At 39.5% G+C, this 144,179-nt stretch overlaps 1 protein-coding gene across 3 annotated transcripts; it reads right to left on the bottom strand.

Moving 5' to 3' along the window:
- Positions 1 to 28,131: 28,131 nt before the first annotated feature.
- CBLB (Cbl proto-oncogene B) lies at positions 28,132 to 116,647 on the bottom strand. Of its 3 annotated transcripts, none has more exons than XM_063126859.1 (19): positions 116,106 to 116,647; positions 115,397 to 115,571; positions 109,377 to 109,627; positions 84,678 to 84,824; positions 70,087 to 70,243; positions 68,585 to 68,706; positions 65,984 to 66,121; positions 65,283 to 65,370; positions 63,261 to 63,392; positions 57,315 to 57,518; positions 50,821 to 51,006; positions 47,573 to 47,941; positions 46,968 to 47,062; positions 39,112 to 39,252; positions 37,827 to 37,903; positions 37,612 to 37,740; positions 36,538 to 36,681; positions 35,082 to 35,201; positions 28,132 to 31,688 (listed from the first exon to the last, which is right to left on the bottom strand). In XM_063126859.1, exons 2-19 carry the CDS (start codon positions 115,562 to 115,564, stop codon positions 31,426 to 31,428), a joined length of 2,931 nt encoding a protein of 976 aa, XP_062982929.1. In that variant the 5' UTR covers positions 115,565 to 115,571; positions 116,106 to 116,647; the 3' UTR covers positions 28,132 to 31,425. The 3 variants fall into 3 exon arrangements, with proteins under 3 accessions (XP_062982929.1, XP_062982928.1, XP_062982926.1); XM_063126858.1 differs by having other exon boundaries at positions 116,110 to 116,647; XM_063126856.1 differs by lacking the exon at positions 116,106 to 116,647 and having other exon boundaries at positions 115,397 to 115,582.
- Between the last annotated feature and the right edge of the window lie 27,532 nt (positions 116,648 to 144,179).

Here is a 144,179-nt window from a genome sequence, read left to right as displayed (position 1 = left end):
GAGCAGAGATTGACCGCTTCCAAACCCATTGATTAATATCAGAGTGGAGACATGCCCAATCAGAGCTTCTAACATCTCCGAAATTATCCAACTGCTTTTCAGGTGTCAATGCTCTGTGTGTGTGTGTGTGAGTGTGTGTGTGTGTGCGCGCACGTGTGTCTCAGCTGAATAACTCCATATTTTGAAGACTCTGAGTGGTGTGAGGGGTAGCTATGATATTGATATCTGTGGCTAACTAATTAGGAATTGCCACAGTGCTGTCCATGAATATTTTCTCCTCCAATCACAGTGTTCGGGTGAGTGAGAAACACTAACTGGCTTCTGATTTTGGCCATGGGGGGGGGAGAGGGAGGATGTTTCTGCTCAGACTCATAGAAGTCAATCATCCAAAGTGAAAGTGCTGCTCAGCTGGCTGGAATCATGAGTGAGTAAGCTTCTGCACCAGAGTCAGGCAGTCTCTTTATTTCAGTTAAACTATTACTCCTATTGGCTGGCTGGGCTTCCAGTGTGGGTGAGTGTCCATCCAATATATCTGGAGGGCACCAGGTTGAAGAAGGCTGGAGTAGAAACTTCCACCAGCAGCAGTTGAGTTCTGCATCAGCAAAGTAAAGGATAAAAGCTCCCACCCTAAAAGCAGGGGTGGATTAACGTGTGTGTGTGTGTGTTTAAGTGGGATAATGGTTCGAGGGGGGAAATTAAAAATGCCTTTAAAAATCAGGGCATGAATTGATCTACTACAATCTTAGCACACCTAAAGCCCCACTTAAGAGCTATCATTGTGCGAAGTTTCATCTCTTTAACTTTAAAAATGACAGTTTTTAAAAATCATTTTAAAACCACAAACTTTTTTTAAAAAATCCCCCAAAATCAAGGCTTGGAGAGGTCTGCTCTAAACATGTCATGCCTAAAGACCTACTTAAGAGCTATCACTATGCCAAGTTTCACAGAATCATAGAATAGCAGAGTTGGAAGGGGCCTAAAAGGCCATCGAGTCCAACCCCCTGCTCAATGCAGGAATCCACCCTAAAGCATCCCTGACAGATGGTTGTCCAGCTGCCTCTTGAATGCCTCTAGTGTGGGAGAGCCCACAACCTCCCTAGGTAACTGATTCCACCGTCACACTGGTCTAACTGTCAGGAAGTTTTTCCTGCAGTCCAGCCGGAATGTGGCTTCCTTTAACTTGAGCCCGTTATTCCGTGTCCTGCACTCTGGGAGGATCGAGAAGAGATCCTGGCCCTCCTCTGTGTGACAACCTTTTAAGTATTTGAAGAGTGCTATCCTGTCTCCCCTCAATCTTCTCTTCTCCAGGCTAAACATGCCCAGTTCTTTCAGTCTCTCTTCATAGGGCTTTGTTTCCAGACCTCTGATCATCCTGGTTGCCCTCCTCTGAACACGCTCCAGCTTGTCTGCATCCTTCTTGAATTGTGGAGCCCAGAACTGGACACAATACTCTAGATGAGGCCTAACCAGGGCCGAATAGAGAGGAACCAGTACCTCACATGATTTGGAAGCTATACTTCTATTAATGCAGCCCAAAATAGCATTTGCCTTTCTTGCAGCCATATCACACTGTTGGCTCATATTCAGCTTGCTATCTACAACAATTCCAAGATCCTTCTCGTTTGTAGTATTGCTGAGCCAAGTATCCCCCATCTTGTAACTGTGCCTTTGGTTTCTATTCCCTAAATGTAGAACTTGGCATTTATCCCTATTAAATTTCATTCTGTTGTTTTCAGCCCAGCACTCCAGCCTATCAAGATCACTTTGAAGTTTGTTTCTGTCTTCCAGGGTATTAGCTATCCCACCCAATTTGGTGTCATCTGCATATTTAATAAGTGTTCCCTGCACCTCCTTGTCCAAATCATTAATAAAAATGTTGAAGAGTACTGGGCCCAGGACTGATCCCTGCGGTACCCCACTCGTTGCCTCTCTCCAGTTTGAGAAGGTTCCATTGATAAGTACTCTTTGAGTCCGATTCTGTAGCCAACTGTGAATCCACCTAAGAGTTGTTCCATCTAGCCCACTTTTAGCTAGTTTGTTAATCAGAATATCATGGGGCACTTTGTCAAAAGCTTTGCTGAAGTCAAGATATATGACATCCACAGCATTCCCACTGTCCACAAGGGAGGTTACCTGATCAAAAAATGAGATCAAATTAGTCTGACAGGACTTGATCTTGACAAATCCATGTTGGCTTCTAGTGATCACCACATTGATTTCAAGGTGTTTACAGATTGACTTCTTTATAATCTGCTCCAGAATTTTCCCAGGGATGGATGTCAGACTGACTGGTCTGTAGTTCCCAGGTTCCTCCTTTTTGCTCTTTTTGAAGATAGGGACAACGTTAGCCCTCCTCCAGTCTCTTTACCTTTAAAAATGAGGGATCTGTAAGCATTTGATTTATCTCCATTGGCTAGCGTGGTTATCCCAAAACAGGAGGTTTATTTATTTATTACATTTATATCCCGCCTTTTTTTATGCTACATTATTATGGTACATATGCCATAGAGCAAAGCCCCATCTAAAATTGGGCATGTGTGATGGTGCAATTACAGGAGACTGACTCTAGATGGGGCTGTTCTCTTACCCCATCATAGAGAAATGTTTCCAGTTGTAAAGAAATTCATTAAAGCACATGCCCCTTATACCATGGCAAATGCAGCCTCTTTATTTGTCTGTGTCAGTACCAGCAAAAGATGAATATGCAGCATAAAATAATAAGGAAAATAATTCTTAAGTGCCTAAAGAATCACAAGGCACTCTACAGTGTAAAATCATAGAATTGTCCATGGGCTATAAAGTCACACACAGAGAGAGGAAAAGTGAAGGGACACAGGAAGAGAGTAAGAATCACAAAAATGTGAAGTACTTCAATTAATTGAAAGAGACTGTGAAAAGCAGGGATGTCCTGAGGTAGTTCTTAACAAGCAGGAAGGATGGGTTTGTGCGAATATCTGGAGGCAATGAATTATGAGCAGGTTGCTACAAAAGACAGACAGCAGTGTGAAGCAACCAATGCAATCTTTGGTCTCTAACTACTTTTTAGCTAGAGGTCCCAGAGGAATACAGGATTCCAGGAAGAGTAGGGTGAGAAATTGAAGGAAGCACCAAGGACAACAGAATGTAAACATTTAAAAATAAAAATTAAGCGCAATGACAAAAGTAGAGGAAAAACACAGTCCTATTTACAGGAAAGGTAGGTGGGTCCATTTACAGAGCACATAATTATTTCAACCATTTTAGATGGAAGACAAAGGGAAGAACATCATAACACCCAAGGCTAGATAAGAAAATCAAAGTTTTTACAGTAGCGTCAGAGAGATATGGACGTTTTAGAAATATTAATAAACTCTTAACTTTATTGTTGAAAGGACAGTCCTGAACATGTGAGGGCTTAACGGTGCAAACCTGTGCAGTTTGAGATGTAAATGGCTGGAGAATGCTGGGAATTGTAGGGCTTTTTTCTGCTTAGGCATGCATAGGATTGTGCCCTAACCTGGCTAGGGACGGGGCCATGCATGCTGACCCCACCTTGTTGTTAACAGGGTTTGCTACTGCCCCCAGATCTGTTTCAAATTTGGTACGGCTAAAGCTCTACCTAAAAGCTTTCATGGTGCCAACTTTCAGCTCTTTATCTTTAAAAATGACAGTTTAAAAATAATAATTTTAAAACCTCATTTTTAAAAAAATTCCTAAAAAATCAATGGATGAACAGATGTTTCAAATTTGGTGTGGCTAAAGCTCTACCTAAATGCTATCATGGTACAAAGTTACATCTCTTTATCTTTAAAAATGATGATTTTAAAAATAATAATTTTAAAATCTCAATTTTTAAAAAATTCCTAAAAAATCAATGGATGAACAGATCTGTTTCAAATTTGGTGTAGCTAAAGCTCTATCTAAATCCTATCATGGTACAAAGTTTCATCTCTTTAACTTTAAAAATGACGATTTTAAAAATAATAATTTTGAAACCTCAATTTTTTAAAAAATCATAAAAAATCAACGGATGAACAGATCTGTTTCAAATTTGGTGTGGCTAAAGCTCTACCTAAATCCTTTCATTGTGCTAAGTTTCATCTCTTTACCTTTAAAAATGACGATTTAAAAAATAATTTTAAAACCTCAATTTTTAAAAAATTCCTAAAAAATCAATGGATGAACAGATCTGTTCCAAATTTGGTACGACTAAAGCCCTTCCTAAGAGCTACCATTGTGCCAGGTTTCATGTCTTTATCTTAAAAAATAACAGAGTTATAAGCATTTTTGTTAATTCTCAACAGAGCTGCTCTTTGTAAAAAAAATCCGGATTTCCCTCCCCCTCCGGGATTTGCCATCATAAGTTAGGGTCATATGGTCACCCTAACTTCAGGTAACCTGCCCCCTAGCCATTTAGGTCTTTGAAAGTTAATATCAGTGCTTTAAATGTTAATACCAGCACTTGGCCTGGTAAGGGACTGGCAACCAGTGCAGATGGAAAAGTACTGGCATAATAGGATCACCTCTTTTGGACTAACTCAAGTTGGAGGAATGTCTGCCATAGGGAACCCTGCCCATTTCACAGAGGCTCACCCTTCCGCCCATGTTCTGGGACTCTCTGGCCAGCCGGGGACACCATGGTGAAGGCAGCAGGCACAGCCCTGCTTTTGTTAAAGGGTGTGTGAGGAGAAACGGAATATGCATGTCAGCAGTTGCTCCTGCAATCATCGAATGAGCTATTATTTAGTCTGAAAACCCTCCATCAGCATCATTCCTTCCTTTGATTACAACTGTGCAAGATCTACATGACTGCTTTATAGCAGTATTGAAGTGCACTGATAACAGTTGGTGCACAAACCACATTCCACATGCATTTTATTCCACATTCATAATGATTTGACACAAGGTGCAGATCTGGTCTTGGTCTTTCCACAAAACTGATTTGGGGATCAGCTTGATACACTCACCTGGAAGCCAATTGATCCATCACCTTCCAGACAGACATGTCTATCATGCTGAAAAAGACATCAGTGTGTTCCTTCTCCAATTTCCCTTGCTTTTCTTCTTGTATAGGGCAATTTTAGATTGCAAACTTGAGTGCAAGGACTCAACTGATTTCAGGTGCTTCATACAGATTATGAACACATAGTTATATCAACATTTCCCTCTAGTGGGAGCTTGAAGGTCTATTGTCACAATTAAAGATCTGCAATTTTTAAAAAGATGTATATATTTTAAATCATTTAAATATCAAAATAAGACCCATCCACCCCAAGAACTCTGCCATACTCACAGTTCGCCTCTTTCCATATACCAGCCTTTGAAGAGCAGCCTGGAACATTGACTGAGATAGTCCTTCTCATTAAATGCAACAGAAATGGGGACCGACATTTTCAGACAAAAGTTCAACTGCTGAAAGATGTTTAAAACTTAAATTGCAGCAATGCTTTGTAAAAGCAAGGCCAGCACAAAGGGGTGGAGGGCTGGTGGTGGTGGTGAACAGATGAGGCCTACCTGAAGCAGTATAGAGTCATGCTTACCCCTTTGAGACAATTGGGTGGGGGATGTCACCAGCTTCACCTCTCAATTCAATACTTCACTGCGATCGTAATGGGATAGTTAACAAAGCTCCAGCTTTCATTCTAAGATGGTTGATATAATTTATGATGTGAGCCGTAGGATAAGATGCTTAGCTGAAAGTAATGAGAAGATGTGCACTGAAATCAATATTTTAGGAGAACCAGACTTTTTGTTCCATCCATCCTTTCTTCTCTCCCATTGTTACTCCAGATAAATTAGGTATTGACTACCACTGCTGAAGGCAAGCATTTCAAATAACTTGGAATGAAACAGGCAGCTTACTCTTGTCCAGATGCCAGTGTGTCTTTTCTGACTTCTTTCACAAAAGTACAAAACCTACCATGAGTTTTGAGTGCACAGATAATGCACAGATTTCCTTCAAAATAGGTAATTCAGATGGAACACAATTTTGAGAAGGATAGCCAGCTTAGTCTATTTTATTGTAACAGGCCAATTGCATCTTAAAAGCTAACTCAGTTATGGTGGTCTAAGCTTTTGTAGACTAGGGCTCACTGGAGCTCACAGATAACATAGTCTAGATGATGAAAAGTAGGAACTAAAACCTGAAAAAATGAATTAAGATTTCCTAAACAGGTTCATAGCATTCAGCATATATGTTAAGGCTAGGTTGAAAAAGTTGTGGAATCACTGGAACTCTTAAAGACTCACCAATCATAAATGTAAATTGGATAATCTAAATACATGACAATAGCCTTAAGAGACTCACTAGGCCTGTTCAGACAAAACACTAAGCCATGGTTAGGCCACTAAATCTTTTGCATGCAATGGTTAGTGAGCGTGTTTAAACCATGGTTATGTAGCCACCATAGGAATGGTTCATACGACATGCTAAGCCATAGTGTTTAGCTCGAAATGCTTAACCACTGTGGCTTAGCGTGTCATCTGAACAGGGTCTATTTGATCTAACACCTACTCTTAAAATTTTAAGAGAGAAGAGATGGCTCTTCTCACTCATACTTTTGTGAGTGGGGATTGTTAGTCATACTTGTTGCATTGTGAACTGCTTTCTGTTTGCCTACTATGGGCCACATTTTGATACCAACAGCTGTGCTGGTGGCTGCTCCATTTGTTGGTTGTCCCAGATGAAAGTGTCCACACTGATCAGCCACTGCATTGAGAAACTTCACACCATCACCAGTGACATGCATCACATACAGACCTAGTGTTTAGTACAGTTGCATCAAGAATTAAGGTTGAGATTGCCACTGCTAATTTCATGGTAGGCTCATGGACCACCTGAAAATATTCTGCCCACTACATTTTTAGAGGCAGTGAGTTACAGTAATACATATCAAAGACATATTTCCAATCTGTTAACTGATAAGGATACTGTATATCACCCATATGGATTGGCCTCTGTAGGTCTGGAAATATTCTTACATGTGTTGCCAAATGGAATGCATATTTGCTTTTATAAATTGCTTATTTATTTATTGCATTTTTATACTGCCCAATAGCTGAAGCTCTTTGGGTGGTTCACAAAAATTAAAACCATTCAACGTATAAAACAAACAGTTTAAAAACTTGATATAAAATACAATATAAAAGCACAACCAGGATAAAATCAGCAGCAGTGCAGAAATATAAATTTAAAATACAAATTTAAAACAGCAAAGTTAAAATTAAATTTATAGACTGTTAAAATATTGAGAGAATAAAAAGGTCTTCACGTGGCATCTGAAAGAATATAGTGTAGGTGTCAGGTGAACCTCTTTAGGGAGCTCATTCCACAGCCGGGGTGCCACAGCAGAGAAGTTTTTCTTCCTGGTAGCCACCTGCCTCACTTCCTTTGGCAGGGGCTTGCGGAGAAGGACCCCTGAGGATGACCTTAGGGTCCGGGCAGGTACATATGGGAGGAGGCATTCCTTCAGATAGCCTGGCCCCAAGCCGTTTAGGGCTTTAAATGTTAATACCAGCACTTTGAATCGGGCCTGGACCTGGACTGGCAGCCAATGAAGCTGGAAGAGGACTGGCATGATATGGTCTCGTTGGCCAGTCCCTGTTAGGAACCATGCTGCCCTTTTATTGTACCAGTTGAAGTTTCCAGACTGTTTTCAAAGGCAGCCCCACATATAACACATTGCAGTAATCCAAATGATAGGTTATGAGAGCATGGATAACTGTAGCTAGGCTATCTCTGTCCAGATAAGGGCATAGTTGGTATATCAGCCTAAGCTGATAAAAAGTGCTCTTTGCCACTGAGTTCACCTGTGCCTCAAGTGAAAGTTCTGGATCCAAGAACACCCCCAAACTACAAACCCGACCCTTTAAGGGGAGTGCAACCCCATCCAGAACAGGGTGAACATCACCTAGCTGGGCAGATGAACTACCTGCAAACAGTACCTTTGTCGTGTCTGGATTGAGTCTCAGTTTATTTGCCCTCATCCAGTCCATTACCGTGCTCAGGCACTGATTCAGAACAGCCACTGCCTCACCTGGGTTTGATGAAAAGGAAAGGTAGAGCTGGGTATCATCCGCATATTGATGACACCTCAGTCCACATCTCCGGATAACCTCCCCCAGCGGTTTCATGTAAATGTTATACAGCATAGGGGATAAAATAAGAGTCCTGTGGAAACCTATGGCCCTCATTTAGTTGTCCTTTTTTCAACAGCATTTATATCACCCATGTGGCTTTGTTCTGAAAACCCTTATTTATAGCTGTAATAATTTATCCATGCAACTATTCATGTAGAGTCGCCTCACTGAGGTTAAGGAAGCTTGGAGGGAAATTATTTATACAACAGGAAAATTTCAGTGCAACATTCCTAAATATCAAACTTATTGAAATGACTCTAAACTCAAGACCTGTTAGTGGTCCCAAATGAGGATGAACAGCCCTATCAGTTGTAGCAGATACTTTGCATGTGAACGGTCCCTCATGGGTTCAAATGCAGGCATCTCCAGACAGGACTAAGAAAGTCCTCTGTCCAAAAAAACCCCCACCCACCTTCGAGAGCTACTACCAGCCAGTAGACCAGCCTTTCCCCACCTGGAGCCCTCCACTTCAGATCCCATCAGCCCCAGGCACCATTGGCCAATGATCAGGAAAGCAGGGAGTTTAGTCCAAAACATCTGGAAGGCACCAGGTTGGAGAAGGCTGGTGTAGACAGTACTGAGCAAATTGGACCAACAGTCTGGCCTGGTATGAGGCAGTATCTTATGTTACTCTTTATCTGCAGTAAATCGGTTTAATATGACCCAGATGAACACCTCATTGGCATCTGATAGATTCGGTGGATTGACAATTTCGGTTCCTCTCATTTAAATGATTGTCTCCTGGCTATTGTGAAATGAAAACTAGAAGTACAAAGAAGGTATAACCAAAGTAGAGCTTAACATTGGCCTAATGAATTTAGGCCAATGTGTTATAGAAATAGCTTACTTTTTGTCCACAGAAGAAAAAGGCAGCAGCACCTATTGTGTTGTGTAAGGAGGCTGGAGGACCTCCTGAACTGGTATCTCCCAATGAGACATGTGATACCAAACCCCTGTATTGTGTTATCATGACATTGGTATTGCAGGAATCAAAAATAGCTAACTACTTACAGAAATGGTAACCTAGATTTTTCTTCTTACAGCTTTCTAAGTCATTGGGAACTTGAATAGATGAAGAAAACCTCCTGTTCTTAAATTGGAATGTACTTTCTTAAATGTACTTTTACTACTGGCTAATTCATGTTTTATTTTTGTTTGCATTTTAGACCCAAATTTGTAACCAGAGGCTTTAAGCTGAATGTTCAATTTCTCTTTCCTTTCAGAGTTTTTTGCTTTGTTTTTGAGGGATTCCATTTATTCATTCTTGCTCTTTGCTTTCACGTGCGTATTTTCTTCTCATTTACCCAAACATGCTGCATTCACATTAGGTCATGACCAAGAGACGAATAACACTGTTTTGTTTAAGCACCATCAAGAACACAGAGCTAACGAAGCTGGTGATCTTTCAAGGACATAACAAATATGGGAGATGGGTTAACTGTGGTTTGATAGTGGCGGGCAAGGGAAAAGCTCAAATTCTGGATTCCAATCTTGAATTTTTTTCACCACTTAATAAACATACACTTAATAATAGTTTCCCACAATTCACAGTGGACATAAAATTGTTATAATTAATACTGAAAGTTGAATAGTCAGAAGTCACATGTATAGCAACAAACCAACAAAATAATATGCCAGACATTTATCCTGCTCTCCAGATTTATGATGTCATCAAAAATGAGTGTGGAAAAGATGTTGATAAAAGGAGAGCTTACAAGAATAGTTCAGGTAACAGGGCTGACAACACAAAATAATAACCCACGCTCAATGGTTGAGTGTAGGTTGTTGCTAAACCATGGGTTGTGTTGAACCATGGGTTAGTGTGTTGTCTGAACCCAGGACATTTTCTGCAGGGTGGCTTGTTAGCCATGCAGTGTGACTTGTTAACTACTGTGAACAACCCAACAACAAATCATGGGTTCGCAGGGCTGCTTGTTCAAGAAAAACAAGCCACACTTCACTCAGCCCTTACATGGTGGCATTGACTTTCCTGTGGAAAGAAATACCCTGTCCCAGCTGGATGAGAAGACCTTGAAAGCACAACTGGGGGTTCTGGGCAGAGTTTGATCAGTATAATCCTTGGCTAATGACTTCATTGTCCGACAAGGCTTCCCACCTTATTTATCTCTTAACTGATGCAACAGTTGGAGTGCACAAATGGAATTAGCCAGATAATAGCCTAGTTCAAATTCTCCAGAGCAAAGGAAATTTTTTAGTGTGGATGCACACTTGTTTGGAAGCACCTATAATGGTGTGGAAGCCCACCAAAGCAACTCCAACCAAGGCTCCAGGTGGAGGAGTGTTGCTCCACCCCAGGCCAGCTTCAATGTGTGCCAGTGTGTGATCCAGGATAGCTTGTTGCCAGGGCTGACTTTGCCATAAAGGCAGCACAGTGTAGGAGAAGCACAATTTTTTGCCATCAACCTACATTTCTCTAAGTGCCTTCCATGTCAGAAGTATGCTATATAACAAAGGAGGGGTTGTTGTTGGGGCCCAAATAATGGAATGTACTTTTTAAAGAGGTGTGCCTGACACCTACATCACAATCTTTTTGATGCCAAGTTAAGCCATTTTTATTTCCCAAGGCATTTGGAGAAATGCCTTAGCCCTGCTTTATGTTTGTTGTAATAATATCACATTTTATTGTTAATATATTATTGTATATTTTACTGTTTTATTATATACATATTGAAATAATTTATTGGACGGTGGGTCATATAGAAATGTTCTCAATAGATTCTATTTTTGGGAGGAGAGGTCTAAAAAGGCATGGAGATGAGTTTTTGATGTCAAGCAAAACTAATGCAGGCTGCTAATTTAACCGCTGGATCATCTACTCTACTTTGTGTGCAGTTCCAAAGCAATTTGAAACATCACCTTCAGAGAGGACTGGATATTACATTCATAAGCCCCTGACAGCTTGCAGCACATGAGATGCCTTCTTCTATTTAACTATGCTAGTGTAGCTTTCCTAAACATGCCTCTTTTACTATAGACATTTACATCAAAGGGAAGTATTCTGTTGCCTCCTGTTTCATGCTTTGGCTTCCTAGAGGAGAAATCTGTTTTATGATTGTGCAGAATTTGGCATCAGCTCCAAATTCAGCTGTTTCGTTAAAAACAACAACTGAACAGTTTAAGAAAATGAGAGCTCCTAGCCCTTATGTTTGCAAATATATAGTCTTTGAAACAGTGTAGACTAGTGGCTCCGATCTCAGTTGGGCTGTGAATCCATCCATCCAGAACTCTAAAGGAGCTATCCAAAGTAGACGATCTAGTTTGGGGATAAGGGTCTGCACTTTGGATAGCTCCTTTAGAGTTCTGGATGGATGGATTCATAGCCCCACTGAGATCGGGGCCACCAGCCTCCACTACTTGGACGTGTTTGAGCAATGACTCAGAAACTGGGGAAGGCTGAACAAAGTTTTCTGCATGGGGGAATAGTCTATCAAATTCTTAATGATGTTAGCATGAGCATCTTTTTTGCCATGGACATTTGTTTTGCCCAAGGTTGGGGAAGCTTCCTGCTCTTGGACCCAGTCAGGCGCTCATGGCAACCTTACCAATAACTAAGCCTTGGGAGATGCATTTCAGCCTTTTAAAGGGGGGGGGACTGGAAAATCACCAATCGGGGGAGGGGAGGATCCAGGTGGGGGGAGTATGGCTACCTGGGGAATCTGAGGGCCAGACTGGGACCTCAGGAGGGCCAAATTAGGCTCTTGGGTCCTGGGTTCCCCCACCCCGGTTTTGCCTTTTGAGGGTTTTTTAACCGCCAAGCTCCATTAACAAAGTTGCACACCCTTCACTGCAGATTCCTATTTTCCACTTAAAACCAAAAGAAGAAATGTTTAGACACTGCTAGATTATACAGACAAAAACACTTCATTGAAGCCAAAAATTTCCAGCTGGATTTCTAACATAGTCCAGAAGACTAATACACAACTGTAAATGTTTACCCAAATAAGAAATAAGAAAACATGGAGGCATAAAAAATTTAAAAAGGTAAAATACACCCCAAATGTTTTGGACATACAAAGTGATTCAAATGGAAAGCTTTTGGCTTATTATACTAAAAGATGAAGTATCTATCTGATTTCTATATTATATTGGGTTACTGAAATCTGTGACCTGTGGCATTTCAAATATTTGTTTGCTCTCCTTCACAGCATTATTGCAAACCCATTCTAAACAGCAAATGCCTCCCCCCCCCCACACACACATTCTTTTCCAGCCAATGAGTGGTATGTGTTAAGAGTGCTATCTAGTGGACACAAAATCAGTCACCTACTGACATTTCTGAAGATGAAAAGGCCAGCGCGTATGCAATCTTTGCCTTACTTAATTAAAGAACTTCAAAAGCAAATGATAAGCATTAGGGAGGAAAAACACGTTAGCTAGAAAAGCTGCAGAAAGGTCCTAGTTTGGCAAATGTCTATGATACATTGATCAGCAGCTCTACAAGGATTTGGCCTTTGAAAACAAAGGAAAACAGTCTATCCTTTAAGGGTAGGCGTGCCGCTACCCCAGGAGGAACAAGGGAATAGAAAAGCTTTCAAACAATTGCGTCCCATCAGAGATCCCATTGTCAGAGACGGAGGCCTTAGCTAGACAGAAGGTTTATCCCGGGATCGTCCCTGCCTGCTCCCAGGATATCCTGTGTGTCATTTACATGAACAGGGATGATCCCGGGACAATCCCGGGATAAACTTTAGGTCTAACTAAGGCCAGAATCAACACAATTCTTTTATATAGAGTAATTGTCTATAAACAATTTGACAACATGCTATTGTTATTCATCACAAAATAAGAAACTAATTTTGCTTGTAAAATTTGAACTGGGCTTGGATTTCTGTAATAGGTTCCTGCTTCACATAGGAAGCTACTTCTGAAACTGAGGCAACTTTTAAAAGCAATTTGTGAAATGGCACAGTAGTCTGTTGTTTATATGGGGGAAACCCTCCAAAGTCTTGTTGGGCCTGCTCAAGCCCTTTTAAGCCATTGAGTGTGCTTAAAGTAGCTCTTGGAACCCTAACCAATGATTTTGAAGGAATCTATTGTTCAAGTATTGTATTTATCTGACTTGCACACACAGACATAAACAATTAATCAGACGTGACCAAGAATAAAGGATTCAATGGGTGGGTTCACCTGTGACTTTAAGCCATGGTTTCTAAGTTACTCACAGTAGATTATTAGCTACTGTATCCCCCACACGATAGGGGAAATAAGGTACTGTGCGGTCCTTCTGCTCAGCTGGGATAGAATCCCTGCTTCCTTCATCCTGGATACCAGTACCCACTGACCACTGTCACATTCCTTTCTCCGACCACACAGTTTCCTTTAGTAAGCTGTCAAAACCCTGTGTGATTACAAACCAAAGAGCAAACACCCCATGTACACCAAAAAGGGGGTAGTGCAAATAAACCCTTGGAAGTTTACAGGATTGGTGACAAAATTTCACATACTGCTTCACCTAGCAGGGAAACATCGTATGCTCCATCAAATCCCTATGTCCCCCCTTCCATTCATTTCCCCCATTGGCGGTAGCACAATTTGCACACAGACTACTTTTCCCACTTGCACACTTTGGGTATAAGGCATAGGCAATTGGCACTATATGCTGCAGCTCCTAACTTTATTTCACACTATGTCACAGTAGTGCTTTAATGCAATTTAGCAGTACTTCTGGGTTCAGCAATTCACTAGTTCGCAGTTGCACAATTTAGACAGAGGAGAATTGGTGCTGCATGATGCTGCTCTGTATTTTTGTTTTGCATTATGTCTCGGCAGTGCAGCAGCAGCACTATTTCTGACTGGTGCAGCTTCCCACTTTATCTACTGTGCAGTTCTTTGCGGCTTTATTTTTTTGCTTTCCACTATATTGCAATAGTGAAGTAGCAAATTTTTTTGCAGCAGTGCTACTTCAAAGTAGTGCAGTTTCACTCATTTCCTACTTCGTGATTGTGCACTTTGGGAGTAGGACAATTGGCACTATATTATATGATGCTGCTTTTGTGTGTGTTTGTGTTTGTACTATGTCAATAGCGCTTTTCACCATTTCAGGGGCAGTTCAGAGCTTCTGCCATTGGCTATCTGTAACTAGCAGGTAGGCAGATCTCAGAAACGGAGATTGCCAGTAGGAGCAGAGTGGCGCAGTTTTGACTACTCTTGCCAAGCGACTCTGTAGGCACTCTTTAAACTAGTATTTAAGCCACTGTGGAGCACCAGATGACACAATAAGCCATGGTGGTTTATAAAATACTGCGAGTAGCTTTTAAATCACCATGGCTTATCGTGATGTGTAAACCCAGTCAGTGGCTATCTAGAATATTTAGCGACAGCAGGCACAACAATGCATTAGTTTACAACAGGCACAACAATGCGTTAACTGACAACAGGCACAACAATGCCTGTGCAAGCCCTATGAAATATCATGGCTGTTACGCAAACATACCTGTACTTGAGAGCACAATGATTAAATCCAATGAGAAGAGTACAGATGATGCTTCCTGGGGATTTTGGCAGCCACAGATCTCAACATACTGTAGCAATTTTGTTCTTCTTGAGTACTCCATAAAAGTATTATCTAATCATCCATTATATATTAACTGTGGGAATGACTAGTCACAGCATACAGTGCTTGAATGAAACAATAAAAACACCCAAGAAAAATCTATCGTTCTGTTAACATTAATTTTTATAAAATACCTTACAAGAACAGAGAAAGTAACTTGAGGTTACATAATATTCAGAATTGAAAAAGAATGTTGAATAAAATATAAATTGATCACATCACTATGTTTGCCACATTAGACAAGTTTATAAAAGGCATTTTCAGATAAAATAGTTATTTAGAAGATAAACCTTCAAAATGAAAACTATTGCAGTCCTTTCAAGAAATCAGTCCTAGAAGCACTATGTTCCAGGTCCACAAGCAGTACCTGATTCAACACACACTTGTCTGTTCAAAATTTGTCAAACTTTAAGACACAAATTAAAACATTTACCAGGTCAGTGCAAAGTAAAGCTTCAAGCTGGAAATACAAGAAATAAAAATAGAAGAATGTTTCTGGTACAAAATAAATTCACATTATGAAAAATCCTCAGACACACACTTGGGATACAAGCAAAACTGACGTTAGACTAGTGGCTATTTAAAGACACGGATAAAGCCACTAAAAAGGCAGCTCAATTATCTTAAGAGATGTGAAGGGTTTTTGTTTCCACAACATATTGGAAGTTATCTGCATTGCTGATATGCCCCACCATCTGATTCAGCAACTCTAGAATAGTTTAGTAGTAAGAAATGCAAAAAATGAGCTAAAAAATATGTTGAAATGTTTAAAGCTCTCGGATGAGTCTTGAATGTAGAGACAGGATCGGAGTTGTAATCTAGTAAATTAAGTACTCTACCAAACTCTGAAATGGATTCATTTTGAAAGCGTGCTATTTAGCACAATATTGTGTGCTTAAATATAATGGTGTACGCTTGGTATGAGCAAGCCCTTCTTCGGTGGAAATGTAGAGACCTTGTAAAGAATAAGATTCTGGTGATTTATTCTTAAGGCTGCTAACTTGCGTGCAATAAGCAATCCATCAAAGAGTGCTCAATTTCACTTGGCTTTATTCATAAAGATGCCTATTAGGACCATTCGGGCATAGCCTCTCACATCCATGAGGTGACTTTTAGAATGGTGAAGGCATTTGAATGAGCATTCTATATTAGAATATGATGCCCTTGCAACCTGTTGAAGAATTACCTTGTTAAACGAATCCTACCTTGTTAGATCCAGATCGGATGAGTCATGTCTAACTTGACACATTACAATATTTTCAAATGACTTCATCCATTGGAATTAGTCCAAATGCTAGTCCAAATAATAAAGCTACAGGTTTAACTTAGCAGCACGCCAAAAATGTTTTATATTAAAAGGATATTCAAAACCAGACTGTTTAAAGATCCTTTCCTGGACTTAATATTGATATGATGCTCCATGGAAACAAAATAATCAGCTGTGATTGCTTAGAAGTACCCTTTGAAAAACTGGATTTAGATATGGGCATATTACATGACTGTGCAATCACAAGGATCTATAGCATCTGAGATGATATATTTCAGTTTCAATGTAAATTCTATTTTAAAAATAATTGTAAATGGCATTAGAGCTTCAAAATAAATTTATGTAGTGTTGTGCTGAGATGTTACTAAATACCTTCCAAAGAAGGCTGAGCCCTGCTGCACTGTTGTGTCCCTGTTCTCCCCTAATCCCTCTTGCAGTGGTTAACACCAGTCTGCATTCAGTCAGGAACAAGAGTGGTTACAACTGCTCCTAACAGTCAACAGCTGTCTCATCAGATGTTGAACTACTACCAAGCCAAGTGATGTTGTAGATGCTGCATATCAAATTTATGGGGTTTGAAGGGCTGGAGAGCCTGCAAAGTCATTTGGGTGCCTTCGTGTTGGCTCTAAACACTTCTGTTTAGTAGTAGCAACACATGGGTGACATACCTTAGACTGGCCAGTGTATCAAACACATAGTCCCCGGGCAAGGTGTATTCTGCAGATCAATCCCATAAGCAATGTTTGTAGATCACACTCAAAATATAATGAGGAAAGTACATTTTATATACAGATCACTCTATTTATCCCAGGTTTACAATTTCAGTGAGCGTATGTAAAAGGAAATGTGGAGACCTCAATAGCTGGGTGGGTGAATGGGTGGACTAAAAGCACATCTGAATTTATTCTGGGGTTTTGTAAGAATAACTCATTTAAGAAGTTGAAGGTCTTGGGTTTGGCTTGTGCTTTGAAAGGTCACAGTCTGGGATACCACTACGAACTCAAGGCGAAAAGATGTAAATTGTCTCCAAGAATGCAGATATAGTGCAATCAGTTTATCTGAACACTGAACACACATTTAAGGTAATAATGTGAATTAATGAGAAGCTTTGCAAAAATAGTGCTAGAGTAGCATTATGACTCAACAGTGCAAAGATTTTAAGTTCCTCTGTTAATATGGATTTCCCCCCAAAGCTGTGATGAATCAAAGCATAATCATCCACACAGGAAATTAACTACATCCCACCTTCCAGGAGACAGGAGTATAATTTACCTGACCATTGTGAATATAATTCAACAAGACCTATTTGGCACGCCCAATGATATTCAAGTCATGAACAACATGGGTACCTTTCATTAAGCTCATAAAGGAACAAAGGGCTAATTTTAAACACATACATTTGGATTTTTATATACTGTATCATATCATGCAACTTAATATTGTAAATTTTAATTTTATTACTGAAGCCATCTAGACCTTGAAGCTTACCAGCCACAAGAAAAGCTGCCCAATGTTGTGATCAAAATGCCTTTAAAAAGGCAGACCAAAGACAAAATAATGCATTACACATTCATTTTCTCTCTCCCTAAATAGCAAAAGTATTCCAGGAAAAAAAATCAGTAGTGAAGGCCACATTTTTTCTTGCATTAGCTTGATGCTGAAATGCAAAAAACTTAAAGCTTCTTGTCAAATAAAAATGGAGAGTGCACATTTAGGAAAAAGTAACCAACTTAGTTGATGGAACAAGTCATTACAAAACAGCTGGAAATGCCACACAACAGAAAATATGAACAAGAACAGAGGACTATCAGCTTGAAAAAGGTCACTCACCACCTTGTAAACATGAAAAAGCATTTCACAGATTAAAAGTTCATGGGAAGTAAACTTCTTTAAATTATTTGTCAGTTCAACCCTGATTCAAAAAAGTATGGCTAGCAAAAATACAGACGATTCAATCCACTTATGTCTTGAACTCAGCAGTTATCTTATTCTGAAAACTGCAGCATCTCAACTCTTCAAAGATACTAGAGAAGAACATCTCTTGCACTCCATCTCACACCAGCACATAATCTCTCATGTTCACATGTACACCTATGGAGAATTGGTTTGCTGTAAGGTTTTCCATACTGCTATAGGTTGAGACGTGGAGAAATTGATGGAGGAAAGCAAGCAAATTCTCTTAGAATGCTCCGTGCTACATCAAGGTTATTCTGGGCTATCTCGAGTGCTCGTTTCACTTCTTCAAAGGAATAACCTTCTCCCATAAGTTTCGCAATTTTTGCATCAACATTTTCTATGGATGTGTCAGAGTTATGTGCTTTCCTATGGTGTATTTCTGGAGCAGTCCTGCGAGGAAGTGGTTTAGGAGGTCTGGCTGGTGCTTGTGAACCATCTGTGGAACAACAAAATCAAAGGAAGAAATGCCACTTAATAAATGTTAAAAGGAACAAATATTTCTACTTATTTCAAGTCCAATATTTTCTTACACAACTATTAAATAGCTTAATTTCTTAGAATGCTGCTGAAGTGTTTGCAGTAAATTTGTTTCATCATGTGGCATTTTCATGTTTTAAAGTAGTTTCCTAAGTATATGTTATATACACCTAGCAAAGTGAGAGTTATTATAAGAAAGCATATCATGGATTGATAAGAATGAAGGTAAAGCAGGGTGATTAACTTTTTGAATCTCATTACCAAATTGAATCACATCACTATCAAAGTTCACTATGGAACTGAAACTCTATTGTGGATTTCGTACATGGCCATATTCGAAAACAGAACACGCATGCATTTAAATTTTAGCTATCAATGTTGTTAGACACCAGAAATAGCCATATTGAAGCTTTTGGTCAACACTACAAAGAGTGAGCATAATAAGCGAAAACTAAGCCATCTTAAATCCCAATGATTACAATGGGAGAACTAAGTCACTGGGTTTGCATAACACAACAACCCATCATAGGTTGTAATATGAAACAAGCCACGATGGGTTGTTGAGCCATCCAAACCTGGGCCACTTCCTGCAGAGGAGCTTATTTTTAAGAAGACACCATAAGAACCCATGGCTTGGTGGGGCATCTGAACCAAGCAGAGACAATGCATCATGGGTTGTGGTGACTGGGTGCTCTTCCTGAATGTGCTCGCCCAAGCTACCTCAAGCTTTCTTCACCAGTGTCAGCCCTTCCAACAATGCCCAAACAGTACTCTGGAGGGGCTGCCAGTCATTCGCCACACCTCTTTTAAAAATCTTTGGCCCCAGACCAAAAACGGGGCCGTATTTATTTATTTATTTATTTTAAAAAATCAGCTGCAAGATTGTGCTCAAATGACTTCGTAATTTTAAAAAATTATTATTTTTGTCAATGTTTTTGAATGTTTCATGATATACTTCCGTTCCTTTGACCGCTGAAACATGTAAGGGTATTGACAAGAGAAGGCTATATTTATTTTACAGTCACAAGTTCTATGCAGTTCTGAAAAACTGACAATTTTTTTAAAATAATAATAACAAAGACATTTGTGCAAATTTCTGGGGCGCATCTGCGCAAATGTTAGGGGCCAAATTTTAAAGCTGGGGAAGGTAAAGGGGTCATGGTCAGAGTGGGGTGTGTGTGGATGAGACAGGCAGATAACTGAGGGGGAAGGAGGGGGAGAATAATGGTGAACCTGATCATCTGTTGGGTTCACTGTGGGTTGTTCCAAAAATAACCCTCAATGTGTTGCTTATTTGCAGGTTGTGTCATGCAAACCTGCTCAATAAGTTCCATGGAATTCAATGGGACTATACAGTGTTTAACTCAAGACTCTCCTGTTTATGTATTGCTGTGTGATATGGAAAAGATATTTTGGCTGCTATTTTTTGCTGTAGAATTTAAAAGATAATTAGAAAAAAAAATGTTATAAAGCAATAATTAAGTTGACAGAGGGGGCTGGAATTTAGGAAAAGTGCAAGAATAGCAAAACCTAATTCTGTAGTAAATGCAAAGATGACAAAGTCTCCCAAAATACTACGCAGTACAATCAAGAAGACTTCCATTTTTACTCAGATAAAGGTATTAGAATCTATCAAATTCTTTGTTTTTACACATGATGAATTTATGATTTATGCTGTATTAAAAAAAAGTTCCTATCCTGCCAAGTGGTTAAAATGATTCTGATCATAAAATGGGCTGGAATGAACATGAAATGAATATTATGAATTGGACTGTTCTAGAATACAAATGTTATCCACAAGTGTTTTAATCCAATTCAGGTGAAAGGTGAATCGATTCCTCATAAATACAGTTCATTTCACAGACTATAAATCCAATAAAAAACTTTTCAAATTATACTATGACATGATTTAGTACAGAATTTCATTTAATTCAACTTAAATTGAAAGCATTGACATAGATCATACTCATTATTATTTGTAATGATGGTAGAAATACACAGGCATTTTAAAAAACTGTGGTGGAAATTTCCAGACAACAAAGCATATACAAAAACTAAAACATCTGTTTGAAGTTTTTAGTAGCGAGCATCAGCAGCAGTGCAGAAATATAAATTTAAAATACAAATTTAAAACAGCAAAGTTAAAATTAAATTTATAGACTGTTAAAATATTGAGAGAATAAAAAGGTCTTCACGTGGCATCTGAAAGAATATAGTGTAGGTGTCAGGTGAACCTCTTTAGGGAGCTCATTCCACAGCCGGGGTGCCACAGCAGAGAAGTTTTTCTTCCTGGTAGCCACCTGCCTCACTTCCTTTGGCAGGGGCTTGCGGAGAAGGACCCCTGAGGATGACCTTAGGGTCCGGGCAGGTACATATGGGAGGAGGCATTCCTTCAGATAGCCTGGCCCCAAGCCGTTTAGGGCTTTAAATGTTAATACCAGCACTTTGAATCGGGCCTGGACCTGGACTGGCAGCCAATGAAGCTGGAAGAGGACTGGCATGATATGGTCTCGTTGGCCAGTCCCTGTTAGGAACCATGCTGCCCTTTTATTGTACCAGTTGAAGTTTCCAGACTGTTTTCAAAGGCAGCCCCACATATAACACATTGCAGTAATCCAAATGATAGGTTATGAGAGCATGGATAACTGTAGCTAGGCTATCTCTGTCCAGATAAGGGCATAGTTGGTATATCAGCCTAAGCTGATAAAAAGTGCTCTTTGCCACTGAGTTCACCTGTGCCTCAAGTGAAAGTTCTGGATCCAAGAACACCCCCAAACTACAAACCCGACCCTTTAAGGGGAGTGCAACCCCATCCAGAACAGGGTGAACATCACCTAGCTGGGCAGATGAACTACCTGCAAACAGTACCTTTGTCGTGTCTGGATTGAGTCTCAGTTTATTTGCCCTCATCCAGTCCATTACCGTGCTCAGGCACTGATTCAGAACAGCCACTGCCTCACCTGGGTTTGATGAAAAGGAAAGGTAGAGCTGGGTATCATCCGCATATTGATGACACCTCAGTCCACATCTCCGGATAACCTCCCCCAGCGGTTTCATGTAAATGTTATACAGCATAGGGGATAAAATAAGAGTCCTGTGGAAACCTATGGCCCTCATTTAGTTGTCCTTTTTTCAACAGCATTTATATCACCCATGTGGCTTTGTTCTGAAAACCCTTATTTATAGCTGTAATAATTTATCCATGCAACTATTCATGTAGAGTCGCCTCACTGAGGTTAAGGAAGCTTGGAGGGAAATTATTTATACAACAGGAAAATTTCAGTGCAACATTCCTAAATATCAAACTTATTGAAATGACTCTAAACTCAAGACCTGTTAGTGGTCCCAAATGAGGATGAACAGCCCTATCAGTTGTAGCAGATACTTTGCATGTGAACGGTCCCTCATGGGTTCAAATGCAGGCATCTCCAGACAGGACTAAGAAAGTCCTCTGTCCAAAAAAACCCCCACCCACCTTCGAGAGCTACTACCAGCCAGTAGACCAGCCTTTCCCCACCTGGAGCCCTCCACTTCAGATCCCATCAGCCCCAGGCACCATTGGCCAATGATCAGGAAAGCAGGGAGTTTAGTCCAAAACATCTGGAAGGCACCAGGTTGGAGAAGGCTGGTGTAGACAGTACTGAGCAAATTGGACCAACAGTCTGGCCTGGTATGAGGCAGTATCTTATGTTACTCTTTATCTGCAGTAAATCGGTTTAATATGACCCAGATGAACACCTCATTGGCATCTGATAGATTCGGTGGATTGACAATTTCGGTTCCTCTCATTTAAATGATTGTCTCCTGGCTATTGTGAAATGAAAACTAGAAGTACAAAGAAGGTATAACCAAAGTAGAGCTTAACATTGGCCTAATGAATTTAGGCCAATGTGTTATAGAAATAGCTTACTTTTTGTCCACAGAAGAAAAAGGCAGCAGCACCTATTGTGTTGTGTAAGGAGGCTGGAGGACCTCCTGAACTGGTATCTCCCAATGAGACATGTGATACCAAACCCCTGTATTGTGTTATCATGACATTGGTATTGCAGGAATCAAAAATAGCTAACTACTTACAGAAATGGTAACCTAGATTTTTCTTCTTACAGCTTTCTAAGTCATTGGGAACTTGAATAGATGAAGAAAACCTCCTGTTCTTAAATTGGAATGTACTTTCTTAAATGTACTTTTACTACTGGCTAATTCATGTTTTATTTTTGTTTGCATTTTAGACCCAAATTTGTAACCAGAGGCTTTAAGCTGAATGTTCAATTTCTCTTTCCTTTCAGAGTTTTTTGCTTTGTTTTTGAGGGATTCCATTTATTCATTCTTGCTCTTTGCTTTCACGTGCGTATTTTCTTCTCATTTACCCAAACATGCTGCATTCACATTAGGTCATGACCAAGAGACGAATAACACTGTTTTGTTTAAGCACCATCAAGAACACAGAGCTAACGAAGCTGGTGATCTTTCAAGGACATAACAAATATGGGAGATGGGTTAACTGTGGTTTGATAGTGGCGGGCAAGGGAAAAGCTCAAATTCTGGATTCCAATCTTGAATTTTTTTCACCACTTAATAAACATACACTTAATAATAGTTTCCCACAATTCACAGTGGACATAAAATTGTTATAATTAATACTGAAAGTTGAATAGTCAGAAGTCACATGTATAGCAACAAACCAACAAAATAATATGCCAGACATTTATCCTGCTCTCCAGATTTATGATGTCATCAAAAATGAGTGTGGAAAAGATGTTGATAAAAGGAGAGCTTACAAGAATAGTTCAGGTAACAGGGCTGACAACACAAAATAATAACCCACGCTCAATGGTTGAGTGTAGGTTGTTGCTAAACCATGGGTTGTGTTGAACCATGGGTTAGTGTGTTGTCTGAACCCAGGACATTTTCTGCAGGGTGGCTTGTTAGCCATGCAGTGTGACTTGTTAACTACTGTGAACAACCCAACAACAAATCATGGGTTCGCAGGGCTGCTTGTTCAAGAAAAACAAGCCACACTTCACTCAGCCCTTACATGGTGGCATTGACTTTCCTGTGGAAAGAAATACCCTGTCCCAGCTGGATGAGAAGACCTTGAAAGCACAACTGGGGGTTCTGGGCAGAGTTTGATCAGTATAATCCTTGGCTAATGACTTCATTGTCCGACAAGGCTTCCCACCTTATTTATCTCTTAACTGATGCAACAGTTGGAGTGCACAAATGGAATTAGCCAGATAATAGCCTAGTTCAAATTCTCCAGAGCAAAGGAAATTTTTTAGTGTGGATGCACACTTGTTTGGAAGCACCTATAATGGTGTGGAAGCCCACCAAAGCAACTCCAACCAAGGCTCCAGGTGGAGGAGTGTTGCTCCACCCCAGGCCAGCTTCAATGTGTGCCAGTGTGTGATCCAGGATAGCTTGTTGCCAGGGCTGACTTTGCCATAAAGGCAGCACAGTGTAGGAGAAGCACAATTTTTTGCCATCAACCTACATTTCTCTAAGTGCCTTCCATGTCAGAAGTATGCTATATAACAAAGGAGGGGTTGTTGTTGGGGCCCAAATAATGGAATGTACTTTTTAAAGAGGTGTGCCTGACACCTACATCACAATCTTTTTGATGCCAAGTTAAGCCATTTTTATTTCCCAAGGCATTTGGAGAAATGCCTTAGCCCTGCTTTATGTTTGTTGTAATAATATCACATTTTATTGTTAATATATTATTGTATATTTTACTGTTTTATTATATACATATTGAAATAATTTATTGGACGGTGGGTCATATAGAAATGTTCTCAATAGATTCTATTTTTGGGAGGAGAGGTCTAAAAAGGCATGGAGATGAGTTTTTGATGTCAAGCAAAACTAATGCAGGCTGCTAATTTAACCGCTGGATCATCTACTCTACTTTGTGTGCAGTTCCAAAGCAATTTGAAACATCACCTTCAGAGAGGACTGGATATTACATTCATAAGCCCCTGACAGCTTGCAGCACATGAGATGCCTTCTTCTATTTAACTATGCTAGTGTAGCTTTCCTAAACATGCCTCTTTTACTATAGACATTTACATCAAAGGGAAGTATTCTGTTGCCTCCTGTTTCATGCTTTGGCTTCCTAGAGGAGAAATCTGTTTTATGATTGTGCAGAATTTGGCATCAGCTCCAAATTCAGCTGTTTCGTTAAAAACAACAACTGAACAGTTTAAGAAAATGAGAGCTCCTAGCCCTTATGTTTGCAAATATATAGTCTTTGAAACAGTGTAGACTAGTGGCTCCGATCTCAGTTGGGCTGTGAATCCATCCATCCAGAACTCTAAAGGAGCTATCCAAAGTAGACGATCTAGTTTGGGGATAAGGGTCTGCACTTTGGATAGCTCCTTTAGAGTTCTGGATGGATGGATTCATAGCCCCACTGAGATCGGGGCCACCAGCCTCCACTACTTGGACGTGTTTGAGCAATGACTCAGAAACTGGGGAAGGCTGAACAAAGTTTTCTGCATGGGGGAATAGTCTATCAAATTCTTAATGATGTTAGCATGAGCATCTTTTTTGCCATGGACATTTGTTTTGCCCAAGGTTGGGGAAGCTTCCTGCTCTTGGACCCAGTCAGGCGCTCATGGCAACCTTACCAATAACTAAGCCTTGGGAGATGCATTTCAGCCTTTTAAAGGGGGGGGGACTGGAAAATCACCAATCGGGGGAGGGGAGGATCCAGGTGGGGGGAGTATGGCTACCTGGGGAATCTGAGGGCCAGACTGGGACCTCAGGAGGGCCAAATTAGGCTCTTGGGTCCTGGGTTCCCCCACCCCGGTTTTGCCTTTTGAGGGTTTTTTAACCGCCAAGCTCCATTAACAAAGTTGCACACCCTTCACTGCAGATTCCTATTTTCCACTTAAAACCAAAAGAAGAAATGTTTAGACACTGCTAGATTATACAGACAAAAACACTTCATTGAAGCCAAAAATTTCCAGCTGGATTTCTAACATAGTCCAGAAGACTAATACACAACTGTAAATGTTTACCCAAATAAGAAATAAGAAAACATGGAGGCATAAAAAATTTAAAAAGGTAAAATACACCCCAAATGTTTTGGACATACAAAGTGATTCAAATGGAAAGCTTTTGGCTTATTATACTAAAAGATGAAGTATCTATCTGATTTCTATATTATATTGGGTTACTGAAATCTGTGACCTGTGGCATTTCAAATATTTGTTTGCTCTCCTTCACAGCATTATTGCAAACCCATTCTAAACAGCAAATGCCTCCCCCCCCCCACACACACATTCTTTTCCAGCCAATGAGTGGTATGTGTTAAGAGTGCTATCTAGTGGACACAAAATCAGTCACCTACTGACATTTCTGAAGATGAAAAGGCCAGCGCGTATGCAATCTTTGCCTTACTTAATTAAAGAACTTCAAAAGCAAATGATAAGCATTAGGGAGGAAAAACACGTTAGCTAGAAAAGCTGCAGAAAGGTCCTAGTTTGGCAAATGTCTATGATACATTGATCAGCAGCTCTACAAGGATTTGGCCTTTGAAAACAAAGGAAAACAGTCTATCCTTTAAGGGTAGGCGTGCCGCTACCCCAGGAGGAACAAGGGAATAGAAAAGCTTTCAAACAATTGCGTCCCATCAGAGATCCCATTGTCAGAGACGGAGGCCTTAGCTAGACAGAAGGTTTATCCCGGGATCGTCCCTGCCTGCTCCCAGGATATCCTGTGTGTCATTTACATGAACAGGGATGATCCCGGGACAATCCCGGGATAAACTTTAGGTCTAACTAAGGCCAGAATCAACACAATTCTTTTATATAGAGTAATTGTCTATAAACAATTTGACAACATGCTATTGTTATTCATCACAAAATAAGAAACTAATTTTGCTTGTAAAATTTGAACTGGGCTTGGATTTCTGTAATAGGTTCCTGCTTCACATAGGAAGCTACTTCTGAAACTGAGGCAACTTTTAAAAGCAATTTGTGAAATGGCACAGTAGTCTGTTGTTTATATGGGGGAAACCCTCCAAAGTCTTGTTGGGCCTGCTCAAGCCCTTTTAAGCCATTGAGTGTGCTTAAAGTAGCTCTTGGAACCCTAACCAATGATTTTGAAGGAATCTATTGTTCAAGTATTGTATTTATCTGACTTGCACACACAGACATAAACAATTAATCAGACGTGACCAAGAATAAAGGATTCAATGGGTGGGTTCACCTGTGACTTTAAGCCATGGTTTCTAAGTTACTCACAGTAGATTATTAGCTACTGTATCCCCCACACGATAGGGGAAATAAGGTACTGTGCGGTCCTTCTGCTCAGCTGGGATAGAATCCCTGCTTCCTTCATCCTGGATACCAGTACCCACTGACCACTGTCACATTCCTTTCTCCGACCACACAGTTTCCTTTAGTAAGCTGTCAAAACCCTGTGTGATTACAAACCAAAGAGCAAACACCCCATGTACACCAAAAAGGGGGTAGTGCAAATAAACCCTTGGAAGTTTACAGGATTGGTGACAAAATTTCACATACTGCTTCACCTAGCAGGGAAACATCGTATGCTCCATCAAATCCCTATGTCCCCCCTTCCATTCATTTCCCCCATTGGCGGTAGCACAATTTGCACACAGACTACTTTTCCCACTTGCACACTTTGGGTATAAGGCATAGGCAATTGGCACTATATGCTGCAGCTCCTAACTTTATTTCACACTATGTCACAGTAGTGCTTTAATGCAATTTAGCAGTACTTCTGGGTTCAGCAATTCACTAGTTCGCAGTTGCACAATTTAGACAGAGGAGAATTGGTGCTGCATGATGCTGCTCTGTATTTTTGTTTTGCATTATGTCTCGGCAGTGCAGCAGCAGCACTATTTCTGACTGGTGCAGCTTCCCACTTTATCTACTGTGCAGTTCTTTGCGGCTTTATTTTTTTGCTTTCCACTATATTGCAATAGTGAAGTAGCAAATTTTTTTGCAGCAGTGCTACTTCAAAGTAGTGCAGTTTCACTCATTTCCTACTTCGTGATTGTGCACTTTGGGAGTAGGACAATTGGCACTATATTATATGATGCTGCTTTTGTGTGTGTTTGTGTTTGTACTATGTCAATAGCGCTTTTCACCATTTCAGGGGCAGTTCAGAGCTTCTGCCATTGGCTATCTGTAACTAGCAGGTAGGCAGATCTCAGAAACGGAGATTGCCAGTAGGAGCAGAGTGGCGCAGTTTTGACTACTCTTGCCAAGCGACTCTGTAGGCACTCTTTAAACTAGTATTTAAGCCACTGTGGAGCACCAGATGACACAATAAGCCATGGTGGTTTATAAAATACTGCGAGTAGCTTTTAAATCACCATGGCTTATCGTGATGTGTAAACCCAGTCAGTGGCTATCTAGAATATTTAGCGACAGCAGGCACAACAATGCATTAGTTTACAACAGGCACAACAATGCGTTAACTGACAACAGGCACAACAATGCCTGTGCAAGCCCTATGAAATATCATGGCTGTTACGCAAACATACCTGTACTTGAGAGCACAATGATTAAATCCAATGAGAAGAGTACAGATGATGCTTCCTGGGGATTTTGGCAGCCACAGATCTCAACATACTGTAGCAATTTTGTTCTTCTTGAGTACTCCATAAAAGTATTATCTAATCATCCATTATATATTAACTGTGGGAATGACTAGTCACAGCATACAGTGCTTGAATGAAACAATAAAAACACCCAAGAAAAATCTATCGTTCTGTTAACATTAATTTTTATAAAATACCTTACAAGAACAGAGAAAGTAACTTGAGGTTACATAATATTCAGAATTGAAAAAGAATGTTGAATAAAATATAAATTGATCACATCACTATGTTTGCCACATTAGACAAGTTTATAAAAGGCATTTTCAGATAAAATAGTTATTTAGAAGATAAACCTTCAAAATGAAAACTATTGCAGTCCTTTCAAGAAATCAGTCCTAGAAGCACTATGTTCCAGGTCCACAAGCAGTACCTGATTCAACACACACTTGTCTGTTCAAAATTTGTCAAACTTTAAGACACAAATTAAAACATTTACCAGGTCAGTGCAAAGTAAAGCTTCAAGCTGGAAATACAAGAAATAAAAATAGAAGAATGTTTCTGGTACAAAATAAATTCACATTATGAAAAATCCTCAGACACACACTTGGGATACAAGCAAAACTGACGTTAGACTAGTGGCTATTTAAAGACACGGATAAAGCCACTAAAAAGGCAGCTCAATTATCTTAAGAGATGTGAAGGGTTTTTGTTTCCACAACATATTGGAAGTTATCTGCATTGCTGATATGCCCCACCATCTGATTCAGCAACTCTAGAATAGTTTAGTAGTAAGAAATGCAAAAAATGAGCTAAAAAATATGTTGAAATGTTTAAAGCTCTCGGATGAGTCTTGAATGTAGAGACAGGATCGGAGTTGTAATCTAGTAAATTAAGTACTCTACCAAACTCTGAAATGGATTCATTTTGAAAGCGTGCTATTTAGCACAATATTGTGTGCTTAAATATAATGGTGTACGCTTGGTATGAGCAAGCCCTTCTTCGGTGGAAATGTAGAGACCTTGTAAAGAATAAGATTCTGGTGATTTATTCTTAAGGCTGCTAACTTGCGTGCAATAAGCAATCCATCAAAGAGTGCTCAATTTCACTTGGCTTTATTCATAAAGATGCCTATTAGGACCATTCGGGCATAGCCTCTCACATCCATGAGGTGACTTTTAGAATGGTGAAGGCATTTGAATGAGCATTCTATATTAGAATATGATGCCCTTGCAACCTGTTGAAGAATTACCTTGTTAAACGAATCCTACCTTGTTAGATCCAGATCGGATGAGTCATGTCTAACTTGACACATTACAATATTTTCAAATGACTTCATCCATTGGAATTAGTCCAAATGCTAGTCCAAATAATAAAGCTACAGGTTTAACTTAGCAGCACGCCAAAAATGTTTTATATTAAAAGGATATTCAAAACCAGACTGTTTAAAGATCCTTTCCTGGACTTAATATTGATATGATGCTCCATGGAAACAAAATAATCAGCTGTGATTGCTTAGAAGTACCCTTTGAAAAACTGGATTTAGATATGGGCATATTACATGACTGTGCAATCACAAGGATCTATAGCATCTGAGATGATATATTTCAGTTTCAATGTAAATTCTATTTTAAAAATAATTGTAAATGGCATTAGAGCTTCAAAATAAATTTATGTAGTGTTGTGCTGAGATGTTACTAAATACCTTCCAAAGAAGGCTGAGCCCTGCTGCACTGTTGTGTCCCTGTTCTCCCCTAATCCCTCTTGCAGTGGTTAACACCAGTCTGCATTCAGTCAGGAACAAGAGTGGTTACAACTGCTCCTAACAGTCAACAGCTGTCTCATCAGATGTTGAACTACTACCAAGCCAAGTGATGTTGTAGATGCTGCATATCAAATGTATGGGGTTTGAAGGGCTGGAGAGCCTGCAAAGTCATTTGGGTGCCTTCGTGTTGGCTCTAAACACTTCTGTTTAGTAGTAGCAACACATGGGTGACATACCTTAGACTGGCCAGTGTATCAAACACATAGTCCCCGGGCAAGGTGTATTCTGCAGATCAATCCCATAAGCAATGTTTGTAGATCACACTCAAAATATAATGAGGAAAGTACATTTTATATACAGATCACTCTATTTATCCCAGGTTTACAATTTCAGTGAGCGTATGTAAAAGGAAATGTGGAGACCTCAATAGCTGGGTGGGTGAATGGGTGGACTAAAAGCACATCTGAATTTATTCTGGGGTTTTGTAAGAATAACTCATTTAAGAAGTTGAAGGTCTTGGGTTTGGCTTGTGCTTTGAAAGGTCACAGTCTGGGATACCACTACGAACTCAAGGCGAAAAGATGTAAATTGTCTCCAAGAATGCAGATATAGTGCAATCAGTTTATCTGAACACTGAACACACATTTAAGGTAATAATGTGAATTAATGAGAAGCTTTGCAAAAATAGTGCTAGAGTAGCATTATGACTCAACAGTGCAAAGATTTTAAGTTCCTCTGTTAATATGGATTTCCCCCCAAAGCTGTGATGAATCAAAGCATAATCATCCACACAGGAAATTAACTACATCCCACCTTCCAGGAGACAGGAGTATAATTTACCTGACCATTGTGAATATAATTCAACAAGACCTATTTGGCACGCCCAATGATATTCAAGTCATGAACAACATGGGTACCTTTCATTAAGCTCATAAAGGAACAAAGGGCTAATTTTAAACACATACATTTGGATTTTTATATACTGTATCATATCATGCAACTTAATATTGTAAATTTTAATTTTATTACTGAAGCCATCTAGACCTTGAAGCTTACCAGCCACAAGAAAAGCTGCCCAATGTTGTGATCAAAATGCCTTTAAAAAGGCAGACCAAAGACAAAATAATGCATTACACATTCATTTTCTCTCTCCCTAAATAGCAAAAGTATTCCAGGAAAAAAAATCAGTAGTGAAGGCCACATTTTTTCTTGCATTAGCTTGATGCTGAAATGCAAAAAACTTAAAGCTTCTTGTCAAATAAAAATGGAGAGTGCACATTTAGGAAAAAGTAACCAACTTAGTTGATGGAACAAGTCATTACAAAACAGCTGGAAATGCCACACAACAGAAAATATGAACAAGAACAGAGGACTATCAGCTTGAAAAAGGTCACTCACCACCTTGTAAACATGAAAAAGCATTTCACAGATTAAAAGTTCATGGGAAGTAAACTTCTTTAAATTATTTGTCAGTTCAACCCTGATTCAAAAAAGTATGGCTAGCAAAAATACAGACGATTCAATCCACTTATGTCTTGAACTCAGCAGTTATCTTATTCTGAAAACTGCAGCATCTCAACTCTTCAAAGATACTAGAGAAGAACATCTCTTGCACTCCATCTCACACCAGCACATAATCTCTCATGTTCACATGTACACCTATGGAGAATTGGTTTGCTGTAAGGTTTTCCATACTGCTATAGGTTGAGACGTGGAGAAATTGATGGAGGAAAGCAAGCAAATTCTCTTAGAATGCTCCGTGCTACATCAAGGTTATTCTGGGCTATCTCGAGTGCTCGTTTCACTTCTTCAAAGGAATAACCTTCTCCCATAAGTTTCGCAATTTTTGCATCAACATTTTCTATGGATGTGTCAGAGTTATGTGCTTTCCTATGGTGTATTTCTGGAGCAGTCCTGCGAGGAAGTGGTTTAGGAGGTCTGGCTGGTGCTTGTGAACCATCTGTGGAACAACAAAATCAAAGGAAGAAATGCCACTTAATAAATGTTAAAAGGAACAAATATTTCTACTTATTTCAAGTCCAATATTTTCTTACACAACTATTAAATAGCTTAATTTCTTAGAATGCTGCTGAAGTGTTTGCAGTAAATTTGTTTCATCATGTGGCATTTTCATGTTTTAAAGTAGTTTCCTAAGTATATGTTATATACACCTAGCAAAGTGAGAGTTATTATAAGAAAGCATATCATGGATTGATAAGAATGAAGGTAAAGCAGGGTGATTAACTTTTTGAATCTCATTACCAAATTGAATCACATCACTATCAAAGTTCACTATGGAACTGAAACTCTATTGTGGATTTCGTACATGGCCATATTCGAAAACAGAACACGCATGCATTTAAATTTTAGCTATCAATGTTGTTAGACACCAGAAATAGCCATATTGAAGCTTTTGGTCAACACTACAAAGAGTGAGCATAATAAGCGAAAACTAAGCCATCTTAAATCCCAATGATTACAATGGGAGAACTAAGTCACTGGGTTTGCATAACACAACAACCCATCATAGGTTGTAATATGAAACAAGCCACGATGGGTTGTTGAGCCATCCAAACCTGGGCCACTTCCTGCAGAGGAGCTTATTTTTAAGAAGACACCATAAGAACCCATGGCTTGGTGGGGCATCTGAACCAAGCAGAGACAATGCATCATGGGTTGTGGTGACTGGGTGCTCTTCCTGAATGTGCTCGCCCAAGCTACCTCAAGCTTTCTTCACCAGTGTCAGCCCTTCCAACAATGCCCAAACAGTACTCTGGAGGGGCTGCCAGTCATTCGCCACACCTCTTTTAAAAATCTTTGGCCCCAGACCAAAAACGGGGCCGTATTTATTTATTTATTTATTTTAAAAAATCAGCTGCAAGATTGTGCTCAAATGACTTCGTAATTTTAAAAAATTATTATTTTTGTCAATGTTTTTGAATGTTTCATGATATACTTCCGTTCCTTTGACCGCTGAAACATGTAAGGGTATTGACAAGAGAAGGCTATATTTATTTTACAGTCACAAGTTCTATGCAGTTCTGAAAAACTGACAATTTTTTTAAAATAATAATAACAAAGACATTTGTGCAAATTTCTGGGGCGCATCTGCGCAAATGTTAGGGGCCAAATTTTAAAGCTGGGGAAGGTAAAGGGGTCATGGTCAGAGTGGGGTGTGTGTGGATGAGACAGGCAGATAACTGAGGGGGAAGGAGGGGGAGAATAATGGTGAACCTGATCATCTGTTGGGTTCACTGTGGGTTGTTCCAAAAATAACCCTCAATGTGTTGCTTATTTGCAGGTTGTGTCATGCAAACCTGCTCAATAAGTTCCATGGAATTCAATGGGACTATACAGTGTTTAACTCAAGACTCTCCTGTTTATGTATTGCTGTGTGATATGGAAAAGATATTTTGGCTGCTATTTTTTGCTGTAGAATTTAAAAGATAATTAGAAAAAAAAATGTTATAAAGCAATAATTAAGTTGACAGAGGGGGCTGGAATTTAGGAAAAGTGCAAGAATAGCAAAACCTAATTCTGTAGTAAATGCAAAGATGACAAAGTCTCCCAAAATACTACGCAGTACAATCAAGAAGACTTCCATTTTTACTCAGATAAAGGTATTAGAATCTATCAAATTCTTTGTTTTTACACATGATGAATTTATGATTTATGCTGTATTAAAAAAAAGTTCCTATCCTGCCAAGTGGTTAAAATGATTCTGATCATAAAATGGGCTGGAATGAACATGAAATGAATATTATGAATTGGACTGTTCTAGAATACAAATGTTATCCACAAGTGTTTTAATCCAATTCAGGTGAAAGGTGAATCGATTCCTCATAAATACAGTTCATTTCACAGACTATAAATCCAATAAAAAACTTTTCAAATTATACTATGACATGATTTAGTACAGAATTTCATTTAATTCAACTTAAATTGAAAGCATTGACATAGATCATACTCATTATTATTTGTAATGATGGTAGAAATACACAGGCATTTTAAAAAACTGTGGTGGAAATTTCCAGACAACAAAGCATATACAAAAACTAAAACATCTGTTTGAAGTTTTTAGTAGCGAGCATCATGCAGTATTTGGGAAACATTTAATCTTTGGCTAAGTTCCGGAGGACCGCAACTTCTGGAAAAAATATTAGTTTTGCATACAATGTACACAAACTTATACCCACAACTACTAAAATGGAAGATATAGCTTGTGCATGGGTTTGCACATTTGTATGTGAAGGAAACTGTTTGGATATGTGTTTTCTGTGTACAAACTACTTGTGGAAGCAGCTTGTATAAAGCTGATGAAGTAAAACTTTGGCTACATTCAATTACAAAATTCTCCGATTTTGTTCCCCAAACTACAAACAATTAGCTTAAATGCTAAATGATCACCCTCTATGCAAGTAAAATCAACACCTGTCTTTTAATGCTGGCATGGATGAAGAGAAATGTTTCCTGTTCACTGTAGACTTGAAACAAAAAACTCAGCTGGAGTAAAGGTCTTATCACAAAAGAAACACTCTGAAGTCATTTTTAGGGTGCAATCTTAAATCTAGCAGTTCATCAACTGAGGGGCATTAAGATGAGGTGGAAGTCTGATGCCACTAGAAATACAGTTGCTCTACGTCTTCCAAAAACACAGCCACAGAAATGGTTCCATGAACTGCAGAAAGGCTTTTCTGGCTAAGCTGCTCTGAGCCCCCGTTCTGTTTGTAGCTCTCCAAAAACAGGGTAGAGTCATGAGTGGAGTATGGATAGCATGGGGAAGGAGCACATTTATGCCAAATCCTAACTCCCCTGACGAACACATTCACAAATGCAGTGAAAATCTATGCTGGCACAGGTGTAATTCCTCTCTTTATTTCCTACAATGGGAGGGGGAAAGATAAAATGAAGAACCCTTCCCACCACATCCCACAACAATTTCCCTTAGTTTCCCCTCTTCCAAATTGGGAAATGTTTGAATGCAGTGGCCATTTCACAGACTTAACTATGGAGACCCGACCCCCACCCCCGACACACATGGTGAAGAAATGTGACAACCAACCTTGTTTGCATGGTGGCAAACCAAGCAGAGTTAGAACATACTATCTGTCTTGTAATTATTTGTCTTGTAATTATTATTATGCTGTAAAACACAGAATCTTAATTAATGTTTAATAGTAATTTCTCTTTGAAACCCCAGAGCTACATATATATATATATATATATATATATATATATATATATATATATATATATTCTATTTGGGGTACGATGCCAAGGGGATGTTAGAAGAACGGTTCTGCAAACCACCCATTTTTCTTCTTGTAAACAAAAACAAAGAGGTTTTGTTTACCTGAACAAGACGGAAGCTGGTCATAGTCCTGGGATGTTCTGTGGGTCTTCATATTTTCACCAGTTAATCTTCGAACTGGGGGTAAAGGAACTAAGCCATTTACAGGATCAAAGAAAAGATCTATTTAAAAAAAATTAAAGAAATTAGCTTTTTGCATATTTCTGTTCTTCGAACACTGTTATAACAATAGATGAATTTAAAGGGCAGAAAGAAACATAAATGAGAGCAGGAGAGGTCTAATAATTGCAGGTTTAATTCAATGTGCTGTGGGGTTGAGCACTCCTCAGACCACATGCAGATTCCAGCCTTTCTTCCACAGTGTGATTGTCAGGCAGAATAGGACTAACTGCCCTATGCAGGATTTCTTTCAAATCATGGTTTGCAAGCCTATTTCAAACAATGATTTCAGATGAAGGTCGGAGAAGTGTTGCCATGAATTCTCTCCTCCAACTCTTGCAGTAAAAGAGGTGGTTAAGGAGCTTCCAAAAACACCCCCAAAACTTCACTACCTTACACTTTTTCATGCCAATTTTCTGCACCTGTTGCAGTTGTTATTCCCCACCCCTCTTGCTTCTGCAATGGCACCTTTTAAAAAGAACGCTTTGGGTTGGATTCAGAGTAGTATGAGGTGAAAGCCAGTAATGCAAACCTATTTCAAACCATGGTTTCAAATGAAGGTTGGAGAAGAGCTGCAAAAAATTTAAAAACACACACACACACACACACACACACAAAACCCACCCCAAAGGTGATTTATGTACGATTATGTTAATTATAAGAATTCCATCAGATTCCAAAGGCAGGGAAGGAAAGCAGGGCCACTCTATCAGCTTGGCTGAGAAACCAGCTCTAACAGGCTCCTTCTCCCATCCACTGACACCTAACACCAGACTGCAGCAGAGGAGAGATGAAAGGCAGGGCTATTCCACTGACTCAACTGAAAGTTCAGCAACTTTTTGTCAACTTCTCTCCTTGCACTGCTTCCATTCCAGCTAGTAAGTATAAGAATTTTTGCGAAGTTTTCTTTTTCCTGTTTCTTCCCAATCCTTTTTCCTTTGTATCACATCTTTTAAACTCTAAGCCTGAGAGCAGGGATTATTTTATACTGATCTTTGTAAACCACTCTGGGAGCCTTTGAGGTTGAAGAGTGGAGTCAAAATGATTTAAGTACACAGATGACGACAACAACAACAACATAAAGCTACATCAGGAGACTGTGGACAAATTTCCTATTTTCTCACAATGTCTGGAAGTCCTACCTTAATTAAATTACTTTATGAAACGTGAGAAAGCAAAACATTTATATTTTTTATATAACTGCAGCTTTATAATTTTAAAACACAAACCTGGACATTTATAGTTAGAAGTATGCCCAAAGATGGCTAATTCCTGATGGCAATTTTATCTGTCTGCCGAAGTCTCTGAGATGTAAAATATGCTTGCTTTTAACTCTTACCAGCAGGGGGAAGGTACAGTTCATGCCCAGAGAGAGGTCTGCTCCCTGCAACAAGTGGCTTTGTTTGCTCAATGAGGCTGTGACGTGCAGGGGGTGGAGGGGGTGGAGGAAGCGAGGGTGGCGTGTGGTCAGAATCATCTTCACCTACATTGAGAGAGAACTCATTATATATGCAAAACTTCATTAAGGGTATAATCAAAAGTGAAGATGAAAATTGGTTTTCTCTGGCAATGAAGATAAGTTTTTCCTCCAAAGATTTATCTAGCAGTTCAGTGACTCCAGCAATGAAACTGTAAGTCTCATTTCTACTATGCATAAGCCAGCAGTTAAAACTGCTGTGAATGACCTTTTACTATAGTCAATCTGCTTTACTCTTCATACAAGTTTTGTCTGGTTGTGACATCATCTGCACATTGTAGCTAATATTCAAAGATTGCACTCTAGTGAAGGTGCTTTAAGGTGGATTCTTGCATTGGGCAGGGGGTTGGACTCGATGGCCTTATAGGCCCCTTTCAACTCTACTTTTCTATGATTCTATAGAATCTATGAAATAGAGTCTTTTCTTCTATAAAAGCAGCACCCAGCACCATGAGGCAAACTGTTCCCCAAAATTCAAAAGGACTTGGGAAGAACTGGATATGGAATAGCAGTCAGGGGAACCCACCCAACTCTCTACATTTGTCAAAGGGCCCTCATGGATCCTAACAATGTGTGTGTGTATGTATTCCAAAACAGTTCTATAGTAATTTGCATGAAATATATTGAATCTGAAGTTTGTCCGCAGTATTATAACAAATTTGCCATAAAATAGTTGACTAATTTTATGTCGGCTAATTATATGTCCCTATCTAGTTTTATTTATATGCATGTCTCCATTTAGTTTTATTTATATGCATGCTTATGTTTATACATCAAGTATAAATGGACACATAATTGTGGCACTAATAAAGATAGGTGCTGGTTTAAAAAATATAAATATTCTATGCATTAAAAAATACATCATTCCCCCTACTCCCAGTACAGTTTATACTATAAATAAGGAGATATATTAATAGACAATGAAAAAGATATAACCTGGAGGATGCACCAGCAGGTCATAATCAGAGGGAGTCCTGTTGAGTACTGAGCCATGTTTCAAGTTTTCCCTCACAGGAGGCCGCGCAGGTGGTAATGGTATTGGGACAGCGGATTCAAAGGCATCTCCTGAACGACAAAAGTAGCGTTTTTAAAATGTCATCTTAAAAAGTTATTATTTTCGTTTAGATTTTGTTAAAGATGAAAAGTCATACCCATCTCTGGATGTTTCAATCTTTTCATCTCGGAGGCAGTATTGTGCATTTCATTCATTATTCCATTTTCACATACACTGAAAGCAGAGATAAAAAACACACATATATACTAGTTGTTGTCCAAATGGGGAAAAAATAACACTTTAAAAATCCCTAAAATCCCTATTTTTTTTACTTTCAGAATGGTCTGTCAGAGGCAAAAAATAAATCTCAAATTAAGATATGAAAGACTTAAATAATAATAATAATAATAATAATAATAATAATAATAATTTTAAAACTTTTGGCAAGTGAAAGCTTTTGGTTGTTTAAAGAGTTAACACTAACTTTATTTCCTTTTAACAGAATATCCTACTTTTCTAGGCCCAATCTAATATCTACACAACAAATAGAAATAAAGAAGTAGAATTCAATAGAATTACCAAATGACAATTCAATTTACCAGAATGTAATGTCTTATTATAGTGTTATGCCATATATGCAGGGCCATTTATTCTCTTCTAAATAGCATAATCTAGAGAAGTTTGTTCATGAGAAAGTATCAGCAAAACAGACTACTGAATCCAAACAAGTGCACTGAAAATTTCAGTGCACTTTACAATTTGAATGTGATGACTATTTCCAGTTAATCAATACCTAATTTAGCCTTAAAGCAAGAAAAACTCCCTCTCCACACACATACAACAACCCACAGAAATGTAACATTTGATTCTTGTGCTGTAGTTTGAGGCTTTACTTCCAAATAAAACTTGACAGTTATATAAACCAGTAATTTGCTTTATATTGCTACTAAAACAGAAATCCTTAGTTTGTGATCATTAAAATAAAATCAGGGACTACCACAATAAGAAAAATCCAATTACACAAATCTGTTAACCACTCATCTATCCAGTCAGAAACAATTATTCATTTGTTGCTATCTCATTTGTTAGAAGAGGGTAAGATTCCATTAAGTTAAATAATTAAATCACAATTATTAAAAGCTAATGCAAAAACTAGGAATTAAATTTTCTGAGTCGTAACAAAAAATACTCACTGTAGTCTTTGCTCTATAACCATTAAAAAAAAATCGACAGTATTCTTAACAGTATTAAAAATCAGGGGAGAAATTCCTGATCTACTTCATGACGAATCAAGTATTTTAAATTTAGTGTGTGTGAAAGTGGTAATAGCTGTAATCACTTTAAGATGATGACTTGGATCAATAAAAAGATGAGATTAAATTGAAGTCAAATACACAATCATGCCAAATGACTGCTCTGCCATTGTCTTCAAACCACCTTACCGAATGTGAGGCTTTATATTATGACAATGAGGTGACTGTGAAGTCAAAGAAACAGGATGGGATGAAGGAATCTTGTACTCATCTTCTTCTACATGTTCCCTTGGTTTCTCAGTGAGGGAATTTATAACAGGAACAGACGACCTCAAAAGAAAAGTATATCAAACCCAAATAAGTTTTATTTGTTATAGAAAACAGATCTATTATTTATTACATTTAGGGATGAAATGAAATAGTCCCATTTCATTTTATCTTTACAACAAACCTATGAGGTAGGTGAGGCTGAGAGTGTGGGACATCAAGCTAAACTATGACTTAGGGAGACATGAATGAGTTAGCTTCCTCCAGGGGTTTATATACTCCCACATCCTCTCCCTTCCTCCTAACACAGCTACAAGTTAGAAGCTTTCACTTGTGTTTTTATATAGCACATTCTGACAAAGCGCTGTACATGAGATAAAATAGGTCAGCAGTTTACAAAAATGCAATAAATACAACAATTCTCATAAAAGACTTCAACTGGATTTAAAAGAATATGACAATAAAACCTTAAAATAACCTTAAAATAAAATCCATTTAAAATGTTTTTTGAACCCAAATCTGCTTGGCCCAAACGCAATGCTCATAGTGGCACCTGCCAGTGGTTTGACACAGCGTATGTAACAAAATGGGGGGGGGGGGGAAAGGGAGGACAGGACACTGGTGCTAATATAAATTACACTGTGCTAGCATAAGGGACCTCTATGGCAGTGTACATAGCTTTACCTGGTGTGATAGGATTCTCTGGAAATCCTGTCATGGCAGCTAATGTTTTTGGCATTGTAATTGTGTTAGCACTAGCGTCTAAGCAGATGCTACCCAAAGTCCACAAAAACAATAAATAATCTTTAACTTCCATTTATAAGGCAAATGCAGAACTCAGACTCAGTAAAATCATGAACTCAGTAAAATCATGAAACTTCTGGGACTTCCTCAGTTAGATGTTATTAACCCCATGAGAGTGGTGGACTTTAACAGAGTGATTTCATTTTCAGAGATACAAATCAGGAATTTAAAGTTTAAATAAGATTACATTCTTCAAAATAATCAGAAGGTTATAATGCAAGTTCACTAATATTAAAGGAAAGATGACATTCAAGGAATTTAATATAACTTGTCCTATTCATAAGAGCAGCATTTTGTTTTATTAAAGTTGTAGGATCTATGTTGCATTTAAGAAAACAATGATAATTTTGGTGAAGTCAATCATAAAAAGAACCCATAATTTAATGTTATGCTGTATTTACTGGCATGCATCAACTATAAAACTGTTTCCATAAGCCCAAAAAGGGAATGGATTTTTCCTCAATCCTGACCCACATATCAAACTTTTTTTAAAAAAAACTGGGGGAAATTTCAGAAGCATTTGTGAAATAACAAGGGAATCATGAAATAACAAGGGAATCACATATGTCGTTTTGGGAAGCTTCCTAATTATATTTGAATTCAGAGACACAAAAACAAGTATTTAAGAAGTTTAAATCAGACTAGACTTCAAAACAATCTATTTATAATGCATTAATATTAAAAGGTAGAGAGCCCCCCTTTTTTTTAAAAAAAAGGGGGGGGGGGAGATAAGCCGCTTCAAGCAATAGACATTTTGAGTTGAGGAGCAGAAGAGCTGAGGAAAGTGAGGAAGTGCTTAATCCTCTCCCCATCCGCTGTGTTCCCACTCAAAATTCACTCCACCCAAGAGCACCCTCACACCTTGTGTAGGGTTCCTGACGTTTGCTTTTATTATTACTCAAAAGTTCAATGTGCTACTCAGATTAAAGAAGGTGGTTCCAAATGTTCAACCCAACTATTATGTGCAAATTAAAGTTTTATAAAATCAAGGAGGTGAAATAGAAGATAATTCAACATATATTAAACATAACATGAAGTTTGTAAAAAAAGCTTTGATGTTAATTTCAATTTTGAAAAATCTGTGAAGCAGAAATCACATTATATTAACAGTGCAATTCCAGTGCAAGATGAGATTTTTGAACCTGAATTCAAAAGCTGTCTGAAATGCAATATTTAACCACCTTCTGTAGAGGGAGCCAAAGGACATCATATCCTTAAAGAGGGTTGTGCCTCTTGTCTGTACCCCAACTAAATATTCAAAGTTAATATGTAGCAGAATTTTAAATTTAATGCTGCTAACCCAGAGAACCAGGAGCATAACTGAAGGCTACATGTGTGTTGCTCTGATCACAGAACCCTTTCCAAAATGTTTAGAACTGGTTTAAATATAACTATTGAAACCTGATTTGTCTTCCTGAAACAAAACTGACTATGACATTCATGAACAAACTGATTTTGGGGTTAAAATTTAGCTTAAGAAACTATGGTGTAAGCATGTTCTTAGTCCAAGGAAGTTGCTAAACTTAATTATCTCAGTCCAGTTTGGTACATCCAAACCAAATTATTTTTGGTGAGCTGGGTAGTGTACCATTTGGGGACGATAGGTGAATAACACTTAAGAGCAAGGGAAAAGTTCCATTCAGCAAGCAGGAATCTTGTTTGCCTATACATTTGCATTAACTTAGTTCAGATGGGTCAGGTTAAAATTATTCAAAGCTCAACATTATATCTGAACTGGTGTTTAGGATTTAGTCTGCTCTACCAGCATTGATTAACTTACATATCACATTTGTACACTAGCCTTCATTAGTAAAAGCAGCTCTATAGCATCATACCAGTGCTATGGAATTCTATTCTCAACAGTGACAAGCAACATGTTTCTGCAAACTGACATGGAGTGTAGGATGCTAATGACACCTGGTCTAGCTCTCACTTCTCCCTTGCCTGGCAGAATCAGCACTACTAGTAGGTGGCTTGCAACTGCTGGCAGAATCAAAACTGGATGTGGGAAAGCCTCCCCCCCTCAACAGCTTTTTGTAGAGTTGGACAGGCAGATCTGTATTTGAAATGTTGTTTCCACATGTATTTTTCTTGCTCTATGGAAATGAATAGCTACAGACCTGACAGCCTCTCATTACATACAAAACAGTTATGCAAAACAGAAAAGGAATACCCTATAACCTATACTTTGAAACAGTAACAGCTGTGCAATTGCACATTGTTTACTTACTACTATTAAACTTTCCTACACTGACACTGTTGTACTGGTAACTTTACAGACTATCACACTCATATTGGAGCCCAACATATGACCCCATTTGCCAACAATTGCTTAATGTACTCTAAACTTTTACTAGAGGTTCTTCTCCGGCTGATTGGGCTTCAGCTACTTTCCTGACATGTTTGTAGGTTTGTTTGCTAACAGTATTTATATGCCACCAGATATTCAAGTTCTCTGGGAGGCTTACAGCTTATAGGCCATGTGTGGCTGTCATTTTAGTTCACAATGGCTTAATAGCTGCCATCTCCTTTTGGCGCACCAAGGATTTTGCTTCTTGCAGTCCCTGCTGCAATGAGAAAATAAACTAGGCACAGTATTATTTTAGAATTAGTCCACAATGCCTCGCCACACAACTGAGCTAATAAACCATTGTGCATAGCTTATTAGGCTACCATGCCTAATCTGCTCCTTTCCCTTACACCTGCCCTGCTGCAGTCCTCCTGCCTAAGCAGTGGCAATGGTTTTCCCATTGATTATATTGCAGCAGGGGCTACAAGGAGCAAAATCCTGGGTGCACCCAGAGGGGATGGCAGTTAAAAAGCCTTGGACGTTTGCAGAATTGGCACCAAATTTCAAACACAGCTTCCCCCACTTGGAAGGCACCCAATCCAACAAGAAAATCCTGTGTGATTACTCACCAAGGCGTGAAAATCCCATGTACATGAAAAAGGGGGTTGCAGCTATAAAACTTGAAGGTGTGTAGGAGCAGGACCAAACTTCATAGACAGCCTCCCCTAATCAGGAGGCACCCAATGCACCATCAAAACCTTGCACAAGTACTCACAAGTGAGTGGAAATCTTGGGTGAGGCTATAAAACCTTGAGGGTATGCAGGATTGGGACCAAACTTCAATCAGAGCTGTAGGGCTCTTTCGCTGATTCACTAAACCACAATAGCATTCATTCTCAACTGCAGTATTGGGAAGATGTTAAACCATTGCTGCCAGCAATGTCTATGGGGAGAAATGCCCAATTGTGGTTTAGCACATAAACGCTATAGTGCTTTATGAACCAGCAAAACAGTCGTACAGCTCTGTATGATGTTCAGTCCCAATCTTGCAAACCTCTAAGTCATAAAGTGGTTTTGATATGTTAACCATGTAAGAATTATTTACTACACACATGGCTCTCCTGCTGAATCCACAATTGCTTTTAAAATTGCCTTCTGTTTTAAAAGCAGTTTGTATGGCTTCTATTCTGCTTTTTCTCAGTCTAAAACTCCATTGTGTTCCTAAAACTATTTTCACATTTCTAAGTTGCCTATGTTGCTATAATATATTTTTTTATTTGTAAGATATACTTAGTATTTCTTGTTTATGGGTAAGGTATAGACTTAGCCACAGTAGATCCACTAAAATTATTAGGCCTTGTTACTGATGACTTACTTGAGTCCCACTGATTTCAATGGGTCTACTCTAAGTATGACTATTTATTTATTGTGTTTTTATACTGCCCAATAGCCGGAGCTCCCTGGGCGGTTCACAAAAATTAAAACCATTCAAAGTATAAAACAAACAGTATAAAATCATGATATAAAATACAATATAAAAGCACAACCAGGATAAATATCAGCAGCAGTGCAGAAATACAAACACATCTTTGACTTTCACTGTGCTGTCAATAGACACCACTGCACCTCTAAGCCAATGCGCTACCCACCAGGCACCCAGTGGGCTGTGTAGGTGGTTTTGCCCCTCAACCTCTGCAAGTAAATGGAGCCATTTTCCCATTCATATATATGGGGAGATGGGGGAGCTGCCATGCTTAAAAAAACTGCTGCAGGAGGGGGGAAACTGCTGAAGGAGGCATTCTATTAAGGACCTTTAAGGTAACAGGTTCCTTAGAGGGGCATGGGTATCTACCCTTTCCCTGTTGTTGTTTTTAGATGGGCAGCTTTTCTCTATGGGAGTGATTGGAGAAACAACTCCATTCATTTGTTTGTGGGCAGAATGTTATATGTGCTTTCTCTTTGAGTTTGTGAAGACACAGACACACAGATGTAAGGAATCTGCCTAGTTGTTTTGCGAAAACTTCTCACTTATTGAATATATTTTTTTGGCTCTTTCACCTAACAAAGCAGCCTGAATATCACTTTGCAGGTGCATGGGATTTTAGATTCTGAGCTGAAGAAGACTTCTCAGGCAAATGACATTCTATGCTGAAGAAATATGTATCCGAACCAAATAGTTATGAATTTCAGCAACATCACTAAACCAGTCATTCTCACTAATAATGCTATCATCACTATTATTAATTTTCAATCTTGAAACAAAGATATTTCAACAATGTGAATCGACTATGTAGCAACGTTATTTTAAAAGAATTTAAGAAGTATGTCATGTACTCTGAATGTATTTCAAAAGAGTCCCTCCTGCCAATTTTAACACAAACACCTCTAATCCCATGGGGAATTGCCTTTGTTTATCATGTCCTGGAAGCTACTAATCCTTTACAACCTTTGTTAAGGAAAGTAGCTTATATAGTGAAATTTACAAAAAAGGTGTCCACAAGTATTGATTTGGCTAACATATATGCCATTATTTAAAGTCTCTTGCACATGCCAGACAAGTTTGGGAAGGGGAATTTCTCACATCATACTGGACCTTTTAGGAGGTAGAGCTAGGATAAGCCTCCTGCCCGAACAAAAATTCAGTGCAGCTTGAGACATCCCTTACCCTGCTCTATTTGCGAAGATGGAAGAAGGGTCTCTTACATTGTACTTGACCTAATAAAGCTTGCTACCAAGTGTGTACTCAACATTGGCCTGGTTCAGACAACATGCTAAACCATAATGCATAATGCATTCCATTAACCATTTTGTGGTTAAGCAGCATGGTTTAGCGTGTTGTCTGAACCAGGCCAGTGTGAATGTCAGTATCACCTTGTGCTTTTCAGGCCTAGTACGTTTTCAAGGAGAAATCAAACATAAATACCTGCATGATTCAACTAAGTAGTCTTTCTAACCTGTGTACACAAAGATACTAATGAAAGCTACTCATGTCTTTTAAACCAATACAGTATTGTATGTGACGTTCCCCAACTTTCTGGAGCACCTAAAACAAGATTTATACCTTAGACTGTATAGAAGGCGGAATCTACCTACCAGCCCGTATTTGTCAATTTTTTGTATTCTCTAGTTATGTCAGTCATAAAATTTTATTTATTTATTTATTGCTTTTTTATACTGCCCAATAGCCAAAGCTCCCTGGGCAGTGCTTTTACTTCCAACGTTTTTATTAAGCATACATCAAGGAACATTGTATATTTTAAAAAGTAATAATATTTCTTTCAAGCATTTATATCTTTCTCTTCAAAAACATTTTCTGGGTATGTTGCAACCCCCTCCAAACTATATGAATATATATCCCTGCACTTAATGATGCTACAGTGACTTCTAGATCTATGTGGGAGTTCACCAAGCAAATGATATAACTATGACTATTTTGACTTAAATTCATCCAAAGCTATATAGTGAGGAAAAATGATAAAAAAAATAACTGTTGAATGGAAGTTTCTATGTTGATCTGCCATGCCTAAAAAACATAGAAAATCTACCTTCCATGAGAACAAGAACATGTCAAATATATAAGGGGAAGGGTCAATCTTTGCAAGTATCATCAAACTTAATATGTTGATACTTATTAGCCCATTCCTACACTATTATGTAATGGCTTTTCTATCTATGAGGAAGCCAGATAATTTATGGGAGCCCACCACTGGGCTAACAAATAAATGAAGAATATATGGAAATACAGCAAAAGCTATTTTTGTTCAACATCTTAATATAGAACTTTGGTAAGATGACTGCCCTGATACGTAGACAAATGACAAAAAATGTTCCACATATAAAAACTTTACTTTTTATTGCAGGTATAAATTCAAAACAATTGCACACAATACACAGGGCACGTCAGGGCCAATAGGAAACAAAGATAAAAACTGTGTCCAGTAGAAGACAGAAAAAGCATACTAATGAGCCCAAGAAAACACTTCTTTCAAATGCATAATAATGAAGTGTTTTCTTGGACTCATTAGTATGCATTTACCCAAAGTTCCCTTTTGCCTTTAGCTAATTGCTGAGGCTGGGCTGTGTCTTTACTACAATATTAAGGAAAATAGTATAAGCTCCATGCTTAATTATAAAAGGCAAAACATAAGATCCACCTAGTGGGGTCTAGGAAAAGGTTTTCTTTGTTCTGTCAAAAGTGCCTTTGAGAGTGGTTTCAACAAATTATATAAAACTGCTAATGTGCTCATTCCTTCTATACTGATTGACGATGAGTGGGAGGATGGGTAGTTCTGAGAGGTGTCTTTGGATTTTAGGGAATCTCCTGTAGAGGCAAAAATTCACATTCCCATCAAATGCTAATTCTGGTTTTACAGCACTGTGAATGCACCACCAAATCCATTATTCTCTAGAACTTCACCAAAGAAAGATGCTCCTGTCATGTATAACTACGAATTTCCAGTCAATAGGACTTGGAGGAACTAGACTTTCATTTGGTATTTCTCCAGCAGGGCTTTACCTAATTTTCTAGTAAACATATATTATTAGTGTATTTTAAAACTACTCGCTAACAATGTAGTATCTTAGTTTGTAAAAGACACTTATTAAACGTTTGTGGAATTAATCAAGCCATCTATGTTTTTCCGTCATTGTCTGTGTTCAATGCTAATTTTAAAATTAAACTTACTTCATATTCGGCATGACTGAGGCAACTGGTAGAGGGGGTGAGAGTCGAGGTGGAACATCATATTCTTCATTACCCAGATGGCCATTTAAAAATATCTGAAAGAGATGGATTTCTCAGTATTGTAACTTGGCTATAATGTGCAAGTAAAATGTATTTACTGCATTACCATGAGAAATTTCATTTCTTAATCTGCAGTTTGGGACTATATGGTCTGCATACGGTCCTATGTTCATATAAACATAATCAAATGGTGCTTCTTTTCTGATCCCCATATACTTCAGATGAACCTGTTCATTAAAAAAATCATGAAATCTCAAGAAAACCATAAATTAGATGAAACTGAAGCTATTAGCAATAGCAAGCCACTATAAGAATAATTTGTTTTAAGAATTTGATATATTTAGAATGATCTTTTCCTTTTGATTCTTCTTTGACTGCATAATCTTCAAATTAAATTTTAACTACTGTTATAAAAGGCAAGATGTGGTGATCCTATAACTATTTGCAGCATTAAAGAAACACAAAATAGCACATGAGCTAGTGGGAAATGGTGTCAGACTGTTAAATAAAATTAAGTTTCATACATTGCACTAGTAGTCTCTTACCTTGGCACCTTCTATAGGCAAATCATGGCGTCTATGTTTTCGCAGAAATACTGGATCAGAACCCATGCGACAATGCCTTCCGTTCATATTTGAGCCTGCAGTGAGTCCAGGTTTGGGAGAACCATCACTTCCTACTATCCGACATCCCACCATTTGATTAGTCCCACACACCTCTCTGGGGCACCAGGCTTCAAATGGCCCAGGCTGGTCTCTGGAAGGCACACTTTCAGGATGATGCAAGAGTCTACTTAACCTATTATCGGGTGGAATGGGAGGAGGTCTATCTGGCGGAGGTGGGGGAGGATCACGTATAGGTGGTGGTGGTGCAGGAAGAGGCTTGTCTTGTTTCCTCAGCATACATGGAGAAGACTAGAGACACAACACAAAGTAATATAGCTTTAATTACACATGTCACAAATAAGTATGCTTTAACCACAGGTTTACTTTCAGAAAAAGTAATCAAACTTTTAAAGCATTCTACATTCTCTAGCTGCAACGTTTTAAAGGATATTCTATCTGCAGAACTGACTTATTCTTGTCATTACAAATAGGCTTGCAATAATAATTAATGACTGGAAGATCAAACAGAAAACATCTCTTTTGTGGGCCCCATATATACTGTATTTCAGTAATACTCTGCATCTTTGACATTTATTGGCAGAAACAGTAAAATATTTGCATATTTACCTTCACAACTCCCACATCATTGCACTTTTGTTAAAAAAGGCAGCATCAGAGCATAAGCAATTAAAGTTGAAAAATTATTTGCATCAAAATAAAGAAATCTCATTTAAAAATACCACCCCAGAAAGGTAGGCACATGGAATATAAAGAATTTATTATGAATTTTGAAGAGAAAAAACAGTACATCCATTTCCCAATATACATTCATTATCTCAAATTAATGTTTATACTCATTGTTAAGACTAGCAATGCTGACCCTTCAGTCCCAGTTTAAACGACAGGGCTAATTAAAATTATGATAGCAATGGGGAAACATTTTATGTACTTCATTATTATGCAACTAGAATTAAAATTAATTTGTAAATAGAACTGCCAGGTCTGAAGGCAAAACATTGATAAAGTAAATTGTGTGTTATCACTTGGCATTCACATACATATAGGAACACAGAGACTCATTAATTGAGTTTCCAAAGTATGCTTTCACATTCAATTAAAAATCTAATTTTATTGGGTGTACCAATTACAACCCTATAGTTTTATTGTGACAGGAGGAATGTTTTTGCTTGATTGTGCTGTTTTATGTCGGCTATGGTTTCTATCTTAAAGTAAGCATGTTTATAAATAATACTTTCCTTTCTTAACATTAATAGTTTGCTGCAGACATGAATTGTGTCTACAGTTTTCAAGTAATTGTAAACTATAGTCCTAAATCTCTCTCCCATTACTTGTCATGGAATCTGCATATTTTATTATTTATTTTAACACCCTGGAAAATGAGAATAAAATACCTTTTGAAAAAACTGCAACAAACTTTTCAGAATATTTTTACTTGCTATGTGAGAACTGCCTCCTAGCAGACTCAGGCTCCCAGCACAGAACCATCTCACCCCCAGCTGCAACCACTTTTTGGGACTGGGAGCTTAAGAGGCAGGCTCCTTTGGGGGAGCCTTACTGACTTATAATTTTGTTGTGTATTTTAAACTTTTTTTTTTTTTTACATTTCTTTTCCTATGTTTTAAAATGTATGTTTTAAACTTTGTAATACCGCCTTGAGGCCCAGTACTGGGCAAAAGGCAGGATACAAATATAATAATAATAATAATAATAATAATAATAATAATAATAATAATAATAATAATAATAATTTTTGCAAACCAGAATCGTAAATAGAGTCTTCTTTATTGGCATACATGTATATATTAATAGATGGTGCATATAAAAATTACATTGCTTTCAAACGGCTCAGTAAGGAAAGGGATATATTGCAACAGGTTGGAAAAGGCAAGGGTTAGAATTGGGGTATGGTTAAGGTCTTAGGGACCCATATTTCAAAGATTTCTTATATTCTAATGCTCAAATTAATATATGTTGCAATGCATTTTAATTAATTCTAATAACCATTGAAGATCTTTAATACAGATGTATAGGGAATCTCAGGTTGGCTGTAAAACCGATTGTCATCCCAATCCAGGTTCACCCAGAGAAACAGAGGCCTATACATGAGTACAGAACGGGGGAACTTAAGGGAAGAAAATTGGCCTTTGAAAAGTGCAGTGTTTTCTCAGTTACCTCCTCAGTTATCAGAGGTATGTGTGTACTGCAATAGGTGTTGAATAGTCCAGAGTTACATTACGATATAATAGGGAAGAGACAGATGAGGGGTGTGTGTGTGTTTTCCTTTATCAGTATCAATATGCACAGAAGCTCTGAAGTGCTCCAGCGAAGGCATAGGGCCTGTTCAGACAACACTTCAGACTCTGTGGTTATCAAAACTGTGATTCTCTGGAGTTAGCACTAACCACAAGCCTTGCTGTTACACACAACACTAAGTCACAGTTAGAGCCACTAATCCTGCTGCAGTCAGTCCGACTGTGGTTAGTGAGTGAGCAGGGTTTAGAAAACTGCATCTCAAAAGACACCTTAAACCCTGCTGCTTAACCAAAAGCCTTAACCAGCAGGGTTTAAGGTGTCTTCTGAACAGGCCCACAGAATGTGCAGTAATAAGGAAGGCAAGCCAGTTGGGTGATGACAATTAGTGGAGTGGGAGAAAAAGCTAAGAAGTAAAGAAGAAAAAAAGAAAAAGAAAAGAAGACTAGCTGAAAAGACAAGTGCAGAACAGTAGACTAGAAAGAGTAAGAGGTAGCCTTCAACCTGTGATAAACAGTAAAGCTCAACAACAGTTGTCAGAACAACAGAGGAGGTGTAGAAGGAATTGTTACGGCCCTAACAATAATAAAGTACTTGATATTTTCTGAGTTATTTGTATGTGGTCTACATTGTTATGTTTATTAATGTTGTTACTTGTTGAAAATAAAATAAAAAATAGTTGACAGCAGAGTTATTGCTAATCTTCCTCTCTCTGTCCTGATTATAGAACTTGAGGCATAGCACCACCATTTCCAGCTCCAGTGTCTTATAGTAGTAGTTTCAGCAAATGGCTAAAGTGGAGCCTGAGAAGTCCTCACTACACCCATGGGCATCACACAGGCAAATACTTTGGTGCTCTCCCACTTTTTTGGAAGAGGACATTAAAACCCTAAATGGCTTGACTCAGTAAGACTTACCTTTGGTGAGCTAGTAGGGCTGGCACAAGGGGAGCGAGCCACTCCCTTCTGAATTAGATCTAATCGAGGAGGCACTGGTGGGAGGCTAAGATGGGACCCCTGCAGGGGATCAGGAAGTGGTTTTCTTCTTTGAGCAAGTGGAGAAGATCCTGGAGATGTCACTGGAGAATTCTGTCTTTCGTTACACTGTAACATAAAGTATTCATAAGGGCCACAAAATATGAATTTTTATTGCTTAATGAGAATATGTACTTGTGAATTCTTATTAAGCACTCCATCAAGAATTACATTGGCCATTTGTTATATATGCTTACACAATTTATTTTGAAGAATAGTAAATGGTTATTTTTATGGCCAATACAGTTAAGCAGGGATCTATTATTATTTGATCCCAGATGCAAGCTGAAACCATTTCTTTACCTGATAGAGCCTAGTGCAAACACTACTTTCTGGTTAGGTTGCAAAGAGCTAGAAGATTAAAATGCAATATAAACACTTAAAAATAGGAAAATCAATGCAAATATTTAACAGAATACAATACAATACAAATAATAAATGACTGGTTCTTTAAGAAATTAATATCATTCTCCAAGAACATGACATCTGCAGCTGAGAGAAATTAAGCACAGTTTGGAGCTGCATTCTCTACTTGGGCTGTGTAGTAGAAGCTGAACTATAGATGGCTTAGTCATAATAAAAAAATGTTTGGCATTTGGTTGGTAAAAATTGTGTGCTTTCTAAATAGTTATGTTTATAATTAAGGGAAACAAAGTAAATATTGTATATCTTTGTAGAGGTGGTTTGATGATTTGAAGAATTCTTGTTATCACCAAACGAACAAGAAGATCTGGCCTTGGCAAAGACTCATCCAAAGTTAAACAAAAAGAGTATTCTCGAGGATTTATAATCTTATCACATGTAGACTTGAAAAGACTTTGTGGAGTCAAAACAGAATGTGCACATAGCACATTGATATACATGTCTGCAATTGTGTATTGTTATTTAGCGTATAGATATATATGTTTGTAAATGTTTATTTTAAAGTACTCAGAGTAAATTCTATTGTGTATGCATATTGGGTATTGACTGTTAATGATGGCAGTGCCCCCATTCCTCCTATTGGTTCTTTCCCCCTGAATATTTGTAGAAAACAAGCTGAAGCTTATTATCCAATACCAGGGTATCCTAGTTACTCAAAAATCATAAGGGCTAATCCATGCAAGTAAGGTATTAGGGTACAAAAGACATTCCTCCCAGTTCACAGCATATCCTCGAAGAAGACCCCCTTTCCACATCTTAGACTTTTTTTGCTACTAATCTTACACTCTTTCATGTCTGTCTAACTAAGTAGTATTTATGCCACCATAGGTTGGGTGTTACTTATATTTTGGTTTCTGACTTCATAACCTGATCTAGCTGCACTTGAATCTTATTTGGCATTAGTTCTCCTCCATCAGCCCTCCTCTATTACCCATGTGTTGTCCCATCTTGCTTTGTCTTCCCCATCTCCTGCCTCTTCTTTAGTTAAAACAAAGTCATTGTGGGTCTTATTCTGAATGCAACACCTGAAATTTATCTATGCGTGCAATCAATGATGTATTTGAGTAATCCTATACTCTGGTTGTGGTTTCTTTGTTTATTCCCCCTTCTGGGAACTTTAAGTTCTCTGTGGCACATGAAGTTAAGAATTCCAGCATGTGTCGTTAAGCTATACATGTGTCGTTAGATTGCTAGTGGTAACATAGCAGTCAATTAAAATCTACTCTCCTGCAGATAACAAGTTTTCCTCTTCTATGACACTTCAGATATTTGAAGAGTGTTATCATGTCGCCTCTTAAGTCTTCTCTTCCCCATGTTAAATATAACCAGCTCCTTCAACCTTTCCTTGTAGGACTTCTTTTTCCATAACTCTCACCAACTTCATTGCTTTCCTCTGAACCCAGTACTTGTAAGTATAGGGTTGCCATTGCATGCAATGGTATTATTCCAATAGCGCAAATCTTCTACCACCAAATAAACCCCATTTTATTCATGTGCAACTGTCAAATCCAGTACTTTGATTCTGCTCGCACAAGCCATCACACAATGCATTGCACAACTCATTAAAACTTCTTTAGACTAGCTATTGTTTGTGCTAGTTGTGCTAGTTCTTGGTTAGATTCAATGTTGTGTTTGCAGAAAAATGACAGGAGTTAGTGTTATTCTGCTAGTGATGGCACAATTGCTTTCGGAACTAGCATAACTAACACAATCAATATTTAATCTAATGAAGTCATAATGAGTTGGCAATACCTTGTGCAATGATTCACAGCACAGCCTGTGCAATAACTTTTGGAATTATTTGCAGCACAGCTTGTGCAACAGCTGGTGCAAAGTGTTGTATAACATCTTGTACAACATCAGATGCAACAGCTTAGGCAAGCAATATCAAATGATAGGATTTGACACTTGTGCTAGGATAAAAAAAAGGGTTTGCTGAAACCCTGTTTTTATCCTTGTGCAAGTGTCAAATCCAATAACTGTATACAAACCCGCAACAAAGAGAAATGATGTCCCAGGATGCTGGAGAATAAATGTTTTATTCCAAGCCCAATGTGTTTCGGCCTACTTTGATTTTACAGCCTTTTTCAAGCTACAAAAACAAACAACAAGTAATTTGTACTGTTTATCTGAGTATTTTTATAACATCTTTTACTTAATATATTGTTTTTGTTGTGGGTCATATGAGGATTGGGTGGATGGCAGGACAAACACACACACACACACACACACACACACACACACACACACACACACACACACACTCCTACATACAATAACACACACATACCTTCTCTCCTACCCACAGATCCAGATTGCTTGGATAAGGACAAGGCTGAAGCCTCCAGCCCAGCCCAGCACTTTTACTAATGACTGCTGGGGTAGAGAAGGCTTTAACCATGCCTTCTTCCCAGCACTCCTGCTGAAAAAGAAGGCACACGGCCATAACTCTCCTCACATGCCCCCTTTCCTAGCATTCTTGATTCTGAGAATCCTTGCATGCACTGTTTCCCAGTTCAACCGGGCTCCTACCAGAACACCAAACAACAACTCTGTTGGGAAACAGGGCATTTTGTAATGCCTCTCTTCACATGTGTATGGTGGAAAGGGCATGGTGGTGCTAGACTGGGAGGCAGAACACCCACATCCTCAACAGGCTGTATAGGTAGCCTCTGAGGGCCATATGCAGGCCGCATGTTGCCTACCTGATATAGAATGAAACTTTGATAAACAGTTCAGGGTACGTTTTACAATAGTACTTTGACATGCCGCAGACTAGCAATAAGACCGCTTAAAATAAAAAGTTACAAACACTAAGAATGAACAAATAAAGCTCATATAAATTTGCTAGTGACTTTAAGATATCAGAGGGAGGATTCTTGATACCTAAGATCATTTGGTCATGATTCATTAAACACATGCTTACTCATCTTCGCTAAAGAGTCTGGTTATGAGAAATATCCAGTTTTGGTCTGACCGGCTTTTCATAATGATTTTGAGGACAACAGTGTGAATCAAAGTCAGTTTTTCACCAAGTGAAAGACAACCATTAAAGTAGAGGATTGAATATATCCCCAGACAAAATGGCTTTTCACATAGTTCAGGAGCCGAAAGCAAGTCTATGAAATATTAATGTATTTGGAGATATTAAACTCTGTATGGATAGCTGGTATTGTTCCTAGCACACTGTCATAGCACTGTTTATTCCTCTTAAGTTGAAATGATCTTTTCAACAATCAATGAAAAGTTTGTTTATAATAGTATGAGCATCACTCTGGGCTGATTTAATCTTTTGATTTGGCTGTGTGCATTTGTGTGTGTGTTTTAGCTTTCAGTTATTTACAGAACAGCTGACTAATTTTGGCTTGTTCACTGGGAAATAATAAGTATAATTGCTATATCAAAGTTCACTTCTTGTTTGAAACTTCAAATAAATTGCATTCAACTTATTTAAAAATATGAACACATTTCTAATAGGCTGGTAGAACTAAAGTTAGACAAAATGATTGTAACAACAACAAAGAGTGTAGTTAAGACAAAAAAGAAGACCTAACAGTGTTGACTAGTTATACCTAGCCTCTTATCAAGAACGAAACATAGGGGAAGTATCTCAGATAAGTAAACACTCAATGTAGGTTTGAAATCCTAAGAACAGATATGAGGATTAGCATAGGAGTAGGCAAACTGTAGTCCTTCAGATGTTTTGGCCTACAACCTCCATAAATCCTCACCAGTGGCTATGCTAGCTGGGGCTGATAGGCCAAAACACTGGGGGAGAGGTTACAAGTTGCATGACTTCTTGACTGATAAAAGACTGATACTACAACACTGGAAAGATAAAAGCTCAATGCCTATAATGCAAAAGATTGAAGGCCTAACAACACTAGCAACAGGTGCCATTTACGTACAGATTTATATTTAGATATTTGGTCTGCCTTCATGGAAGTTTATGTGTAATTTACTCCTCTTTCCCTTTCTCCTTTTTTCATTTAGAACGTTGTGATATTTGAAACAGATGTTTGAAGTATGTAGTTGTACTTTCCCCCCATTGTTTTCTTTTGTTAAAACTTATAATAAGAATTGGGTGGGTTTTTTTTATAAAGTTTCACACTTGTGACTAGGGGCAATAAGTGAAAAACAATTGTGAAGATGCCAGAAAGCACTTCAGAGAGCTTTCTGGCATCTTCAAGACCAAGAAGATGTATTTGAACCAATATGCCTAGCCATTAAGAACTGCTTCACGTGTTACATAAAAAAAAGCTGTGTGCACACCTAAAAATGAAAAAAAAAAAGTTTGCATGCAACACACATGTGATTGAGTACTTGTGCAAAAATTCATGGCTTTAATCTGAGTGTAAACATTTTCCACCACTTTCCACCAGATAAAATGCAAATTGTGTCTTAGGCCACTTAAGCAAGGTTAGAACAATAGCAGCTTACTCAGCAATACTGCTTTTGTTCTGATTGGAAATGTCACATATTGCTTTTTCTTTGTCCTAGAGCGCCACACATTTTTTTTTTGAAAAGGTACTCCCTGTGGGTCTACTTTAAGTAGAAGTAAAATTGGAAACAACCCAAGGTCCAATCCTCAAGTATCCTTACCTCAACGTGGCTTACCTCACATTGGCATCATGGGAATTTTGTGTGTGTCACTCACAGTGGAAAGTAAACAGTGAGTCTTAAAACTCACTGGTTCACCCCCTGAGAGCATTTTGCTAAGTTTTTATGGGGTCTTGAGCTAAGCACACCCCAAATTTAGCTAGTTTCCCTGCATTGTCTTTACTTGTTTGTTATTTTCCTTAGGTTAGTCAAAACAGTCACTGCCCTCCATTCCAAATCCTATTTTTGAACTCCATTTTACACCATGATGGCTATGTGTTCCTAATGACGGCTCAGTCTCCCATTATCATCTTTAGCAGGCATGGTCTCCAAGGCAACAATGAACACAGTATAGTAGGGTCTTCTGGACTGGGCTGAATACCTATTAAGCACCTAGTGACCAAAGGCCTTGAGAATCTAGCATAACCAGCGACCTTGATAAGTTCCCAAATAACAGAACAGTCAGGAAGGGAATTCGGTTGTGTTCCCCTTCCTTTGAAAAGATATCCACACTGTGGTGGATAGCTCAATCAAAATATGAACTTTGTGTGTAATAATAATGAGTACATTATTATTATAATTAATAAAATAATTAATAAAATAATAATAAAATTATTAGTATTATTATTTCTATTATTCTAGAAATAATAGAAGGATTGAAGATATAAGTATGAAAGATATAAAAATGACTTTACATAATCTATGGTACTGCTGTATTTGTAACAACATATAAAGTCACCCCATATCAAATACATATAATTCCCCTTTGCAAAAATGATACTGGAAATTTTAGTTTAGAAAAAAAGACAACTAAGGGAGAGGGGGAATGATAGAAGTTTATAAATTTTTAAAAAAATATTGATAGAATTTTTCCTCCCTCTCATATAATACAAGAACATGGGGACAATCAATGAAATGGAGCGACAGTAAATTACTGACAGAAAAGAGAAAGTATTTCTTCTCACAACACCTAAAAGGATTATTAGACATATCCTCTAGAAATTTGCCCTTAATGATTAACCATGGTAACTATACGGAATGCCAGTTGGTACTAGGTAAAAAAACAACAGGGATTAGTGTTACCTCCATGCCCTGCTTGTGGAAAAACCTGTCTGGACAACTGTTAGAAAGAGGTTGCTAAATGTTCTGATTTAGATGTTTCTAAATAATGAAAATAGTATCCAAAAGATCAGGATAGGAAATCAATTACTTCAGTCTTGCCTATACTTTTACTAGTCTGCAAGAATGTGTTGCTTATGAATTAATTTTTAACACAATTTATTAACTTAATGGACTTCTTTAACTCTTACAAACTTCTTTTTAAACACATTATATATTTGAGGAAAAATATATACCTTTCGCACAGAAGCCAATCGATTCATCATTAAGGATTCTTCTCTGTCATCATCATCATCCAAGTCAAGCATGGGTATACTAAAACTATCCATAATGCTGCAGCACCTTGTGTTTTCATCCCTGGGGTCAAATGGGTCCACAATTATGGGTTCAGTCCCTTTGATTTCACAGCGACAAAAAGGGCATCCCTGGCCATCAGACTCCTGTATGTGTGAAAAACACACCTTTTAATTACTGAACACAATTTTACCTGTATGTATGTTCATCTGCAGAGAAGGTCCTCAGGATAAGGAAAACAGATTAACAGAATTTTACAAGACAAGCATATTGAATTCATTCCAAAAAAATAAAATAAAAAAATATGAAAGACTACAAAAATCCAACTTCTTATGTTATTAAAATGTGGTATTGTATTATTTTGCCTTCCAGGCTTGCCTTGCTATGCTGGTTTAGATATACATCTGAAGTTAAGGTCCTCTCTCACATCTCACAGCATTGTGAATAAATACACTAATGGGAACCTTTTCTGTTTGGTAGAAATCCAAGAAAGGTCAAGAGCTTTTCATATTAATGGATTTCCACAAACATCCCTAAGCAATTAAAGGCACAAAATCTAATAGAACTCAAAAGGTCATATTAGTTTACCTTGCACACATACATCACTGGTATTATGCTACCCAAACTGTTGAAGGGAATAAACAGAATTTACCAGATCTGCATTTTTATTTTCACTTTTTATATTTGATTTTAGGAGTGTGAATCTTTCGAAAAAAACATTTATAGAACACAACTGAGTAAATTCAAGACAGTAAACACAAGAGAAGGAATAAAGTATGAAGGATATCACTCTATGGCAGAGGTGCACAAGCTTTTTAGCCTCAAGGGTCACATTTGGGAAATGCTAGGAAGAGGCTGCACATGTGTGCACACATCCACAACTGTAATTCCTACCAACCTGGGCATTTTCCCACCAAGAATACAAAGCACAGCCAAACTCTTATGCATGTCTACTGAGAACCCCCAGTGCAAGGGATTTCCAGCATGAGGAGAACAGCTCCATTCCAGGTATGTTTAGTCAGAAGTAGGTCACAAGGCTTTCTACAATGATGCATTTGGGGTCACAAGGCTTTCTACAATGTTACATTGAGAAACACTGTTTTGATTTTGGGTTACTGATTGAAGATAAGAACAATTTAAAAGAATTTAAAGTTTAAATACTCTATTGAACAGGGTATCTAACTGCCTTTAAATTGCTCTCTTCTCCAGTAACTGTTCCCAGCACTTCTCGTCTTGGTCTAATCTGCTGGGCATCAGGTAAAAGTGGTAGGACTGCACAGCCTGCAGCCAAAGGCCAGATGCGGTTGATAGGCTGTGCACCCCTGCTCTATGGAATGGATCAGAATGTAATGTTTGAAGAACAAAGATTCAGAAGAATTACAGGTGTGCTTCAAACCATTACAAACCTCAATATATAAATTAATGGGGTTCAGCCATATGGGTCTCCTACAAAATGCTTTAGAGGTCTCAGTAAATTGTAAAACATAAAAATAATGTTAAAAATAAAGTAACGATTTCTCCAGAAATACCTTATCTAGAGATCCATAGGTGAGCAAGGAGAAAGAGGAGGAGGAGGAGGAACAGCAGCTACCACTACTCTGCGCAGAGATGGGTAGCAGCAGTGGTCCTTGCCACCATCACCACTTTTCCACTCAAATGATTAGGTTACTGAGTGGCAAATGCAGTGAGGAGAAAAGGCAGTAGGTCAGTAGTGTGTTCTTCTGGGTGCTGGGGGCCCAAGATGCAGCCGAAAGATACCAATCCAGCCTCTTTGCCCTACATTCCAGTTGTGAAAAAGCACAGTTCCTCAAAGATTTCCATTGTCTGCCTTTGGCGTTGAGATTTAAAGAATTACCATTTCTAGCAATCCCTCTCTTTGTACGTTTGCTGTATAAAGTGCTGGTGAGTGTGAAGAAGTAAACTTTCATATCCAACTTCATAATTTTTCTTGAAGGTACAGCACACTGAACGCAATCCCACATTCAGTCATAACAGCAGCCACCAAAGTAAAAGATAAAGAAATGGAAGAGGATTATTATTAATTTTTCCAAGTCTGGTATCTAATGACAGCCAGCGCGCTGTAGAGCTTAAAGTACTGGAATGGGACTAGGAGATCCAGGTTTTAGTGCCCACTCAGCTATGAAGTTCACTGGGTGATTTTGGACCAGGCACTGACTCTCAGTCTAATCTAACTCACAAGGTTGTTGTGAGGATAAAATTGAGAGAATGAGGACTATGTAAGCCACGCTGGGTTCCTCGCAAGATGAAAGAAGGTGGGCTACACATGTAAAGAATATTTATGATGAGAAGATTTTTTTGGATTTTAGATAAGAGAATAAATGTTTGGATTTTAGAATACATGTAAAAGTTGGCAGCTAAGCTAAGTAGATATTATGGACCACTGATTTAGTATCTACAGACTTTACAATTTAAAAAAGCCAGACCAACAACTGATTCAAAGCAGACACAAGGCCAATAAACTGCCTTTAAGAGAAGCTATAGTTCTGGGAAGTTGAAACAATGTACCAACTAATGCAAACGTTCAATAAACAGTTTTTGTATATTTGTAAGAACAGCTGCCTGGCTTAACAAACTTTGTTTCAATTGATACTCAACTTTCAGAACAGCAACATTCGAATTAACTGTTACGTGTAAATCAAAATCTTAGGATTAGTAATAAAACAAATTTAAATTATTTATGCTTTATTCTCAAGATTTAAAACAAGGTAGTATTTAAGCTTTTACAACATAATAAGCAGCTAACATCTGCTTTTTCCTCATATTTATAGATCACAGCCACAAACAAATTACATTTATATTTTATATATGTTAATTATATATATTCAGCTGAACATGCTTAAGGAAGACAATATACAATGTTCAAAGTTCCAATATGCAATATTCAAAGTGTCTTCAAATACTGGCTGGTCTTGCTAGCCAGCCAAAATTTGTGGTCACACCGCCCTGCCTCAGCATTGAACTCAAAGAAATAGTTGGAGTCTTATCTTTGACAATGCACTCAGGTTTGGAAGCTTAGAGAATGCTTCTGAAGCCAAGTGCAAAGTCAGACAAGCTCCAACCTGCCACTCACTTTGTGCTACAAATCTTGTCAATTTGTAGATTCCTGCTTTAGGCTTTAAAATCAGCTATGATTCTATACAAAAGAGTTTTTAAAAAGACTAAAAAAATACAAAAACATGGTACATCATCATTAAATATTACATACACACACAAATTAGTCATGTATACATATGTAAAAGAGGAAGAACCCACTACTTTAAATAAGCTCCTCTTACTTACTTTATACATTTTTACTTATATTTCTGTATTTGTATCCTATTTTTCCTGCCACAAACGAAGCCCAAAGAGTCTTTCTTATACTAAAGAAAACGTTACAGAGCAAATTGACCTTCATTACAGAATACTCAGAATAATACATTTTGTATTCACTGGAGATTTAGAGTAGCTTATTTTATTAAGAAACACAGATGTTTCACTATGAAGAAAAAAAGGATGGGAAATCTCTCTTTAGGCATGTCTAATGAACCATTATGACAGCAATTAAACACTAACCACTGGCAAGTAACAACTGACACTTCTACAGTATGTTCCCTTCATTAACTCATTAATTATACAGAAGTTAAATTTGTAATGAAGTTTGGTTAAATGGGAAGTGTGGCTGCTAATGAAAGAAAAAAGCCCAACGCTCCATTTTTCATTAAAGATCACTTGCTAAGAGTTACACTTTCGGCTGGAATTAAAAAGAAGTGTTTTGCTGGGGCCACATATTTTCTCCCTACTGACATATAGAAGGATATACACTACCTCAAAAAAAAAAAGCTGCTATTGAGATAATATCTGCCCTTTTACCTCATGATTGTTTTTACAGCTGCTTCACCTGAAGACCTAGCAGTGTGTGCAGTCCCCATTGGTGAAAGCGGAGGGGGGGGGATTTTTAAAAATTCAATCCCTGCAATTTCTATTATCTTTCTCAACATATAAAGTACTTAATTCTTCTGATTCCAGCAGATAATCAGAAGGATGGAAGGCAATGACAAAAACAGGATCTAAACTTTATTCACAGTAGATCAATGCCCATCTTCACATGAGGTTTTATTACTGATTGGGTTTCTTCCCACTAAATTCCTAGGAAATAATAATAATAATAATAATAATAATAATAATAATAATAATAATAATGTATTTGTTACCCGCCTCTCCCTCTGGATCGAGGCGGGGTACAACACAAATGCAAACATCATATAACTAATTAAAACATTTAAAACTAATACATTATTAAAAGCAGCACATTATTAAAAGGCAAATTTAAAATTCAACTGGGTAGGCCTGCCCGAAGAGATCAGTCTTTATGGTTTTCTTAAATTCTGGAAGACTGTTGACGAATCTCTCCTGGCAAGCCATTCCACAATCTGGGAATGGCTTGCCATTCTGGGAGCGGCAGAAGAAAAGGTCCTCTGGGTAATAGTTGTCAGCCTTGTTTTTGGTGGCTGGAGTAAATTCTTTCCAGAGGACCGGAGTGTGCGGGGCGGATTGTATGGGAGAAGGCGATTCCACAGGTAGCCTGGACCCAAACCAGGGCTTTAAAGGTGATAACCAACACTTTATACTTCGCCCGGAAACTAATTGGCAGCCAGTGAAGAGATTTTAAAACTGGTGTAATGTGGTCACCCCTAGGTGTACCGGTGACCAGCCTGGCTGCCATATTTTGAACTAGTTGAAGTTTCCGGACTAGGCACAAAGGTAGCCCTACATAGAGCGCATTGCAGAAGTCGAGCCTTGAAGTTACCAGTGCATGCACTACCACCTTTATGTCTTCCGACTCCAGGAAGGGGCGCAGCTGGCGTAGCTGATATTAGGCACTCCTGGCTGTCGCATATATTTGGGCTGTCATTTGGAGCAATGGATCCAGAAGCACCCCAAGCTGCGGACACAGTCTTTCAGGAGGAGTGTAACCCCATCCAGAACTGGTTGACACACTTCCAAACCCAGGTTATGGCCTTTGACAGCAAGCACCTTTGTCTTGTCTGGATTCAGCTTCAGTTTGGTTTTCCTCATCCAGCCCATTACCGCCTCTAAGCATTCATTCAGAGGAGACACACTATCCTTAGCTGATGCTGTTGTTGAAGGCATAGAGAAATAAATATATTTGGGTGTCATCAGCATACTGATAGCACCCCACCCCATGCCTCTGGATGATCTCTCCCAGCGGTTTCATGTAAATATTAAATAGCACTGGGGAAAGGATGGCACCACACAGCAGCTCCTTCTTTGAGGAGCAGCCATCCCCAAGCATCACCATCTGGAACCTGCCCGAGAGGTAGGACCGGAACCACTGAAGCACAGTGCCTCCAATTCCCAGTCCCCTCAGGCGATCCAGAAGGATACCATGGTAGCTTACATTTATTTGGGTAGCTCCACCAACACACATCTTCTCTTCCCTATCCCCTAATGTATAAAACTTACTTGAAGAGCTCATGCCTAATAAAAACGCTATTCATTCAAGGCTAAATTCTTTCTCCCTCCTTCCATTTCTACAAACTCTCATATCTCCTTTAACCACCTGACTGAGCAACCATGTTCAAGCAGGCACTATATTCTTTATCATTCTCACCAGTTTCTTCTTTGATCCTGCACTGATTAGCTTAAAGAATTCTATATTTATTTTCTAATAACAGAAAAGAGTGCGGAAGTGGCAACAGAAACATTTGAAAACATATTTCTGGAGTTGATACTGTTGAAATGAAACACTTGTAAAATGATCAGTGAAAAAAAGAATCACAAGTGATTAAAAAAAGGATCTTAAATCTTACTGATTAAACGCATCAGCCTACATATGCATTTGATTAAAGAAAAGAAAGACAACCTACCTGCCAAGCTGTAAGGCAAGATGTGCACATCAGATGCCCACAAGGCTCAATCTTCACATCTTTGTCATTCTCTGCACAAATTTTACAAAGCTGGAACGTGGAACCCATTTCACAGTACAATTCATATTGTTCCTGAAAATAAAACTATTGCAGTTAAGTGGCTCTGCAGGATGGTAAGTTAATTGAAGTTTAAGAACTATTTGACTTACAAGCCAGGTTGCATTTTCTAAGCAATACAATATTGAGACAACCCATTTTTAAAACATTCATGTTTAGTACATGCTTAGTATAATATTTTAAAATTATAAATGTTAAGAGCTTTTTAATAAGCAATTCCACACATATGTTATATTTAGTTAATCCCTCCGCCCCACCCCACCCCATGTTATAAACAAAGTCTTATGGGACCTTAAATCCTAACACATTTATTATGGTGTGGGCTTCTGTGGACTAGCATCCATTTCACTTCTCTCTCTCTCTCTCTCTCTCACACACACACACACACACACACACACACACACACGAACGATACTGGAACTGTAAGCAGTAAGTCAGTGGGAAATGAAATGCAACAAATGTAAGACAATGGCTGTCTGGTTTCCAAGCCCTCCCGCTGCAGTGTGAGACAATAAAGAGGTCTGCCAAGTAATCCACAAAACTTTATTCAGCAAATAAACATCTCTTCGCACCGAAGAGAGTTTAAACACTAGGAACTTTCCTCTACGCTAAAACTTGGCTAACTAAGCTAGACAATTGTCCTTCTAACAAAAGGGAAGTGTTTTTTTCCCTGAGTCCCTTAACTTCAGGAAGGATTCCTCTGAAGAAATCTTTGGCAAGAAGCTAGCCAAGCTGATCGCCTCTCCCCTTCTTTTAGCTCCGCTTGTTTGAATCTGTGGTGGACTCTGGGATCAGTCAACTCTGAAGTCCCTTCCCCCTCTGAGGATTGCTGAGTTCCCACAGACTGAGTTGTTAGCATTTTCGCTGATAAAGTCCGGCGAAGATTCATCCCTGGCTGCTGAAGAGCCCCGCTTCCTGTGTAGGCTGGTACACTTTTAGTCCTGTTTCTTCTGGTTCAGAATTGATTCCGATTGATAGCCTGAAACTCCTTCCCCCACATTAAGAGGAACAGGCCTAATCATGACACCGACTGGATTTGGACGACTGCAGAAGCAAAAGAAGCCACAATGACTTCTTCCTCTTCCACCACCACATATGCCAGTGTCACAGCAATTTACATAATTACCCATGATGCAGTGCATGTTGCACTGTCATCTTAACCCAGTGCGCTGCACTGTGGGGGTGGCTCCTTACACACGCAACAACCCATGGCATCTTACACTGCAAGAAGCAATTATAGGATTGCTTGGATTTTCCATATAGTATGTTGAAGCAACTTCAGAGTGTTTTTGTTTTTTTTACATTTTATTGATGTATTATTAATATTTAAAAAAATACTTTGTACTTCCTATCAGGATTGGAAGCCAAAAATAATATTAATAAATGATAACACATGCATCAGTAAACTTGCTTGACAATTATTAATGGCTCTTATCATAAAAAATGAATGTTTGTCATGAACTCTATTGGGTAGATGTACATAGTACTCTAAATACTTTAAGGGTGCAATCTTATCTGGATGATCCAGGTTTGTAAACTAATGGGCATTCTATGCAGAGTGGGAGATCTTTACCTCTGCACGTCTCTCGCTCTGCATTTTTGAAAGCTGGCATTTTTGCCTGTCTAGCTAGGTCTCTGTGGAGGGTGAGGGCTAGGGAGGGCTAGCAATAGCTCATATCCCTACTTCCCCATTCTCAGACCTCCTGAGTCAGAGGTTGGAGTGGTGTGTCTCTGGTCTCAAATCCAGAAATCTTGGCTTCCTCCCCCCTCATCTTGGTACTGACTACTTTTAACAGCATATGGGCTTAATGAATATCTTATTGAAAATTTAGAATTTAATTCTACAATACATTACTCTAGTGGTTAATGTTTTCACTATAAATTAATTGATAATATTCAACATACCTGTGTAACTTTTATGTGATCATGTGGGGTGGGTTCACATAGTCCTGTCAGATCAGGATTATAACTTCGTCCATCTGGATACAGATAGCTGCATTGCAAATAAATAATGTTTGCCATTTTAGTTTGCATAACTTGTAGTCAAAGTCAATACATTTTAGAGTATAAAATATGATCCAAGCACTATCAACTTTTGGAAACAAACTGAAATTGTGACTTTCCAGCTCAATCTGATAAAAACTGGCTTATAAAGTCACTTGACCAAACAAAATGTGTATCATACTGGCTCTTAAAAACATTCCACCACCAAGGTTTCAACCAACGGTAAATGTCAATGAGGATTCTGAAGACTTTCTCTCCTTTCACCCTAATGATCTCTTACTACAAGATTTCTGATAGCTTCTTTCCAGTTCTGCCTATCCTTTATTGTAAGTTTCGTGCTTTTTATTGTTTTTTCACCTGTACCACCTGCTACTAATTATATCCTAATTTCTTTCTCTATTTCCATTTTAACTAAGTTCCAGTTTGCTTAAATTTGGAGCATATTTATTCATAATTTGAAGAATTATAAATTAAAAGGGAAAGAACACTCATTTCAATAATGATCCACAAAGTAAAATTAGATCAAACTGTAGCCTTAGTTACATCTCATATGTCAGAGAACCAGGCTTCCTGTATTTAAAGTGGAATGCTTTTATACTCACAATCCTTCCCGGCTTCCATCAATCAGAGCTTGAAATAAAGGCTTATTGTGAGGTATGGTCTGTAAAATATTTCCATCGCCAGTGACATAGCCAATGGCCCACTGCCCTAGTCGAGTGCAACTTAATCTGAAAATGTAGCTGTAAGACAAACACACAAACAACAGTTAGCAAAGGAAACCAAGGCAGTCCTATTAAAAGACTATGTCTATACTGAAGAAAACTAAACTTACTTTCCCACATTTTATAAGGTATGAAAAATAAATCATTGTTTCTTTTATGTGTAAACTCCAGCACCTAATACAGTGGCTGCCTTTGGGCATAATGCCAAGTTATAGTTTGTGAACCACAGTTTGTTGAGCAAGCCAGATTATGGTTTATTTTGTCTAACAACTACTTCTTGTCTTTATCTCCACCCTCTATGAGTATCCAGTTCTATGCCTTTGAAGCGGTTTAGGAATGGCATGGTTTCACTATGTCACCAGTTCTCTGACTAGTGGCCACTTGCAGAAATGGGGCAGGAAACACAACACTCTTCTCCTTGTAGATCTTCAGATGCACACTCTGCACACTCCAAGTCAACCATAGCTCTAAAGCTTCCTTTCCTTCTCCCCATTCCTAGATATGCTCTATGGAGGATTGCTGCCATTATTGCTTAACAATCTCCTCCTAACTTTCCTGAATGAAATAGTCGTACTACCAGATTTCTTCCAGCAGTCTCAAGGACTTTTTATGAAATTTGCTAGCCACCCAGAAAGGTAACTAAGCAGTGACAAAGGTCCAGAAACTGTTGGGGCAAGTTGCTAAGAGGAAAATTGTACTTTCATCATTTATTTCTGGAAAGATATTAATAAAATGGTCCATAATCCCTTTATATACAATTTTTCTCCTTGCAAAGTTGGTGCAGAGTTAGGGGGTACCCTGGAAAGGGAGAGCTTGTCAGAGAATAGGCAGCTGAGCAAAGGAAATAGTTGACAAGCAGAGTGAGATATGACAGAGGTCTGGAAATGTGCCAACAAGAATTGTTCAGTCATGTGAGCCATTTCTTTTTCTAACTAGTACAGCCCCATGTCTCTGTAGCTAGGTAGGTAGCTGGAGCAGAATGCCAAAACAAACTAGGGTTAAGGCAGGATAGCAGGTTCAGACATAATCACACATCACAGTTAATGCAAGACCAGATTCAAAAGCCAACTTCAAGCCATGGTTTCAGATCATGATTTGTGGGCAATAAACCATAGTTAGTTGGCTAGGACAGGTTTCTTGCACTGAGCAGTTGGTTGGACCTGATGGCCTTATAGGCCCCTTCCAGCTCAACTATTCTATGATGCACAAACTGATAACTGTTAAGATAAAGAAATCATGATTTAGCATTACATCCAAACATGGCCACTGTAAACTCAAGCATTTTCCAGAACAGAAGACAAAATAAGGATATTTTACAGAATTAAAGGAAATACAATCAAATTAAGAGATATGCACCCAAAGGCATAGCTTATTTTCTTCTTCTTCTTCTTCTTCTTCTTCTTCTTCTTCTTCTTCTTCTTATTATTATTATTATTATTATTATTATTATTAATATAGCACCATCAGTGTACATGGTGCTGTACATCTTGGGAACAACAGCTCTTCTACTGCTGAAAACACAAATGGTTGCTCTGTCTGATAAGGTGCTTGTTTCTTTGAAAATTGAAAGTGCTGTGCCAAAAATCATACCAAAGAGTTCATCTGCATGTGCAGTATCCTCCCTCCCCCACACATAAATTTCTTTATCCAGCATTTTAAGATAAAATCAGCAACAGTCTTGACAACGAGGTGCTCTCCAGATACTTTGGCCAATGGCCACAGAGTTATGAGAGTTGTAGCCCAAAACATCTGGAGGGCACCCTACATCACTACTGTGCTAGGAACCAACTTTTGTTTTTCCACCTCCCGATCCAGAAATCTTTCTGTGTCAACAGGCCCCACAACCCTTTTAATACTGTGGATCCAACTAAGATGCTTCACTCTCACAATAAATGCCACCTTTGCCAGTGTGTTAAAGGCAAAATGATTTCAAGTAATCTAGTCACACAATGTGGGCCATGTAGTAAAGATAAAACAGAAAGTACTAATTGAATTTAGAGTTGTACTGCAGAAATGTATTAAGTGGTGCAGCTCACTGAGAAAAAAATAAGAGCCACAGATAGATTATTATAGGCACAGACAGATGTATCTGGGGAAGTCTGGTAGCTAACCTGTGATTTTATAGTTGTAATATATGGCTCTAACAGCTACAATCCACTGTCTGCATGAGGTCCAGGGTTCCTGTTAGAAGCTTTGAAAACATTCATTTTTTAAAAAGGAATTAGTATTCATGGTTTTGGAAGAAAGCCTGAATATCTGGCAGCAGCACATCTGGAAAGCTTAAAACTGAAAGAAGAGCTCAATATTTATTACACTTTACTATTTAGTCCTAAATGCATCTCAATTTAAAGACGACATTCAGTAAAGCTAATGATAGCAGGTGGTAGTTCTTGCAATGTGGTTGAGAAACTCACAAAATGCACTATGTTAAGTGTTTCTGTTAAGTATGTTTCTAATGAAGTATTAGTTGAAATGCATTACCTTCCTGGTTTGGTGCTGTATTTCTGTAACCGTGCTTTAACTTCATCGTATGTCAGAAATGCCATATATCCAGGATGCGTCACAGCTAAGAAGTTCCAGTTCCTTAAAATTGAACCCCAAGGCTAAAGGCAAAGTGAAAATATACATATATAGATATTTATATTGATTCCCCCCCCCCATCCTCCCCTCCAAAGCTCGTGCACCCCTCATAACCATGTGAGGCAGGGTTAGGCTGCAAGATAGGACTGGTTAGGTTCTAATTATCCTAGTTTAATAAGTGATGGTTTAGTCATAGCGCCTTCAGGCTCCCCCTCCTCACCCATCTCTGCCACTTAGCAGTTCAATTGTGGTTAATTTAAATCCCAGTTTCCCATTATGTCCAGAAGAGGAAACTGCATTTTAAAGTAACCACACATAAGCTAACAAATGAAGAGAGGGGAGAGTACGCTTGATGCTTGCTCTGGCTTAATAGACCATGGTTTATTAAGCCAAGACCATTCTATATGAACCAGCCTGAAATGACTGGTCCACCCAGCAATCTTCAAGAGACAATGTTTCTAGTCCCAAGTCCTACATTCCAGCCAGCTAGTCACCATAACAAAATAGCTTTCAATGGAATACACATGTGATATTATTATTATTATTATTATTATTATTAATAATAATAATATAGCACCATCAATGTACATGGTGCTGTACAGATTACAGTGATATATTTAAGATCTACAGAATTATTAATATACAGAATTATTAATATAGTGCCATCAGTGCACATGAGTAACTTATGCAAATGTCTAATCCCTGCAACAAGAAATGTATAATATACATTTCAACAGGGGTGAGAAAAATAAGCCTAGGTTCTCAGCAGGTGAAGAAAAATTGCTCTCAGTATGTTAATCTAAATGCATACCAAAACAACTATTTTCCCCCTTTACATATAGCAGTACTGCAGATATCCTTATCAAGCATCAAGTATCTCATTTGTTGCAGCAGTCATTCATGGATAATGTACTAAACATGGCAACTACTACAATCACTATTTGTAGGTACAGAGTTCAGGAATATAAACAGATCCTATCTCAAACTCTCATACCAAGATAGTAAGCAGAGTAGAAAACTGAATAAAAGAAAAGTGAGGTCAAAGTTCATTCATTCATAGAAAGCTTCCACTGTGAACCAGCCAATAGGAATAAAAGCTGAGAAAACAACCTGGATTCACCTTATGTTTTTTTCTGCTGACATTTTCTCTGAACAAAACTTGGAAAAGGTCATAACTGAAATAAGTATCAAAGCTTTAAGCATAATTTAGACACAACCACAACATCCAAGACTCAAACTGGATAAATCTCATAGCCAATTCCATTAAACTAGCCTTGCTAGTTTAAAGAATGTACACTTTGAACCACTACTACTGAATGTTTTGCAAGGTTTAAAGAAATATACGTAGGTATAGGCAACACAAAAAGACAATGTTCAAGATTACATTAGTCTGAATATTTTACCTGAAATAATCTTGTGAAAATATCAAATTCAAAAACTGAAATGTAGTCATTGCACGTTAAATCAATAGTAGACTTCAAAGCCATTGCTTCCAAACCAGAACTAATCTGGTGCACCTCATGTAGACACTGCCGGAACACCTTCCAAGGCACTATGGTTCTGTGATAAGAAAATAAAACAAATCTGTTACATAAGATACTGTAGAGAGCTTCAAAAATGATTGCAGATTTATTTTCATAATAATGAAGTCTGTGAATTAAACTGATCTGTTCTACTATACTGTTCCCTTCACAAGAAAGGCTGAAATCCATTAACTGTTCTCAGAAACCTGCAGCATCAAATACAAAATTGTGACCCTAAGAATGAAAAGGGATTGCAAACCTGTATAATGCATTTACTGCAGGATTTACTAAACCAGATCAGTTCTAAGAGTTTATGGCATCTCCACTGAAGGAGAGAGACCAACACATTGCATCTTAGAGTATGGGAATTTCCCTCTAAACTTCTTGGCTACATTGAAGTCCCCAGCTCATTTCTTTGTCCTACTCTTCTATGGCCTGAAACTCTATTCTCCTTGCTTTGGGATTTTCCCTTCTGCTGCTGATCTTTCCCCCCTCCCTTCATCTGTGAATTTTAGCAGAACCTTGTCTTCTCTTTCCTGTCAGCCTCCATTTTCAGCTCTTAGGCATTTTTTTCTCCTAGGCAATGGATATGCTCCCAGTTAAAACTGGCAGCTAACAGTAATGACGTCACATGACACCAAGACTTAAGATTCTGGCTTCTCTGGGAAGAGACAAACCAGAGTTTAACACATATAACAATAAACAAAGTATGGCCCGACCCCACTCCTGCTTTCAGGAGCAAAGCAGAGCAATCACTACATGCATAATCCCTTTTTCCAATACAGTAAAAACACATTTGTTGTGCAATGTCCACACATTACCTTACATAGATTGTTTTGGCGCATTTTGGTGCATTTTTGGAGCACTCAATTGCACTATTTTGTACATGCAAAAATGTAATGCCTACCCTAGGTAATACCCATTGAACGAGGAATATGCTAATATAATATTCCAAATTTCTATGTAGAATACTCTTGAGAAAGTATCACGGGAATCTTGTATTATTTATGATATAGTGACAAGTGCCAAACTCCCCTAAACAGTATCTACTTCACACGTTTCTACACAAAAGTGTTGGGTATGTGAAATTTATCCTGACTGAAGTAACACTTAGACAAGTTATCAAAACAAATGTGAGATGGGGAAACTGAGATGTTCAGAAAAACATATGTTTGTGTTTTTCTGAAGACCTCTCTTGAGAAAATTGTAAGGAAACTCCTATAAAATATTTTCTCTTTTAGAATCAGTGAAATGCTTGTTAAGGCAATGTTTTTTACTCACTCAAAATGTATAGATTTTTTTGTAAGACAACATTAGAATATACACAACACCCAAATCCAAGATGTGTTCCCCCCCCCTCCGGAGTATGCTAGCACACTCATGAGAGAAGCATATAGGGCCGTTATTTCTTGTGAACTGCGGCTTGTCTTTTTTGGGTGATCATGGATCACTTTTGGAGATACAATAAACAAGCATCCTGCAGCTACACTCCTTTTGACTTGGCGCTCCCCTAAGGTCCAGCTTTTCACCTTCGTCATAAACAACTGACACAGACAACCTGCTACAAAACTTCCAGTGCTGCAATCCTATCAGTGATGTGGGTTTTCTGGAAACTTTTGAATTGAAACATCTGGATCATTTGCATAGGATGATTTACATTGGGACATTTTCAGATAACCTATAGAGTGATCTAATTTAGGATATTTGTTTAATTTGTATTTATTAAACACCAAGGTAAACCATGTTATTTTTTTGTCCCAATACATTTCAAGTATTTGACCTGAACTATTTGAAGGAACAAAAATTAAAGCACCATGAAGCTGTTTACTAAACATGACATGTTTGAGAGCAAGCGAGCTGGCTGCTACCTGCTTCTGTTCGAAAGAAACCCAAGGATGCTCTGTGCTTGGGGTGTTCTCGGTGACACCTGACTCCAGAACTCTGGCTTGATGAAGGAGGAACAAGCCACAGTTATAAGCTATAGTTTGTTCTTGGATTATAACTCTGGTTGTTTCACCATGAGAAAAAGTGCAGAAAAGCTCAGAGGCTTACGAGTAGCCAGGGCACATCTCACAGGATTGGGCCCTAAAATGTCCAAGTATCTGGAGCAACTCCCCTATGAGGAAAGGTTTTTATTTATTTATTTATTGCATTTTTATACCACCCAATGGCCGAAGCTCTCTATAACATCTGGGATTGTTTAGTTTAGAAAAATATGATGATATGCTGACAACCATTCATCTATTTCAACAGAATTCAACTCTCTTCTAAAAATATTGTTGAGGCATCTTCAATTTTGCTATTACTACTTATTGTTTCTATTTCACATAGAGACATATAAGTATTCTCTCATATACTTGCTAGGGAGAATCACCTGAAAAACATTAATTACAACTTTGAAACTGGAACTTGCCTAATACTGTATTTGTAATTGGCATCCACTGTTTATTGTTACTAATGAACTTATGAAATGGGTGGGGGGACTGAGAAAATCCTATGTGCTCTAATCTGGAAGCAACCTCCATTAAATAAAGTGGGTCTAACTTCTAAATAAATATGCACAGGAATGCTCTGTAAATTTTACAAATATGCCAAATACTGCATTTTATGTTGCTAAAGCAGTTAAATATTTTCGTCTGATAAAAAAGCAACTATTGCATATATTTCAATTCCCTCCCCCTCTGTAAATAATAATGATGTTGATGATGATGATGATGATGATGTATTCATTTGTTACCCGCCTCTCCCTCTGGATTGAGGCGGGGTACAACACAAATAAAAACACCATAAAATACATACAACTAATTCAAATGTTTAAAACCAGTGCATCATTAAAAGCAGCACACCATTAAAAAAGGCATCTTAAAATTCAACTGGGTAGGCCTGCCAGAAGAGATCAGTCTTTATGGCTTTCTTAAATTCTAGAAGACTGTTAAGTTGACGAATCTCTCCCGGCAAGCCATTCCCCAAACTGGGAGCGGCAGAAGTTTGCATCCATCTGTTGCCCTGAAAAAAACAGAAAATCATGGGGTTTTTCCATGATTTCAAAAAATTTGGAAATTGTATATCTACACCCCCCCCCCAAAAAAAACATACATTCCATTTCACTTACTTGGGAGATTGAAATGTAAATTAACTATTTCTTAGTTTAAAAGTTTTGGACAACGGGTAATATCTAAATCGACACATGTTATGTTAATTAAGTTGCTGTAGGATAAGGGACCTCTAGCTTATCTTTCAGGATTCCCCAGAAAAATGCCAGCTAACACTATAGGTGCTATACTAGAGGTCCCCTTACACTAAACACAATGTAATTTACGTTAGAGGTCATGTCAAAGTGGATACTGCCCAAGGGCTCAAGTCTGACTAAAACTATGCTATATAAATAATGTGAGTTTAAAATGATGTGGGTGGAGCTAATTGCGAGAGCTTTCCCCACAAAACTGACACCCACTGCGTGGTCTACAGTTCTGGGAGCAAGAGCCATGGGAGCATCCCCTATCCATGAGACTGGGCCATTTAAATGTTAGCTGCTCAGCTGAAACATCTAAAGTGTTTTGGTTTTTTTGCAACCAACACTGGGAATATGACTGAAGGATGGTACAAAAATACTTGCAGTAAACCAATAAGTAAATAAATGGCTCTAGAATGAGTCTAGTAATTAAAACAATAAAAAGGGTTATAATGTAAACAGCTAATACAGCATCACCACACTTGTAAAAACAGTCTTCCAGTAAATCTGTTACTTTTTAAAGGCCATCTTTTGTTTTACCCTGCACTGAAAAGATTTATGCTGAAAGGTTAGGTGCAAAAGCTAATTCTGAAACCCAATCCTGTAGTTTCTGCAGCAGCTAAAAGTCTGATTGGGGATTGTACCCTACATAATATCACAAATATATGCTGACAAATCCACAAGGTTGTGGTAGGCTAAAGTTCAACACCTTTCAAGACATCAATGTTTCTGTTTATGAAAAACAGGAAACCACAATGAGCAGCAGAAATACAACAGATGCAATTTAAAAACAATGTTAATATATTAAAGAAGATAGCTAAGAGTGAGCTACTGCTCTGATTAAAGAATGACAGGATCTAAAGCCATGATTTGAAGGTAGTTTTAGATTCTAAATTAAAAGGGGGCTCTGGTTAGCCATATCTTTCGCTGCAGTTTGATCCAGTATGGAGAATTCACAATCCAGAAGAGAGGAAGCACACCTCATTAAGCATTGCCAAAACAGAAACAACAGCATATATACACCATCCCCTTCTCAACAAGGGGCATCTAGGCTCTGATATTTGTCCTCTAGCCAAACCAGTATTAGGAGTTAATCCAGATCCAGGACCTAAAAACTATGTTTAACCATTATTAGGTCTGCCGATAATATATTTTAAATTGTTTTTGACACAACACACCCAACTTCTCACAATTAGTCATTCTAGCACACATACACATGTTGCTTGTCATAACAGTCTACAAAATTTTCTGAAGGATGGTACCCAAAGTTTAACTGCCAAAGTTTGTGCTTGCCACCAAGGGAGATGAGGTCTCTTGTCTGTGACATCACACTGAGGACTCTAAGCATAAATGCAGAGCAAGCTCCTGTCTTCTTCCCCAGTTCAAAAGTGGGCATGGTGAGGAGTGCTTTTCTTAGTCCTACTGAGCTCCGGAGACATTTGGAAACCTGCAAGGAGTGGAGGAGGATCAAGGTCTCTCCTTGACCTCAATCAGATTTTGGAGACACTTGAAACAAAGCGAATCACCACTTCAACGAATCTCCAATGGCTGGCAAAATAGAAAGGTACTTCATTCTTCCCAAGGATCTGCAGGATGTGGAATGCCTTGCCAGATTAAAAAAGCTTTGCCCCAATCCTGCAAAATTCCAATGATTTGCGCCACCCCCTTTTGGTGCACCCAGGGTTTTTGCTCCTTAATGTGTAATCGTGCATGGTTTTGATGGTGCATCGGGTACCTCCAAACTAGGGGAGGCTGTGTATGGAATTTTTCCCCAATCCTGCAAACTTTCAGCACTTTAGAGCCACCCCACCCCTTGTTGGGGTGATGCTGGAAATGCTGAATTAAGCCCCTGTACTTTACCTCACACCCATCCCCTCTCATTGGGATATTGTAGAAGGTTAAAACAGGCTGCTATGATGTTGTCAATGGGTGAAACAGAACCACTGCTCATGTGGGAGGACTGCAGTGGGACAAGGGGCAGTAGCTTATTTTCAAAATAAGATACCGTGTGTAGCTTATGAACCCAGCATGACTTAAAGTGATGTCTGAACCCAACCATTATGTAGGATTCAATTTATCACATGTAAGACATGTCTTTATATCTCCAATATTTTTCCACTACAATTTTAAGTGAAAATTAGTCATAATACAAGAGTTTTATGAAGTACATCTTACAACCTTCAACTATGTCAGTTCCTGCACCTAGAACTGAATGAAATTATAGTACTAACTTGTGTGGCTTTCTGGACATAGAATTCCATCCTGCATAGCAGTGGAAGATAGGACATGAATGCACGGAGTGCTAACTAAATTACTTATATAACACACAAACACGACACTTTTCAGTCTTTCTTCCTTTATTACAACATGGCTGCTACCTTCTTCCTCTCTGATCGGTGATAAAATCTCTCAAATGATCCTCTTTACATCTCTCACAACAGCTGCACTGACTACTGACAATCTGGGATTAATTGTTAATTTCAAAAGTTAGAAAGTTTGTGGACATTCTATGGCACCAGTCAGCTCGGCCAGTGGATGGCAGCGCTCAGATATGAGAGGATCATGTTTTAGCATAAAATCAGAATACAGCTGATTCAATCATAGGTGTATTGAGGTAACAATCGTGATGTAAACAATACTTCCTCTCCATTTCATCTGTCAGCACTTCCTTCCAAATATATGAGTCTTTAAATTGAGTGACTGGCTCCATCTTTGGGGATTAAACTGGATACTTTATCTTTTTGGAACACATGACTCCAATAAAATTATTTGCCATGATGGTCATTGGTAATAAGTAGTTTTCACTGAAAAAAACACCTTAATTGTGTAAAAATAATAATGCTGAAATTATGTGAGTAGAAGGTAACAAAATACAATATATTCTACAATATACTCATTACCATACAAGGCCCAGGAGAGACAGTGTTTTGGGGGATGAATAGAAGAGAGGACTTTTGGGGACCGGAGGAAATAGTTCCCCAGACTGGATGTTGATTTGAGCCAAAGAATTGAGGGGCTTCTGAAGCTTATCTCTTGTTTGAGGGAAACTTTTAGAAATGTGAAATGTTCTTCTTCGAGCTCAATTCAAGTGAACTTCGTCAACATGTATAGTCTGAACTAACAAAAGTAATGATTTTATTCAAGATAAACAGCAAAAAAAGACATTGTTGAATACTGCATTTCAAGTTTTGCATGTATTAAATGTAATGCAAGAATATGACAAAAACAGGTCACATATAGGAACATTTGTCTCAGCACACAGTAAAGCACACTAAAGAGGAAAGAAAACCTTGTTTGTCCAACTAGGTGGGGGGAAGGCAATACATCTAAGCAGTATCTGAATGCATTAAGGCTTCTTTAAAGAACTCCCTTTAATGTAATAGTGGGTGGTCAAAGTCCAAATTAGAAAAACATTTTCAATAGCTGAAAAATCTGGATAGAGGCCTGCAATGAGGTTATAGTCCTGAAGAGCCATGTCAAGGAGATTCTTAAAGAGGCACAGGTGTCTTAGGTGCCTAGGAGTGCCTTTTACCAGCTTAGCCTGGTCCACCAGTTGCAGCCCCTACTGGGAGAAAGCAGATTTGGACTTACATATGACTTGGTTACAGCTGGGCTAGATTGCTGCAATGTTCTCAACAAAGGGACTGCCTTTAAAGACAGTTTGGAAACTTCAGCTGGCATAGAATACAGCTGCCAAGATACTTATGGGTTCAGATGTTCAGACCATGTCACACCAATTCTTTACTAGGTTCATTGGTTGCCTATTTGTTTCCAGGCACAAGTGCTGTTTTTGACTTTTAAAGCCCTAAACTGTTTGGACCAGTTACCTGAAGGACTGTCTGCAACCATATGGGTCCTGAGATTGGCCTAAGGGGCTCTTGCTATCTGTCCTGTTGCTAAAAAAAATTAACATTAGTTGGTACCTGGCGCAGGGGTTCAGTGCAAGGGTGTATGGTTCCCTCATAGGTCATTTTTAAGCATTTTTTTTTCATACTACTCTAACTAAACGTTTTATGTTAATTCACTGGTTTATTTTTTACCATGGTTTGTATACTGCATTTGGTTCATTAATTATTGTAAGCCATACTGTGAAGATTATACCCTAAAAGGTAGGATATAAATAAATAAAACAATGCTGATTTTCTCTCACACCGTGTTCGCTACCTACAGTATTCCTCACATCTCTGCAGTAAGCAGTAGCGGAACAGAAGTATAAAGCATCGAAGTCAGAAGAATTGGGGGAAATTAAGTACTGTTGAAGCCTATAACACATATAAAGAAGACACTATTCAATTATATTATATGTGCATTCTGCAATCCCTATGGGATCATTTATTGGTTTATACTGTATGCTTTTATCTGTACGCTGCCCTGAGATCTTAATGATATAGGGCGGGATACAAATGTTTTAAATAAATAAATAACATCTGTAAACAATTATTACTGATATCATGCTCTGCAGACTCATGACTAATGAGCCCACTTAGTGTTAGCAGTACATTTATCTACTATTTGATTTTAAATATAACGTGGTGCTTCCAATGGAGAGCTCCTAGCAAACCATTGTATAGTTATTCTGTCTTTTCCTCCTTAATGGATTTCCTATGGAAGGAAAAACAGAAGCAAGCAGTGGTGGGCAAACACAGAAGGGTTATAAGTGCATTATGGTGTCTGTACCCCCTGTAATATTCTGTGAATGAGACAGGGCAATAGAGTGATAAAAGACTGATCTAGAAGAACCCATGGAAAGTAAAGAATAAAGCTGCTTTCAGCATTTCAAATGGGACTTCTCACATTGCATCTTCACAATAGTAGTGCTACCTATTTATATTCTTAAGCTCTTGAAATCATGTGCTATGTTGCCTTTTGCCTTGCTTTCTACCTACCATGCTTATTGTTTCAACACCCATTTCAGAAAACCTTTATCAAGTTTCCTCTTTCTGTAATAGTTGAAGATTGGTGGAGTCTCCACAGGTATCTTGTGGGCAGGAGAATCAATATTAGTAACCTTGACATGCCTCTAGCCTCATTCTTCTCAGCTATATCTAATCCCATTTCTTGTGAAATTTCTACAACTTTTTTGCCATCAGTGGTATTAAGTCCTTTTATCACTACTATCAATATTGACTATTTTTTAAACTATCATTCAGCCTACTACTATTATTGACATGCTCACTAACCTTTTGCTGCAAAAGGGTTAGCGGCCTAACTATGAGTTAGTGTGTTATCTGAATAGGCCCTATGTGGATGTCACTTTAAGAAGTGTCCATAAATGTCAATCCAAAATGCTGCTACTAAGATGCTGGCAGCATCGAACATCCAATTCCAATTCTATTTTATTTGCACTGGTTACCTATTTGCCTGCACAGCAAGGGACCAATCAGCGGCTGCTGTTGTCCTGCCTAGTCTGCGGAACCTCCAACTGCCTCCTGGCAGACTCAGGCTCCCAGCAAAGAAACATCTCACCCCCAGCTGCAACATCTTTGGGGGACTGGGAGCTTAAGAGGCAGGCTCCTACAACCTGGGTTTTTGACCATCTGATCCAGCCAGGAGAGGAAGGCCTGCACAGCAAGGGACCAATCAGCGGCTTCTGTTGTCCTGCCTAGTCTGCGGAACCTCCAACTGCCTCCTGGCAGACTCAGGCTCCTAGCAAAGAAACATCTCACCCCCAGCTGCAACAACTTTGGGGGACTGGGAGCTTAAGAGGCAGGCTCCTTTGGGGGCGGGCTCAGCGCCGGGGGGGGGGGGGGACTCCAAAGGGGTTTGCCAATTTGGGGAAGCCACTTCAGGGCAGTACACAAGGGCGGGGGCCTGTCCCCTTGTTTGTTTTGTTTTGTTTCTTTTCTCCTCCCCCCCCCCTACTTTCGGCCTGCTTCCGTTTAGTCGTGTGAGGGTTCTGCCAGCCTGTCATGAACATCTGCTTTCCTGGGAGTGGAGGAGATGATGGGAGTCTGGGAGCAGCCATCACAGTTATACAGGGCAGAGGGAGATACAGGGCGGGGAGACAGCTGCACTGTCATAAGAGAGAGTGCAATGACAGGGTGTTGGTTGTCCCCAAACTTCTCCCCAATTCAAATAATTTGGATGGCCCTGGCAACAGACCTCCCGGGTTGAAATTGCTGCTGGTGAACGCCAGGTTGGTTAATGGGAAAATAACTGCTATCCAGGACTTGATCCTGGATGAGCATGCCGACCTGGCCTGTATCACAGAGACCTGGTTGGATGAAGCTGGGGGAGTTAATCTCTCTCAGCTTTGCCCACCAGGGTTCTCTGTCGAGCAGCAAACAAGGCCTGGAGGGCGGGGAGGTGGAGTGGCAGTGGTCTATCGGGATTCCATCCCCCTGACCAGGTGCCCTGTCCCACAGTCTGCAGGGTTCGAATGTGTGTATCTGAAGGTGGGTGCCCAGGATAGAATAGGGATTCTGTTGGTGTACCGTCCACCCCGCTGCTCAACAGTCTCCCTTCCTGAGCTAGCCGGGATAGTCTCAAATTTGGTGTTGGAGTCCCCACGGCTTGTTGTTCTGGGGGATTTCAATATCCATGCTGAGGCTGCCCTGTCGGGAGCGGCTCAGGACTTCATGTCCGCCATGACAACTATGGGTCTGTCCCAAGTAGTATCTGGCCCCACCCATGTTGCTGGGCACACTTTGGACCTTGTTTTCTGTGCTGGATGGGGTAACAGGGATCTGAGAGTGGAGGAACTTTATATAGTTCCGTTGTCATGGACAGATCACTACCTGGTGGGGTTTAGACTTGCTGGCACTCAGAACCTCTGCAGGGGTGGAGGACCGATTAAGATGGTCCGCCCCAGAAGGCTGATGGATCCAAATGGTTTCCTGATGGCTCTTGGGGATTTTCCTGTTGCCTCTGCAGGTGATTCTGTCGATGCCCTGGTTGATCTCTGGAATACAGAGATGGCCAGGGCAGTGGACACGATTGCTCCTGAGCGCCCTCTCTCACGTTGTGGAGCCACACCAGCCCCCTGGTTTTCCAGTGAGCTGGCAGCAATGAAATGAGTGAGACGGAGGCTAGAGCGACGTTGGCGGAAAACTCGGAGTGAATCTGATCGAACACAGGCTAGAGCCTATCTGAAGGCCTACTCTGTGGCAATTCGGGCAGCGAAAAAACTTTTTTTCTCTGCCACTATTGCGTCTGCAAAGAGCCGTCCAGCAGAGCTGTTTCGGGTGGTCAGGGGCCTTCTACACTCTGACCCCCCAAAAGTGATTTCAGACCTTTCAACAGCCTGTTGTGACCAATTTGCCCAGCACTTTGCAGACAAAATCGCTCGGATCCGCTCTGACTTGGATGCTACTGTTGATGCAGATCCAGTGGATGTAACTTTGGCACCTGCTTGTCCAGTATTATTGGATACCTTTCAATTTGCACAGTCCGATGATGTGGACAGGGTCCTTGGATTGGTGAGAGCCACCACGTGTATACTACATCCTTGCCCTTCCTGGCTTATAAAAGCTGCCAGAGGGGGACTGGCTGAGTGGGTAAGTGGAGTGATCAATGCCTCCCTTCGCCAAGGAAGGGTCCCAGCCTGTTTGAAGGAGGCAGTTGTAAGACCCACACTGAAAAAGCCCTCCTTGGCCCCCACTGTATTGGATAACTACCGGCCAGTCTCCAACATCCCATTTTTGGGCAAGGTATTGGAGCGTGTGGTGGCCTCCCAACTCCAGGGATTCCTGGATGAGACGGATTATCTAGATCCATTTCAATCTGGCTTCAGGCCTGGTTATGGGACAGAAACAGCTTTGGTCGCCTTGGTGGATGATCTTCGCCGGGAACTGGACAGGGGGAGTGTGTCCCTGCTGGTTCTGCTGGACCTCTCAGCGGCGTTCGATACCATCGACCATGGTATCCTTCTGGGCCGCCTTGCTGGGATGGGTCTTGGAGGCACTGTTTTACAGTGGCTCCATTCCTTCCTGGATGGACGGACCCAGAAGGTGGTACTGGGGGACTCCTGTTCGACTCCTTGGCCATTGGCCTGTGGAGTCCCTCAGGGCTCTGTTTTGTCCCCCATGCTATTTAACATATACATGAAACCGTTGGGAGAGGTTATCCGGAGTTGTGGGGTGCGGTGCCACCAGTACGCTGATGACACCCAACTCTACTACTCCTTTCCACCCAATTCCAAGGAAGCAGTTTCTGTGCTAAACCGCTGTTTGTTGGCAGTAATGGATTGGATGAGGGCGAACAAATTGAAGCTCAATCCAGACAAGACAGAGGAGCTCCTGGTCAGTCGAAAGGCAGATCAGGGAATAGGGATTCAGCTTGTGTTGGATGGGGTTACACTCCCCCTGAAGACGCAGGTCCGCAGCTTGGGTGTGCTTCTGGATTCAGCCCTGAGCCTGGATACCCAGGTTTCGGCGGTGGCCAGTTCATTTGCACAGTTAAAGCTAGTGCGCCAGCTGCGCCCGTTCCTAGAGATGTCGGACCTGGCCACGGTGACACATGCCTTAGTTACATCCCGATTGGATTACTGTAACGCGCTCTACGTGGGGCTGCCTTTGAAGGGTGTTCGGAAACTCCAGCTGGTTCAAAGAGCTGCAGCCAGATTGTTGACCGGGGCTGGTTACAGGGAGCAGACAACTCCCCTGTTAAAACAGCTCCACTGGCTTCCAGTCTGTTTCCGAGCACAATTCAAAGTGCTGGTTATGACCTATAAAGCTCTATATGGTTCAGGTCCAGGTTATTTGAAGGAACGTATTCTCCCTTATGAGCCTGCCCATGCTTTGAGATCTTCTGGAGAGGCCCTTCTTTTAGTCCCACCTTCTTCACAGGCACGCTTGGTGGGAACATGGCAGAGGGCCTTCTCGTTGGCTGCTCCGGTGCTCTGGAACTCTCTTCCTGGGGAAGCTAGGCTGGCTCCCTCCTTGATGGGCTTTCGGAAGCAGGCTAAAACTTTTTTGTTCAAGCAGGCCTTTGGAGAATAATCCAGCCCTCCATCTATGTTAATGTTTTATAATTTTGTTGTGTATTTTTTAATTGTTTATGGTTTTGTTTCCCTCCCCCCCCATGTATATTTTAAACTTTGTAAGGCCGCCTTGAGGCCCAGCATTGGGCAAAAGGCGGGATACAAATAAATATAATAATAATAATAATAATAATAATAATAATAATAATAATTTTATGCCCAATCTAAGGTTACAACCTTACCTTTAAAACCATAAATGCCCTTGAGTCTGTATACTTAATGAACTGACTGCCTTTTCCCATTTGTGCCCTCCTGTACACTCTGTTCAACATATGAGGACTGATATACTGTCCCACTGACTGAAATTCAGCAGTGAAAGAACATTTTCAAGTCATAGCCCTGGTATTATGGAATGTTCTGTGCAAGGAGGCCCATCTGGATTCATTACTGTCTACCTTCCATCACCTGGTTAAAACATTGTGAGATGTGTGCAGCTGCCATTTTTAATACGCAATCCTTGCTTAAGAGTTGTTGTATCGTGCAAGCCTGGCAAGCCTGGTTTATGTGAGAGTTAAACAATCCTCACTTACTAATGGCCTATATTAGGGTTATCGACATGTTGTTCAATCCTCACATAACTCATGCTTGCCAGGTTCACATGACACAATAACCCCCAAGTGTGGGTTGCATATGAAATGCGGTGCCTGTGAGCCATGCTGTTTATTGTGGGTTAAATAACTCATGACAAGCCCAGTCTATAATGGACTGCAGTATCTCTTCAGCGATCTTCACAATTACCTCACTGTACCCAACTTACTATTAGTGACACTATTGGATTTTATCCTACCAACATTTCAAATTTTTGAGATCAAAAATCAGCTGTTAGCAAACAATAGATTTAGAGGGCTAAACTATGCACTATATGGAAACACACGTAACAACAGTCCAATAACCCAATTTAACTAGCTCCTCTGTGGCTAGCCTCAACACTGAACGTAGTATAGGATGTGCAAAAAAAAAAAAAAAGTTCATCTTACACCAATGAATAACATGTGCACCTAAGCAGTGAAATTGTGTTCCGTAAGCATCATAAATAAATAAATAAATAAACTTAAATTAATTCTCTTGAGTCCTGTAGGATCAAGTAAAGACATCAGAATATGAGTCTATTTGGAAGTTTTGGCTGTAGATCCTTGTAAGAGTTGAAATTCACCAGCACACCCTAATAAGATCAAGCAATTTCAATGAGACTGAATACCAAAGCTCTTTGTCACTTTCCTTTGTACCTTAAGAACTTGAAGCATACAAAGAAACATTTGCAGACTAATTTGTCACAACAAGTACAGCTTTAAAAGACATGATCTAAGGCACACCACCCTGTAGATTAAAGGGCAATTCATATCTAATAGTTTTCAGGCAGTTCTTTAATGAGGAGATTAAATTGCGGTGAAAAACAACTTCAACTCACTGGTGTCTCATGCCACTACATGTTTAGCAGCCTTGTAGAAAATATCAAGTATGCCTTGTTTTGTACCAATGAGGCTTTACAAAGAAAACGAAAAATTTCCTTACGGGATGATGCCAAGAGGTCCATCTAAACTGTCTTCAGTACTCCCAGGAAATTTCTTAGAAAAAACCAGCCCTAAATGATTACCAACCAGGGACGCATTTTCAAAATTTGGAGGAAAAAGTTAAACTTATAACATAGGAAATTGCCTCATGCAGATTCAGACCATTGGTTCATCTAACATGGTATTATTTATACTGACATGCAGTGGCTCTCCAGAGTTTCAAGCAGGTGTCTTTTTTAGCCCTACTTCAAAATGCTAGGGATTGAAATTGGTATCTTCTGCATGCAAAGCATGGGCACTACCACTGACGTACAGACTCTTCCCTACGTATGTAATTAAAAGCGCATTCACAATGTTTTACTTCAAAATAAAGCCAAGACCAGAAAAGCCCATTTTTTCAAGATTTGCATTAGTCCTATTGAGTAATAACTAGTTGAACACACTGTCAAGAAGAATGATTTTAAAAGTCTCAACTCAATTCATGAAAAGTAGTGAATTGAAAATATTACTGATAATGTACAAAAGACTTTTGTAAACCACAGGCTTGATAATATACAATATTTAAACTTTAAGCAACATGTATTTCTGTTTTGTCCTTGTACATATTTGTTAAAGCATCTTAACAATGGAAAAACTAAGACGTTCATGAGAAATGTGCCTCTGATAGAAATCATCACTAGCAACACTCAGAACTCTTTGTCCAATTGTATTGACAGACTAAAAATGTGGAAAAATCATTGTTACTTACTTTTCTCCGAAGAACTTCTTCCAGAATTCTGCAGCATCTGCTTTAGTGATACGAAAGTTGTCTCCCTGGAACTGGCCATTAGGGAAGATTGCCTTGATTTCTGCAAGCATGTGACTGAAGATGAGGGACAGCTTTGTGAGGTTTCGTCTGTCAATAAAATAAAACAGAAAAAAACTAACTAAACACAAATGTGCCAAGGAAATTCCCTGTTTATATGTCTGCCACAAAAGAAAACTAAGACACAAAATGGAAAAATCCAAGCAGCAAAATAAGTGTCCCATGCATTTATGTTTAATAGCGTATTCACACAATTGCAAAATGCTTTAGAAAATATTTTCTGAATAATAATGTCACTTCTTTGGAATACTTCAGTTTCTAGATATTCAGCTTCCCAATAACAAATCACCATATAAGTCAATCCAGTTAACAGCTCATAGTTGGCATGTTAATTCTCTTCTTACTGCTCCAACATCCTCTTCTCATTTACCAATTCTTTCCCCATGACCAAGCTGAACACAGACTATGCACAACTGCAAGCTAGCCTACTAGTATGGTTGCTACTTCAAGTGAGTATTTATTTATTTTATTTATTTATTACATTTTTATACCGCCCTGACCTTTTTATAACTTGAGAAGCTTTTGTAACAAAGCCTCCTACCTCTCAATCACAGTATAATGGAAAGGTCTCAACAGTCTTCAGAGGAGACATGTGGCTTAAGGAAAAAAATTAGGAAAACATGTTTATTTTATTTATTATTGCATTTATATCCTGCCTTTTTTCCTCCAAGGAGCCAAAGGCAGCGTACATAATCCTCCTCCTCTCCATTTTATCCTCACAACAACAACCCTGTGAGGTAGATTGGGCTAAGAGTCTGTGACTGGCCCAAAGTCACCCAGTGGGTTTCCATGACTGAGTGGGGACTAGACCCCGGATCTCCCGACTCCCAGTCCAACGCTCTAGTCGCTACACCACACTGGCTCTCCCCTTTTTCTATGATGGTCTTCTCATTCATGCAGATTTCCACCACAGACTACAAAGCCATCTTCAAATCCACAGCAGAGAATATGACTTTTAAAAATGTCTTTAATACATGTCATTAATTTTTTAACTCTATCAAAACAACGTTTGCTGCAGGAACATAGTTTCAAATTTATATTGTTATTCAATATGCCTCATGGACTATGCGCATTTGTTAGTGTGGTCATTTTAAAATTGATCAGAACTATGCTACTTCATGGAGATGAAAACTGAACTTTCACTTTCTCTTTTCAACAGGAAATCAAAACTGTAAGAGCACACAGTACTAATCATTGGTACAATGGAAACATTCTAATACACTTTTGTTGTCGATGCATTTTTTAAAAAATTAAAAAGTATTTTAAAATTAAAGCACCTTATTGGCCTACCTAAAGCTTTACCTTTTTCCAATGAATTACATCTAGAATTCATCATACTACAACTGGGTCCACTGAAGTCAATTGGACTTTAAGTTAGTTATTATGACTTAAGTCTGGATTGAACCCGTTATTTCAAAAATAAAATTTGCCTAAATATATGAAAGCATATGGGGAAATTCACATAAATTAAGTATCAGTGGCTTGGCTACTGGCTCATGAACTCTTGCAGTTTTCATAATCTGTGTGATTCAAAAGTTAAAAACAGTGGACATTTAAAAAAAAAAGTACACAAAATTTAAAACCATCAAAAATATAAAAACAACAGTATAGGTGGCCACTGTAAGGAGTCAGCACTAGTCAGCAGAGAGAACTGACCTGATTTGTAAGTCACAGGTCCCGTTCACATGATCAAAATAAGCCACAGTGTTTTGTTGCACACCGTGGCCCATGATGGACATGATTTACAAAATCACTGCCTGCTATGGCTTATCGTATCACCTGAACTGGGTGGCATAGTTTGTTGGAGAATCAAAGAACCATCAAATAACCCTACAGCGGCCCATAAGTTATTTGAGGGTTGTTTAACTCTTCAGACAGCCATGCTGTCCAGTTCAGAAGATATAATAAACTTCACCCCAATGGCAATTATGCAAATTGCACCTAGCATGCTCCACAGCTACATTTTGAGGTGTTAACCCTTGTTTTGATGGCACGAACTGGGGCTAAAAAACTCCTTAGTTGTTTATTGACAGATTTTCTGAGAAATGAATTGAATTTACAAATGAAAGTGAATCTCATTTTATACCACACCTCAGTGTTCAATTATATTATTTAGGGTCTGTGAACACATTAAGCCAATGTTAGGGCAAAATTGTTTTCCACAAAGTGCATTCTAAAATTTTTGAATGTACAAAACATACAATTTCAAATTCATTCTTGCAGAGCCATTTTTTTCTGGTTTAGCCAAATGAAATTGAAGCATATTTATCCTAACCGGCAAGTTTAACAAGAAATGCCACACAAAAAGATTTTACCAGCTCCAACACTTACATTCGCAAATCTGGCAAACTACTTTCTTGTGAAAAAAATGTTACTTGCTCTAGACAAGTAGCAAACTACAATGCTAGACTTGACCTCAGCTTAGAAGCATGCATCTTTTTCAACAACTGATACACATCAATCATTTTTCACCAAGGTGGATTGACTTAAATCAAGGTGATTTAAAGCATTCATTTAAATCAGGTTTTTCTCTTTATAATTAAACCACTGATTTATATCAAGTTTGCCACTGACAGTTCTTCACCTTATTTTTTAAACGATGGCGCAAATCTGATCACTAAAATATGTTATTTACAACACAATACAGCATTTTGGAATGTCAAGGAGGATAAGTTCCTAATTAGGGTCTCTCTTATGCCCATTTCATTTCATTTATTACATTTCTATACCACCCGACAGCTAAAGGTCTCTGAATAGTTTACAGAGATTAAAAACCTTAAGAATTATATGCAAACATATAAAGAGGCACCTGGAGCCATGGCATATTTCCTGTTGGCCAAAGTGAAGGGGAATATAAGAACTGAAAGCTGTGTCCATACTAAAATGTCTTACTTTTTCTTTCCATTTCACTCCATATTTTTCACTCTACCTCTGACCACCCTTTCCTATATTGTCTCTCTGTACTCATACCATGATTGGCTCAGCTTGTGTCTTTACACGTGTATTATTATTATTATTATTATTATTATTATTTATTTATTTATTTATATAGCACCATCAATGTACATGGTGCTGTACAGAGTAAAACAGTAAATAGCAAGACCCTGTCGCTTAGGCTTACATTCTAATCTAACAAACATACGGCAGTATCTTATTCAGCCCTACCACTAACATAGATTACATTGTGCCAGCAAGTGACCTCTAGTGTAATGCCTAATGTTGCTGGTTCAATGAGTTTTCCCTGAAGCCTGTCACACCAGCAAACACCATGGGCTTTGTGTTGCACTAGTGGTTCTTATGCTAGCACACCATAAGTTATATTAGTGGTAGTGTAAATTTCTCAATAAAAATAAACCCACGCAAAAAACACCCCCACATATACACATTAGTGGTAGTTTCTGTTAGATATTACCCATAGGAAGCTGCCATATACCAAATCAGACCACTGGTCCATATAGCACAGTATTGTTGACACTGACAAGCAGTGATTTTCAACAGACCCGTTTGAAATTTTACCCTTTATCAATTAAGACACAGCAATACCTAAACCTTGGAATTTAGTAATTTGGGTATACTAATCAATTGAGTATTTATGACCACAATACATTCTGTAAAGTGCAAATACATTAAAGGTAACATAACATATAGCTAACAGCTACAGTGATTTTACCAAAGGCATTTAACTCAGTAGATAAGCTGAAGGCACATTTGAGCAGGATGAGTGAGAAAGAGGGCCTTCTTTGTGGCTGCATTTAGGATTATTGTCCCATGCCTTGCCCCAAGAAGTACACCTGGCTCCCTTGCTGGTTTTTGCCAGTTGCTGAAGACCATTTTATTTTGGTAGGCTTTTATTAGATGTGGCAGGTAATGTTCTTATGTTTTGTTTTGTTTTTAACTGCTGAGCCTGTTTCCTTATTTTATATCGTTATTTTTATATATATAAAATTGTCGTTTTTAAATGTAAACTGCCACAAGTCTTGAACATGCGCATGATAAGGTTCCTGCGTTTTTGTATTTTTAGCTAGATGGTCCTCTGAACTTGTCCAGCTTGATGACTTCTTTGTGGGAGGATATGGGAATGCAGCAGATGCATGGCCTCTCCTTTCCCCCTCCCCACCCACCATTACATCCCCATATTCTTTCCCCATCCTCTTCCAAGGTTGCAAGATTGCTGTGGAAGAGGAACCACCATGGAGATTTCCATGGCAGTTTGGAGGAGTGGGGGAAATCCAAGTGGATATTCTTCCCACCCCATTGCCCAATGTAACTTCACTTATGGATTTGGGGTCCCTGGGGCACTCTACCAGAGACCATAGGATGGCGCTTTCTTTTTTCATAAAACACTGGTATTATCAAAAAATTGAAATATGTATCTATGTCAAATTAAACAAACAAAAACCAAGTGACTTACAATTTTCATTTTTTAAAAAAATTAGCTAATAAGGCGTTTTTCCAAGTCAGAGTGATGTTCACAATGACTTGAACATTTGAAGACTCTTTCAGATGAGCTTATGCTTTGAGAAGATTGATTAGCGAGTTATTTACGATTAGAGATTGCTGCTTAGTACAGGGTTGGAATACCATTATCTCTAGTTGTTCCTCTTATATATTTTTTGTTGTTCTGATCACATTCTTTTTATCTAGTAAAACCTAATATTTCACTTATGAGCATGCTTCTATCACTTTCAGCAGCTTTTCTACTGAAATCACATTTACTAGTGAAATGAAAGCAGTTTATTTTAAAGGTGTTTCTCCTGTACTTTGCATCTCCACTGAACCTTTTATGATGTGTTGATTATCAGATTTGTTTTTTAAAATCAGGTTTTTTTTCTTAAAATGGGAGGGAAGAGAGAGGGGAAGAATTTGTCACACTTGAGGTAATGTATCATAAAACAACTTTGTAACCTTCTATAACAGTGGAAACCTATGTCACTGGGTTGCAGACAAGAAATGAGGTATCACAAGAATTTGGGACACTAGTTCTGCTATTAATAATACTAGAATGAGCATGCTATGATTAGTGAACAAACCCAAACATATGCTTAGCGCCTGATCTAACTGACTTCACTGCTGCCATTTGCAAGGATTTATTTCTTTTAACAGGGTAGCTTCTGATGCTACACAGGAATGGAACAGAATAAGACAGCCGTCCATTAAACTTCTCAACACAGATGAGTGCTCAGACCCTCTTGTGACCCCCAGAAGCACAAGATAGCCTTCTCTGAAGCTTTCATTTATACTTTGGTGTGGAAAAAGAACCTGTAGAAATCTTTTGTCAGTGGCCAGGTTTGGATGATCATTGAGGGAAACATTGCAGCATCAGGTTTTTTTCTATGACCCCTCACCTGCATACCTGTTGCACAACTGAGATTACCCTAATTACCTACCTAGCATTGCTGGTTTCCATGTCAACCAAACCCAGTGTAGAGTGTGGCTGTAGTGACTTTTCATCCACATTATAACCCCTATGTTAGGATAGGCGAAAACTAACTACACTCATGCCACATTCTGATGACATGGCAACCCATGACGTGATCTAGGCAATCAGGGTAGTTCCAGTTGCACAACCAGCACACATAGAAACAACCAATAACAGCATTGTTTCCCCCACTGATCATCCGAAGCCAGCCATTATCATTTTCAAGCTATAGCACAGCTTAAAACATTATAGCGAAACAGTGAATAGCGCAAGCCACGTTCCTCATTTCTGCAATGTCTGATGCTGTAGTAAAATGAAAAAAGGTCTGCTAAGCTAAATAGCATAATATAAGACATTACATTATGTTATACACATACACATAAATGAAAGGAGAAGCATATTCATAAGCAAAAAAACTAAACACTCATACTCATAATATAAGATATAACCCCTACATATTAAAATGTTACAGCTCAGTTCTACAGTTAGTTTTTTTATAGGTCACATTACATCTTCTGTAACATTTTTACATAATCTGCAAATGGCAGAAAGTAATAAGTATGGGAACACATGCATGTATGCTGGCTAAGAGGATCCAAGGGAAATGCTTGCCAAAAAGTAGCTACCTAGGAAGAGCCTGAAACCAAGGGTCCATCTAATCCTAGGAAACCCATATTCTCTCAGCATTTTAACAGTCTGTAAATTAATGTTAACTTTGCTGTTTTAAATTTGTATTCCTGCACTGCTGCTGATTTTATCCTGGTTGTGCTTTCATATTGTACTTTACATCAAGTTTTCATACTGTTGCTTTATACTTTGAATGGTTTACTTTTTGTGAACCACCCAGGGAGCTTCGGCTATTGGGCAGTACAAAAACGCAACAAATAAATAGTCATACTTAGAGTAGACCCATTGAAATCAGTGGGACTCAAGTAAGTCATCAGTAACAAGTCCTAATAATTTTAGTGGATCTACTGTGTCTACACCTTACCCATAAGTCTACACCTTACTCATAAACAAGAAATACTAAGTATATCTTACAAATGAAAATATATATTATAACAACATAGGCAACTTAGAAATGTGAAAATAGTTTTAGGAACACAATGGAGTTTTAGATTGAGGAAAAGGGACTAACACTTTTTGGTCTTGGAGAAAACTTATCTTAATTCCACCATGTTAACACTTGCAAATTTCAGATCATGCCTCAGGACCACAACCACATATGCTGATTTCTAAACCCTCTTGTAAAATAGAGGGGAAAATAAAGAATTCAATGCTTTCTTGTGAGGCCTTAGCTAGACCTAAGGTTTATCCTGGGATCGTCCCTGCCTGCTCCCGGGATATCCTGTGTGTCATTTACATGAACAGGGATGACCCCGGGACAATCTCAGGATAAACCTTAGGTCTAGCTAAGGCCTAAGTGATCCATATTCCGATTATTCTCTTTTCCTCCCTTTTTCCTAATATTCCATCCCATTCCAAACCCATTGGCTTTCGAACTCCTTGTTCTTTTACACCTCTCCATCCACCCATTTTATTCTAACACCCCTCTATTTGCTCTAACACTTTCCTCCAAAACTCTCACACAATCCCTTGAAACAGTCTGTTCCTCCCCCAGTTATCCCAAGCTGAAACTTGTTTGTCCCTCCACTTTCTACCCTTTCACCCATGATCAGCTACACACACAATTTTCTATGCATCCCACTGAACCTAAACATCACTATTGACTTTAAATTTTTGATTATATGAAACTCCCACCAAGTTAACATGTTATTCTAATTCCCCTGAGGTGTGATTTTAATTCATTTAAATACTTCTGTAATAAATAAAAGAATCACTTTCAAAGACCTTGCTGTGGTCTCTGACGCCCTTAGCTTTTGGGTATCAAGTTATCCTATGTGTCCAATGTTTAATGCCAAAAGATCCCTCAGGTATGTGTTTTGTTTACATGTATATGAGATGCATGCCCATGTAAATTAAAGCATACTTTGTAATACAGTTATGGACACTAGTTGCTGATAGACCTAATTATCTCTTAAAGCCATCTAAGCTAGTGTCCATCACCACATCTTGTTGCAGGAAGTTCTTTAAGTGAATTATGTGTGAAAAAAACACCATAAAGAGAGAGCCAATGTGGTATAGTGGCTAGAGTGTCGGACTGGGAGTCGGGAGATCCGGGTTCTAGTCCCCACTCGGCCATGGAAACTGACTGGGTGACTTTGGGCCAGTCACAGACTGCCAGCCCAACCCACCTCACAGGGTTGTTGTTGAGAGGAGGAGGAGGAGGATTATGTATGCCACTTTGGGTTCCTTGCAGGAAAAAAGGCGGGATATAAATGCAGTAATAAATAAATACATTGCCAATCGATTTCATTAAGGAAAGGCTTCCTGAAACAATGACATTTTCAGGAGGTGCTGAAAGGAATACAAAGTTTATTTATTTATTTATTACATTTCTATACTGCCCAATAGCTGGAGCTCTCTGGGTGGTTCACAAAAATTAAAACCATTCAAAGTATAAAACAAAAGTTGGCACCTGCCTGACCTCCAGAGCCAGGGAATGCCACACAGTGTGGGGGCCACTACACTGAAGGCTCTTCCCCTGGTGGACTCCAATTGGAAGATGGGTCTATGTGGAACCACCAGGAGCATGCCCTCGGATGACCTCAGTGACCAGACAGGTTGGTAGGGGAGAAGGCGTGCCCTCAGGTATCCTGGTCCTAAATTGTTTAGCACTTTGTACACAAGTACAAGAACCTTAAATCTGGCCCAGTAGCGAATAGGCAGCCAGTGCAGTTCCTTCAACAGAGGAGTTACATGCTGGAAAGGGGCAGCTCCAGACAACAGCCGAGCTGCAGCATTCTGCACTAGCTCCAGCTTCCAGAGAAGCTTTAAGGGCAGCCCACATAGAGCACATTGCAGTAATCCCATCTTGAGGTTACCAATGCCTGTACCACCGTGGCCAAGCTATCCCTGTCCAGGAAAGGCCATAGTTGGCAAGCTATGTAAAAGGCACTCTGAGCCACCATGGCCAATTGAGCCTCCAGCGACAGAAATGGATTTCTTTGTCTAGACAATGCTAGACAAAATCTTGAGGTTACCAATGCCTGTACCACCATGGTCAAGCTATCCCTGTCCAGGAGAGGCCGTAGTTGCCGAACCAACCAACATTAGAAGTCATTTCAAGAAGTAACTAGGGGAAGAAACATAGCTAGGTCTTATACTTCTTGTGATCAAACATATAGAAATGTTTATTGTCCAAAGTGTGCATGTGTGTATGGGAACAGAGGCAACTAAAACAAAGGTAGAAAATTAAATGATATAAGGGAGAGGGGGAACCAATTGATCCTTCGGCTATGTCTCAGCTCAGGTCTAGGCTCTTGGTCCTGACTTGACAGAAAACCATCCCCTGTGTTGTGCTCCTTAAGCATTATTCTCAGATTTGTATGTCTCTGTTCTTCCCTGTTATCAAATATGTGAAGGCTTAGAAAAAGGGAAGAGGGGAGAATAGAAAAACACCCAGCATTTTCTCCCAAGGGATTTTTGAAAGAATTGTAAAATAAATAAATAAAAAAACTGAGTTTTTTTCTGAGCATTTCTGATTTCCGCCCCCCCCCCCCCCCCCCAGGCCTTCACATCTCTAGTCTCAGCAACCAAACTGTGTTTTTAGCACTTCAATAGTATGCCACAACAGCCTGCTTAGTGATAATTATTATTATGCAGTGTTTTTTAAGATGCACAAAGATTTTATATACTATTCCAGATTTGTTATTTTTTTATTACAAATATATGTATTAATTAACATTCATATGACACTTCATAAATAACGATATTTCAAAAAGACCTATAAACAAAATCAAACTAGTACAAATCTCAATAAGTTGCTGCATAACTGATTTAAAGATATGTCTGTCAGCCAAGGCTATTTCATTCTGAGATTGGGGTTTTTATTACGCAATGCGCTACTATGCAGTTTTGTTGTATGTCTAATATAACTTAGAGTTTAGTGAAAAGCAGCCAATCCAGTGTTTCAAGTATACAAGCCTTGAATAATGCAAGCCTCCTCCATTTGCCACCTCTGAAAGGGTAGAACATGTGCTGAAAATAAGAACAGATGAAATCTGATGATTAAAATAAACTAAATGAATTTATTTTAGTCATTTAAAAAACTTATGTTACTTTGAGACAAAGAAAGCCCACTGTCAGCAAGAGCCAGGAAAAGTGGGAGGAGGATAGATGCAATTCTACCTCCTGTTCCTCCTTTTTTAAAAAAACAAATTTACTTAAACCAGCCACTGAGACTGTGTAGCTGACTTACCACAGCAGTGGGTGGGAATGGCGACAGAGAGACCATAGGATCTTGTGGATGTACAAGTGTAGTTGCTGTAAAGGTATCACACTCGCAATTAAAATTTGGGTCAGAAATTGCAATCATTTTTAATGAGAGTGGGGCATATTGTATAAATAAAAATAAAGAAAATATTTTTATCTATATAAATAAAAATGTAAATGTCCGTTCGAAACAGACGTTATATCTCCGAAAGTTCTTCACCGATTACTTTGAAATTTTGACACAATGTTGCATTCGAATACGCGAGCGTTGTTATGTAACTATGTTCTATATGGGGTCAAAGGTTTGTCTTAAAATCGAAGAAATAGGCCTCCTCAAAACCAGTCCTGCTGATCATTGTGACATCGCCAACCAGTAGGCCAATCCGCTGCCTCTGACTCTTCTCCTATTTGCATGTTTTCTCACAATTGGCTGAGTGAATATAGATGTCACACCTGTGACAGTTACACGTTCTGAAGAAAGGTAACTGCCAGGAGTTTCCGCTAACCCTCTCACCGTAAAAACATCCTTTTTAAAAAACCAAACAATCTGCTTTACTTCATCCAAATAATGCCTCGCAGAAGATCACACTTAGGTCGTCGTACTCGCGGAGCGGAAGCACTGCGACGAGAAATTGCAAATCAGACTGAGGAAGAACGGGCATCAACAAACGAGAAAAAAAGAAAAAGAATGCCTCAAATACGTGCCAAGGAATCAGCCAAGCAACGTTCAGCCAGACTTGAGGATGCACGGTTGCGAGCACGGCAATCGCGTTCTACAGCTTCAGATCTGAGAGCGGCTGAAAGACGTCAACGAGAAACAGCACATCAGCGTCAAACACGACTCCGTGGTAAACAATCACACGATTACAATCGCCTTGCATTCCGGTACAACCCAGCTGATGATTATAGTTTGAGGCGGCATGTTCTCATCGGCACTATGACTGAAGTGTGTCCTTATTGCAAAGCTCTTAAATTTAATGGAGAAACAAAAGGAATGTGTTGCGCTGCTGGAAAAATTAAACTGCCTCAACTTGGAGAACCACCAGAGCCATTACAAACTTTGCTTGCCAGATATACCGCAGAATCAAAGCATTTCCTATCTAACATCAGGAAATACAACTCATGCTTCCAAATGATGTCGTTCGGCGCAGAAATTATCACAGCTCCATTTATGCCAACTTTCAAAGTCAAAGGACAAATTTATCATAAAGCCGGCTCCTTCCTTCCGTTTCAAGATAGTCAACATAAATTCCTACAAATGTATTTCATTGGTGATGGCAATGATGAATTGAATGCACGCTGCGGAATTTACACCGGCATAAAAAGGTCCATCGTTTCAAAACTGCAACAGCTACTTCACGAAAAAAATAATTTAGTACATTTGTTCAAAACTGCAATTGACATGATGCCATCTGATACACACAAGATTGTTATTCATGCTGACAAAACGCCTGCTGGAAAACATGTGCAAAGATTCAATGCTCCAACTATAGACGAAGTGGCAATTGTTATAGTCGGAGATCAATCTTGACAGGACCTTTCAAAGGTGAAGATGTCCTCATTCCTCGCATTCCTATGATTCCAACAGATATGCCATTTCAATTTAAGAGATTGCAATTCCCAATTCGATTGGCGTTTGCAATCACCATCAACAAAGCTCAGGGCCAATCTTTAGAATTGTGCGGTTTAGATCTAGACACAGATTCTCACATGGACAATTTTATGTTGCGTGTTCTAGAGTCGGCAAACCAGACAATCTCTATATCTACACAGACAATGGAACAACTAAAAATATTGTATATCCACAAGCATTGTGAAATTAAACATATTAGAAACATCCGCTTTGTCTTTTCTTTCTTTTCAATTTAACCAGACTGAGCCACAGCAACGCGTGACAGGGTACAGCTGGTATATAAATAAAGCTTCTTGGGCCTTTAACAAATGGGTTCAAACAAAAAGAAATGTGATTTCGACAACCTTAGGAAACCCCAGCTATTCAACAGCTGAACTCAGATATAGTTCCAGAAGCAGAGAGGTGTTGCAGAGCACCTCTCTTAACACATCAAATTCTAACTGATACAAACTACTCCCTCTAAGTGTGCCAGCTCTCACCTCTCTTTCAACTTACCACAGGAAAGAAGACAGGAAACGTGTTCTCAATAGGCTGCATTCTGTTTGACCCTATTAGCCTTAGAACTCAATAATTCAAACTCATTGCAAGAGTTTAACGCAGAGCTAGAAGTTATGAAGTTTTTAGCTTGATAATTAAATGATGGGACATTTGGGATTTTGCGCAACTGTGCAGTACTCTCAAGTTCCTACTATTTTTTTAGTATTCATACTATACAAATATTATACAATACAAACATTAGCATATAAAATGCAATTCTTACTCAACACTAAATTTGCTTGGGATTAATACATACTCTGTTAATCAGGAGGGTCAGTGTATTCACAGTGCCATACCCATAGCTATGCTTAGCAGTTCCCAACATTTGTCCCAGGTAGAGATCAATAGCTACAAGATACTTTGAAACTCAGGAGGCGTATAAATTATACCATATTTTCTGCTTCTCCCTCATCAAACAGCTCAGGGAAGGGTGTTCTAGGGGGTGAGTGCCACCACTTTGAAATATTACATGGCAAAATTCTGGTGGTTGCAGAAATTGTTTGTTGCAGCAAGGCCTCCTCTGAAGATCTTAACGCTCAGCTGAGGATGTATAGGGGAAGGCAGTCTACTAGGTATCCTGGTCCCAAGTTGTTTAGCGTTTTGTATGCCAATAACATAGCTCTGAACATGGTTTGGTAGCTAACAGGCAGCCAGATACAGCTAATGTTTGAAGATAGCTTTAATGACATAGAAAATCTGTCTGAAAAAGGGTTGCAAAAAGATAGAAGTCCCTTAAAAAAAGATAGAAGTCCCTTAAAATGTGGCAACTCTAGTTAAAAGGTAGTTAATATTAGTAGTTCTTCTTTTCTAAAAGTTTATTATCAACATGGTTCCAGTAAATGGGATCCTCCCTTCCCCGTCTGCCAAAAAGACACACTAAGTTGGGTTTTATACCTTGAATGCACTGAGTTTGAAGTTATTTCTTTATTTCATTTTAGTTTGAAAGTATGTATGCGTTCCCACAAAGTACGTCCGCTAAAGCAGCAGTTGCTTCTTCAAGTGTTTGCACCATCAAAACAAAACCAGGAATCTTAAATAAGAATATGCTACTTTTAAGTCTTATTATCTAGGGTGAACATATGAAAAGGAGGACAGGGCTCCTGTATCTTTAACAGTTGCATAGGAAAGGGAATTTCAGCAGGTGTCATTTGTACATATGGAGAATCTGGTGAAATTCCTTATTCATCAAAACAGTTAAAGGTGCAGGAGCTATACTATGGTGACCAGATTTAAAAGAGGGCAGGGCACCTGCAGCTTTAACTGCTGCGATGAAGAGGAAATTTCACCAGGTTCCCCATATATACAAATGACACCTGCTGAAATTTACTTTTCAATACAACTGTTAAAGATACAGAAGCCCTGTCCTCCTTTTCATATGGTCACCGTATATTACCAGAAATCTACCAGAACAATTTTGCTCATTTTTTTTTGTTTTAAACTGAAGCTTGGGCAGTGTAGATGTAAAGAAAATTTGAAAGTACAATGCTTAAGCTTTAACAGCAATTAATTATCTCTGTGCCAAACAGGTAGGCCAGCTTCTCTGCCAGCAGGATGACAGACAGCCCTGCTTGGCCAATCAGTGTGAGAAGGCAGGGCCCAGATGGAGCTGCACAGTTAAGCTCTCACCGCCAGTGAGGAGGGGAAGGGGACACTGGTGGCCAATCAGGACGTGCAAGGGAGGGGGTGGGGCAGGGCTGCACTGCATGCTATTTGCGGAGAGGGAGATTCACCATGCATGAGCTAGATTTGCATTCTTTATGAGCCGTTCTGAGCTGAGCAGGACTAAGAGCACCCATGCTGACATGGTCTTTACACTAGTATGAGAGACAAGACAGAGAAAACACACACACCACCTCTTCCTTGCAGCCACAGTTCTATGCATGTTTAGCCAGAAAAAGGTTCTACAACATGCTGGCTGGGGAATGCAGGGAGTTGTTGAACTTCTTTCTGGCTAAACATGCATAGGATGTTCAGCGTAGGATTGTGCCCTTACACAACTAAATCTAAAAAGCAAGATAGAAGAGTAGTTCTCCATTTATAATAAAGGAGAAGCCATGATTTCACAAGCAGAATCGTTTCATACAAGAGTATTGCCATTGCAGCACAGTGTTATGCTATGCCGGTTTACTCAAAAGTAAGTCCCATATTTATTTTTTACATTTCTATGCCACCTAATAGCTGAAGTCACATGGTGTTCAATGAGGCTTACTCCCTAGTAAGTGTGTTTAGGATTGCAGCCTTAGTTATTTAATGCTTCAAAGCTATGTTTTAAGTGACTCCTTTGGAAAATATAAGAAATGAGCTCTACTCCAATATTTGGTGAAACTATGGGTTAGATCCTAAACTGCAGGCATTAAACTCTGTACAACTTTTTCTTCCTGTATTCACTGTAGCCACACCACTCACCCCACCAGCCAAAAGCTGCTCAGGAAACAGAACAGAACAATGGGGCATAAGAGGGAATTAGCAGAAACTTGGAGGGGAGCACCTTGTACAAATTGAAGTGCCTTCCGTTCACCTAAAAGCATCTTTGGATGTAATCCAATGTTTTACAGCCTGTTCATGCTAATTATGTTTACATTAATGACAGTCATTACTCACACCTTCAGGACACTAGTACTAGGGACTCCTCCATATTTAACTGGAAGAGATTTAAAAAAATTTTAAAAAGCAAATATCTAACATGCAAAGAGCTGGTCTTAACTGACCTATTACGAAGTATACTGAATGTACCAGATTGTAAAAAAGGCATCAGGTTATAGAAAAGTAGCAATGTAAATATTAATTAGCCAAAAAATCCATTAGGTGATGGCTGGGGATTATGGGAGTTGTAGTTCAACACATATGGAGGACACCAGTGTGGAAAATGAGGAAATGTTAACAAATCCACCAAAATTGTATTTCTGAGCCCTTTAAGAACACTCTAGTCTTCAAACACACAAGGCACAACATCTGCTGATGAAAGAAAAAACAATTCAGAACATATGAAAAACAGTTACAAAGAACTAACATGGCATTGATAATTCAGAAGGAGCTTTTTCCTTTTGAAAGTTACAGTACAGTATATCACTTAAGTTTTGTTCAAAAATTTAAACTGTTTATGGCCCAGTTTACACATCATGTGAACAAATGAGGAGCAAGCAAACTGACTGCTCCTGCTGCAAACTGGAAGAGCTAACCAACCCAGAGATGCTCCATCCCTGGATCATTTATCGAGACAATCAAATGTGTAACACTGTATTCTTGTGGGTGAACCAACCCAGAGATGGAACCCCATGGTATAATCACAAGGTAGAATTCCTTCTTCTCTTTGCTTCTTTGTCGAAGACAAAATGCAAAGTCTCAATCCTGATACAGCATGAACAAAGAGACATTTGGAAAACCAAATGGCAGAAATTTTTAAATAAAAAAAATCATTTGGGATCCTTATAAAATGAGCCAAACTGCAAGGTAGAAGGCTAAAAAAAATCCTGTGTACCACACATATAGTTTGTCAAAATTCCTTACATTTAGTCTTTCCTTAGATACAAAAAGAGAAATGGCATGTACACATGTGTTAAAGTGTATGGTTACTACTCAAAAGATCATGTCATGGATGTCCAACTGCAAATTCTAAAATATTTCTTTGAAAAATGGACAAAAACACATTAAACAATTAGAGGTCTAATAAAATGTTAACACTTCATTTTTCACAGTGGCCAGTATCCAACAGTGTCATTCCGCAAACTCAAATCACACTAGCGGAACTCTGCCAATTATTTTCCTTGTGGAAGCACTTTTGCATTACACTTGCAACAGCGCTTTGCATAAATGTAACTTTAGATGGATTCACCTCTTGTGCATAGTTCGGAATCTAATTACTGCTAGCATAAAGAGGAACCAAAAGGAAGCAAAAGGCACAAGTAAACATCTAAAAACATAGGTGTTCAGGCACCACTTAAAAAGAGTGAGGAAGTAGGCAATCCAGAAGTTCAGTAACATGCTAGAAATATGGCATTGGAAGCAAGAAGAAATAAAAACATGAAACTGAAGTGATTTTTTTGGTTCAGAAAGTAAAATAGCATTTGTAGAAAATAAAATAGTACTTGCAGAATGAAGACAACATAGGTGAGCACATTAAAAGAGAAAGATTTTGAATAAGAGACCATAAGCATCATAAATAATAAATAAATAAATAAACGCAGAAAAGGCAGGGGAAACTAATTAAATTGTAATAATGGAGATATACAAAAAAGGAATGGCAGAACACACAACACAGGGAGCAGAGTTTAAAACAGTAGACAGATTGCAGGTACGAAAATGTGTAAACTGGAAAAACAGCACTGAAATAATCAAGTTCAGAAAGAATAAGAGAACCAATATTTTGACTATATTAATGAAAATAAATTAATGCATTTTTTAAACATTAAAAAACTGAAACCAACAAAACTGTACTATAACCTGAATTAAACGAACTTCCAAATTAGGAGACAGTGACCCTGTTCAGACAAGACGCCTTAAGCCATGTGGTTTAGCATTTTGTCTGTCATGTGAACCACGGTTTAAACATATTCACTAACCATTTGCTGCAAAAGGGTTAGCTGACTAATCATGGCTTAGTGTGTTGTCTGAACAGACCCAGTGTGCCATTGAGGATCAATTTCAGGGAACAATGGTGGAAATGGGCTATTGCCTTCATAACCTGTTCATAAATTATCCAATCATCTGCTTGGTCATCATGAGAAGCAGAATGCTGAAGCAGATGAATGTTTAGTTTGATCCAATAGGAGACTTCTAATAAAGGATTAGATCACAAAGCCACAAGTTGCAAGCTTGTGGGAAGGAAGAAATAATATTGTCTAAGGAAAGAGGAGAGGACTTTTATAAAGCTATGAGTTACAAAGTAGGCTTGTTTAATCTAGTCATAGTTAGTATCAACCATAGTTCTGGGTTTGTACAAGAAGGCAAGCTGTGGTTATTCAAAAGTGTAAGTGAAAGCTTACTAACTCTTTCTTAGGTGTGAGCCTAAGGGGTGAGAGCCTGATTCAGGTCTCACTAAACCATAACTGAGCATGACATCAAACACTCAGTGGTTGAATGTGAGTTGTTATTGAACCATGGGTTAGCATGCTATCTGAACTCAGAACATTTTCTGCAGGGTGGCTTGTGAACAACCCAACTACAAACCATGGGTTCTCAAGTTGGCTTGTTTGAGAATACTAAAGCAACATTTGTGGGTTAACAAGTTGTGTGAATCCAGTCAGTTAGTGAGCCACGGTGACTTGTTTAAGCCATAGAACATACTGGATGCCAGTTGCCTAATCACCCACCCAGGCAATAATATTTTGACTGAACCTAGGTGTTATGGCTTGATGGAGGGGAAAACAACATTCAAATAACCCATGGTTACTTGAGGGTTTTCCCCTCCAACAAGTCATGTCACTCAGACATGACAAGACACGTCCAGACAGGCAATTAGGAAAATGTTGCCCCAACACATGCAGCAGCTTAAACAAGCTGCGATTGAGATCATGTGAACCAAAGCTTTGTGTACGCAGATGGCTGTTTACGGAGTGATGTTTTGTATATGGCTTGTGTGGGATAGTAGAAATGGCTCTTTTGAAAGACTTGTCCAACCTACCAGCTTAAAATATCTTATCTTCAGTAAAATGCTACATTGATCACTAACAAAAAGAACATATGATTACTAACATCCTTTTTAATGATTTATCCCGAATACTTTATCACATATCTGCTGATCAGCACTGAACACGGTAACAAAGTTAATATTCCTTGAAGACAGTTCTTCAGGAAAGGATCACAAAATTAGACAGATTTAAAATCCTGCTATTTACATTTTTGTTATAAACCACACCCATTACACAAGGGCACATTCCTAGATGGCTAGTGCACAACAGACACATCATCTACTTTAAAAACAAGCTAAAAAGCCAAGAACTACAGTCTTACTGCCAGCAAAAAATACTGAACAAGCAGAACCTCACTAATGCAAGGTGGTAGATAAAGTTGTATAAAATTACATTGGACACTTGTTTCAGTAAAAAAACTCTTACTTTTCTATCATTTAGCTTTTAGTAGTTCTCATCTACTCTGAATTTTTAAACAATGCTTCACCTCAAATAAAATGTAAATATGTTTCATATATTACTTCTGGGGAATTTTTTACTAGCATTTTCTTAGTCTACTTCATTTGGGTTATTTTTTATTTATTTATTACATTTCTATACTGCCCAATAGCCAAAGCTCTCTAGGCAGTTCACAAAAAACAAAACCACAAATTACACCATAAAATACAATATAAAATATAATACCTTAAAACTACAGTATAAAAGTTCAACCGGAGTAAAACTTGGCAGCAGTGCAGAGATTTAAAATGCAATAGCAGATTTAAAACAGCAGAGCTAAAGTCTGGAATGCGAAAATGCTAAAAATGCCTGGGAAAATAAAAAGGCCTTCACCTGGCACTGGAAAGAGCACAACATAGGCACCAGGTGACCTTCCCTAGGGACTTTATCCTACAGCTATGGTGCCATAGCAGAAAAGGCCCTCTTCTTGATAACTGCTTGCTTCACTTTTTTTGGCATGGGCTCCTGGAGAAGGACCGCTGAATATGACCTTAGGTCTGGGCAAGTATATATAGGAGGAGACAATTCTTCAGATAATCTGGCTGCAAGCCCTTTTAGGGCTTTGAATGTTAATATCAGCACTCTGAATCTGGCATGGAAACAGACTGATCATGTTGGTCCGTCCCTGTTAACAATCTAACTACCCTGTTTTGGACCAACGGAAGTTTCTTTAGCATTTTCAATGGCAGTCCCACGAATAACGCATTGCAGTAATACGGACAAGAATTTATTACGAGCACAGATAACAGGAGCTAGGCCATCTCTGTCCAGAGAATAGTGTAGTTGTTATATCAGCCTAAACTGATAAAAGGTGCTCTGTGCCACCAAGTTCAACTATGCCTCAAGTGACAGTACTGGGTCCAAGACCACCCCCAAACTACAAACCTGATGCTTTGGGGGAGTGAAACCCCCTTCAGAACAGAGGCACAAAGCAATAATCCCCCAGCACCACCTTCTGATATCAGCCATCCAAGTTACAGCAGAACCACTGCAGCACAGTGCCTCCAATTCTCAACCCAGTCAACCTATCCAGAAGGATACCATGATCAATGGTATTGAAAGCCCCTGAGAGGTCCAAGAGAGTCAAAAGGGTTGCACTCCCAGTCCTCTCCCAGCAAAGGTCATCCCACAGGGTGACCAGGGCAGTTTCCAGTCCAAAACTAGGCCTGAAACCCTATTGAAATGGATCTAGATAATTAGTTTCATTCAATAGTATCTGGAGTTGTCCTGCAATCACCTCCTCAAACACCCTGCCAAGGAAGAGGATGTTAGCTACCGGCCTAAGCCCTTCATACCATTGTTAACACTGCAAGTTAAAAGATCCTCTATAATGTCCATTTCCTTCATTTCTTCAGAAAAAGGTTATTGATTTGAATTTGTTTTATTTGTCTGTGGCACAAAGGCCATTACAACACAACAATGAAACATAGACTCTTACTCATGAGAAAATTCATATAGAAAGAACCAAACTAGGAGAAAAGGCTGAGGTTTACACTGGTGAAAAAAATGATAGATGCCAGTAGCAATGATAACAGGAAGTTATAGCAGGTGGTCCCTTGTGCAATGTATGCCTGACTTCTTTCGAAAATCTGGGCAGTTTGTTTTAGCTACTGCAGCAAAAGTTGCAACCTTGATCGTAATAGCTTTGCTATAATTTGCCAACAGATCACAGAAAATATCAGCAGTAGGCCAACCTGCTTTTGCTCTCAGAAGATCTCCCAGAAAACGATCCCTAATATCTTTATACAAAGAGCAGCATAACAATTAATGCCTCCCCTGCACCAAAACGGTTATTACATTTATATCCTGACTTTTTTCCTATAGGGAACCCTTCTCCTGGAGACCTGTTCAGTCAAGTCCTAGTTTGAAGTATTTGTATCTGGTGATGGTCTTGGGAAACAGGTTAGGGATTCTGTTGGTGTATTTACCACCCATTGCCCATCATTTTTCCTGTCTAAGCTGTGAATAGATGGTTCTGAAGTCTGAAATTCAGCTGTTCATCTGTTTTGAAAGAAAGTACTCATCTCCTGAAAGAACAGATTTACACAGTGTGGGATACTCTGGAATCCAGATTTATCACTAAAGGTCCAGATGGCATCAGTTAATTCAACAGCTGTGGCTGTTTCTGGACAGGGATGAGCTAGATACAGTGAACCATGCTCTAGTAATTTCTCCAATGGATCACTGCAATGTGTTAAACATGGGGCTGGAAGTCTCAACTGGTGCAGAGTTGGCTGCTGGCATTTACAAGTTTATTCATGTTATAATATTAACCTAGAAAGAAATATTGTAGTTGTGGTGGATGGGTTGATGAGTATGTCGACCCAACATGTGGCTGCTGTGAAAGAGGCAAACTCCATGTTAGGCATAATTATGAAAGAAATCAAAAATAAAACTGCCAATATCATGCTGCCCATATACAAATCTATTGTGCAGCCATACTTGGGAATACTGTGTGTGTGCATTTCTGATCACCACACTTACAAACTATTTTGTAGAGTCAGAAAAAGCCCAGAAAAGGACTTCTCATGTTTTATTGTTATGAATTGCATTATAACGTAATCACACTACCCTGAATTCCTAATAGGATGAAGGGTGGTATATAAATGCTTTAAATAACTATGTTTTTCTGGTTCACTGACCCCTTAGCACTTTCTGAGCATAGCTTTTTAGTTGTCAATCATTTCAATAGTGTTAGATTTGAGCCCCCTGCCCCCAAAGCTATAAGAACATACATACCAGTTTTTCACTTGGTGAGCGTGGGTGGCCAAAAACCACATGGAATCAAACTTTATCATGGTTGAGGAATACTTGGAACATGGAATTGTACAAGACTTCCATAAAATTTATTTAAAAATACTTATTTTTTTAGTTCTCTTGGGGTACATTTGACTGCAACTAGATGAAAGGTTACATTTGTCATCTCCTCTGATCTTCCCATTGTTTTTCTACTCGGTCATCCATGTTTTTCAGCCCAGAGGATTATCAAATCTGATCCTTTCCATCACATTCTTCTATTTTGGGGTTTCAATTATATACTTCCACTTTTTCAGGTAAGTGTTCTTCTCTAATACCCTTCATCAACCTCTTTAACTCTTATCAATGTATTTTTCTGATCTGCAATTCTTTAAAAGAAAATTTAATACTAGAAATTGCATAAAGACCTCTCAGGCAAAAGCTTCATCATTGCCGTATGCCTGGACTTAAAGAGGCTTTGATTCCTCCACCACACCCAGCTGCCAGAAGATTTTTTATAAAGCAGACAGCAGTGTACTACTTCAAAGTTGTACGACATCCTTTGTTTGTTCTTTAAAAAAAAAATCACCATGCTTCATATTTCTAATTAAAACAATATGCTCCTGGAAACCATTCAAATTAGTAACATGACATTACAAGTAGACAAAATTTAGGAATATTTAAGCAACTATACTCTTCTAAAAATGGATTAGCCACGCCCACTACAAAAGTATCTCAGCCCTTATTAGCCTTTACAGGAAAATTATTCAACATACAGAAGGAATCATTGGCTGAGTTCAAATATAACAAGTGAACCATAGTCTGTTACAGGAAAGAATAGTGCCTTCCTCCTTATTGTAAAAGCACTATTGTAGCTCGCAGTACTAGTTAAATGTGACACTGGCCTAGTTCAGATGCAACAAGCCAAAGATTCTGCAACCCTCAGAGAAACTGAGGGCCCAGATCACTATTCTACTACATTATATTGCCATTCTTGTTGCTTTTGGGGGATTTCCAAACAGTGGACTTCAGAATGTTGTGTGCGGAGTACTCCTGTTCAATGTTCAAGCCAATCACTTCATTCTGTTCCCCTCTCTACTGATTTTGTGCCCAACCAGTGGTGTTCTGCAACCACTGAGCAAGCTCAATCCCTTACTGGGCCTTTTGTTTGGGGGAGGGGGTCTGCTTAAATGTGTTGGAGGTTTTTTGGTTTGTTGTTTTTTCTTTTACAAATCTTGGAATTCTCTCAAGCATGCTCATACCTTTCTCTTGTTTCTCAGTAGCCTTGTTTTGGGTACACAACTGTCAGAAATCAGCATCTGAGTTCACTATTAGTACACACGTTAATTTTAACAAATTCGGCAATATAGGTTTTTTTTTGGCACTAAGTTACAATTTGTGCATCAAACATCTGCTATTGCAATGATCTGCACAGTAAATAAACAAGTTACAGTTGTTATTTATTACCTTGCACTATTTTTTTCCACGCAACATACACAGGAGCATTTAATTTGTAGCTTTTTCTTATTAAGAAAAATAGTTTAGACTAAAGAATACCTTTTGGAAGTAGAACTTGGATTCACATGACAGTGCTATCTTATGAAGGTTTACAGAGAAGTAAGCCACACTGTGTTCAATGGGACTTACTCCCTAGTAAGTGTATTTAGGATTATAGCCTAAATCACCTTGTTTCCATGTTACTCAGTAACCTCCACATGATGCTGAGAGAAATCAAAATCTATGAGCATCTTCACCTGTGTATTGAAGTGGCATTTCCCTGCACTTGGCATCACATTGTTTCAGCCACTGAAAATGTTTACAAACTGTTAAATAGCAGTAACAGCACAGCAAAAAATTAATTATGCCATGCCCGTGTCAAATGCACAGTAGCATGACTACTATCTTAAGCTTGGTCCAGTTATCTTAACATACCCACCCTTTGACTATGAAAGGTATATCAAGGCAAAAACACTATTTTACAGTGTTTAACACTTTTTCTTTTTTTTAAAGCAAATTTCTTTGTACATATCAAATGATAGATTAGGCCACTTTTGTTTAAAGTAAGAACTTAAGAAAATCCTTTTCATAGCAGAAAAAGCTTTATTGCATTAATTCCTATTTGCATCTTCCCACCCACTTTCCTTTCTCAAAAGAAAAAGTTCTCTTCATTCTTGTGAATGAAGTGAACTCTTCATTTACAAAACAATGTTCATAATTATTTTCTTCTAGTTATTAACTTTCTCAAATACACAGCTCTTAGCCTGTTTAGAAAAGAATTTTCACAGCTAATCAATATACCAGCTAGACAGAATTTTCACAGCTAATGAATTTACCAGCTAGACAGAAAGGTAATTTTCTTTTAGGACACTATTTATACATATGTTAATTGTAAGTGAAAAAAACCTAGCCAATGAATGTGTTGGCAACCAGCATACTAAGCAATGGAACTGCTGATACTTATAATCGATTGCATTTATTATTATTATTATCATCATTATTATTTTTTATATAGCACCATTAATGTACATGGTGCTGTACAGAGTAAAACAATAAATAGCAAGACCCTGCCGCATAGGCTTACATTCTAATAAAATCATAACGAAGCAATAAGGAGGGGAAGAGAATGCACCAAACAGGCAGTATAAAAGTCAGAACAATTCAAGTTTGAGCTGTAGGGGCCATCAAGTGCTACCTGCATTCATGCCACTAAGATTCAAGACCGTAAAATGGCTGATATCATTTGATATCAAATGGTTTATTTTTTTGTAATTCTAAGGTGCTCTGTGATATAACTTTGGCAGAACCCCTGCATGTGACAAAAGCCATCAAACATGATCAAATAAAACCGAAGAAATAAAAAGCTTCTGAATTTTTTTTAACTGTTTCAAAATATTGCCATCTTATCACTAAATCTCAGCAAAACAAGTGTCATATTGATATTCACAAATTCAACGCCAAACTTCCACACAGAGAATCTCAACAAGGTATTTTACATACATGAATGGAACATCTCTCTTCTACTTTGACACTTCCAAACGTATTAGACTATCAGGGATGCAGAGTCCCAATCTGGCACTCCCAGAAGGCCATGTCCACTTCCCATTTCCCACAACCACTATTTGGTGATTTCCAAGCTTTTGTGCAGTTTTTCTCCATTCTGAAGGGTTAAAAAGCCTCTGCTAAGGCTTAGTTACTGGCAGTAAGAGCTTTAAGCTAAAATATGCTGTTATTTTTGGTGCTGTCCTTTTTACGTTTAGCCCCGCCCACCTTTGAAATGGGGCTCACATGAGCATATCCTTGGGCTGAAAGAGTTTCTGTATCTCTTGTGAATCATGAATGTGCCAAAGATCTGGAAGCAAGCCTGCAACTTCAGCACTCCAAACAGATGTATCTATACGCTGTAGCTCTGCACAATATGAACTACCACACACAAAAATATTTTATGAAGAAAACAATTGCTTCAGTAGTTGACTTAGTACAGTTGAATACCACAGAGAGAGAAAAGTAATTACTAGTTGACCTGCAGGGTCACACTGCAGGGTCACACTGCATGTACAATGCTACATCCCCAAATAGTTAAACGTGCAGGAAAACTGCTGAAGTATGCAAACAAAGCTTTAATACAGGGCCGGGGAACCTGTGGCCCTCCAGAAGTTATTATATTCCAATTCCCATCAGCCCCAGTCAGCCTGGCCAACCCTGCAGGATGGATAGTCGTTCAGCAAGGTCTGGTTCCCCAGACCTGCTGTAACAGAATTAGCTGAATGATCTAAGTGGACATTTAAAAGTTTTCTTACCTGTCCTGTGACTGCTCCTCATACATCCTCTCTTTTCCCTCCTTAAAAAGTCTTATAGCCCGTTTTGATTTCTTCATAAGACTATCAATATAGATTTTAAAATATTCATTTTCACTGAGCTGTACAAGTTTCTGGTTGTCATCATACTTGCTCAATATAAGTCGCAAATGTTGATAGGTATCTGGTAAAATGTCAAGTATATAAGGTGGGCTGTTTTTCAGTTGAAGTTTGGGGTTCTGGCACAGTCTTACCTAGAAGCAAAAAACATTTTACATGAATTGAACAATAAATTCACTAAACAGGCAAAACTGATTGAATGGTCACAAAAATAGTAACTGGAAGCTTACATATAAGCCTATGTTATCCCGATATATGTGTTCTGCGACTGCAACTCTCCTACTGTTCATAATGCAACAATATAAGATGCCCCCCACAGTTGTCAAAAGCTAGAAAAAGGTTTTAACACCATAAAGCAAGAAAAAGAATAAGACTCAAACAGAAAATTACACTGAAATCATACTGAACAATTTAGCTTTCTAAACATTAAGAATGGAAGAGAGACTGGAAGAGAGTTTAATACGTATATATGAGATAAAGAAAACACAGTTGGTTAAAGGGCAATCATGAAAACAAAGACATGCAGCTTTATCATCATACAAGTAATTTAAAATTTTAAAATGTCCTTAAATATACAAGATATTTATAGTTGTTTAGAATTCTGTAAGACTGGTTAGAGAGACTGTTTCTCTTTCAACCTTCTGAACATTTTTTTAGGCCAATATAGTCATATAGAAATAGCAGAAGGATTATGTGGTTAACTTCCATGCCTCAGTTACTACAAAGTGCATGGAAGCCCAAAATAAATTTTCCAGAGAAGCAATATTAGTATTTTGTCCTTGACAAACTATAGTTTTAAGACATTTGTTGTGTGCAAAATAATGTATTGGTTTTTTTTCCTTCTTAGCTAGTGCTAGACTGCAGTTGAAATGCTGTCCAAGAATTCTATCTGAGGATCTAATGGATTTTCTGAGTTAATTTTGTAATAAGACTTTTATAAACAGTTTTAAATAAAGAATAAGTTCATCATACACGTCTTGCAATCAGGCTGAGCCAACACCACATAAGTTTTCACTAACAATAAGCAACGAAAGACAACTAAAGTTTAGTTACCCCATTACAGCTACAAACTAAAAAATCATTTCATTGTGGCAGTAACAGCTTATTAACTTTTACTGTTGTTTATTTTCAACTATGTGAGATAAAGTATGCACTGCTGTAAGCAACACATAATTAAGCAACAACCTGCATTTAGCAAGTGATAAATGCTTTCTTGATTGCAACAAAATTGCATAGGAAAAAATCATTGCCCCAGTTAAAATGTTATCAAGGGCCAAAAATACTGTTCTATGGACTCCCTCTTTAAGCTTTTTGGAGAAAAGGACTACATGATTTCAACTTGCAAATATACGAACGCTTGGGTGAGACACCTGCACCAGGGATTACACTACGAGTATAGAAAGAACTTGATCAGTCTTCTACAGTGGGAACAAGATCTTTAGCCCAGGAAAGCATTCAACAGATTATTTCAAATACCTTATTTCAAACAGTTATTCCAAAGGACTAACTTCATCCCAGCCAGAAAATTCTTAAGTCACTGCTGCAAAAGTATGAATGGACAGAGACATTTCATCCAAACTCACTAGCAGCAGCCCCATTCCTTTTACGTCTATGGTTGACTATACATTTCATGAGAAATGCACCCTTTGAAAGTTCCAAAATTGTATTTTAAAGTGTGGCAAACTATATAAAAAAACCTAATTTGTTTTCTCAATCCTGGGTTGGTTGGTTGACTCCTTTTTTACTCACCTCTCCCTGTATCCCAAATGCCTTTACGGTGCTGTAGTGCTGGCATGTAGGGAAGCTGATTTGATTCTTACCACTCTTGCCCGCCACCCATAGTTTAAACAATCCAGTTCTGGGTACATAATGACAACCCATGGTTTAAAAATGAATATTCACAACCCTACAACGAACTATGGGTTCTCTTTCTGGGTTGTTCATGGTTAACAAGCCATGATTTGTTAGCACGGCTGGGTTCACACAACCTAGAATTCAATAAGCCATAGGTTAAATAAACTGTGGGTTAGTACTGTCTGCAAACCAGGTCATTACTGTGACTTGATGATTTGGACCTCTATGAAAAAGGAAGAAAAACTGATCTAGGTTCAGTGGCAAGTACATTACTTTAGAAATACTGTCGATGAAGTAGATGACTTTACTAGAGTTAACTATCACATTATATGAATTACAGCTTTATCATGGCTGACACAACTCATTATATTTAATAACAGAAACAAAGAATGAAAACAAATATCTGACTAAGTTTCTCACAAATAAAAGCAGACACCCTTAGCACAGGAAATCATTATGTTGCTTTCTGATGTTCAAAGGTAATACTTTCAGGTGCTACAAATTGGTCCAGAAAGTTTTCCATGTTATGCCTTTTAATGTGAAATTGTTTGCCTCATAAAAACTATCTCAACTGGCTACACTAGATTACTGAGAAGGACTGGCAACAAGCAGGCCCTAAATTATTATTATTATTATTATTTATTTATATAGCACCATCAGTGTACATGGTGCTGTACAGAGTAAAACAGTAAATAGCAAGACCCTGCCGCATAGGCTTACAATCTAATAAAATCATAGTAAAACAATAAGGAGGGGAAGAGAATGCAAACAGGTACAGGGTAGGGTAAGCAGGCACAGGGTAGGGTAAAACTAACAGTAGAAAGTAACAGTAGAAGTCTGCACAACATCAAGTTTTAAAAGCTTTAGGAAAAAGAAAAGTTTTTAGTTGAGCTTTAAAAGCTGCGGTTGAACTTGTAGTTCTCACTTTTAATACTTTATGAGTGCAATCCCAGAGAGTTGTACGACTTATTTATTATTTATTTACAATATTTAAATACTGCTCCCCATTCAAAATTTCAGAGCGGTGTACATAAAATGCAATAAAAACAGAATAAAACACCTTAAAATAATTTTTAAAAGCAAAATGAAAGGTGAACTGTGAACCATGGCTGGTCATTAAGGAAAGGCTTCCTGAAACAATGACATTTTCAGGAGGTGCTGAAAGGAATACAAAGTTTATTTATTTATTTATTACATTTCTATACTGCCCAATAGCTGGAGCTCTCTGGGTGGTTCACAAAAATTAAAACCATTCAAAGTATAAAACAACAGTTGGCACCTGCCTGACCTCCAGAGCCAGGGAATGCCACACAGTGTGGGGGTCACTACACTGAAGGCTCTTCCCCTGGTGGACTCCAATTGGAAGATGGGTCTATGTGGAACCACCAGGAGCATGCCCTCGGATGACCTCAGTGACCAGACAGGTTGGTAGGGGAGAAGGTGTGCCCTCAGGTATCCTGGTCCTAAATTGTTTAGCACTTTGTACACAAGTATAAGAACCTTAAATCTGGCCCAGTAGCGAATAGGCAGCCAGTGCAGTTCCCTCAACAGAGGAGTTACATGCTGGAAAGGGGCAGCTCCAGACAACAGCCGAGCTGCAGCATTCTGCACTAGCTCCAGCTTCCAGAGAAGCTTTAAGGGCAGCCCACATAGAGCATATTGCAGTAATCCCATCTTGAGGTTACCAATGCCTGCACCACCGTGGCCAAGCTATCCCTGTCCAGGAAAGGCCATAGTTGGCAAGCTAGCCAAAGCTGGTAAAAGGCACTCTGAGCCGCCATGGCCAATTGAGCCTCCAGCAACAGAAATGGATTTCTTTGTCTAGACAATGCTAGACAAAGAAATAATTTAAAAAAGAGTAAAGGAAGATAAGTTCACAAGAGACAATTCAAAAAAGATCTTTTCCAAGCAACAGGATGGATAAAAATGAGTTGGCAAATACAAAGTTCGAACATGTTTTAACTATGTTCAACCTCCTTTAAAAACAGTAAGGAAATCTAAATTTAGGTATTAAAGTAAATCTAAATTTAATAGAATCCTGTTAAAAATCAAAGCCTACATATGTGTCTACAAGACATTCTAACCAATATCACTCAAGGGAAAGAGATGGTGTTGGGACATCAAATACTATAAAAATTATACAGTTGGGAATGTATTGCATTACTGGGGTCCAGGGACTAACCTCTGACTCCAGAGGAATGTATCATGTATCTCACAAAAACAGATTAGCAGAGCCTACAGAGAGATCTCAGAGTCTTCTTTTAAGCCATGGGCAGCCCAGTTCTAATCATGTTTACTCAGAGGTTTAGTACAACTAGTGTGACTTACTTTGGAGAGTAAGAGCTTGGCTTAATGGTAAAGTTCACACTTTTTATGCCTAATGTCCCAGATTTACTCCTTGGCATCTCCAGGTAAGAGGATCAGGCAAGTGACACGAAGAACTCCTGCCTCAAACACACCTGAGATGTTGCCACAGTAAACAATGCCATTCTAGATGGACAAATAATTTTAGCTGCTATAAAGCAGCTTACTGTGTTACTCTAAAGTTATTTCCCTAGGATTGCAGCATAGGTTCTACAGTTCGCTTTGTTCTCAAGCTATGCTTTTTGTATAGTAAAAAAACACACACAAGCAAATAGCTATGGTCCAGGCATAGAAAATACTACTTCAGAAAAGAATGAATGTGTCAATAACAAATGGTGCTAACATATAAAGAATCTATAGGCCATCTGAGCATTAAAAAAAATTATGCTGACACAAGGAACTACAAATTAATTTAATTAATTGGGAGACAAAGCATTATAAAAAGACAGTTCAATCTAAGTTTCTGAGTTTTGACAGATCTGATCATCATTAAAGTTTCTCTGAAACTTCTAGATTAAGCTATACATCAGGACCTAAATTCTGGAGCAGCTCAATACCAGATTGTCACAAAAGAAGGCGTTTTATATAATATATTAACTTTGATCTTCAAAGCTAAGGCTTTATAGTAACTACAAAATGCCTACTAATGTAAGATTAAACATCAATTAGGGCTAGTTAAGCCTCTTGCTGGAGACATATACTGCAAATAAAGTGTTCTAGTGGTCCTTGGAAAAATGTTCTTATAGACATTTGTAACTTTTAAGAACTTCACATCATGTATTAACATTCTCTATGAATTTCTATAAAGTTTGTATATACGCTGTAGGTGGAAATACACATCATAAAGCTATGAACAGAGAATGTTTGTGTAAGCTGATGCTGTTAGTTCAATTTTGAAAGTTCAAAAAGTAAGTCACAAAGTAATGCTCATAACCAGTACTGCACTTTTTTTAAAAAAAGAAATACATCCTTTTGCCTTAGCAGTGAACAACATTTTTCTGTAGTGGGGAAAAAAGTAGATATAACATCTACCAACTATTACTAATATATGCTAGTTTTCCAATGCAATATTCAATGAAATAAGTGATACTGCTTCAGATAGAAGTTTACAGATATTCTTTCAGTACACTTTACCCACCAGGATAAATAACTTTCCAAGAATTGCTCATCAAGACATCACATAATGGATTGTAAAGGACCATTAAAACTGAAAGCCGACACTTAAGTTGTGTTTATACATGTGAGAGGAATCAGAAATGTTTCCATTCCCTTAAATTGCAGATTGAACTGCACGCCTGTGATTAACATAAGAGTGCTTCACAGCTTGATTACCTTAACTGAAGTTTCGTTTTCAAGGAGATATTGTAACAACATGACCCAGTGTAGAAGCAAAGGAACATTTAGTACACATGAAACAAGCTGGTTATTCACAACCCTACAAGTCCCTACAACTAAAAGAACTCTGTTCATTAAAAATAATAAAATTAAAAACAAAAACAAAATGTTTTTCCCTTCTTCCATGCTGAAAAAACATAGCCAGAGCCCAATTAGACAATGAACATGAAAACATATATTGCTTCCAAACAAAGACACTAATTTGGCAATACCTATTCCTATGTACAAATATACTCTCAATTGATAGGGAACACCATTTTCTGAAAGGGGAACACCATTTACAGACTCACCACTTTATCCATTAATTTCCAAGTTTTTTCCACTGTCCTGCGATCAGCAGCTGCTTGCTTGGGGGGGCCAACTGCATCCTGTATAGCATCAATAAAGCCCAGAATACGCCCTTTGCGGGGGTTTCCTCCTCGGCCACCTGGGTTCCGGCCGTTGAGGGAATTGGCCATCTGGGATCTTAATTTCATAAAAGAAAGAAACAGTAATGTGTAATGTCACAAAAACCCAAACACACACACCCCACACAAAGGAAAGACAACACTGATTCACCAAAAGGCAAAACTACAGTATAGTAGGATACCCAATTAACTTTTGATGATGAACCACAATAACCCACCCATGGTAACCTTTAGAGAGAAGGAAATGATCTTTGACAGAACGTCATACAGAACCATTGACGGTAATTTAGCACATCTTATGGAAATACACAGTTGTAACTATCATACACTTAATATGCATTGTGCCCATCCATCTCCTCAGTATCTTTTAATAATTCAAAGTGAACATTCTTATAGTAATGACTCTACTCCCTTTTTTTAGTTTTCATGCTTGCTCATCCACACATGGTCCAGAATGGGGGAGCATATCCCTGGATAGGTAACAAAGACATGGGCTTTTAATTGCCACATACCCCAGCTTGGAAAGAGAGAGAGAGAGAAAAACTACATCCACAATGCCATCTACATTCTCGGATAGATACATTCAAAATACGTACAAGTTTGCAACTATGTGCAGTGTTTGTATATTCTTGAAGTTAAAAAGAAAAGGTGAAGGCAATAAAAATCCAAAGCGCAGGAAGAAGGCAGATGTTGTTGTTTTGTAGATCCGAAGTCTCCCAGGATTGTTTCCAGCGGCAGCAAGCCTCCCTTCCTTCCTCTGGCCAATGTTGGAGGGGTCGGAGGTTAATAAGGAGGACCCAGAAGAAGTGCCCCCCAGGCGGGTCTTTTTGCCCCCTCACTTTGTCCTCTGCCCTGGCTCTCCTTCAGGCACACACCATCCCTCAGCGGAGCCTGTACGATTAAATCCCAAGCAGTTTTCCTGGTTCCGGCCGCTCGTTAAGCGCTCCCCGTCCCTCGCAGCCTCCGACCCCGCCACACGGCGCTCTCCCTTTCTCTTCTCGCCGCCGTCGTCCTCCTCCTCAAGCCTCAGGAGCGGCGGCGGCAGAGCCAAGAGCCAGGAGACGCCGCTCCCCCGAGTCGTCGCAGCCGCTCCACAGGGAAACATGGGGAGTTAATTCGCCACGGCGGGCCCGTCGCAGCACCCGCGCTGCTCTCACTCTTTGCTCTGCTGCTGCGTGAGGGTGAGGGGCGTGTGGGGGTGGCGCTGGCGGGGCGGGGCCAGGCCGGGCCGGCGGCGCTGGGACCCGCCGCAGCCGAGCCCTCCCCAAGCGGCGCGTGAGTTGCCGTCGCACCGCCCGCTGTTCGGAACACTCCAGGCTGAACTCCGCCAGGCGCCTGCGTACTGCGAAGGGCACGAGGCGCACTCTCGCGCTTTGCTTCTCTTCTACCCCGCCCCCACTCCCTAACGGTACTAAGGTTCAATCTCTCGGCATTATCCAATCACACGTGAGCGCGCGGCCGGTGGCTGGGTGTGGGGCAGAGGGAGGCGGCGACGGTAAAGGGGCACAAAAGCGCCCTGGGCAGAGCAGGCGGCAGCTCACGAAGTGAAGACGGTCTACGAGCTCTTTTGCTCGCCCCTCCCAACTTTGAAAATCGGGGTGGGTGAGGGGAGTTTGTTGGTCCTCCGGTTCTTGACTGATAAGCAGAAGGGCCAATAAGAGGGCGGAGAAGGACTTCCGGCTCTGCTTTTTTCTCTCTCTCCTCCGACTGTGATTCATGAATCGGCCGGAGAGAGAGAAGAAAGTAAAGGGTTGGACTGATAGCGCGCAATTCCTCTGGAACCTGGAAATGGGGGAAATAACAGGTAACGAAGGAATGGGAACAATGTGAGATGAATACAAGGGGCAGGATCCAACCGAAGCTCTCCTTACCCGTTGAAATGAACGGAACTTGTTAGTCAAGACTAAACTCAAGCTCCTTTCATTTCACTCGGTCTACTCTAAGCAGGACTTCGGTTGGACTGAGCTCAGAGGGTCTTTCTCCCAGATACGTGTGTAAAGGATTTCAACCTTAGAAGGGGAAAAGTCCCATTGAACTCAGCAGACCATCTGAATAAATATGCTTAGGATCACGCATTGACAGGATCGTGCACTCCGTTGCTTCCCAATGATCTCTCAGCGGCTTTCGAGACCATCGACCATGGTCTGCTGGAACCACTGGCTGAGTTGCGTGTGGGAGGTACTGCGTTGAGAAATGAAGTCCGGATGTGGAGAAAGGGAGACCAGTGGGAAATGAAACAGGCACAGGCTAGGTGAGGAGGAAGTTTAGACATCCATGAAGGGGAAGGGGTTGCATACAAAGCCAATCATGTTACCTCTGAAGTAAGTCGCACTGAATCCAGTAATATTTCACCATGCCCAATCTCAGGTAAATGTGCATAGGACCAGTCCCTTTCATTTATTTATTTATTTATTACATTTATATACCGCCCCATAGCTGAAGCTCTCTGGGGGGTTTACAAAGGTTAAAAGCTGAACATTAAAAACAAATATAAAAATTTAAAACCATCAAAAGCATAAAAACAACAATATCCATTTAAAACAACTATTCTAGGGTCAGTTAAAAACTCAGCATTTGTTGTTAAGTGCCTGGAAGGAAAGAAAAGTTTTGACCTGGCGCCAAAAAGACAACAACGTTGGTACCAGGCGAGCCTCATCAGGGAGATCATTCCATAATTGGGGGACCACCACTGAAAAGGCCCTCTCCCTTGTTGCTGTCCTCCGTGGTAGGTTCATGTCGGGAAAGGCGTTTCGTCAGGTATTGTGCTTCCAAGCCGTACAAAGCTTTACAGGTTAAAGCCAGCACCTTGAATTGGGCTCGGAAACGTGTAGGCAGCCAATGCAAATGGGCCAGAGCCAGTCTTATATGCCCAAACCTGGTTTCAGTTATCAATCTGGCCACTGCATTTTGCACAAGCTGCAGCTTCCGACAATGCACTCCAAAACTCTGGATGACCGCACCCAACAGTTTCATGTAAATGTTAAACAGCATGGGGGACAAAACTGACCCCTGCGGAATCCCATACTGGAGAATCCATGGAGCCGAGCAATGTTCCCCAAGCACGACCTAGAGCCGACCAGCCAAGTAGGAACAGAGCCACTGCAATTCAGTACCTCGCACTCGCAACTCAGTCAGTCATTCCAGAAGGATACCATGGTCGATGGTATCGAAAGCCGCTCAGAGTTCAAGGAGAATCAACAGAGTGCGTGATCCTAAGCATTTTTATTCAGATGGTCTACTGAGTTCAATGGGACTTACTCCCTTCTAAGGTTGATACATATCTGGGAGAAAGACCCTCTGAGCTCAGTAGAACTTAACTTTGGGTAGGTATACACAGGATTGCATTGCCTGAGTATTTAGAATTGCAGTTGAGCATTTGCACATTTACTTGGAGGAAGTGCCATTGAGGTAAAACAGGCTTACTCCCAAGTAAAGTTGCATGGGATGGCAGTCTTAGTTTTAAAGATTTCCTTCTTTTCCAGCTTAAGAGTACAGAAAGGTGCTGTCCGCATTTACTTAGGAGTAAAACCAGTTGAACTCAGCAGCACTTCATTGTGTATAAAGTTATGCATGGTGCGAAGAAAGTTGATAGGCCATACATTGTTTTCTATCTTTCATAATATTAGAACCTGCAGTCACCCAGTGAAGTTGAGTGGTGGGAGAGTTAGGACAGAAAAAGGAAGTACTCCAGACGAAAGGAAGTATTTCACACAGTGCATAGTCAAAACAATGGAATTTGCCTACCATGAGATGTAGAGTCGATCACCACCAACTTGGACAGTTTTAAAAGAGGATTAGAAAAATTCCTGGAGGATAGGGCTATCTGGCTGCTAGTCATGATGGCTATATATTTCTCTAAACACCGGTTGCTGAGAATAAGACCATTCACAACCTGCTTGTGGACTTCCCATACCCTATAGGCATCTGGCTGACAACTGTGGGAACAGAATATTGTAGTAGATAGGTTTTTGGTCCAGTCAGGCTTTTGGTCTGATTAGAGAAAGCGATTATATATATATATAAGTATATATTATCTTATTGAACCTATGAATCCATAATACAAAGTCTGCTGTGAAATAAATGTGAAATTCCAAAGATGTCAAAGTACTTCCTTTTCACACTTTCAGATAAATCTATGCGCTTCCAAGTGAGATGTTTATCACACCATTGTCCTCACACATTCATGCAATTTGGGCAGGGATGGGGGGGAATTTCATTGTCTTCCTCTTGTAGCCTTCCCTTATTTTCCCAGTACATCTGTCTATTTCCTTACCACAGGAAACCTGCTAAAGATAAAAAAGATGGAATTACTGCATGATGCCTTTTGATTACTAGCCCTATCTAGAAACACCCTATGATGATTACAGCCTGTATGTCTCACATTTCAGCTTTCTGATTAATGTAAAAGTGCCTCGAAATATTTTTAAAATATGCTTCACGTTGCCGCATATGAAGGAAGAGGCATACAAATTTATCACTTTTAGTCCTTTTTGTAGTAATCTGGGTGTGTGAATATCAGATTCTTATATAGGGGCAGTTCATATAATCAAGCAATACACTATGGTGTTTGCAGACAGCCATTTTGAATATTCAAGCCACAACTACAGTTTATTCTGTCATTCAAACCTGGCAAGGGTGGGTTGCTGACATGGTTAACAAACCACTCACAACCCTAAAAATCCCATGGGTTCTAGTTCGTTTGTTCACCACTCCAACAACCCATCCTCACCAGGTTTATATGACATGACAAGCTGCAGTTGTGGCTTGAATATTCAGAAGCCACCCAGCATGCACACCCAGACATGGTGGGCTGTGGTGACTATGCAAACTCGGACATAAACTGGGTTCTCATGACACAACGACCCATAGTGAGTGACAAGCCACAGTGGGTTGTCATGTTGTCCAAATCAAAGCCAAGTCCCCTAGGGAGGCGTGTCCATGGGCAATAAGCCACTCCCACAAACCATGGCTTGTTCTTGGAGTTGTTGTATGCCTGATGGGTTGGTGTGTCATCCAAACCTAGATATGCCAACCCATTGTGGGTTGTGGGCAGTGAGCTGCTCAGCAACTATGGCAGAAACACTTGTTCTTCCCAAGCATCGCCATGATTGCTTTTCACGATTGCAGCCAACCTGCTTCCAGTGCCCCTTGCCAGTGACAACCCCTCCAACTGTGCCCAAACAGCAGTTTGGAGGGGGTGTCACTGGCTCCCCGGACTCCAATCAAGAACTCGCCTGGTCTCAAATCATGACACAACAAGGCACTGGGCATACATCAACTCCAAGAACAAGCCAACGATGTGGGGAAATGTAGTCGTGAGGTCCTGGAAGCCAAATTTAGGTTGCTAGGCAGGAGGTTGAAATCCAGGACCACCAAGGTGGCTTTCTCTGAAATCATAGAATAGCAGAGTTGGAAGGGGTCTACAAGGCCATCGAGTCCAACCCCCTGCTCAATGCAGGAATCCACCCTAAAGCATCCCCGACAGATGCTTGTCCAGTTCCAAATGCTACCAGTTCCACACGCAGGGCCAGCTAGACAGGCGCAGCTGAGAAATCTCAATGTGTGGATAAGACAATGGTGTAGAGGGGAGGTGTTCAGATTTGTTAGGCACTGGGGAACATTTTGGGACAAGCTGGGCCTGTACAAGAGGGACAGGCTGCTCTTAAACCAAAATGGAAGCAGACTATGGGCGCTAAACATAAAAAAAGTGACAGAGCAGCTTTTAAACTAAATCCTTGGGGAAAGCCGACAGGAGCTGGGAAGCATCTGGTTCGGGTTAAATCATATGAAGGAGATGAATCTGAACATGTTTTTGATTGTCCCAGTGTAGAAGGGGAGCAAATAGGCCATGAGTACAGGATAGAATCATAGAATCATAGAATAGCAGAGTTGGAAGGGGCCTACAAGGCCATCGAGTCCAACTCCCTGCTCAATGCAGGAATCCACCCTAAAGCATCCCTGACAGATGCTTTAGGGTGGTTGTCCATAGAATATGATAGCCAATCAAAGATGCTAAAGTGCAACAGAAAAAGGGACATGCCCGAGACATCTGGGGAAGGACATGGTCTATCAGTGTTTCTATGTAAATGCTAGACACCTCTGAGCCAAAATGGGAGAATTGGAGTGTTTGGTTTCAAAGGAGATCCTGGGCATAGTGGGCATTACAGAAACCTGGTGGAATGGAGAGAACCAGTGGGATACCGTCATCCTATATAAACTTTACAGGAAGGATGGGGAAGGGTGTACTGGGGGCAGTGTTGCTCTGTACATCAAAGAAGGCATTGTGTCAAGTAGACTAGAGCACCTAAACGGAGAAGACTCTTTTACAGAAGTGCTGTGGGTGACAATGCAGGGCCAGGAATGTGCTATCGTCCCCCTGACCAAAATGCTCAGAGTGACCTTGAAATGGAAAACGAAATCAGTAAGGCCTCCAAATGAGGAAGTGTTGTAATAATGTAATAAGTGTTGTAATAATTATCCTCACATTGACTGGATAATTTCATATTCTAGTCATGACAAAGAGGTTAAATTCCTTGATGTCCTAAATGACTGTGCCCTTGAACAGTTGGTCATGGAACCGACCGGAGGGGAGGGGACCCTGGACTTAATCCTAACTGGTGCTGCCCAGGACCTAATACAAGATGCAAATATTGTTGAACTGATCAGTAACAGTGACCACAGTGCTATCAGATTCAATATATACCTAAGTGGGAAATTGCCCAGGAAATCCAACATAGTCACATTTGACTTCAAAAGGGGAAACTTCTCTAAAATGAGGGAACTAGTGAAAAGAGAGTTGAAAGGGGGAATCAAGAGGGTTAAATCCTTGGAAAATGCATGGAGCTTACTCAAAAGCACAGTAATAGAAGCTCAACTAAAGTAGCATCAAGTCCAAGAGGTCTCCAGCATAGTTAACCAACAGTGTCAAAGAAGCTACTGTAGAAAAGAGGGCTTCCTTTAAAAAAAGAAGTCTTGCCCAAGTGAGGAAAATAAAAGGGAGCACAAGCTGGCACAAAGGAGATGCAAGCAAACAATAAGAGATGCAAAAAAGCATTTTGAAGAGCACATCGCTAATAATATCAAGTCCAACAATGAAGAAGTCTTTAAATGTATCAGAAGCAGGAAACCAGCTAGGGAAGCAGTTGGACCTTTGGATGACAATGGAGTTAAGGGAGTACTAAAGGAGGACAAGGAAACTGCAGAGAAGCTGAATGAATTCTTTGCATCAGTGTTCACTGCAGAGGATACAGGACAGATGCCTGTGCCTGAACTGAGGTTTTCAGGAAGGGCACCTGAGGAACTGAGGCAAAAATGGTAACAAAAGATGAAGTTCTCAACTTTATTGACAAACTGAAAGCAATTAAATCACCAGGCCTAGATGGTATCCATCTCGGAGTTCGCAAAGAACTCAAATATGAAATTGCAGTCCTTCTCACAAAAATATACAACATGTCCCTAAGCTCAGCCTCTGTGGCAGAGGATTGTAAGATGGCCAATGTAACACCAATATTCAAAAAGGGATCGAGGGGGGATCTCGGAAATTATAGGCCAGTTAGCTTGACATCTGTTCCAGGTAAATTGGTTGAAAGCATTATTAAAGTAAGCATATAGTAAGTATATAGAGGGGCAAGTCCTGCTGAAGAAGAATCAACATGGCTTCCGCAAAGACAAGTCCTGTCTCACTGATCTACCAGAATTCTTTGAGAGTGTCAACAAACATGTAGACAGGGGTGATCCAGTGGACATTGTTTACTTGGACTTCCAAAAGGCTTTTGATAAAGTCCCCCACCAAAGACTCCTGAATAAACTTAGTAGTCATGAAAAAAGAGGAGAGGTTCTCTTTTGGATCATTAACTGGTTAGAGAACAGAAAACAGAGAGTAGACATAAATGGTCAATTCTCCCAATGGAGGGCAGTAAATAGTGGAGTCCCACAGGGATTTGTATTGGGACCAATTCTTTTCAACTTGTTCATAAATGATCTGGATGCAATTAGGAGTGAGCAGTGAAGGGGCTAAGTTTACCAACAACACCAAATTATTTAAGGTTGTTAAAACACAAAGGGATTGTGTACTTCGAATTCCCATTTGGCCGAGTCCCCAGCAATTGTTTTTCATAGAAAAGTGCATCCCGCTTTTTCACTTGCAATCGCAGCTGTCAAACTAGATTGGGTTACTGTGAGTTGGAGCTCAAAAGGGAGTGGTGTGCACTTCCCTATGAAAAAGTTGGTGCCGACTCGTGGAGGGGTGGACAGTGAGGACGGCACCCCCCAGGGATTGGGCAGTCCTTGATATCCTGGGGATCTCCTTGCTAAGTAGGTAATGTTGAGCACTTTCCCCCAACTGTTAAGTGCTCCCAACGATAACCCACGCTGTGTGGCTTATTCCACAGTGCGGGTTCTAAGGACGTGCAAAACGGGCCATAGTGTGATAAGTATCCTAACAAAAATGATTTCACCATGAGCCAGTAAATCAGTAAGAAGTATTGATATTATATTGGGTAAATTCCTACGAAGAAACACCCTAATAACCCGAAAGTGTGAATATGGGTATTTTGACATCGAATGCTCAAACCTTGGGATATCAGTTTATCATAACAGTACTCTTCCTTTGGGTACACTTTAGATAAGTAAAGCATTTTGTGCTCCTGTTCCTCTTGAATGAATAAGCAAAGAAACGTTAATTATAGCATTCTCTTCTGACAAGATTTCTCTCTGTGAGTACAAAGCAAGTGAAAATGGGCTTTTAAAGAAAATCTCTTCAATCCTTCACAGAAACCTATTTTCTTTAAACATAAGGTTCACACAGCCTGGGAATAGGGACAAAAGTATTTAGATCTGCCATGCAGATGTAAAGGAAGAACTGTGTCCTTTCAGTGTTCCTTGCAAACTGTTATTCCCTGAAAGAAAAGCTTTCAGCACTTTGATCAACCTTTCGTTGCTTGACTAGAGGAAATTATTTCCAATCTTCAACTTGCTGTTGCTAGAAGAAAAACTCCCTTGGAAGCTTCAAATCACATTGGAGTACATATAATTTTCAATATAGGGAATATTTGTACAATTTTTTTTAAAAAAAGAAAACATGTAGTAAATACTGCATTGTTGATAAAATCTGACCGGATTGCACTAACATAGTAGATGTTCCAATGTTAGATGTTCCAATGGTTCCAACAGGAGATGAAGAACCACAGAACTTGCATCCACTAAGGCTGAGATCCCATGATGTCTTGCCGTCAGTGATTTGCCCCTCCAAACTCCCCATAATCTGCTCAGTGGGTGGGGGACCCGACCCACCTCAGCATATTGGGAGTGCCACAGAGAGGAGGAGACAACCGAGAAATCACTCACATTAGATTTAAGCCTAACTCTTCCCCATGTTTGTTTAGAACTATTCCACAACTTGGAACTAAAAAAGGAATTCACAACCTGATTCACAATAAACTGGCTAAAATAAAGGGGAATTATCATAGCTTTACTTCGTCACATAGCACACAGTTAAACAATGGAATTCGATGCCAACTTGTCTAATCCCCTTTTAGACAAATTCATAGAGGATTGGACTATCAATGATTACAAGCCATGATGTTTAGGTATTACCTCCAGCATCAGAGGCAGTACGTCTCAAAATACCAGTTGCAGGAAACATCACCAGTTGCAAGAAACATGGCAGTGAAGGGGAGTGTGTTTGGGGTTGGGGAAAAGCCCTTTCCTTGCAGCTTGATTCTGCTGCCACCCCACCCCCACCCCCACCTGACGGACATCACCATCAGCTGACTAGCCTCTCCTTCCCAACAGGTATTAAGGGGCAGTGAAGGGGAGTGTGTTTGGGGTTGGGGAAAAGCCCTTTCCCTGCAGCTTGCTTCTGCTACCACCCCACATGACAGACATCACCATCAGCTGACTAGCCTCTCCTTCCAAACAGGTATTAAGGGCCAGGCTGCCAGGGGCAGTGCCTCTGCGTCACGCAAAGTGTGACGCTAAGTGCACACTTGACATCGCAATGAGCAGCAGCAGAGGAAAGAAGATACCAGTCCTGCTACCTTTGGTTAACAACCAGATTAACAGCAGCAAGTTGTGGCATTTTATGTCATTTTATTTTATTTTACTATTTGTATTTTTAAATATGTGCCTGGGGAGTTCAGGGGGGCAAGGGGTGCTCACATAGCTGTGGTCACGGGTAAGGGGAGGTATGGCGATGGGGGAATAACAGGCCAGATGAGGAGAAGGAGGCTAGATTTCTTACAGCTATGCCCTCTTTTGGTTTTCCCCGCAACCAGATGGTTCCTGGCAGCCTTACCAGCTTGCCCTCGGGTTTGGTTGTGCTTCTGCTGAATGCCAGGTCAGTCCAAAATAAAACCTCCCTCATCCATGATTTGATTGTGGATGAGGGGGCTGACCTGGCATGTATCACGGAGACCTGGGTGGGTGAACTGGGAGGGGTTACTCTCACCCACCTTTGCCCTCCTGGGTACTCGGTGCAGCACCAGCACCGACTTGAGGGCCAGGGAGTGGGGGTTGCCATGGTCTATAGAAATACAATCTCCCTCTCTAAGCTTCCTGTTCAGTCGAGCGCTGGTCTGGAGTGTTTGTACTTTGTGTTGGGTACTTGAGACAGATTAGGGATTCTGCTGGTGTACCGTCCACCCCGCTGCCCAACAGTCTCCCTGCCTGAGCTGACGGAGGTTGTCTCGGATCTGGTGTTGAGGACCCCCAGGATGATGGTTCTGGGGGATCTCAACTTCCATGCTGAGGCTCCTGTATCCAGGACAGCTCAGGACTTCATGGCCGCCATGACAACCATGGGGCTGTCTCAACATTATTTATTTATTTATTTATTTAGAATATTTATATACTGCTCCTCATTGAAAAATTTCGGAGCATTGTACAAGATAAAATGAAAATAAAAACAGAATGAAAGTTAAAACAAAATTTAAAAGAAGCAAAAACAGAGATCCAAGGATGCATATTCAGGAAAGGCTTCTTGGAATAAAGATGTTTTCAGGAAGCGCCGAAAGGAGTACAAGGTTGGCACCTGCCTGACCTCCAAAGGCAGGGAATTCCACAGGAGGGGCGCCACCACGCTGAAGGCTCTTCCCCTGGTGGATTCCAATAGGAGGATGGATCTAGGTGGAACCACCAGGAGCAGGCCCTCGGATGACCTCAGTGACCGGGCAGGTTGGTAAGGGAGAAGGTATCTCTCAGGTATCCTGGTCCGAAGTAGTTTAGGGCTTTGTTCACAAGTACAAGAACCTTAAACCTGGCCCGGTAGCGAATAGGCAGCCAGTGCAGTTCCCTCAGCAGAGGAGTTACATGTTGGAAAGGGGCAGCTCCAGACAACAGCCGAGCTGCAGCATTCTGCATTAGCTCCAGCTTCCGGAGCAGCTTCAAGGGCAGCCCCACACAGAACGTGTTGCAGTAATCCAATCTTGAGGATTACTGAACATGTCATCGGCCTAACGCATGCAAAGGGACACACACTTGACTTGGTTTTCTCAACTGGGCAGGAGGATGGTGATCTGAAAGTGGGGGAATTAACATCTACCCCCTTGTCATGGTCAGATCACTTTCTATTGAGGTTTAGACTTTCGGCAGCCTTTCCCCTCTGCAAGGGTGGGGGGCCTATTAAAATGGTCTGCCCCCGGAGGCTAATGGACTCCAATGGATTCCAGAGGGCTCTGGGGGATTTTCCTGTTGGTATGGCTGGTGCTCCTGTCGAAGCCCAGGTTGCTCTGTAAAATGTAGAGATGACTCGGGTGGTTGACACGATTACGCCCAAGCGCCCTCTCCCTCTGAACAGAGCCCGGTCAGCTCATTGGTATACACCTGAGCTGAGGGCAATGAAGCAAGAGGGAAGACGGCTAGAACGCAGGTGGAGGAAAACTCGTGCTGAGTCTGATCGAACACGGGTTAGAGCTCACTATCGAGCCTATTCTGTGGCGGTGAGGGTGGCAAAGAGACAGTTCTTTTCCACCAGCATTGCATCTTCTCAGTGTCATCCAGCGGAGCTTTTCCGTGTGGTTCATGGCCTGTTACACTGGGCCAGGGCGAGAGATGGTGGAACCCTCGGTAGCACGCTGTGACAAATTTGCATGGCACTTTGAAGATAAAATCGCTCAGATTCGTCATGAATTGGACACCACACTACTTCAAGCGGTACCCTGAGGGTGGAATAAATGAAAGATAGTCACTGGTTTCTGGCAGCAAAGTTCTTGGGCTGGCACTGTTGGACATAGAGGGCTTACACTGAAGCCTTGTTGACACATACAGACTTTGGCCCAGCTTTCATGGAACATACCCTGCTCTCCACCTGCCAAAAAGCCCCTTTCACAGTGCAGGGAAGAAGTCACAACACTTTGGAATTTTGGGGAACACAGTGCAGGGAGGTGTAACAACACTGATTACGCTACTGTGTGCTTTATCTGAGACTGCATCTGTATCTGCAGGCCAGAGCTCTCTCCTTTGCAGAGAAGAACACACCGTAATGAGCAGTGAGGTTAACTATACTATAGCCAGGCCATAAAGTACAGGCTCCTTCAGAGCACTTCCCTTTTAATTTATCGCATTATAAAAATGTGTCAGCTTAATTTCAAAACAACCTTTCCTCTAAGGGAGTAATTTTATATTCATTGTTGTGTCATGTGTGTTTTTTAATCATTCTGTTCCATCTGCTGAAACAGGTGCAGAGGGGCTCTAACCAAGATGTAGGATAGCAGTCTAATGCCTTACACCGCCTTACTTTGCAAAATCGCAAAAAATAACTATCCATTGTAATTGTATTCACTACTCAGTGTTCCAAATGCTGCTTATACATTTATTTCAATTACTTAACTTTTTCTTCAGTTTAGTAAACTTAAATTCCAACCCCGGACTGAATTTTAAAAAATAAAGTGATGATATTGCCTGATTTTGAAATGCGTCATTTTCAATGCTAGAGAAAGAAAGTTAATTCCAAATGATATCTAGTTTTCACGGCCTGTTTTAAAATACTACCTCACTAACCACCACCACCACCACCACCACCACCACCGCCTCTTCTTCTTCTTCTTCTTCTTCTTCTTCTTCTTCTTCTTCTTCTTCTTCTTCGCAAACATCAGCTCATTTATTTTTCAGAATTGAAACCCCTGGGTTCCGCTCTTGTACATAGTTACAAATAATTTGTTTCTTTGAAGTTACCGGATGCAGGATTTCAGTTCTCTTTCTTTAGTTTCCTTCTTAAAAATAAAATAAAAATATATTGTGGAGTGAAACCTGTTAACTTTCAAGAAGTCTCACTGGCATTATTGGTTGCAACGATGTGTTTTATCTGAAATTATTCTAGCCAATATATTCATGATTATTAGATTGTAAGCCTATGCGGCAGAGTCTTGCTATTTACTGTTTTACTCTGTACAGCACCATGTACATTGATGGTGCTATATAAATAAATAATAATAATAATAAATATATGTGGGGATATTTATTTATTTATTTATTTATTTATTTATTTATTTAAAAAACACATTTAAAATACAGTATTAAAAACACAACATTAAAAAAAATCCTATTGCATCTTATAGCAGTGAATGTGCAAGCTATTTAGCTGAATAACTTTTTTAAAAAAGTATGTAAAGTGCGCACATATTCATTATTTTATAGTGCTTCTGTGCTGCAAAAGTGGACTTACATTGCTTAAGAGGACAGTAACATACAGTGAAAAGGACATTTTTGAAATTTGTGCCACTCTAAGGAGTATAAAATAAATATATGGATCTGTCTCCAGAACATTAAGTGGAAGAGTAATGTATCATAACCTATTAAAATGTATAATAGCTCTACTGGTCTTGGCAAAACCATAGTTGTATGCAGTGGACTGTAGATAGTCCTGCTACCTAACATTCATAGTACTGTTTAATTAAAGAAAGCTTATCTTTGGAACAAGCGACAGGACAACTTGCATCTCTTGAAAACTGTTTTGAAGCCAAGAAGCTACTTGCCCTATTGTACCTATGCTTAAATAAGTGGTTTTCAACTGCTTTCCAGGGAGACTTTGGGTTCCTTGGAAGCTATCAAGAGTTTCTCAGTGAGAAGACTGGTAGCAACAGACAAGATTTCTTGAGAAGTAGCTTGCCCACCATTGTTCATATCCCCTTATAACATGTAGATATTAGATAGATGTGTTCTAGGGTGTATTTTTACTTTACATGAGGCAATGGGGAACTTTTGGATGGTCTTGGATAAATCACTGCCTTGGATTTTTATCTGTGTTTATATTCAACTCACAGATCAAAAACCATCTTTCACCCTTGAGAGTGAAAGCATTTGCAGACAAAATGGCTATATGATAAAAGTGAATAGAATTTTTCATTATTTGTTGTGGAAATCTAGGGCCATTAATTCAGTGGATGGTTTCCCATTGACTTCAGTGGGATGTGGAATAATCTGATTTCTTCTGTTGAGGGACGGGGATTTAAAATATCCCTTTTCAAGCAAATGTCTAAAAGAGGGTGTGATGCATTTAAGAACTACAGCCAATATTTTTTTTCCATAAATCTCATTCTTCATCCTTTTCCCCATTAGTGTAAGGCTATTCATACTATTTATGTAGAAGGTATGCAACAGAATTATTTTACCATTTTATAAGCAGCAATATGACGCTATAATTTATTCTTCAAGTGCTCAGTCGTAACATAAAGTTCCATCCAACAAGCATTTTATTGCATGCTCGTTACTGGGCACTCACGGAGTCCCTCACATGATGTCGCCTACCTCCTGGGCCCCTTCCCCCCCCTTCTGGCCTTCCTTTCGCGACAAAAAAAAACCCTTGTTAAGTCCGATGTTTTTTTAAACTCAGAATTGCTGCTCTCTCCTGCTGTGCAGGAGAAGCAGCGCCATTAGAACAGCGGACTCAATGGGCCTCATGCTTGTTGTGTACTTTCTCTTTTGAAAGAGGAAGTAACTGAGGAACAAAAACATGGGTGGAGAAGTGATGGTAGGGAGCGTGTTTCCCCCCTGGAGTGATGCAGCTTATATTCAGTTGAATTTTATATTCAAATGCTGGCAGAAGAATGTTGTCAGGAATCAGCTTTCCTGAACACTACCCTGTCCTGGCAGCGCCCCCACCCCTACTGTCCCCACCATAAAGCCTCTCAAAAATGAGAGGACCCTTCCAAATGGGGTTGTAGTACTGATGAGGAAGGGAGGGACTGCTGAAAATTATACAGAGGCACCTTTTCTCAGGCGGAACTCTACTCATGAAAGGTTCCTCCAAATGGTTGTTGGCAATCTCTCCTTCCCCTTCATCCTTCCATGGCACCGTTCACCCCATTCCTCAGGCTCTTCTGACTGCTTGGAGAAGCTGGGGGGTGCTACCAAGAGCAGGAAGAGTGGGGAAATTATTTGTGCCCCCCCCCTCCACTGGCATTTTTCAGGATCCAATTCTATATTCTTATAGCATCAAATAATGCACCAGGGAAAAGCCAATGTTCTCTTTTGTTCTGGTGTAGAGACTAAGTCTTCCATGAAATTAATCTCTTGCATCAGAGATAAAAATAAACAGATTATGATCAGCGTTTTGTCAGCACAGACTCTAAATACACATTCTGCAGGTATGGATGAGCCTTGCTTGGCTATTGTTTCCATATGTTCACATTCTGTAGGAACAGAATAGTTGTAACTTCTTGTGAGTAGTTGGGCACAATCTAACCCACACTTACCCAACCTGGTGCCTTCCAGATGTGTTAGACTATAACTCCTATCATCCCCCAGACAGCATAACCATTGATGGGAACTGTAGTCCCAACATATGTGGAGGGCACCAGGTTGGAGAAGGCTGATCTAGCCAAATGAATAAGTTTCATTTGTTTCAATGAAAACGTTATCTCTCTCACTGCCTAACAGCATAATTGTATGCATACTTACCTGGGAGTAATCAAACACAGATTTTTTTCTGAGTAGATGTGTATTGTTGTTTATTCGTTCAGTCGTTTCTGACTCTTCATGACTTCATGGACCAGCCCACGCCAGAGCTTTCTGTCGGCTGTTGCCACCCCTAGCTCCCCCAAGGTCAAGTCTGTCCCCTCCAGAATATCATCCATCCATCTTGCCCTTCGTCGGCCCCTCTTCCTTTTGCCTTCCACTTTCCCTAGCATCAGCCTCTTCTCCAGGGTATCCTGTCTTCTCATTATGTGGCCAAAGTACTTCAGTTTTGCCTTTAATACCATTCCCTCAAGTGAGCAGTCTGGCTTTATTTCCTGGAGTATGGACTGGTTTGATCTTCTTGCAGTCCAAGGCACTCTCAGAATTTTCCTCCAACACCACAGTTCAAAAGCATCTATCTTCCTTCGTTCAGATTTCCTTATGGTCCAGCTCTTTCAGCCATAGGTTACTACGGGGAATACCATTGCTTTAACTATGCAGACCTTTGTTGTCAGTGTGGCGTCTCTGCTCTTAACTATTTTATCAAGATTTGTCATTGCTCTCCCCCCAAGAAGTAAACATCTTCTGATTTCCTGGCTGCAGTCAGCGTCTGCAGTAATCTTTGCACCCAGAAATACAAAGTCTGTCACTGCCTCCACATTTTCTCCCTCTATTTGCCAGTTATCAATCAAGCTGGTTGCCATAATCTTGTTTTTTTTTTAGGTTTAACTGCAATCCAGCTTTTGCACTTTCTTCTTACACCTTTGTGATAAGGCTCCTCAGCTCCTCCTCGCTTTCAGCCATCAAAGTGGTGTCATCTGCATATCTGAGATTGTTATTGTTTCTTCCTGCAATTTTAACTCCAGCCTTGGATTCGTCAAGCCCAGCACGTCGCATGATGTGTTTTCTGCATACAAGTTGAATAGGTAAGGTGAGAGTATACAGCCCTGCCATACTCCTTTCCCAATCTTAAACCAGTCCGTTGTTCCGTGGTCTGTTCTTACCGTTGCTACTTGTTCGTTATACAGATTCCTCAGGAGGCAGACAAGATGACTTAGTATCCCCATACCACCAAGAACTTGCCACAGTTTGTTATGATCCACACAGTCAAAGGCTTTAGAATAGTCAATTAAACAGAAATAGATGTTTTTCTGGAACTCCCTGGCTTTCTCCATTATCCAGCGGATATTGGCAATTTGGTCTCTAGTTCCTCTGCCTTTTCTAAACCCAGCTTGTACATCCGGCAATTCTCGCTCCATGAATTGCTGGAGTCTACCTTGCAGGATCTTGAGCATTACCTTGCTGGCATGTGAAATAAGTGCCATTGTCCGATAGTTGGAACATTCTTTAGTGTTTCCCTTTTTTGGTATGGGGATATAAGTTGATTTTTTCCAGTTTGATGGCCATTCTTGTGTTTTCCAAATTTGCTGGCATATGGCATGCATCACCTTGACAGCATCATCTTGCAATATTTTAAACATTTCAGCTGGGATACCGTCGTCTCCTGCTGCCTTGTTATTAGCAATGCTTCTTAAGGCCCATTCAACCTCACTCTTCAGGATGTCTGGCTTTAACTCACTGACCACACCGTCTGAGCTATCCCCGATAGTATTATCCTTCCTATACAGATCTTCTGTATATTCTTGCCACCTTTTCTTGATCTCTTCTGTTTCTTTTAGGTCCTTGCCATCTTTGTTTTTGATCATACCCATTTTTGCCTGGAATTTACCTCCGATGTTTCAAATTTTCTGGTCTCTTGTCCTTCCTATTCTATTGTCTTCTTCCACTTCCGCGCGTTGCTTGTTTAAAAATAATTCCTTATCTCTTCTGGCTAACCTCTGGAATTTTGTATTCAATTGGGCATATCTTCCCCTATCACTGTTGTCTTTTGCTTTCCTTCTTTCTTGGGCTACTTCCAGTGTCTCAGCAGACAGCCATCTTGCCTTCTTGGTTTTCTTTTTCTTTGGGATGTTTTTTGTTGCCACCTCTTGGACAATGTTGCAAACTTCTGTCCATAGTTCTTCCGGGACCCTATCTACTAAATCTAGTCCTAATTGTCCCGAAATCCAGATTCTTTCTTCCTTTCTTTCTTGAAACTCAGGGTTCAAACCAAACATTGCCCATTCACACAGAAAAAACAAACATACAAACTAGTTCAATTAAAAAATCCAATTTTGAATCTGAGTTTCAAAATGGGAATATCTGTGTGCCAATTTAAAATGTATAGAAAATTTGTGAACACATTTTTTACGGTTCATTTTCAATGCTAGTAACTCCAGCTTCTTGAATTTCCAACCATATAAACACAAACATATTCTCAGAAAATGGGAAATGTCTTCATGTTCTAAGACTTTTTGAAGTTTATTTGTTCTATAATCCTACTTAAATTGTGGTGATGTTGGCTAAAATAATTCCCTGGAACTTAAAATCATGTGGATTTTTGGCCTGCCTAAATATAAAGCTGAGTCAGATCCTCAAGAAAACTCTTTTAAGGTTAAGCCCTTAATTAACCAGCCAAATGACTCAGGCCCATCCATCTGTCCCTCATGCAGCTGTTATGATGGAAATAACTGTTTTGGATATCCCCATACTGAAGGCCCTGAATAGCAGTGACATAGCTTTTTCAGGATGAATGAAAGAAGGACATTTGTAGAAATAGGACTGAAACGGAAACTTTCCGTTAACAAAAGGGAGCACCAACCTTAGACACTAGAAAACAAAAAGGCAGCAAAATAAAGTATCTTAATACTCAGTGAAAAAATAGCTCAGTTGCAGAATGAAAGTTGCACCCTATGAACTAGGTTGGTTCTTTGGCAAAAATTCTGGGCCTGGACTGTTAAGGTTCATGTCCCTGTAGTGATCACTTGCAAGAAGTAAATAGTATCAGTTGGCCAAACTCATAATTCATAAGAAAGCTTTTATGACTTTTGTGAAGGAATATTAATTCCGTAATAATAAAAAACAGTTTTAATATTTGCAACTAACATGTAATTAAAATGCTATCCCCACCCCTGAATCACAGGGAAACCTATCTTAATAGACTGAAACTGAAAACAACAGAATAAAATTAATAGGGATAAATGCCAAGTTCTACATCTAGGAAAATGAAACCAAATGCACAGTCACTTGATGGGGGATACTTGGCTCAGCAATACTACAAACAAGAAGGATCTTGGAATTGTTGTAGATCACAAGCTGAATATGAGCCAACAGTGCGATATGACTGCAAGAAAGGCAAATGCTATTTTGGGCTGCATTGGGCTGCTATTTTGGGCTGCAATTTGGAAGTATAGCTTCCAAATTGCGTGAGGTACTGGTTCCTCTCTATTCGGCCTTGGTTAGGCCTCATCTAGAGTATTGTGTCCAGTTCTGGGCACCACAATTCAAGAAGGATGCAGACAAGCTGGAGCGTGTTCAGAGGAGGGCAACCAGGATGATCAGGGGTCAGGAAACAAAGCCCTATGAAGAGAGACTGAAAGAACTGGGCATGTTTAGCCTGGAGAAGAGAAGATTGAGGGGAGACAGGATAGCACTCTTCAAATACTTGAAAGGTTGTCACACAGAGGAGAGCCAGGATCTCTTCTCGATCCTCCCAGAGTGCAGGACACGGAATAACGGGCTCAAGTTAAAGGAAGCTGGATTCCAGCTGGACATCAGGAAAAACTTCCTGACTGTTAGAGCAGTACGACAATGGAATAAGTTACCTAGGGAGGTTGTGGGCTCTCCCACACTAGAGGCATTCAAGAGGCAGCTGGACAACCATCTGTCAGGTATACTTTAGGGTGGATTCCTGCATTTAGCAGGCGGTTGGACTTGATGGCCTTATAGGCCCCTTCCACTATTCTATGATTCTAATATCCGAAGGATCAGAAAATAAAAACCTATCCCTAGATGGGACTCTTATTTTATGTAGATGTAACTGCATTTATAAATCAACAAATACTTAAGCAATATTTTCATAGAATCATAGAATAGCAGAATTGGAAGGGGCCTACAAGGCCATCTTCATTAAGCAGTTGAACCACCATTTCTTTCCTCTGTCTTTTACTACTCACGTATCTGAAGAAAGCCTTTTTATTGCTTTTAGCATCCCTCACTAATTTCAGCTCATTCACAGCTTTAGCCTTCCTGATGCCATTTCGGCACTTCTGCGCCACCTGTCTGTACTCTTCTTTTGTAATCACAGGAGGGAATATAACTGAAGGACAATATAAAAATAATATAAATAAATAAGCAATGTCAATGTTTTACAGAAACCCACAGAATTCCTGGGCTGTCTTTCTCTAAACATTTGAGTTGGAGCAGGGAGGTTTGAAGGACACTAAATAGCAAGAATAATTAACTGTGCTATTGGAACTACCTACCAGTTTCTTGAAAGTTAACACCTGGTTAGCACAAATGGATTTTCAGAGCCCATGTATTATCATGGTGAAAAGACAAATACTCACCTCCCATAATGCAATGGATCAAGGACTTAACAACTTTATCAACATTTGAACAGGTGTTATATCAGCGTGACTTGCAAATGGATACATGGCTATATGGTCTGCTTTTCTTGAAACTTATGCATAACTCTCCCTCCTTTAATAAAAAATGAATGGTATACCTGAAGGAAAAAATGATGATATTCTTATATATGTATTTTTTTTTCTTTTTCACGATTTACGTTTTTGTTCTGTTTGGTTAATATTCACAATAAAAAAGGGGGGAACTGTGCTTTTGGATTTCCTTGCCTGCATTTTGTTTCTAAAGAGTGGCAAAGTGTGGTTATTATTACTGTAATGTGCTCTCTCCCCCCTTGGAGAATACCATATAGAAATCTGTGTTGAAATTAGTATAATTAAAATCTATGTCTATTTTACTTTCCATCACAACATTTTATGGTATTTTCCCACAAGAATTCTCAACTAGAATTTGTCTAGGGAACCAACTTGGACAACATATGTTGCTATCGGTCTAATATTCTGTGATAAAATAATTACCACAAATGATTTCCTGTCAAATCTGCCCTGCCTTCAAATGCAAGTTTCTTGAAGTTATGTACCTCTCTGCTGACTCGACAGCATCTTCTGGAAAAAGAAGCAGTGAGAGGCTGCTGAAGAGGAGACCCATAGTTTCTGTTTCTTTGTGGCGTTTTGAAACGCCTTGCATATTTTTCCATTTCCTTTGCCTTTCTGTGACCTGACTCTTCCTGAATTGTGTGTGATCTTACTGTTAGCTTTTCCCTGATACATTTATGCCACTTGCATTCTGACATGGCTCTTTGTAGCAGCTGACAATTTGCCATCCTCTAATTTCACCCAAAATTGGCTATCTCACTCTTTTCACAAAAAAGTCAGTCCTGCTAATATTATGTCTCAATTTGGGAGAAGGAAGAAGTCATAAAAACTTCCTGACTGAGCAGTACGACAATGGAACCAGTTACCTAGGGAGGTGGTGGGCTCTCCCACACTAGAGGCATTCAAGAGGCAGCTGGACAACCATCTGTCGGGTATGCTTTGAGGTGGATTCCTGCATTGAGCAGGGGGTTGGACTTGATGGCCTTATAGGGCCCTTCCAACTCTACTATTCTATGATTCTATGATATTTTGCAATGCAGGTTGACTGGCACTTTCTGGATTTTATGCCATTTCTTGGTGCTTTTGTACAAGACAACAATTATTTGAGGGATACCATCTGCTTATGTTTCTTCAACAGCAAACCAGGGCTAAATTTTGACTCAGTAAAGAGGAACTTCGTTGACAAGAAAGCAGGCCATCTCTGATCTGCTTCCTCTATTAAAATCTGTTTCCTCTTTTCTGTTGCTTCACCTGGGCTGTCTGGGGAATTGATGGAGAGAAAATGAAGTTTACTTCTATTTACCAGAATACCCTCTTTTTTATTTTTTCCAGTGGTACAAATGTTTGCTATAATGTTCTTGCCTGAAAAGCTTTGCTCCATTAAGGTAGCTTGGTCAGTGTTAAAGCTTCATCACATCTAGTCAAATGTGTGGTTCCTGTCGCTTCTTCTGTAGCTGCTCCCATGTCGCTTCCTGAAAACAAGAAGTAATTAGCCCCATTCAGTCTGATAGGAGAGAGGAGCAACCAGGCTTAATGAGGTTTTTTTGTGGCGCAATAATGGCCAAAGGGGCAGAAGATGGGGAGAGACAGACGACGTCATGTGAGTAATTCACGAGTGCCCAGTAACGAGCATGCAGTAAAATGTTCGTCTGGTGGTGCTTTTAGATGCAGTCACATGAAGATCAAGCCAAGAGGGGTTGGGGAGCCAAACGAAGTATTAACACAAGGCAAAACAGGATCCTCAGTCTGTGACTTAAGATGTGTACCGAATAGCTGTCAAGTGCATGAAAAGTGCATGAAATTTTTACTTGCAAACTTGTAAGGTAGGCCTGTTGTTACTTCTCATGGGAACCAAGTGCTATGTGACGAAGAGCAGCAAGACTATCTGTTCTGTGGTGGTATCATCTGGACCCTCTGAGCCTTAGTTGCTGTGATTGGAGTGACAAAATGCAGGCAGTATCTAACTAGGCCCCAGAAGGCCAAGACCCATCCTGTAAGTTCAACAATGCTCTTGTTTCAGGGAAGGCTGGATCAGCAAACTATTTTTTTGAGGCCTGTTTTTTTTTTAAACTGACCAGTCAATTTCCATCATACCTGGTCATTATAAGAACCAAATCACATTAAGAAATGAGCCCTATTCAGGTGCTTTCTGAGTGCTTAACTTAAGGATGTGAGCAGATCCATTGCCATGTTCATGAACATCTATTCATGGAGGGCAACTTTGTGAAGTATTTACACTACTGTGGGGTAGGATGACCATATGGAAAGGAGCCCAGGGCTCCTATATCTTTAAAAGTTGTACAGCAAAGGGAATTTCAGCAAGTGTCATTTGTATGCATGCAGCATCTGGTGGAATTCCCTCTTCATCACAACAGTTAAAGCTTCAAGAGCCCTGCCCTCTTTTGTATTATCTGTTTATTTGTTGTTGTTCTGTTATAAGTTGTACTGAAAGGCATTTACAAAATATAGATAAATAAAATTTTAAAGTTATGTCTAGTGTTTTCATTATTCAAACACACAGTGCCATTTCTAAACTGCAGAACAACATGAGCATTTTCTCAGGTTGGATATCTTTACATTGTAAGAAGACATGTTGTTTTGAAGAGATGATGCAGTCAACTGTATAATACAAAAAAGGGTGTTGGTAATGGGTCACACTTCTCTGATTTGGATGACTAATAATATGAATGTATACAGCCAGCCGGAAGGGTATTAATTTTGCTAGTGGTTGCTGGTGATTCATTTTCATCCCTCCTTTGTTCTCTAGTTCCTTGAGTTACTTTTCACTAGTCCTTATCTCCTCTACTAACAGCAAGCATGTGTGGATTGTTACGTGATGAGCTTTCATTAGACCCATGTACAAACTTGCACATGTTCTAACGAGACCTACACCCGCTTATAAGGAATCTTTTGACATTGGCAATAGAGCATCTGTGGCTAACAGATGAGCAGGGGGCTGGACTCGATGGCCTTGTAGGCCCCTTCCAGCTCTACTATTCTGATTCTATGATTCTAAGTAAGGCGATTCTTACTCAAGAAATCTACACCATTGAAGAGGATAATGCCACAATGGCACATTTATTGAGGTTGAAACAGATACAAATGCACAAGCTAGTTTTGGGGAAATTAGCTGAGCAAGTGGAGGCTTAGAAGTAGTTTCAATACTGAAAAATAGACTTTCTGAGACTTAAGAGGGTACACACACAGCAGGGGAAAGAGTAGAGGGAATCCTTAAAAGCAATATACCTTTCCTTGGGCTGGAGCCCTTTCCTGTAGACATGAACTGGTGAGCATTGCAACTCCTCGTCTCAGGTGAAGAGGAAAAGAATACAGGGAGCCTTGGATAGGGGAGGCAAAGCACTCACCAATGGCAGCTTGCTCTTGCAAGCAGGATTCGGTAGTATGGCCCTGTGTTTCTGGTAAAAGAGAGAGAGAGCCAGCCCCTTTTCTCTAAAACCTGAGGGTTTTTATATGATCTAAAGAAAAGCAGTGACATCACTGCTCATAAGCACTGGAAGTGATGCTCCTTACTGTGGGAGAGAGACATAACAAAAGAGGGTGATTGGGGATGATGGCGGAAAACATTCTCTTTACAAAACATGACTTTACACAATAATGATTGCTTTAAAGACATGTATTCAGGCTGGAGTTCAGCAACAGGGCTGCATTAGCATGTGCATGACCAGGTATCACTCTTGCCATCCAGCATTCATATTCTGCTTAATTTTACCCCCACCTTTGTCTCTGGGGAATGCATTTGAAGAAGTCTATCAGAAATGATTACTTGATCTATCCTAGTGTGAATGCTCTTAGTCTCATTCCTGCTGCAGGTGGGTTTTTGGCTGCTTCAAAATGGAGTCAGTACTGTTCACAGAAGCTACTTTGTAACAGGATGCAAAATGAGACGAAGCCTAATTGAAAACTATAGAATATCCTTCATATTTTGTCATTATTATGAATTTTTCAGAACCTTAATTCATTTTATATTTTAAAATCTGGATGATAAAAGTTTATGGATTTCTGGATAATGGATCTACAGAAGGACCTACAGCCTCAGCTGTCCATTGAACTCAATGAGGATTATTTCTGAATACCCGGTATTGCATAGGTTTGCACCATCCTTATATTTATTTATATCTCGCCTTTTGCCCAATGCTGGGCCTGAAGGCAGCATTACAAGATTTAAAACATATACATTTAAGACCTATAAATACAAATATACACAAATTAAAAATAAATTAGGTTTGCACTCTTAACCAGGTAACTGATGTTCTTCCCTGAAAATGCTCCATGACTGCATCTCATGAGTTGGTGTATTAGAGGTTGGCTGTGTCTGCAAGTTTTCAGTTTTATCTGAAAGAGATTCTTTGGTGATTTTTCTACATCAGAAATGTAAGAGGGCTATAGCACATTTTACATGACTAAAATGTAGGCTTGATTTCAAGTTCAATAACTGGAGAGAAAGAGACAATGGTCTCAAAAGGTTAGCCAAATTAGACGGCTGATTAGGGTGGCTTCTTGTACATCACCAAAAAAGAGGACAAAGGATGACACAAGTTTGCATAATGTTTGCACCTGCAGATTTATATAGAAAGGTGAACATTTAGAAATAATAAACTATTATTTAAATAGAAATACAACACATCTCATCATATTGGAGAATACTGATGATGTGACTTGTAGTCCTACTCAGTCTGCTATCCAGATGCTGTTGATGGGAAATTTCAAGGCTCCTACACACCTTGTTTTATGATTCTTTGACTTTAAACAAGACTTGGACTTGTAATTCCATCAAATAGAGGACACCTTCAAATAGAGGCCTGTCCTCTATGAGCTTTCCAAAAATAAAGGGCTATCCTCAGTAAAGTAGGACACCCTATGCTGGTGGTCATTTAATGTAGCATCCTGCAATGACATGAGATGTTAACAAGCTCAAGTGTCCCAAACAAATGGGACCATGCGATCCAAAAAACAAGTGTACTCCAATGCAGGTCAGAAAATAATGTCACATCCTAACTTGAAAAATAAATCCCATCACAGTTCTCCTATGAAAGCTGGATCAAACTGAGCAGAGGTGGTGAAATGGTAGCATTGTGGATTTTGCCCAATACACCATAAGCAATTTGTTCTACAGCACTGCACCATGTTGAAGTAAATGAGATGTAGTTTCATAATTATACTTTTTGTAAACTCCTATAAAATGCGCAACTGCCTCACTTTTTTGGTTGTTTTAAAATAGTGTCTCTAGATGTATTGTAGAATGCAGCTAGTACCGTTATTCTTCAGCATAATATTTATCAAGGGTATGCACTAGTTAGATTCTATACAGAGAACTAGTAAGCAGACAGGATCGCTACCCACAGATTTACAAGCTACAGCAGATACAACATATGAGAAAAGCAAGAGGGGAAGGTGAGGAAGATATGTAAATAACAGGGTTAGTTCTCAGAAATGACACCCATTTCACATTCTAAATAGCACATCTTTGTGATTTTACTAAGAGGATGCAGATATCATTATTCATTGAAGAATACCCAGGATATTGCCATAATAATTTTCTTTTTGTTAATATTGTGAGCATAGCACATCTGACTTTCAACACTACTGTGTTAGGCTTATGTTCAATTCAAAAGATGGATCATAAATAAGATTCTGAAGCATTTCTGCAAGTATATTTTTAAATTGATGTTCAGTGACCTCAACATTTCAAATATTTTTCTATTAAACCATGTATTTTGTGCAAAGCAATTATAGGACTGGTCTGTAAACATATAAAATTAAATAATTAACAGTAAGTGTCCATGATGTTCTAGTCATAGGGGGCTTCCCCTTTTTCAGTTGAATTAGCCTTGCTAATGTCAACGGAAGTGATAACTTTAACCACAGGCAATATATGCCTCTGCTGTTGTCAAATTTCTTGTTTCTTGATTCTGTGAATATGAAACCTGCAAACTTTTCAAAGATTCTTCCTACTCCACTATGCACACACATATATTTTATATGCCAGCCTTCCCCAGATAGTGCCCTCCGGATATGTTGACAGCAACTCCCAACTTTCCCAGTGAGGGCACCAGTTTGGGGAAGGCTGATATACATCATGAACATTTAGGAGAGGTTAGAAACATCTTTATTTACCAAGCTGAATCAGAATATGTTTATCAAATGCTCAAAACTAAGTAATCAACTTAACAGTAGTGCAAGGAATTTTACTCTGTGGGTGGGAGGATCAGACACTTGGGGAAGTTGCAGAGTGCACAGCCAGGGGAAGAGTTACGGTGGAGGAAGGTTAGGATCTGCTGGCTGCAGGAGATTCTATAGACAAGCTAGAGCGTGTTCGGAGGAGGGCAACGAGGATGATCAGGGGTCTGGAAACAAAGCCCTATGAGGAGAGACTGAAAGAACTGGGCATGTTTAGCCTGGGGAAGAGAAGAATGAGGGGAGACATGATAGCATTCTTCAAATACTTGAAAGGTTGTCACACAGAGGAGGGCCAGGATCTCTTTTCAATCATCCCAGAATGCAGGACACGGAATAATGGGTGCAAGTTACAGGAAGCCAGATTCCGGCTGGACATCAGGAAAAACTTCCTGACTGTTAGAGCAGTACGACAATGGAACGAATTACCTAGGAAGGTCATGGGCTCTCCCATGCTAGAGGCATTCAAGAGGCAGTTAGACACCCATCTGTAAGGTATGCTTTAAGGTAGTTTCCTGCATTGAGCAGCGGGTTGGACTCGATGGCATTATAGGCCCCTTCCAACTCTACGATTCTATAGAGAGCAGCAGCAGAGATTTTGACTGCTCTTGCCAAGGACTCTGTAGGTGACCAAAAGAACCCTGTGTGACTTCCACACAACACGCTAACCTATGATGGGTTAAATAACCCACTCTGTACACTGTGGTTTAGCAAAGTTGGTTATTTTAACTAAATAAGCCCTCATGGGTTAAAAAAAACCTCTCAGCAGATGACAAGATAACCCATGATGAATTAAATAAGCATCCCATGCAAACTGAAGAGAAATGAATGGAGATTATTCAGCAATAATTCCTGATGGTCTGCAACCATAGCTTCTATCCATCACTATCTCAATACAATACAATTAATCCTTCAAATGTAGCCCTAATGATTAGAAGCCCCAAGAGAATGTACCTGCTTGGATCTTGCATCACTTGTAATATCATATTAGCAGTGAGGGTTGTGAATGTATTCCTGCTATTTTGCCATGTGTAAGGAATTCCAGGCATCCATTATGCAGATGATCTCTGGGTCATCTTCTATTGATCATCGGGTACATTACTGCAGCACACCTTCAGGTCTCAAAAAAAGAATGGGTAAACATCAGAAAGATGCTGCAGAAGACAGTGGTATTATTGCTCATATTGTTCTCTATAATTGTTATTGGTTGTTGTTGTTGTTGTTGTTACATTTATATCCTGCCCTATATCACAGGGATCTCATGGTGGTGTGCAGATAAAATCATACATATAAAATAGAATAAATATACAGTTCTAAAACAAATCAAACCATTAATATGTTAAAACCAATATGAAATTTTAAAACAGTAAAATCCAGTTAAAACAAGACAGTGTGCAGACCGGTGGATTTAGCCATCAAAGGCTTTGTTTAAAAAGCGCCATGTCTTAACCTGGCACTAAAATGAAGCCAGTGCAGGCGCCAGTCAGGCCTCCAGGGAGAGGGCATTCCAGAGCCGGGGTGCCACAACAGAGAAAGCCCTCTCCCACGTCCCACTATAGTATATATGTTGCATTGGTGGGTCACGGAGAAGGGCTCCTCCGACAGATCTCAGGTTTCGGGCAGGCAGATATAGGGAGAGGCGCTCCCTCAAGTATCAAGGTTCCAAGCCATTTAGGGCTTTAAACGTCATTTCCAACACCTTGAATTCCAACCGGAAATGTATTGGCAGCCAGTGCAATTCCATTAAGATCGGTGTTATACGGTCTCTATGAGATTTCCAGTCAGCAATCTAGCTGCTGTATTTTGCACTAGCTGCAACTTCTGAGTCATCTTCAAGGGCATCCCCACGTAGAGTGCATTGCAGTAGTCTAATCGGGAGGTTACCAGTGCATGTATTACTGTGGCTAGGTTATCCCTGTTCAGGAAAGGCTGTCGCTGGCAGATCAGCCAAAGCTGACCCCAAGTAGTCCACCTAGGCCTCCAGTGACAAGGATGGATCTAAGAGTACTCCCAAGCTATGC

Source organism: Elgaria multicarinata, chromosome 5 (assembly GCF_023053635.1).
Source record: "Elgaria multicarinata webbii isolate HBS135686 ecotype San Diego chromosome 5, rElgMul1.1.pri, whole genome shotgun sequence".
Classification (NCBI taxonomy): Eukaryota; Metazoa; Chordata; class Lepidosauria; order Squamata; family Anguidae; genus Elgaria; species Elgaria multicarinata.
Note: the sequence above shows the minus strand (reverse complement) of the source record. Positions and strands in the feature narration are given on the sequence as shown.

Excerpts from the sequence above, each read along its gene's own strand:
- CBLB (XM_063126856.1), bottom strand. The coding sequence starts at position 115,582 with ATGAAATTAAGATCCCAGATGGCCAATTCCCTCAACGGCCGGAACCCA. Across the intron at positions 109,628-115,396 it reads GGAAATTAATGGATAAAGTG|GTAAGACTGTGCCAGAACCC; the intron begins GTGAGTCTGTAA and ends TTTTGCTTCTAG. Across the intron at positions 36,682-37,611 it reads CCTGCTGGTGCATCCTCCAG|GTGAAGATGATTCTGACCAC; the intron begins GTTATATCTTTT and ends CTCTCAATGTAG.